This window comes from Telopea speciosissima, chromosome 10 (assembly GCF_018873765.1).
Source record: "Telopea speciosissima isolate NSW1024214 ecotype Mountain lineage chromosome 10, Tspe_v1, whole genome shotgun sequence".
Lineage (NCBI taxonomy): Eukaryota > Viridiplantae > Streptophyta > Magnoliopsida > Proteales > Proteaceae > Telopea > Telopea speciosissima.
The window spans coordinates 37,531,192-37,647,016 of record NC_057925.1 but is presented as its reverse complement, the minus strand read 5'-3'; the positions used below and the strand labels follow the sequence as shown (position 1 = coordinate 37,647,016).

The window sequence follows — 115,825 nt, the reverse complement described above, 5'->3', positions numbered from 1 at the left end:
TGCTCAGCCTTTTCCATTTGATTTTTATTCTAATCTTATCTTTGATGAACAATTTTTATAGGATTTGATTTTTCTTCACCCATGATGGAGAGAGAATCACCTCACTATATATGGAGACCTGATCCTTTGATTACCATGAATAAGTGTATTCTCCATCTTGTACAATGGAGGTTGAGAGTTAATGAACACAGAAGTCCAATCACAAGGTCACACCACCAATGATGAATTCTTTCTTTCTACTCAATGGGAAGGAAAACTTTTTTTTTGGGTAAAGAATGGGAAGGAAAACTTACTACACTTTATTTCAATCTGTGTTTCTCTAATAAATAATCAATAAATAATGGAAGGAGCTTTGACAAATTGTATCAATAATTTTTTTGAATAAACAAAAGGGCAACCTGCGCCCAGACACATGGGCCTATCATTCAGGGGGTAGGGTGGTCATTTTGCCCACCCCATGTGTCTGGACGCAACCTGCGCCCTCGGTACAGAGAACATTTGACCTAAACAAAATGCAAATTTTTTTATTTTTAATAGGGAGAAAGAACGCTACCCCATCGTGCACTTAGCATGGCGATCATGCCTAGACACAAAACCGCCTTGGGGCATCTGAAAATGAGTGCCTTACCCCCATGTTAAGGCAGAAGTTCCTGGCGCTCCAAAGCGGTTTTATGTCTAGGCGTGGTTATGACGCCTAGCGCACAACCGGTTAGCATTCTATTCCCCTTTTTAATATTACTTCTTTATTAGATTAATTAACCATTTGAAAACTTCTTGAAAACACCTCCCTAAAAGGTGCACTGACATAGTTTCATTTATATTATTCCATTATGGCAATAGGCTTCCTACATGACCAATGATCATAGCCCAAAGAATGAGAATCGTTTTGTTACATCTAAAGGAAACTATTTCTGCCATCTAAAGATAATTTGAGTAGTCTAATAAAATTCAAATTATTCGATAAATAGAGTATCCATTGGATTATCTCTACATTTCAAGTTTCATAGTCCATCTCTACAAGACATCGTATTGCAAATTTTTTCTGTTTGTATTTTCAATTGTTAAACTAGTGCAGGGCTAATAATGGTGTTTTGATTGGATATGTGCTTCTAGCTTAGTGGCCGGTTACCACCTAGTAGGAGTGGTATTTGTCTAGGGAGTCGAAGGTTTGACTCCTACCCCACACCCTTTTCGATATATAGTAGTATTAGTAGGTAAGTATAATAAGTATAGCCTTGTGCCCCTTTGCTTGCCCCTAGTGGGTTCCTTTCTGGCCCCAAGGTGGGGCTAGCATCAATATGTCAAACCAAACCAAAACCATTTATTAATTCCAAATTGATCCATTTACACTAGATCCATGAAACCATTTAATAAATGGTTTAGTTTTGGTTTTAAAAATGAGACCGTAAGTTTATATTAAATAATTACTTTTGAATTTTTTTAATAAGAACAGGTTTTTGGGTGCAACATTTTCTATGAAACTGTTTAGAAATCGTATAACCGTTTGACAAACTGTTTGGTGTTGGTTTCATTATATAAAAATGTTTAATAAATGGTTCGATTTTGGTTTCTACCTCTATCAGTGTGAATCGAACTGAACCAAACCGAACCATATCATTTAACCAAAAACACACCATTTAATACCCTTAGTTTTGATAATTGAATGGATATAAGATCATGTGGATATGCCATTTATTGGATTTCAAAGACAAATTCGCATGATTCACATATCTTTCGGCTATCCAAATATTGACCAAAATTAAAATATTGCTTTATGTCACATAGTGTAAAGCTTGGAGGCTAAAAGCAAGATAATTTTCAAAATTAAAATTACAATATGAGCTCACATTATTCTTTGGTTGGACAACTGGTATCCTTGTGGAGTTCTTCTCTTTACTTATGTGATCCGATAAGGTATAATGCAGGCTCTAATAGGGTGGCCATTGTCCCCTTTATCATCTCAAAATGGAGATTGGACACCAGCCCCTAGTCCTTGGATCTTCTTCATGTATCCAAGTTGCAATCGGTCCATAAAAGGTGCCCTGGTATTGCAGATTTTATGTAATATGTGGTCGGCCATCTCCTTTAAGTGCTTTTCCTCAGCCTCTGCTTGGGATTTTTGGTTCGCTCTCGAAGTTCTTGTGTTCCTTGGTGTGAGATAGTGTGGTTCAAGCATCACATCCCTAGGCATAACTTTATTGCTTGACGTGCTTTAACTCACTCTTTTTTCACCCAAAGATTTCTTCTTCAAGGAATCCTCTCATCTCCGAATTGTTGTTTTTGTTGGAATGCTCCAAAGGACATAGAACATCTTTTCTCTAGTTTGTTCCTTCTCAAGAAATGTTTGGAAAGGGGTCCTGCAGAAGTGTTGGCCTAGACCCATGCCTTTGCTTCCTTTATCTGAGGAGTGGAGATGGATTGTTCAGAAACTCAAGGGTGATTCGATTACTCATCTTGTTGTTAAGATGATATTTTATGCTACCATACACCATATTTGGTGGGAAAGGAATAAACATAGGTGGACTTCTTCCTCTCGTTCTTAGAATCAATATGGAGCTCCATTGATTTCGACATCAGATCCAAAGTCAATCACCATAGTGCATTATGCTCTAATAACTTAGTGAGTTGAACCACCATATTACCGCATGCTGTGGTATGTAGATTATTGTCTTTTGTAGTTTTGCTATTGTGGTAATAATTTGGTTTTTTTGGGTAAATTCTCCTTTGCTGACCCTTAGGGTTTCTTTGTATTTCTCCCTTTCTTTAATGCATTATTTACTCACCCCACCCCCACCCCCACCCCCCAAAAAAAAAACCATTATCTTGTAGATGAAGACACCTACTCCATGAGCTTGCAGAAGGCAATCTTCATTTCTCATTAGCCAAAGCTGGATAGCTCTAATCCCCATTGATTTAGATTGATTTTCATTTTCCCTTCTCCCTCCCGGTCTATAAGATTAATATACTTTATTTTTCATTCTAAGAAAAAAATTTTTTTTTGAAGGGGGCGGGGAGCGAAGGAATTTCTCATGAGCTTTCCTTCCAAGGTTAATCATTTACAAAAGAGTTCTACTAACCTCACAAAAATTGTGAGAGATGCTAGTCATGTTTACACTATAAATGGGGCACGTAGGATCTTTCGGCATAAGCACCCCATAAATAGTGGTATAGGAAAATATATAAAAAAGGGGAAAAGATTCGCACATCATATGCGTGCGGATTCTTTCCCATGATTTCTCACAAAAGGTGAGAGTTTCATATATATATTTTTTCTATTTTATTTTTAGTTATTTTGAAAAATGTGGGGTCTACATGGATTGATATCTTTTTTAGATCATTAATTGGTGGTAGTGTGTAGATTCATTCTCATGCTAGCAGAATGAGAAATCCTCTCCAAAAAAAAAATAAAAATTAACGAAGGCTTTCTTTCGCTTTAGATAAAGGAAAAATACATTCATTTAGGATCATTATTACTTCCCTACTATACGAAGTCAATAATACTTCCTGATTGTTTCCCCTATACCCATCCTAATGTAGTGACCACCCATCGGTGAAAGAATTCGTGATACTCTGAAAAAAATAATTCAGCTAATTAATTGCATTATAAAAGAAATTTATGAAGTCAACATTTTCTTTTAGAAAAACAATGCCCCATATCAATATTGATGTTCAATATCTATGTTAAATTTTTAAATGAATGTATATGTTAACAAATTTTTACATTTATATATAAGAGAGAGTTCCCCACACTGCCAGTACTATAAGGGAATCCCCCATGCCATACCAATGATAGTACATAATCGGTATCATTCACACATGGGACCCATAGGGTCATGAGAAGAAAGAGAAACTTATAAAAAAAAAAAATTCGTGAAACCGTATAGTAAATGGGAAACTTTGTTGAGAACAAATCTTAAAACAATGCATAAAAGAATGGAAATCGAAGCAACAATTACACAAACGAACACAAGGATTTACATGGTTCAACAAGATTACCAATGTCCACTGGGAGATGAGATCTGTTTCACTATCAATGGAGAATAGGGTTATAGCCACTCATCCTCACACCTCTCTTGGATTTCATTTTAGAAAAAGAACCCTCACCACATATTTATAGTGAAATCCTATACAAGAATTTTACTGAAATACCTATATAGTCCTCAAAAAATTTTCCTCAGGGCTGCCGCCCCCGAACCCTCACAAGGATTTGTTGGTTCACCAAAGTCACGTCATAACAGTAGATTAACATGCAAGTAGGCCGATCCTCTGAACCTCATGGCCTTTAAATGGCCCTTTGGAATCAACCACAAAACTAAACGACAATAGTAGCGGAGACCTACTGGAAGAGGTCTCGCTGGCCTCAATATCTCTCCAGCTGTGCCTTCCTTATCTATTAGTTTATTTCCTTATCACATGTGTATTGTATCTAGTTAACTTATCTAGTTTTCTACTTTGAGTTAAACTAGATCTCTTGTAAGGCTATATTAAGCCCACTGTTGTATCTCTTTATTTACTGAAGTGAAACTCTATTTCACCCACAGATTTTATCGTTTCACATGGTATCAGAGCAAAATACGTGAGATTCCCGATCCATCTCTCAACCTTTTTTTTCTCTCTCTTCTTTGGGTGATCTCTTTTGTGTTTTTTTTTCTCCCTTCATGCCATGACACTCGGCTCTGATCAGTCCCCTTCCGCTGAGGCTTCTTCGGTCGTCGAACATGTCACCATTGATCCCTCCTCACCTTATCATCTCCATCACTCAGACAACCTTGGAACAGTTCTCATTTCCACCCCTCTCGATGGAGACAACTACCCTACTTGGCGTCGTGTGATGCGCATGGGCTATGCTAAAAATAAGATGATGTTCATCGATGGTTCTCTTCACTGTCCGAATGAACCTGCCTCTCAAACCCGGGTATGGGACCACTGCAATTTCATGGGTCTCTCATGGATTCTCAATGTTCTCACTCGTTCTCTTACCTACATAGTTATCTACGCTGAAACGGCCTCTGAAGTTTGGCAAGATCTTGAAGAACCCTTCTCCCGCCACAATGATCCACGGATTTTTCACCTCAAGCGTTCGATCGCTACCATTCAACAAGGCACCGATTCTCTGACAGCTTACTTCACTCGTTTTAAGGCTCTCTGGGACGAACTCGCATCTTACATTCCGCTACCCACATGCACTTGCGGTGCTCAGCACAAGCTTCACTCCATCGTTCAAGCCGAACGAGTTTATCAATTTCTTATGGGCCTCACCTATTCTTATGGCACTGTTCGTTCTCAGCTCCTCGCCACCGATCTAATCCCCGACGTCAACAAGGCTTATCACCTTCTTCTCCAGGAGGAACAACAGCGCACTTTGGCACCTGCCTCTATCTTGCCCGACACCGCAGCCATGGCTGCCAATCAATCCTCCTCGGGTCCTACAAGTACTCGGCCATCATCTGCTGCCACGCCTTCCACACAGGGATCTAATGGGCATTCCAGACCACGCCCCTATTCCGACCATTGCAAGGCTTTGGGTCACACCCGTGCCACCTGTTGGCCCTTACATGGCTACCCTCCTGGGCATTCCCGCCATCGCCGCTCTTCTAATTCCTTGCAGCCTTCAGTGCCTTCTACTCCAGCTCCTCAAGCCCATGCCACACCTGACCATGGCACTCTCGACAGTCCTGCTGCCATGGCTCCTTCATCACTTGGGCTCACCCCCACTGAGATCCAACAACTTCTATCTCTTCTTGGGTCAGACCAATCTCCTGTCGGTGCCAACCTAGCAGGTACTGGGTCATGTTATTCGGTTTCAGGTATGCACTCTCCTCCTTGGTTTCTTGATAGTGGGGCCACTGATCATATGGTTTGTGATCTTTCACGTCTCCATGATGTTCACCCCCTCCCCTCTCATAAACCTTTCTGCCTACCTGATGGAACCACTCTCCCCGTCACTCACTGCGGTGCACACAACCTTAGCACCTCTATCACTCTGCCTGACATTCTCTATGTCCCCTCTTTTGCATTTAATCTATTGTCCATTAGTAAACTAACCCAATCCCACCATTGTGCCATAATTTTCTTTTCTAATTTTTGTGTTCTACAAGACCTGAAAACGACGAAGCTGATTGGGGCGGGCATCCTTCGTGATGGGCTTTACCACTTCACCGACACCATTTCCCCACCGCCACCACCTTCCATGGGCAGCATACCCGTTCGCGCTTCCTTTGTCTCTCTATGGCACAAGCGGTTGGGTCATCCCACCTCTCAAAGTGATTCTCGTTTTTTACATTCGCCTAAAAATTGTGATGTATGCCACATGGCTAAACAAACACGTCTCCCTTTCCCTTTAAGTCATAATCGTTGCACTTTTTCTTTTGAACAAATTCATTGTGATATTTGGGGCGGCTATCATACCGCCTCTCATAGTGGGGCACATTATTTTTTAACAATCGTGGATGATTTTTCCCGTTCTGTTTGGGTTTATTTAATGTGCCATAAGTCGGAGACTTCCTCCCTCCTCCTTTCTTTTTTGCTATGGTTAAAAATCAATTTGGGACTTCTGTTAAACACATTCGTACCGACAATGGAATGGAATGGAATTTTTTACAAAACCATTACAATCTTATTTTCTTGACAATGGAATTCTTCATCACCATTCCTATGTCAGTACCCCCTAGCAAAATGGGATTGCTGAAAGCAAGCACCGCCATCTTCTCGAGGTGGCCCGTGCTTTATGTTTCTAGGCTTCCCTCCCTCTTCGCTTATGGGATGATTGCATTTTAACCGCTGCTTATCTGATTAATCGGATGCCCACCCCCAATCTTAATGGCAAATCCCCTCACGAGTTACTTTTTGGCTCCCTACCCCATTGTGATCATCTGCGTGTTTTCGGTTCTCTATGCTACGCACATGACCATTCCCCTGGACGTACTAAGTTTGACCCTCGGGCCACCCGATGCATTTTCGCTGGCTACCCCCTTGGCCAAAAAGGGTATCAGGTCTTTGACCTTTCCCAACAACGGCATTTTGTCTCTTGCGACGTTCTTTTCCATGAGACCATTTTTCCCTACCAACATTCTCACCCCCCACCCAACCCAAACTCGGTGGTTCCCCTTTCCCTCCCTGATATCCAACTTCACCCTCCCCTCATCGCCTCTCCCCCCCTGCGGTTAGCCAACCTCTCCCCGTGGTTTATACCCCCCCATGGCCGATTCCCCTTCCCCAATTCCCACCGTTCCCAATTCCTTTTCCCCTCCTCCCCCACCGTGCCGCTCTACCCGTACCCATTCCCAGCCTTTTCACTTAAAGGATTTTGTTTGTTCCCTCGCTGCCCCTTCACTGGATCCCTTCACATGTGTATTGCATCTAGTTAACTTATCTAGTTTCCTACTTTGAGTTAAACTAGATCACTTGTAAGGCTATATTAAGCCCACTGTTGTATCCCCTATTTTTTAATAAATTTTTTTCTCAATTCAGAGATTGAAATTTTTTCTAATTCAGAAAGAGTGGCGCATGCTCAAGCTATTCCCACTTTATATATCTGCTATGCAGATTACGATATCTATCTTGCTGATTAAGCTGATTATCACTTTTAAGATTTTGATTACCAAAAAGAGTTAATCTTCATCTCCAAGAAACTTATGATTAGTTGGGATATTTAGTTTAGGATTCCTTTCTACCAAACTATGTGGCCACAAACTTCATTAGTGGTGGGTCTCACAAATTTATGAAAACATGCCCTTAATAGTTCCGTTCAGTGAAGGACAAAGGGCACTAGTTTAGGAAAACTCACAAATGGAGCACCAGTTCATCACTTTCACAAAGCCCCTCCAATTGAATCCCATCACAAGCCAGCATCTAATCTAAGAAAGTGATCTCTGTTGGCCTATACCAAGCTAGCCAACCATATGATAATTCATTCTTATCTCTACCAGGAGAACTCCCCCCCCCCCCCCCTCTCTTTTCCTCCAAGGCTCCCATTAAACCCATATCAAATTCTCAATTCTCTTCAGATACCTAACTATATCTCCCTTTCTCTTTCTCCTCTTCTTCCTGTGATTATGTGAGAGGAAACCCTGAAGGAATGGTGCAAGACAAGAAGTAAAGACAGATCACAACATGGGTCAGTGTTATTCTGCAACATCAACAAAGGAACAAAGCTCGGAGGAGCATTCCAGCTTGAAGAAGAGATGTCTTGCAAAGGCAAAGGAACAGAGGTCTCGTTTCTACATTCTCAGAAGATGTGTGGTGATGTTACTGTGCTGGCATGAGTATGGAGAATATTAGGGTATGGATTTAATTTGGAGAGTGCAAAAGCTTCGATGGCCATTCATGGTGGAAATGGTGATCTTCAGGAAAGAAAAAAAAAGCAGAGAGGTTCATGGTTCATGCAACACCAGTGAAAGGTGATCAGAGTTGTTCCAGAAGTCCTTTCTTTTCCTTTTCTGGTTAGAATTTTAGAAACACAAATGAAGTAAAGAGAGTAAGTACTGTAGGAACAGAGTTTTCACGTGAGAACAGTATTAAAGAGTTAGTACTGTTGAGATAAAAGGAAAAAGATCCCAGTGGAGAAGATGTTGTGTCTTCTTGGAAAAACCTGTTTTCAGGTTTGGGAGTTCTGGTTTTCCGGTAAAGAGGAGGAGGAGAAGCTTTTAATTTTTATTTTTTTGGGTGGGTGAAGGGGGAGCACTTAATACTTTAGTAGGGTTAATTTACTTCAGAAAGTGGTCTCTGGATGGAGAATTGGGGTTTTACTATTTTCTTTCTTTTTTTTTTTTTTGGTGGAGGGGGGGGGGGGGGGGTGGGGTTTGGTTTTGTCTTTCAATGTGTCTTTAATGTGCTTGCACGGGTGACAGGCTGACAGCCCCACCTCCATTCAAAATGTTTCTTTCAGATGACTACTAGTTGACTAGTCTTACATATGTTCATTCATCTTTCTTTTGCTCAAGTCCTTTCTTGAAAGACATAAGACTTAATGATCTTTTGTTTCATGTTAACTGCTAAAGATTCTAGTACTTTTTATGACTTAGAATTCATATCAGCATTATTAAGGGCCTAAGTTTCCATTCACCTAATGTGAACTATAATCCAATCCCTTCATAGTATAATTAAAGGTAGTGGGATATGATATGCATCATTATAAGGGGAGAGATAGTTTCGAATTCATAGGAACAGAATAATAATGACCCTAAATGAGTATAATTTTTTTTTTCACCCAGAATGGAAGAAAACTTTCTCCCATTAAATTAATAAGATTATGTATAAGTGAGAAGACTCCTTCTAGATCAGAGTCTTGGCCTTTCTCTAGTCATCGGCTTCTCTCACTGCTCCCTGGCTATTGCAGCTCTGAACGGTCTCCCATCCACCCTTGATTGGATGTCAGTGGGCTTAGTATTCGAAAAATTATCTCTGCATTGAGACTTCTCTGTTATCTTCTTCCGTTGTGTTAAGTCGCAGTGCTAAGAGCCAAACAGATTTCCTATATCCTGGTGCTTCAAAACTTAAATGCTCTCAAATTTGGTGGCTTCAACCCCTTCCCTTTATTATAAATCCATCACTTCTCTCGGCCTGGAGTTTCTCCCAGGCCTTTGATCTCCAATAAATTTCGACTTTGACCAAAAAAAAAAGACTCGGTGACTGGTAGTTGACGAAACAACAATGCATGGTCATATCTCTCCGGTAAATAAGATTCAAAATGTTTGCCAAACTCCTGGGGTGAATATCTCATATAAAAATTAATATAACAAATTTTTTTGTGAATGAAAAATATATTAAAGCAAAAGAGCAAAGTCTAACAACCATGCAAATAAAAGCAACCCTACGGGAGCATCCCCCAACAAAATATCGAAACAAGAAATTAAAGATGATATATCAAATAGCAAATATATAGTAGGGTGGAGAAAATACAAGCATAAAACGAAACATGCAAATCCAAAATTTTCATTAATGAAATATGTAAATCTATTGGAAAATAAACAAGTTGTTCTAATAACAGCAGTAGAAGATTGGTAAGATAGAGCACTTTATGTTAGAAAAACAACGCCCAGAAATGGGGATTTGCAAAAGAAAATGAAATAGAAGAGAAGACACACACACAACACCAGATTTACGTAGTCACCAGAACTGACCATATGTCGAAATGCCCTTTTAGGCCTTTCTAGCACGTTTCGAAACCAAAACAACCCTCCAAAGATTCTCCACAACATTTTCTAGATTGAGATCAGGCTTCACCAATAACACTTTACTGGAAGGCTGATCTTGGGGCTCTCCTTTTCCCATTTTTGTTGTTGGAAAACTCTACTCATTTTTTAACAACCAAAGTGGAACTGGTTCTAAGAATTTCACTTCTTCAATTTCTATTCAATGTTTGAGATCATCTAAGATATAGTCCCTTTAAAAAAGCTTATGAGAAAGTCTTAAGGATCATTATACTATTATTACTACTAGCTCTTGAAGCTACCCTTATTCCTACCTTACTCAGATACACTTTCTCCAAGTTTAATATAGCGCAGTCAAATATCAGTTATTGTCAAAATCTATAATTTGGATTTCTTTAATCTAATTATGGGGTAAAGAAAGATGTCATAATTTTAATTTGATGGCTGCTCGGCTCATTGTCTCATAGAGAAATGCATTTTCTCCGATCAGAAGTTAAACTGTTTTCTCGACTGCGATCAAAACTCAAGAAGCCTGGTTTTCCTTCAATCATGGCAAAATTTAGAGGATTCAGCCCAATAAAAACAAGTGGAATTTTAAAAAGATTTAAGGGTGCGGTGGCCTTTTCGAACGAAGCAGCACCACTTAGCTTTTTTTCTCCCATATTTTCTTTTCAAAAAAGGGGCACAAAGAGGAATGTAAACAGTTAGCTTAGTACCATACTCATGTGATTGCTGACTCTTGAGGAGTGCACCTCTCAAGTTGTCTATCAGAATGGTGAGCACTTGCTGCGGAGATGACATGACAGATCAGTCCCATATATGTTTTCAACTTTAGTTCATCATCTTTCCAAGTTTGAATTGTTTTCTTCTAGGCCGATGCTTCTCGTCCATTAAAATTTTTTTTTTTTTGGGTATAATCTCATCCATTAATTAAACCAATGGTTTTTTAAGACAGATTTTTTTTGGATTTTTAAGGGGACACCAACTTCTTTTTTTTTTTGTGGTTTTTAGGAAGGGAAGTGAGGTTGGCTTTGCAATTTGGATTCTCTACTGCTTAGCTGCCCGACAGGACTGTGCTGCCTAACACGGTGCTGGGTGCAATGTTCACCTTACCTCTGTCCAAACTCCTTGTCCGAGTGGGGGTAATGCGATCATTGCGTGCAACACCGTATCTAAGCAGCACGGTCATCCTGCGGGGCAACTTGACAGTAGAGGATCTGGATCCTTGGATTTGCTGCAAACTTAGTCCAATGTAGGTGGTGTTGGTCATTATTTAGGATTGGACTCCTCTTTCGCACGGCACGGTATACAACGTACATCGTACGGTTGGAGAGTCTCGATCTAAATGCCATGCACGTCGGGATGTGTGTTGATGTCTAGATCAGATCGACTCCCTAATCGCACAATGTGCACTACACGCCATACGACATAGTCAATAAGGATTTCCTCGTCATCTTAAACACTTGTTTGCTCTTAATCGAAAGGAAAAGGAAAAGAAAAAGAAACACAAATATTTGTCCTTCAAAACTCAAGTACATTGAAATTAACATCCTTGAGAAGAGGAAATTTTTTTTTTTTTTTTTGGGTAAACGAGAAGAGGAATTGAAAATGAAAAAATCATTGTAACTTTACACATTGGAGAGGATTAATCATGTGCTAAAAACTTTAGGGAAATTTTGAAAAATATAAATAAAAATGGGTTTTATTTTATCATATTATCTATTCAATCTTTCGTTCAATCAAATTACTCAAAATAAAGATGGGTATTACAAAACTACGGAAAACAGTCCCACCCTTCACCCACCTGTATTTTTTGACATATAAACTCCCTCTTCATCTTACTTGTCCTCTTCTGCCGCCACCGGACCCATCTCAACTGTCCACAGCCTCTCCATGACCCTGCGTAATGAAACTAGGATTCGACACATACATCCATTTCTTGTGAATGAAGGAAAGTAGCTAGAGGATTATATCTTGATGGTCTCTTGCCAGCCCTGTAGGAGATGTTGATATACTCAAATGAGCATCAGTACTGCTACCTTGGTACAATCACAACTAACCCACGTGTGAGTAGCCGTGTGTGTCTCTGTGTGATCATTGATTCTCAATTATGGGGAGTTGGAAGATATCACTTCATTGACCAAGTGATCACCTTGGTCTAGTGAACATAATTATAGATAATATCTATTGTGAATCAATCCTACCACAAAAAGTTTGACTTTTCTATCAATAATAAAGTATTTTTATTTGTTCCATTTCCTATTCGCTTTATTTTCCTACGTTCCTATAATAGAGGGGATGGACCTCATCCGGGCAGTGTATTCGGGTATGGGTTGGAGGGTCATTTTTGCCCCTTCGATTAGAGGAACTTGGCGAAATAGACCTGCCCAGGAAATGGAACAGATAAAGGTTCCAATATAAACTTGTCTTTTATGAAAGAAAGAGTCTGAGAGTGAGAGAAGAAGAGAGAAAGAGAGACACAGAGATTATTGTGGTTCGGTTCTTGTTGAACCTACATCCACAATGCTTAAAGCTTCCACCATATTTTCATACGGTTACAACCATGATCTTTATAGGAGATGGTTGAATCAATCAAGGGATCTGTCTGTTCTTTACAAGGGAATAATTTGAATTGAGATTGACTCTTATCTTTTAGGAATCCATTTGCTCTCTCAACAATATTTTTATTTAAAAACTTTCCTTCTCTGAATTCCAAGATATTTGCTGGATGATTGAGATCCTTGAAATCCTTGTCAATCAATTGTGTTGGCCTTCCATACTTGTAGAAAACGATTTGAGCTGTTGGATGGGATTTGAAAGAATTCAAATCAATGCTTCCTTCTATACGCCCCCTCAAGTTCAACGGGGCTGAAAGCACCTTGAGCTTGCTAGCTAAGGATGAAAAACGTGGCTGAGACAATGCTTTTGTGAAAATATCTGCAGTTTGATTCTAAGTTGAAATGAACCTTACATCGAGATCGCCTTTAGACACCTTATCACGGACAAAATGAAAGTCTATTTCAACATGCTTGGTTCGGGCATGGAAGACAGGATTTGCTGTGAGATAGGTCGCGCCGACATTGTCACACCATAGAATCGACGCAGTTTTCATGTATAAACCAAGTTCTTTAATAAGCAACTGTAGCCAGGTAAGCTCAGCGGCAGTATTTGCAAGAGCCCTATATTCTGCTTTTGTGCTTGAACGGGCTACTGTAGCTTGTTTGCGAGAACTCCATGAGATTAGGTTTGTACCATGAAAGATTGCATATCCTCCAGTAGACTTTCTATCATCTGGACAACCAACCCAATCAGCATCTGAGTATGCAGAAAGCTGCATAGATTGTTGTGGTTGGAAGAGTATCCCATGTGATGCAGTGTGTTTGAGATACCGAAGTATACGCTTGACGGTAGCCTAGTGATCTATGGTTGGTTGATGCATGAATTGACACACTTTGTTGACTGCAGAGGTGATATCTGGTCTGGTAAGAGTAGCATATTGGAGAGCACCCACGATGTTGCGATAAAGTGTGGGGTCATCCATAAGTGGTCCAGATGTCTTCGTTAGCTTCTGAGAGGGTGATAGCGGAGTGGATACTGGTTTGCAACCTGTCATGTTAGTTTTTGAGAGGAGATCTAAAATATATTGTTCCTGTGATAGAAGAAGACCATTAGTAACAGGGGTAACTTTAATGCTAAGAAAATAGTGCAAATTTCCCAAATCTTTGATGGCAAACACAGTACCCAATTTTTGAACAAATGTAGAGACAGTGGGAGTATCACTACCAGTTATGATTATATCATCAACATAGATAAGAATGAATATTGTAACCCCATTATTGTTATAGATAAATAAAGACGTGTCAGTTTTTGAACCACAAAAACCAGATTCAAGAAGGAAGGAGCTGAGTCTATCAAACCAGGCCCTTGGGGCTTGCTTAAGGCCGTATAGAGATTTATGTAACTTGCAAACATAGCCTGGTGACTGAATATTTGTAAAGCCAGGGGGTTGGGTCATGTAAACTTCCTCTTTGAGAGTGCCATGAAGGAAGGCATTTTGGATGTCTAATTGATGAAGGGGCCATTTGTTGGAAATAGCAATGGAAATCACTAACCGAATAGTGACCGGCTTCACAACAGGGCTAAACGTTTCAGTATAATCAAGTCCCTCCTGTTGATTGTAACCTTTGGCTACAAGATGAGCTTTGTAGCGTTCAATGGTGCCATCGGCCTTTTTCTTGACATGGAACACCCATTTACATCCAATAATGTTCATAGAGGGTTGGGGAGGAACCAGGGTTCAAGTTCCATTTCGGATTAAGGCATTGAATTCAGAGTCCATAGCATTACGCCATTCAGGGGATTTTGAAGCTGAAGCATAAGTGGTAGGCTCAACAGTGGTGTTGAGGACATGAGATATAAGAGTACTAAGAAGAGGATATTTAGTAGTGAAGTAAATTTTGGGCCGACTCGTCCCATCCCTGGTTCGAGTTATCATGGGATGTTGAGTTGACGGTTCAGTAGGGACTGTGTAAACTGGGAGATTAACTAAGTCTAGAGATGGTAGAGATGAAGTAGGGCTGTGGGAAACCAAGTTGGTAGGGGTAGAAGACGTATCTATAGGAGAAGATGCTTGAGTTGTGTCTGCTGAAGAGGGTTGGTGAGGTGGAGGAGCGTTTGATTGGGGAAACCACGAAAGTATGGGGGGTGGTCCAAGTAAAGATGGTACGGATGGGGAGGTAGGGGAAGGACTTAGAGGTTTATGGAAGGGAAACTGGTCCTCATCAAATATTACGTGACGAGAGATGATAATCAAGTTTGTTTGAGGATTGAGGCACTGATACCCACGATGACGGGAGCTATAACCCATGAAGATGTGAAGAGCTGACCTATAGTCCAGTTTGTGTTTGTTATATGGCCGTAACAGGGGATAGCAAGCACTGCCAAAGACACGAAGTTGACCATACTCAGGATGGGTGCCAAATAATTTAAAAATTGGGGAGATATTGCCTAAAAGAGGCGTAGGCAATCGATTAATTAGAAAAATAGTTGTATCAAAGGCATATTGCCAATATTGTTTTGGAACATGGGCATGAGCCATAAGGGCAAGGCCAGTTTCTACTATGTGCCGATGTCGACGCTCAGCAGAACCATTTTGTTCATGGGTGTGAGGGCAAGATAGCCGGTGGTCTATGCCATTACTTTCTAAATAGGTGGAGACAGTGCGATACTCACCACCCCAATCACTTTGAAAATGTTGGATTTTACAATTAAAGAGATTTTCAACGAGGGCCTTAAATTTAACAAATGTTGGAAAAACATCAGATTTAGTTTTAAGAGGAAAAAACCATATATATTTTGTAAAGTCATCTAAAAAATGAACATAATATCGATGGCCTTCAGTAGATAAAATTGGGGAATGCCCCCACACATCCGAAAAAATAAGTTCAAGGGGTTTTGAAGATTTATGTTCTGCAATTTGTGACTTTTTCCTTGTTGGCAGGCACTACAAATTTGAAAATCATCTTTATTAGAAACTGGTAATTGATAAGTGGCTAAAACATTTCGAACAATACGAATAGAGGGATGGCCTAAACGGTTATGCCACTGATGAAGAGATGCACGTTCACCCATTAAAGCTTGAGAAGATTGTTTATTTGGAGATTTATTAATTTTATTGATGACAAGCTGATAGAGACCATCTCTAGTTTGTCCCTGAAGTAGCTGCTTCCCCGTGAGCCGATCCTTCACAAAAAAATAGTCAGGGTGGCATTCAAACATAACATTGTTATCTCTAGTAAATTGAGAAACTGAAAGTAAATTTTGAATAATGCTTGGAACATGCAAAATATTTTGTAAAACTAGAGAATTAGAAGATGAGAGTATGTGAGATTTACCAGTATGCATGATGGGTAAGCCGGAACCATTACCTACATGAACCTGGTCCATTCCTTGGTAAGCTTGAGCAATATGCAAATTTTCAAGATCCGAGGTTATGTGATGGGTGGCTCCGGAATCTGGAAACCAAGCATTGTCAGTGGTAGTAGCATTCTGGTAATCAGCCATGTTGACTGAAAATTGAGATGATCCATTTGATGGGTGATAGGCATGATTGAAGCGATTTCGGCAATCAAGGGCCTTGTGACCAGCCTTGTTACACACTTGACAAATAATTCCAGTGTGAGAGGATGAATGCTGACCATGAGAACCATTTTGAGAATATGAGCCACGATTCTGATAGTGGCAATACGAACCACGATTTTGATAGTGGCGTCCATGACCATTTGAGCGACCACGAGGGAAACCGCGACCATTACTACCACCACGGTATTCAGAAGGGTTGGTGGTAGCAGTGTTGGCCGTGGCAGAAACAAGATCAGAGACTGTGATTTCATCACGCATTCTCATTTCTTGGGTTAATAGCATGCCACGAAGGTCGGGATACAAAATAGGGTCACTGTGGGTAGTAACAGAAGTGAAAAGCTGAATATTCAGGGCCGAACCCACCAAGAGTGTAGAGGCATAGATCTGCATCAGTAACTGGCTTTCCAGTGACAGCAAGAAGATCTGTGATTCCTTTGATTCTCAGCAAGTATTCATAGATAGAGGAGGAGCCACACCTTGTGTTTTGGAGCTGAAAACGTAACTGTAGTATGCGTACATCAGAGACTTGATTGTAGGCACGCTCAAGGGTGCTCCAAACTTTAGCAGATGTCAAGCAGCCAACTATTTGGGCATGCACGGATTCAGTTAGAGAGGAGATTAACCAACTTAAGATGAGTTGGTCTTGGCGAATCCAGACAAGGTTGGCGGGATTGATTGTAGTTGTGTTTGTGCTTGAGACAGCTGCAGCATCATTGCCGTTGGGAAGGAATTTGGGTGGACAGACTTTAGAACCTTTAACAAAATCATAGAGATCATATCCTTTGAGCAATGGAACAAACTGGGATCGCCATAACAGGTAGTTGGAATCGTTGAGCTTAATAGCAACAACATGATTCAGAGAAGGGGTAAAGGGGCTTGGTGGAGTGACTGTAGCAGCAGGAAGAGCTGTGGGATTATCCATTAATGCCTGGACGACTGATACCATATGAAAGAAAGAGTCTGAGAGTGAGAGAAGAAGAGAGAAAGAGAGACACAGAGATTATTGTGGTTTGGTTCTTGTTGAACCTACGTCCACAGTGCTTAAAGCTTCCACTATATTTTCATACGGTTACAACCATGATCTTTATAGGAGATGGTTGAATCAATCAAGGGATCTGTCTGTTCTTTACATGGGAATAATTTGAATTGAGATTGACTCTTATCTTTTAGGAATCCATTTGCTCTCTCAACAGTATTTTTATTTAAAAACTTTCCTTCTCTGAATTCCAAGATATTTGCTGGATGATTGAGATCCTTGAAATCCTTGTCAATCAATTGTGTTGGCCTTCCATACTTGTAGAAAAAGATTTAAGCTGTTGGATGGGATTTGAAAGAATTCAAATCAATGTTTCCTTCTATAAAACATTGGAGTGCTTTAGTTGCTGGTGGGCAAACTATCTCCGCTAGTTCCATGCCCGACCTAGTTCCCTAGTTCCTCTAATAGGGGGGTGGTGGTCCCCACCCGAACAAATTAGTGTTCAGACAGAGGTAGGGTGGTCATTTCAGCCCCCTTTGATTGAGGAACTAGGGAACTGGGCCGGCCAGGGAACTAGGGGAGATAAAGATCTGTTGCTGGTGAAGGCATAGATGAAGATGATTATGATGATGATGATGATGATGATGATGATGATGATGATACATTATTATACATTGATTCTAGTCCATTAGAACTTATTGGATCAAGTTTTCCTTCAGCCTTGGTGAATGGGTTCATCGAGATAGGTTCAATGCACATGAGGACTGAGGGGTATCAAGAGGGTATTTTGGAGAATATATTAAAATTTTATAAGGGTTTACGAATCCTAGGATGGTAGCTGGACGTTCAAGGGCGGTGAAGGAAAAACTTTGTCCTTATTTCAATGTCTAAAAACAGTAAAAAAACATTTCAGGTTTAGCAAACTTCTATTTTAAAAGAAAATTTTATTGACAAAGTCCCAAATTATTGTAGGCAAACACCTATATAAAGATCAATTTCATATCAAAAGAACCACAATGTCAAGAACAAACAAAAAAAAAAAAGGCAGCGTAACCATTGTGGACTTTAACATGTCTGATAGGTTCAACAGACACTTCTAGCTAGTAATCTGCTTTTTGGTTCTATATTCTATATGACGGCAGGTTTGCTTTTCCAATGAAACATTAAGGCTCTGTTTGGTTGCAAGGGGAATTAAAGGGAAGGGGACAGAAATTTTCCAAACCTAAAAAAAAAACTTTTGAAATCATTACCCCATGTGATTGTATAAACTACATAAATTTCTTACCATACTTAGTAATGATACATTTTACATGTAATATTTATTTGACATTTTAAACCAAAGGGAATTGGATGCAAAGTAAAGTGGAATTTAATAACCAAATATGGAATAATTTGGAGTTAGTGATATTGTCACATGGGGTAATGATTATAAAAATTCCTAGAATAGCTAAGATTCTTCCCCAGTTTCTTCACCCATCTTCAAGAGTTTGAGTCTAATGGTTAGGTGCTTGTTTGAGTGATATTAAACATATAAAGTTTGGGAGTTTAGCTCCAAGGTTGGGGTGCTTACCATCAGTCCACTACAGACTATAGCTGCTATCTCAAATCACTAGATTTGCTACTTGAGGGACTGTACCTACATGCAAGCCCATAGTTAGGTTAGGGTAGGGCATAGATGTAACATTGATCCTATCGCAGAGTAAGTAATGTGTCCGCTAGATTGTGAATTTAGGTTAAGCCAAGACTTTTGCTCTGATACCAAGCTGTCATACCCCACTTCCCACAACCAGGGTAAAGTGACTAGGATGCACACAAGCACCCCAACATCTCCAGGATCTCGGAAGTAGTAGTTAACTCTCACAGTCTCCACTCAACATATTTATAATCGAAGCAGTGGAAAATAGAATATAACAGAATAAATCAGACTGTGGAAGCTAATTTGTGATAAAATATACATAACTGTGTGTGGTTTATCCGATAATCATCCAAAATTTTCACCCAGACATAAGAAGTAATTAAACCCAAATTATTACATCACATGGTAGTACTAAAAGTAAAGTTGGAGCCAAGCCAACCAAATACATCCAAAATTGAGAATAAAATAAAAGAGTTCTTGAGGATCCTATCCTCGATTATAGTGTCCCATAGACACACTCATCACAACCACAATAGGCTCCGTGTCCCTCGGACTCTGGAACTCACCAGTCATCACCATGATCGAGCACATCCATAATATCATCAGTGCCGGCCGACATAGAATGTCTTGCATCATAATCTAAAAAGAAGGAACCACATGGTATGAGCTTCACCAAGCTCAACAAGTAAATTAGAACACACAAGCATATACAAATAGTCCATGAGTGCAAATCACAAAGATGCATGAATTCATTTTAAATTATCCACCTAGCAACAAATAATAAGTCTGGGTATAGTGCTACTGCAACACCCTAGGTAGCATTCCTGGTCCGAATATGGCAGAACTCAACAATGTCATACCCAAATTATGGGTGGAATCCTGCAGTACCAGACTCCTCAAGAGATTATCCGCAAACCCCCTTGTCAAACCTCATCCTGGCGTTTGGTTCCGAAGATATGGTAGGAACCCAAACTCGTTCTGCTTCCGGTAGAACTCTCATCATACAACAAATGTGGTATCTAGGCAAATCTCATCAAGCCTACCACAATGGGTTGTTCAACACATATCCCTTTGTTGGAAAGGGGTTGTAGCACAGGCTTATACCAACCTAACCAGCATGCATGTACTATATCATGAGTCGCATGCATACATATATGTATAGGGACCAAAATCATAGTACTGGTATTATCCGTCGGCCACACCGTCCTCCTGTCTCCCCTAACTTAGATATATACATACTAAGAGTACAACAACTACGGTACCGGTATTATCCATTGGCCACACTGTAACCCGTTTCCAATTTAACATAACATGCAAAATCTATCAAACACATGGCAATCACGGGCCCAACATTACCCTTTGCTCTCGGATCCCATTCCCCAATCATGAAACATTTCCATCCATAGCATAATCAAATCAAGCATGTAAACAACTAAAGTAATTCATCACTATTGTAGACACCACATTTTGACACCTTGGAAGAGTGTTTTGGCAATGATGGTCAAGGTCGTAACTCGTGTGGTGACTGAATGGCAAGAATTACCAAATTACCCCTACCCCATTTTTTGTAACTAAACAGTCCCAAATAGAGCCTAAACCCCTAGCATGGCCTTATTTAACCATTTTAAGTCAACATTTGAAGTTTCACCCAAATCCGGCACCTTTTGTGAAAATGACCCTTTTGCCCTTGGCGCGGTTCTTGGTATCTGAGCCACCTGATGTGACCCGAAACCATTTGGATGATCTTATTTGGTCATGTTGTGCTTACACGTAAAATTTCGTGTAATTCTGGTATCATTTGGACCTTGATTGGTGTGAAACACCATTTATGTGTTTTCCTCGGTATCCATGCCACTTTTAGTCAAAATCTGGCTACATAGCCACACAGATGGAAAGTACGTGTTGCGACCTTCATGTCGATATGTGGCGTGCAAAAAAGGCCATCTGGATCAAAAGATATTGATGTTTGAATGTGGACCCTTTAAAATGGAATCTTTAAAAGGTTTATATAAATATAAAAAAAGTTGGCCGAACCAAGTCGGGCTGGGTTAACCCGACCCGGACCAACCCAGCTGACCCGGCTGCTGGGCACTGTCGGCAGCCTAGCCATGTCAGTAGCATAGGCTGTCGGCAGAGGCTACAGGGCCTAAGGCCCATGTGCACAGGCCATGGCCATGCACCTGGCCGCAACTTGCCAGCGCACAGGCCACAGCCCGCCAGCCCCAACCCCCTTTCTTGTCAATCAGCATTGAATGCCCAGGGCTCATTCAGTCATTCTGTCGAACACATTTTGGTCTACAAATAGGCTGTGTTTTGGAAGGTTTAAGGACCAAGAAAAATTCATAGAAAATTACCTTCATGCATTTCACGATCTTCTCTCTCAATTCATAGTCTGATCATACCCAGGTTGTACTCTTTTATTCAAATAAAATTTCGTAAATGTCCCTTCATCACAACTTTTTCCATTTGGAGCAACCACACTTGGAGCGACTTTTGGAGGTTTCCGGTGATGCTTTGCGGCCAAATAAGGTTACCCAAGCTGAGTCCAGGCCCTTCCACGCTTCAGGGGTATTTTTCTATATTTTTATTTATTTATATATATTTTCTTTGATTTTTTTTACTACAAGTGGTCATTTTTCAGTTATAAAAATGTTAAAAATATCAAAAGAGTGATAAAATTCTGAAATTTTCAGGGTTGATGTTTGCCACTGTGTTTGATATTCATTAATTTTATTGAGCTCCAAATCATGGTTTTTGTGATAGTTTTACCCCTATGAAATATTTTGGATTGTATAAAATCTGAATATGCGGGTGGGTATTTGGATAAAATTATTATGACCCTGTTAAAGATCATGTTTTGATTAATGGTTATGGGCTCTGGTTTGATCCAATTCGGATCTGTGATGAGGATTTTGTATTTTTCTTTGTCTTCCCTTTTTTTTAGCATTTCAAAAAATATTAAAAATAGTATAAATGCATAAAAATTCACAAAAAAAAAAATTATGGCGTGCATATTTCATCATGATTGATTTTATGGAATCATTATCCACTGTCTTGCATGTGTGATCGTTTTTATATATGTTCCCCACCCCATTTAGGGATATAAATGTCATTTTTCTAATTGTAATGAAAAATCGTGGAAAAATCAGAAAACAAATGTTTTTATGCATGACATGCTGTTTTAGAATGTTTTAGGATGTTTTCATATGACCATCATGCTTGATAAATATGTATAAAAAGTCATTTTCGCCCTCTAGGGGTATTTTGGTAATTTACTAAATGCGGGCCGAGACTATCATTCTGGAAATATCATTTGGTGTGTCTAGTCATCTTAGGGGGTTTAACATCATTTTCGATGCCTACAATGATTCTAGGTATCCTTTTGACACTTTTACCATTTTGCCCTTAGGGGCATTTTGGTCATTTGGCAACCGAACCTTATTTAGGACTTCAAAGAGGCTCCTGATACTTTTGCCACATGTTTTAACATTAATAAACATGTTTTAAGCATAAATCAGCATTTTCCTGAATTACCATGCATTTTCTACATTTTTGCCCTAACAGGGGCATTTTAGTAATTTTTACCACCTCGCATCTCCTTAGCATTGTATGTGTTCTTAATGATCCAAATGCATGATGTTAATGTTATTTAATCATGTTTTGCTTATTTACAGCATTTAAATATGATTTCATTCCTTTGTACATATTTGGGCCCTTTAGTGGCATTTTCGTAATTTTTGCTATTTTGGCCTATGAGCTGTTTGGCTTATCAATGATTGTCCTTCTCTATGATATAATTAGACTTGATTTTCTTTTTACAGTCAACCATGTTTTTGACCTTAGAGTTAGGCTTTCTAACTTAGGTAAAATCCATTAATTAGCTCAATTAGGATGCATAATGTACATAATCATCTAGCCTAGTGATAGTAATTAGGATTAAAACATTAATCTTAAGGGCTCATGTTCTCTGTGCCGCAGCACAGGCTGTGCCCAGACACATGGGCCTGCCACTCAGGGGAGCAGGGTGGTCATTGCGCCCACCCCCATGTGTCTAAGCACAGCCTGCGCCCCCGGCACAGAGAACATTCTCCCATAATTAGCCTAATTAGGTTCATAAATTTCAAACAAGATAATCAAAAATCTTCAAAAAAAAATTAGTTTAATTAGGTGCATATATAATACGTATAATATAACAGTACACAATAGAGTTTGGTCTAGGAAGACCGGCCGTCGGCCGGGCGATTGTTGGGGGCCTAACACCTTCCCATCCCGTAAACTTGACACTTACCCAGAGATGTGGGGTAGATCATCCATTGAGTCATTGGAGTTAGTTTAGCGCCCATTTTGCAAAGGATGAGCACCATTCATAGGTCCTAGACCCTAAATCTAGGTGGCGACTCCCATTTTCCCATTTTCTTTCTTTCCCCCGGGTGCACGCCAACGACCATTCGTCCGCTGCACCTACAGTAGCGACTGCGCTGGGGATTGTCAGACTTCTGGTCGACCACACTTTATTGTATACTTGTTGTGTTATACATAATTGATTGTTTATATTGTGATTGTACTAATTGCATCATGCATCGTGCTCGAAGTAAAATCAAACGACGAGCGTACTCCCGGGGAGGTGGGGCACATCATACTAGGTATTCTAAGATCGGATTATAGCCACTTCCTGCATCACATCCATGCACACACTCACTGCATGGAATCACTCAACCCCGTGGTTAGTCGTTGGAAACCTTGTGTATTCATGTGTAATCCATGGCAAAGCCACAACCCTTAATATCGTACCTCTGGTATATCAAACGAACCACGTACCCTCGACTCACTTCATACATACGAGCGAAAGGTATATCGGTTCTATCATGGGTAACATTTTCTGTCCTATAGCCTACCCTATGCATGCATCATGTACTGAACATAGACCCAATGCATAGGAGCGCCACAAGTGATTGTACTTTGTCTGCGGTCCATTTCGGAATTCCTTCATAGCCGATCCTATTGGTTTCAGTCTCTTGTTTATCGATGGATGAATAAGGATTTGACTTTAAACGCTAGGGCATAAGTGTCTATAACTACATTAGTGTCGGTTTTTTACGTCCACCCCACAAGATTGGAATTGTAGGGTGATGCCTACTCCTCGATCACCAATCCAGTGTGACGTAGATCTCAACCTGGTAAAGGTTCCACATTTGTTGTCCCGGTGTTAGGAGAAGATCCGAATTTATCCACCACCTGGTTTTCGGTGACTATCTCAAGGTAGTATTGCTTGCATGGAAATTCTTGTTTGGACCACCTTGATTGATTTATTAGGTGAGTGTTCACCCAACTTGAGTGTAGTTTTCTCCAATATGCCTCTGAGTTGGTGGCACTCTCTTTTGAGCTAACTTTTGTATGTTAGAACCTCGTTGTGCATGTTTATTGTCAATAACTGTGTTTAGAAAGGAGAGTGCATCTTTTACCATCTCACCTCTTTGTCTTTTTTTCGGCACTGTTTCAAATCAAAGGGAGGGGAGCCAGTCATTGAAATTCCACTCTTACAACCTTTCCCACTCATTCGAGGCACCATTTCTCGTCAAAGAGAGCCTTGAGTCAGAGATTGCACTACAGGCAGACTTGTTAGAGTTCCTTCTTAGTCTCCATCAAGCATTACATTAGAAAGTTCTAGCTGTTCAAGCAAAATGAGTGAGCATGGTGATCCCTCATCCGGATGGGAGACGATGGAGACAGATTAATGGCCAAATTGGAGCAGATGATGGTTAAGATGATGGCAACTATGAGGACACAAGAGAATCCAAACCATACACCAAATGCTCCTGTACAGTCAGACCCTCTTTGTCCTCCGGGATTCTCCCCGCATCGGTCGACACCTCCAACCTTGGCAGCTGACGATGAGAACCAAGTTGTGATTGATTCCACTCCTGTCCGACGAACACAATAGAGTCAACATGATAAGGCTTGGGAAGATAAATTCTATCGACTTAAGCATACAATCAGAAACCTGAAAGGAGTTGAGGATCAAATCATTGATACTGAAGGGTTATGTTTCTTCCCCTATGCTATACTCCCTGACACATTTAAGTGGAAGTCCGAGAAATTTGATGGTACAGGAGATCCTCATACCCACCTGAGGTCTTTTATTGGCCAGCTGAAGTCTCAAGGTTTTACAGATGAACAGTTGGGACAGGCTTTCCAGTTTTCATTGACCGGTGCTGCTCACCATTGGGTATTTAGATTCTTATACGATGTTTTTTAGGATTAATGTGTTTATTATTTTATAAAAAAATGTCAAATAAATAGGAAGATCAGTTTAACCGGGTAGACCAAGGTGCCTCACACCTTCCATGGACCGTAACTTTATGCATACCCATTCTCTCGGTTAACTTAAGTCCCCGTTGGAGTCATATTCAAGGGCCATAGACCATAATCTAGATAGCAACTCTATCCACATATTCCTTTTCTCCCAATAGGAGGATACCAATTCTCTACAAGGACAGTGAAGATCATTGCTTTCATAGTTGGCCACACTCTTTATGGTCCAACCCAACTTTGCTATTGAAGAAAGATTTTTTCTCATTAAAAGGAAACTTAGTCTCACTTCCCTTTGTATCTAAGATGAGAACATGTAGAAAACACTGACGATTGGGCTTCAAGAGAAGAAGATGTCATTGAGATCAAATTTCAAAGCTCTAGTCGGTAGTCCTGATTCTGTTATCCTCTCGTAGGCATTAAACTTCAGTATCTCTAATGGTCGGTAACATAGTTAGCCAATTCAGTGAAACCCTTGAGCAGGAATAGCGGCGGCAGCAATTGTGCACAGGTTCACAAGTACTCGTGGTTTATAGTTTGCAGGTGTTTGTGACTGTATGTAAACCTGAACAAATGTGTACTCACACCTTATTCTGCAGAGGCCTATTTATGCTAGTGGCAACGCCCAAGGTCTAGACAACATGCATGGAATCCTGCCCTGATACGAAATATAAGAATTACTTAACTGCAAAGGAGGTTGCAAACTTTTTTTTTGGTAAAGAGAATCTTTACTGATGAAAGACATGTGTTCCCCCAATAGAGTCAAACAGACAAAGGTCATCGAGCCACGGAGTGGAAATTGGCTAATCTGTCCTACACATGATAGGCAGGGCCTTCCTTACCAAGCCATCAACAACAGAGTTCATAGCCTATGAAACAAAATGAAAAGATATTGAAACAAAAGAACACAGTTCTCGAATGTCATCAATGACGGCTGCTACTTCAAGAGGGGGGATGCGAGTAGGATCGTCATTGTAGTTGATGATCTCCTTATTATCTGATTCGACAAGGAGATATATGATTCCTGAATCGTGAGCCTGCTTAAGTGCTGATCTAATGGCTAAGGCTTCTCCTTGAATTGCAGAGGCTACGACATGGGGAATGGAAAGCGCCTTATAGGGTGTCGTTGTGATTTCTAAACACAATACCTAGGCCGATAGTAGCAACACCTTGAGGAAGAGCAGTGTCGTAGTTAGCCTTGATTGCACCCATGGGAGGGACCTCCCACCTTTCTCTGTGATAAGTTTCATTAACATTAGAGTTAGCACTAGATTGTGGAGGGGTAAAGATCGACTTGTATTCAAGAAATGCTCTTTCAGCTGCGGAAATTACTTCAAGAGGCGACCAATCCTTAGTTTTGAAAATCCCGTCGTTCCTAGCACACCACAAGTACCAGCATAAAAAAGAGGCTTAATTGGGAGAGAGTTTTTTGAGCAAGCTTCTTGTCTTTGCGCTCTAAGAAGTCCCAACTAGTCAGCCACTCCGATAATTTTGGAGTCCTATCTGATGATGGAATGTAGGATAAAGAGCTCCCATACCAAACTGCGTTGGCGAAAGAACACTCAAAATGTAATCCCTACCATTGTTGTCCAATACGTTGCCTACTTCCCATCTAACTTATATCTACAACATAGAAATGTTTATCTAGAAGAGTTTTTGGCTTCAACACCAATTCTCTCAATGAGAACATTGGTGCTTCAACATATATACAAAACCAAGTCCCCTTGCCCCCTCATATAACCACTCCCAAACCCCTTCCATCAAGAGTAGTTAAGACGGTTGTTACAATGCCTGCTCCTCACTTATCAATTAGTTGAACCCAAGCTCCTTTGATTTTGAGATTCTTAATATTTGCAAGGATATTTCTCACTTACAGATGTCGTTCTCCTCTTGCACCTTTCTGTATGTTCCGAGGTCCTCCAATGTTGTGGCGGATTCCTTGGCTAGGTCTACCTTATCGGCTTCATCCCCGATCATTTGGCCTAGTACCACCCAGTGGCTTATCCAGCTTGGTTTAGTTGATGCTACTGCTTGTATGGATGCAGTTCTTCTATGAATTTTCTTTCTACCAAAAAAAAAAAGTCTCATATATGTGAACCATAACAACTACTAAGGACTTATGCAGATGTGGTAAATTAGGCCATATTAGGCCAGCAATAAGTGGTAATTAAAAAAAAAAATTGGGCACTTCACCATCCATTTAAAATTACACCAATGTGTGTGTTCCACCCTTTTGAAAATTCCAAAAATAAATTAAAAAATAAAAACGAGCTTAAAAAGAGGTTGAAATATTTTTCTATCATTAGCGCAGGGGCCGCGTGTGTGAGGCAGCCAATGAGAGTGTGCGCGCTAGCATCTCGGGAGGTGGGGTGGTTTTCGCTCCCCATTGTGTCTGGGTGTGGTCGTTGTGTCCCCCACAATGAACTTTTATTCATATTTTTAAATGGATCATTCTAGGTGTCATTGTGCCTAGTGAAATATAACTCCTTCACTTTTTGCCACTTGGACGTATAGGGATAGTCCATGTGATAGAGGACCCCACCTACATCTCAATGGCCAAATTTCAGTCCAAAGTGAGCAAAGAAAGTTGCTCAAGCTCTGATCCAAAGTTTTAATAAAATTACCAAAATGCCATCTGTAGACGCTGAATTTTGTCACCCCCCGGCGATGATGACAATAGGACACGGATAGACATCGGTGTCTCTCTCAAGAAGGACTCTTGTCCTTACATCTAAACCAAATCGCCCTAAACATCCCTAAAATGGCTTATCAGACCCTTTTACTAAACGTTGAAGGAGGTACTGCTCACCCTCCCCCACCACGGCGGTCCCGCTAGCTGGTTAGCGGGCCGTGGGGGTCTATGGGGGCAGGCAGCCCCCCTGCGGGGGGCCGAGCCCCCTGACAAAAAATTTTCTGAAGAGTCAGAAGGGAGCCAAAAACCCAAAAAAAACAAGAAAAAGTGGTACTGCGCCCCCACGGCGCCGTGGGCTCCTTCCCACGGCACCATGGGGATGTGTACTTGATTTCTACGGCGCCATGAAGCGGTGTGACATTAGCCTGTTGACGTCACCCACGGCGCCATGGAAAATTCTCCCACGGCGCCGTGGAGGGCCTATCCAGCCAAGGGTGAGGGTCCCCCCTCCCTATAAATAGGAGGGTCCTCCTCCCTCATTTCTCAAGCTTTTCTCGGGTAGGGAGACTCTCCAGGGCTTGTTTTGCCCCCTTTTCACCCTCTTTTCCTCTGTCTTTCCCTAATGAGTATGTGACTGAGTGGAGTTCTTCGACATGGGTAGATCCTTCGGTTACCCATCCAAGCATAGAGTGATTCTGCTCTTGGGTATTGTTATCCCGTCAGTGTACGGATAACGAAGAACCCCCTTCACAACCGTTATTCTGTCTGTATACAGATAACAAGAATCCCTTATATAGCTGTTACTCTGCCCAAAGTTTGAATAGCGAAACCCATCTCATATAGTCCTTACTCTGTTCGATAAGAGAGAGACAAGTCGATCGTCCGTCTCCACCTGAGCCATGGGACATCACATATTTCGCACTCGGTGCGCTTTCATTTATTTTGTGTATTTCTTAACAGGTATCTGTCTCTTTCCCTCTCATTATTTTTGGCATAATGTAGACAATTAAAGTAACTCGTTTTAGTGTACATAGTAAATGATTTTTCTTTCTTTGTCATGATTAGTGCATCATAACTTAGCCTTACATGTTAGTATAGGATATATTATTAAGGGAGAATATTCGAAAACCAGCATCTAGTAGAAAGACCGGTTTATCCGGGCGAGGTGGGTGCCTAACAGCTTCCCACCCTCGTAACCTGACTACTTACCCTGAATCTCTGACCAGACCATATGGAATCACGTAGCCCTTTCCGCTAACCTCGGATGGGGCTACACCCATTGGGTCCTAGGCCCTAACCCTAGGTGGCGACTCCATTTCTTTATAAAGCATGATCCCAATCCCCATGATGATATATTGGAACAATACACCGTTATTCATCGAAGCCAATCCTTGTCGCCAAGAGGTTGAGGAACCCTCATCCCGAGGACCATGGTACTTACAATGGCGACTCTGCTGGGGATCATGTCAAGCTTTCAACACTAGATGCTCTCGTTAAATGCAAGAATATTCTCCCTTATGCATTGTTTGTATGATAACATGTTTGGCTAACCCTTTTGTTTGTATTAACTGCTTCATGCATAGTGCTCGAAGTGAAATCAAACAACGAGGGTACTCCTTGTCGTACCTCTACCCCCGGGGAGGTGATCGAGGTACGTCATACTAAGTACTCTGAGATCGGATGATAGCCACTTGCTATACCACTTTTGTGCACACACGCACTGCATGGGAACACTCTTACCCCCATAGTTAGTCGTTGGACCCCATGAGTAGTCATGGGTAATTCACGACGAAGCTACAGCCTTTGATATTTACTGTACGAGTTTAGAATCACCAATGAGGGTATTCACTAGTGTGTTGTGGGATGCTTTAGCCATTCAAAAAAGGCACTAGCATGATTACTCTGAGACTGAGTGACCTACTCTCCAGGTATATTAAAAGAACCACGTACCCGTAATTCGTGACCACAAGCGATAGGTAAATTCGTTCTGTCACGGGTGACCTTTTCTGTCCTATCAGCCTACCCCTTACAGCATCATGTAGGAAAATAGACCATATATGATTAGGGTGCGACACAAACTTACCCATGTTAGCTGTAAGAAAGACTGAGTTTAAGGTCGCTTGATGATTAATCTGGCCTCAATACGAGACGCCGCCCAAAGTAAGGAATCCCATAGTCCCGCGATAGTCCCTCAAAGAAAGATGGGAGCCCACTCCTGTATGATGGATTCCCACATGTCCCTAAAAAATGGGGCACCTCGTATTGATTCAAGATATAATCATCAGGAACCTGAAACTCGACTTTCTTCTTTGTTTGTTTATTTTTCTTTTTTAAGAAATGTTTGGGCGACGATGGCATTTGAAGTATGGTCTGAGAGAACTTCTACAATATTAGAAGCTCCAATGATGACTTCAATTACTTAAGCCAAATAAAATACAAAAAAAAATGATAAAAATAAAATATAAAAAAAAAGATAAAAATAAAATACAAAAAAATGTTTAAAATAAAAAATATATTTTACATACTCAAGTAAATTCCTTGTGACCTGAAATAATTCTCTCTGACTTATGTAAAGCATAATTCACATCAAAAGACTTCCTGTTACCCGCGTGAGCCCGTTATGACAATAGGCTAACCCAAATTGGTCCGATCCAATCCAAAGGTGTTCAGGACTTCCCCTTCTCCACCCAACATCGTGAGGCAGAGTTCGATTAGGTTTTCCCGGATAGAATCACCATGGATTCGTTAGGCAGTGATCCACCCGAAGTACGGTTAGGTCAACAAATGGACCAATTACAGGCTGAGGTGGTAGAGATGAAGCAATTTATGGTGCAAATCTTGCAAACAGTACGAGACATGTCCCAAGGAGGTACAATACCTACTTTTAGGGAGCCAGAGCATGCTCAGCGTATGACTCGTAGAGTAGTCCTGACAGTGCCTAGGGTACCCACTAGGACTGTGATGAAGGAAGAAGATGTCGTGATCAACGTAACTCAGAAGTATCTTGAGACTGAAACGGAGCATATGATGAGGGAGAAAGTTGAAAAGCTTGAAATTACTGTCAAGGACACGGTTCAGGAGGAGCCTGAAGATAACTTGGTGTTCTTCCCTAAAGGAAAGATACCCAAAGACTTCAAATGAAAATTGGATAAATTTAATGGTTCAGGTGATCCTAAAGCTCACCTCAAAATCTTTGCTACAGTGGCTAAATCTTGGGGCCTCATGGAAAATCAAATGGGGCGAGACTTTTCTCTACTCGCTTGGTGGACTGCTGCGATGGGCGACACGCTTAGATCGAGCACTGACTCGAACTTGGTCAACAGTGGTGAAAGCCTTTACAAAGCAGTACTCATACAACACTGAAGTGGATGTCACACGAAGAGAGTTGGAGACACTAAAGCAAGGCCCTACTGAAGGGTTCTACAATTTCATTATGAGGTTTAGAGAGAAGGCCGTAAAGATGTGGAATCGCCCGACAGAAGCAGAACAGGTGGAGATGATCCTGGAAAATCTGTACAGAGAATATCACGATTGCCTTTACTACCAACACCTCAAGACTTTTGAAGAGCTAATGGCCGTAGGGAAGCGTATTGAAGACAAATTGTTCAGAAAGGCACATGGCCAGTATAGCCACACAATGCAATATTAGAGCCAAAATTCAGAGGCGAATATGGCAAATTCAAGACAACGTGAGTTCACCGATTTGGGTGTGGCTAGGTCTCTTGCATATGTTGAATTGAAGAAACTGGGACTTCTAGGCACGGTTCCTCCACGACCGGTCAAGGATTCTCCACCATCTTGGTATGACCCATATCAATACTGTGACTATCACACCCAAGAGGGGCACCCCATTGATGAATGCATTGCACTTGGGCATGCTATCCAAGACCTGCTGGAAGCAGAAAAATTCAAGCTAGGGGCAAAACAATAGTCTGTTAATCAGACAATCAATGCCCTCGAAGAAGATTTAGAAGGGTTTGATCCCACCTCCTTGATCCAAGCTTTGCCGATTCCTTTAGAAGAGGTAGTGACAGGTCAAAAGTCTCCATCAATGATGTTCGCCCAGGATATTCATGAATCCTCTCTTCCTTCAACAACTGATATGACCAAGCTGAATGGGTTTGAAGGCCATGAAGAGATCAAGGAAAAAGAGGTTTTGGCAGGATTGTAATCTCGGATTGACCTTTTACCTTTCCATCTCCAAGAACAGATCATGCATCAGGTCTTACAATCAAGGAGCGAAGATTGCCTGGATTTGTTTCATGAAATTACTCTCCTCAATTGTGGGAATGACGACCTCCGAGGACTTCCTGTCCATCCAGATTATCCTTTCTTCAATATCTTTGGGATAAAAGACCTCTACCAGTTGTCTACTGAAGCCCTTTGTTTCTTTTTGTACCTTTACGAAAGGTACGTGGTAGCATTCAGCTTTCATGTTCCAGAATTGTTGACCTATATGAGCCAGGACGAATTGCATCCAGAATTTGTTCCTCCTCGGTCAAACACAATGAAATTCCTTCTTTGGTTTCAGACACAGACTCAATGGCTCTAGCAAATATTCAGTTGTGCAAAATGGAATGTCCTCTATACCCTCCATAACCCTTATTGGATACAGGAGTCACGAGAAGAACCAAATGCGAATCTGATCATGTGTCGACCTCGCTGCACCTTTCATTTTGGTACATCATTCAATTTGGTGGATTTCTTTAATAGAGGATACAGAAAGGATGATTGGGAGAAGATAAGGAATCATTTGTGTGAGATTAACGAAGTCCCTAAGGAGCAGGTTCCTCCAAGTTTATGGGAAAACCCTTTTGATGCTACCACCAGTTTTAAAAGGGAATACTTCTTTTACATTGCCAACCTGCAAAGTGGTGGGATCGCCGAAGAAAGTTCTCCGTATTCCTCCGATGGAACAGGGGCAGACACTGATTGAGGACATCACTGTCGCCCGAAGGCGTTAAACTACGGTCATTAACTTGACGAGCATTAGTCTTGCTGACTGAAAATAGTTCTAGCACCCGGCTCTGGTTAGAGGGGCATTTTTTTATAGTACAAACTGCACAGTCCCGTGACATAGCAGTGACAGTACTTCACTCTTGTGTAGACAAGATCGCACTAAAGACATCATCGTGTCTGCATCCCTTAGGTCTTTAGGTCTTTTCATTCAGTCAAATTTCCTTTTGTAAACTCATCCATCGTGTATTTTCCATTAGCCGTCAATGAATATGTTTTCTCGTCCATCTACTCTCTTTCATCCAAATAACAACTTATGATGATCTCATGACTGATAATTTAAAAAAAAAAAAAAAAAAAAAAAAAAAAACTACTACCCATTTTTCCAATGTCAAAGTCTTGGTGGTCAAAGATCTGGAGCTTTCCATACATCTGATCCCTTTTTAGCGAGCCGGAAGCCTGGATGAAGATTTCAACTCTTAAAGCCTGTTAAAAGAGGCCCCCTTTGGCCGCTAGTCATCTCAAATAAACCCTGAGATAATAAAAATCGCTAGTCCCCCAGTTGTGCCTTAGCCTTTCCTTTTAAAAAAGAAAAAGAAAAAGAAGGTAGCTCAGTCTCCACAACCAAAATTGGGCAAATCTAAAAAAAAAAAAGAGATTTAAAAAAAAAAGAGTTCAAAAAAAAAAGAGAGCAAAAAAAAAGAGAGTTCAAAAAAAAAATGAGAGTTCAAAACAAAAAAGAGAGCCAAAAGAAAAAGAGTGGAAAAAAAAAAAAAAGGAAAAAAAAGGAAGAGAGAAGAGAGGATGCATTGGCTCAAGACATAGCAAATAATTGGGAGTACTTGAACCATGGGGCAAAAATAGCCACTTTTCCTTCGGAGACAATATTGTCAAAATTATCAAGGTTGAAATTACCAAAGTCTTCAGTTGAAACACGAGAGGGATTGCCAAGCTTCTTGAGTACATTATTAAAAAGAAGAAATTCCCCAACAAGTTTAGTTACCAGAATCTTGGTAAAGTTTTGGGAGCAGAAGTGTCGAGTCAGGGTTAGACCCTAGGGGCACATTTGAGCCTCTACCATCCTTTGGAACCCAGTCCTAAGCCCCATTACAACCTAGTAAAGCCCTCCCGGGCCAAATGGTGATGAGACTCTCATCCACAGCTTCAAGTTCACCCGGCTATGAGGGAACTTAATCATCAAGGCTTTGACGTTAAGGCATCTTTGTCCTGAATTACGTTCAACTTGATCCCTATTTGGGATACGTAGGCAACTTGATGAAGTGATAATCAAGTTCGGTCCTCCCACATGTACAGTTTTCCATTTGTCCATGTACAACTTTTCATTTTTGCTCACTTGCATCATATCTATCATATTTCTACTTTTTCCCCTTTCCCACTAGTATCCCTCTCTCTTTGATGTGATCCGATGATGTGAAGAAAAAGAAGCACGTCTACCAAGATCATGCAAATTTCTGAAGAGATGATTAGGGGATTAAATGCCAACAACATTGTACTCACCCTCTCAACCAGTAAGACGACCAGAAGAATTAACTTGTCACTGAGGCAATCTCTATCAAAGATAAGAAGGACAAAGGAGTATAAGGAAAAAGGATTTGTTTCCTTGGGGCAATCCACTAGGCAAGAGCATGTGAAATTAAAGGGGCATGTTGTCCATGAGGATCGACTCCCAATCATGAAGAGTCTCAGCCTAAAAGACAAAATGACCGTACAAGCAGAGAAGGATGATACTGTCTGGGATAAACTGCCATGACTCTCCATGAAGGGAGGGAAGAATGACCTATCCACCCATCTTGTTCATACACATTCTCTCAATTTACCCCTTTGACTCGCTTTGTCAAAAATTCACCCCACACCCGTTCGATGTTGGACAAGCGATGTTTGACGAGTCTACGTGTGTAACGGGATGAGAATAATATGTCTATGTGGAATTGTGCATTACTAGGTCAGAATGTGAATAACCATAAGTTTTCAAAATAAAATTTTCTCACAAATAAAATAGTTTCTTAAAAAAAAAAAATGAAAAAAAAAAAGGGTTTGAGTGAATCTCAGATTTCTCTGCCAAATTTTTTTTTTTTTGGTAACGTATAATTGTGCACTAAGCTTTTGTGAAGGACAAGTGTTGTGCAACACAAAAATGGAGAATATCTGGTAAGTGTCTATAGTTGTGTGTGATTACTTTTCACTTGCTTGTATTTGTGTCATAAACATTTACATAGAATTAATTACTTGCATAGGGTTATGTTTTCCTTTTTGCATGACATAATTTGCATTAGGATTGTGATTCTCTTTGCATACTAAAAATAAAAAAATATATATAAAAATATGAAAAATTGCTTGCATAAGATTGTTTTTTTTTTGTTGCATTTTGGATCATAATGCAACTACCTGAGTTTTAATGGTAAACTTCCTTTCCATTGTCATCATGGATACTGCACATGCATAGGATTGCATTTTCCTGACCAATGCCTTGATCATATACCATCTGAATTGTTATTTCCATTGTACTTGCGTGCAACCCACTCATCCAATCATGGCAGAATTCATATATAGTCTGGTCTCTGATCATTTAAGTTCCATCAGATCCTCGTACGGTTTGACCAAGCCTTCAATCATTCCTATACTCACGTGCGATTGGACTATCTGATCACTGTTGAATTCATATACAGTCTGATCTCTTATCATTTGGCTTCATTGGACTCGTATACAGTTTGACTAAGTCCTTAACCACTTATGCACTCATGTGCATACGGCTTTTTGGATCACTGTCGGTTTGATCTTTCGGTTATATCAGATTCGCGTATAGTTCCGCACTCTCATGCAATTTGATCCTTTTGACCCTTGCTATACTCGTGTATAGCTTAAATTCCCATTAATTCTTTTGATTACAACTACACTCGTGTAAAGTTTGATTACCAGTTGAACCTCCTGATCCCCTTTGTACTCGCGTACAAGGTAATCATCAAATTTTCAGACCCTCACTATGCTCGCCTATAGTTCGATCATCCCATGAATCTTTCGGTCTTCGACTGACCTATCATCATGATCCCCCTTGTACTCGTGTACAAGTTAATCATTGAATTTTTTGATCCTCACTATACTCGCGTGTAGTTCGATCATCTCATGAATCTTCAGTCTCTATTGTACTCGTGTGCAAATTGACCCATCATTCGATCCTCATTGTACTCGTGCACAAGATTGATCCAGTATCTGATCCCCCTTGCACTCGTGTGCAAGTTAATCATTGACATTTCTAATCCTCGCTATACTCATGTATAGTTCAATCATCCCGTGAATCTTTAGTCTCTGTTGTACTCATGTACCAATTGACCCATCATCCTGATCCTCTTGGTACTCGCGTACAAGGTAATCATTGAATTTTCTGATCCTCACTATACTCGTGTGTAGTTCGATCTTTCCATGAATCTTTGGTCTCTGTTGTACTCGTGTACAGATTGGCCCATCATCCTGATCTTCTTTGTACTTGCGTACAAGGTAATCATTGAATTTCCTTGCGTATAGTTCGATCATCCCATAAATCTTCGATCTCTTTGTACTCATGTACAAGATTGATCCATTATCTGATTTTCCTTGTACTCGTGTATAAGTTAATCATTAACATTTTTTGATCTTCACTATACTCGTGTGTAGATCGATCATCCCGTGAATCTTCAGTCTCCATTGTACTCATGTACAGATTGACCCATCATTTGATCCTCATTGTACTCATGTACAAGATTGATCCATTATCTGATCCTCTTTGTACTCAAGTACAAATTAATCATTGAACTTTCTGATCCTCTCTATACTCGTGTGTAGTTCAATCATCCTATAAATCTTTCGGTCTCCATTGTACTCGAGTACAGATTAACCCATCATCCTGATCCTCTTTGTACTCGTGTACAAGATTGATCCAGTATCTAATTTTCCTTGTACTCGTGTACAAGTTAATCATTAACATTTTTTATCTTCACTATACTTGTGTGTAGTTCGATCATCCAATGAATCTTTGGTCTCCATTGTACTCATGTACAGATTGACTCATCATCCTGATCCTCTTTATACTCGTGTACAAGATTGATCCATTATCTGATTTTCCTTGTACTCGTGTATAAGTTAATCATTAACATTTTTTAATCTTCACTATACTAGTGTGTATATCGATCATCCCGTGAATCTTCAGTCTCCATTGTACTCATGTACAGATTGATCCATCATTTGATCCTCATTGTACTCGTGTACAAGATTGATCCATTATCTGATCCTCCTTGTACTCATGTACAAATTAATCATTGAACTTTCTGACCCTCTCTATACTCGTGTGTAGTTCGATCATCCCATGAATCTTTCGGGCTCCATTGTACTCATGTACAAATCGATCCTTTTTAGTCTAAACCCATGGACAATTTGTCATCCAAATCATTATTTTATCTGGCCACTACCGGACTCATGTATGGTCTGATCGTCGTGATCTCTTGACCACTTCTGTACTTGCGCATAATTTTTTTGTCCAACCATTGTCAAAACTCGTGAATGGCTCATTCCCCATTAAGCATTTCAGATGAGACCCATCCCTCACTGAAACCATATCTTTCCATCGGAACGACTGGAGTGTGTCGTTCCATAGGTCAGCCAGATCGGCTATAAGTACGTCATACCATTATCTTAGATTGACTGAAGAGTGGCTTTCCACGTGCCATCATCGACAGAATGATGTCTATACCATGCGAGCACCTTCTCTGCACCACAAATACTTCTTCGGCATCAAGAGGATCTTACCCTGTAGAACAAAGAAAAAAAAAAACCTAAAAGAGAAATATTTTCAAGAAAGGCCCTGAAAAGGGGAAAAACCCTAAATGTTGAGGAAAAGTCCTCATACATAAACTCCAATCATCTATCATGAATCATACTAACTCTTGTTCAAGATGTTAGCGCTAAGATCAATCGAGTCCTCTTGCTCCCAATCAAGATCAATCGAGTCCTCTTGCTCCTAACCAAGCTTAGTCGAGTCCTCTTGCTCCCAACCAAGATTAGTCGAGTCCTCTCGCTCTCAATCAAGATCAATCGAGTCCTTTTGCTCCCAATCAAGATCAATCAAGTCCTCTTGCTCCCAACCAAGATCAATCGAGTCCTTTTGCTCCCAATCAAGATCAGTCGAGTCCTCTTGCTCTCAATCAAGATTAGTCGAGTCCTCTTGCTCTCAATCAAGACCAGTTGAGTCCTCTTGCTCTCAATCAAGATCAATCTAATCCTCTTGCTCCCAATCAAGATCAATCGAGTCCTCTTGCTCCCAACCAAGATCAATCGAGTCCTCTTGCTCCCAACCAAGATCAGCCGAGTCCTCTTGCTCCCAACCAAGATCAGTCGAGTCCTCTTGCTCCCAACCAAGATCAGTCGAGTCCTCTCGCTCTCAATCAAGATCAATCGAGTCCTCTTGCTCCCAATTAAGATCAATCGAGTCCTCTTGCTCCCAACCAAGATCAATCGAGTCCTCTCAATCAAGATCAGTCGAGTCTTCTTGCTCCCAATCAAGATCAATTGGTTTATCAAAAGACTTCATCGCGGTTAACCGCCTATTTGGCAACTCTGGTTGAGTGGTACCATATTACCCTCAAATTTGGGTTTTCTCAAATTTTTCTTTTGAGGTTTATCGAAGGATTTTATCGTGATTAACCATCTATTTTTAGCAACTCTGTCGCCTTTGAGCAAAGCATCAGCAGTACATGCTCTTGGTAACAAAATTAGTTGGTCTTTTATCTTTACCCTTCGGCTGTTGGCACAAGCCTCGGCCAAAGAGGGGCAAACTGTAGACGCTGAATTTTGTCACCTCCCCGGCGATGATGACAACAGGACACGGACAGACATCGGTGTCTCTCTCAAGAAGGACTCTTGTCTCTACATCTGAACCAAATCGCCCTAAACATCCCTAAAATGGCTTATCAGACCCTTTTACTAAACGTTGAAGGAGGTACTGCTCACCCTCCCCCACCACGGAGGTCCCTCTAGCCAGTTAGCAGGCCGTGGGAGTCTATGGGGGCAGGCAGCCCCCCGACAAAAAAATTTTTGAAGAGTCAAAAGGGAGCCAAAAACCCAAAAAAAATAAGGAAAAGTGATACTGCTCCCCCACGGCGCCGTGGGCTCCTTCCCATGGCACCGTGGGGACATGTACTTGATTTCTACGGCGCCATGAAGGGGTGTGACATTAGCCTACTGACGTCACCCACGGCGGAGTGGAAAAGTCCCCCACAGCGCCGTGGACATCTCCACGGCGCCGTGGAGGGCTTATCCTGCCAAGGGTGAGGGTCCCCCCCTCCCTCATTTCTCAAGCTTTTCTCGGGTAGGGAGACCCTCCAGGGCTTGTTTTGCCCTCTTTTCCTTCGTCTTTCCCTCATGAGTATGTGAGTGAGTGGAGTTCTTCGACGTGGGTAGATCCTTCGGCTACCCATCCAAGCATAGAGTGATTCTGCTCTTGGGTATTGTTATCCCATCAGTGTACGAATAACGAAAAACCCCCTTCACAACCGTTATTCTGTCTGTATACAGATAACAAGAATCCCTTATATAGCCGTTACTCTGCCCGAAGTTTGAGTAGCGAAACCCATCTCATATAGTCCTTACTCTGTCCGACAAGAGTGAGACAAGCCGATCGTCTGTCTCCACCTGAGCCATGGGACATCACATATTTCGCACTCGGTGCACTTTCATTTATTTTGTGTATTTCTTGGCAGGTATCTATCTCTTTCCCTCTCATTATTTTTGGCATAATGTAGACAATTAAAGTAACTCGTTTTAGTGTACATAGTAAATGATTTTTCTTTCTTTGTCATGATTAGTGCATCATAACTTAGCCTTACATGTTAGTATAGGATATATTATTAAGGGAGAATATTCGAAAATCATCATCTAGTAGAAAGACTGGTTTATCCGAGCGAGGTGGGTGCCTAACACCTTCTCACCCTCATAACCTGACTACTTACCCTGAATCTCTGACCAAACCATATGGAATCACGTAGCCCTTTCCGCTAACCCCGGATGGGGCTACACCCATTGGGTCCTAGGCCCTAACCCTAGGTGGCGACTCTATTTCTTTATAAAGCATGATCCCAATCCTCATGATGATATATCGAAACAATACACCGTTATTCATCGAAGCCAATCCTTGTCGCCAAGAGGCTGAGTAGCCCTCGTCCCGAGGACCACGGTACTTACGCCATCAAATGTAGATGAATATAATATACGAAATGACATCTTTTGTAATTCTAACTATTTCTTCCTCTACTCATTTTTAGCTAGATTTGTACCAATGAGACGCTTGCTTGGCCTCTATCACATGGAATAATTTATGTACTGTCATGTGACATGTAATGAAGCATTATACTTCACTCGACATAGTAATATGAAAGAAAGCCCTTTTTAATTATTTTTATTTACTTACCAAACAACAACAACAACAAAAATAATTTCTGTTAAATCTATTTTTAACAAATTTGATTACCACAATTATTGTAACCTCTCTTCTCAACCCTCAACCCTCACTCTCACATTGTATGCATCTTCAAGATGGGGACAGCTTATGTAATTTCACATTAGGGTTAAGAAATCTTACAAGACTCGTTATCATACAATAATAAAACATTGGTCAACTAAGTCAACATTGAAATAAGGGATAAATTTTTCTGCATTGCGGGTGCAGGGTGCGCCCAGACACATGGGGCATGGGCAAAATGACCGGCCCGCTCCCCCCCTGAATGGCCAAAATCCATGGGCCTGAATAAGGGATAAAGTTTTCTGCACTACCCTCATGAATGATCACTGGGCTTGGGTTTGGAACACTTTTTTTCGGGGTGGGTGTTTTGGGCCTTTACGTGTGAGTTGGCTGAGCAAAATTGCAAATGGACTGTTGTTCAATGTATAAGAATAAATAATTAACAAACTATGAGTCTGTTTGAAGCCCATTTATAGGAATATGACATATGAGCCCAATTGGAACCCCATTATAGTTATAGCGTATGAGCCCGTCTAGAGTTCCATTTATATTTTATAGGCATATCGTGTGAAAGCCCATTTAGAACCCGTTTAGCCCGATTATTGATAGCCCGAATATGGCATAGTAATCAATAGACTGAATTGTAGCATATCCATGCCTAGCCTATTCAGCCCGATTTATATGGTTCAAGGCCTTGAATTGGGTTAGCCCCTTAAGGCTCGGCCGAAACCGAAAGGTTGACCGCTCTACCCACTAGTTTCAAGTAGAGAAAAAGAAAATTAGGTAAATTTAGATGAAGAAAGTCACGCAAAAATGTAGACACTTCATTTTGTCATCTTGGAAGCATGCACAATGATGATGAAGTGGTACTCTAGATCACTTTGCATGGCCAAATTTTTTAGTTTTTTTTTTATTTTTTTATGAAGAAAGATAAATATATTAATTAAGGGATAAAAAGGATATTTACTGTGTCTTTTCCATACATAAAAGATTGATGGCAGTATATTACTTTCCAAGCAAACTTAGTCATCCAAAAAATAAGAGGTTTATCAGGAGTTATCAAAAAAATTGTTTCGTCATTTATGAGAAAGTGATAAGTGTAGGAATCGTGAATTCCAAATGTATTACCTTGAATGAATCAATCCCCAAAGGGGCAATATATGTACAATAATGGTTTCCTATTTTAGAGTATACAAGAAAGGTATGTACAGTCACAGTATGATATGATTCTACAGCTATGGGATATGGTCATGAAGTGTCATGTTAACACTCCCCCTCAAGTAGGAGCGTTAAGATTGCGAACGTCCAACTTGGATATCAAGAAGTGGTACTGATCATGGCCCAGTGACTTGGTAAATAAGTCTGCAACCTGTGAAACTGTGAGAATTTTGCTGGGATGGATCAGACCTTTATGTATCTTCTCACGCACAAGGTGACAATCAATTTTGATATGTTTCGTGCATCCATAGAAGATGGGATTAGTGGCAATGTGGAGCACCGCTTGGTTGTTGCAGAATAATAGAACTGGCTTGGGAATGGAGAGACCGATATCTTGAAATAAGTATGACAACCATGTAATTTCACAGGTGGTGACAGCCATCGCCCGATATTCTGCTTTGGCAGATGACCGCGAAATTGTGTGTTGTTTCTTTGTCTTCCAAGATATGGAGCAATTTCCAATAAAAATGCAGTAACCTATGGTAGAAAGCCTAGTCATCAGACATCTGGCCCAGTCAGAGTCACAATAAGCGCGTAACTCAAGTGATGAGGTGGTAGAATAGTAGAGTCCCAGTCCGACAGTAGCCTTGAGATATCGGAGAAGGCGATGAGCGACATCAAGGTGTGGCTGACGGGGCTGGTGCATAAATTGGCTCAAGATGTTAACTGTGTAAGCAATGTCGGGCCGTGTCACAGTTAAGTAGATTAATTGACCAACCAATCGTCTATGTGAGGATGGGTCCGATAATAAAGAACCACCAGTGTCAGTCAACTTCAGATTCTGTTCCATGGGCATATTAGAGGGGCGGGCACCACTCAAACCAGAATCCTCCAGGATTTCTAAGACATATTTCCGCTGACATAGGGAAAGACCAAGAGAAGAACGCGCAACCTCGATCCCAAGGAAGTATTTTTTAGGACCAAGATCTTTTATATGGAATTGTTGATGAAGCATATCTTTGAAAAATGAGATTAATTCATCATTGGAACTCGTGATGACAATATCATCAACATAGAGTAGCACAAACACAGAATCAGTGCCCATATGGAGATAGAATAAGGAATGATCCACCTCAGAATGCTTGAACCCATAATTGAACAAGGAAGCAGAAAAGGGATGTTCTTTCCTGGTGGAAGGGGCACAATGGACCAAGTTTTATTGAGGGTCAATGCCTAGATTTCAGCATGCATGGCATCTCTCCATTCCTGGTGTTTCACAACTTCAGTGAAGGTGGTCGGTTTTGTAGAACTAGATAAAGCTGTGAGAAAGGCTAAATGTGGTTCCTTAAAATGGGTGCAAGATAAAAAAATGAGATAAGGGGTGAACTGTACCTGAACCAACAGAAACGGATGATTCTCAAGACAAGGCAAGCGTGCACTGGTAGTCTTTGAGATATCGGGGTGGGTGGTGTGAATGTTGGGAACGAACAGGAGGGGGTGGAGGTGGTGGTGGTGGAGGTGAGGCTGTAGCAGGGGCCAAGGGAGATGGTGGCAAGGGTGAGGGAGGTGGTGTAGACGGAGTTGGTAGGTCCATATGGGATGATGTATCGGAGTCGGGGATGGGAAGAGGTAGGACGAGTGAGGAAGAAAGAGTAAGGTTGGAATGAAGAGAATAGGGAAAAATGGTCTCATGAAAAATGACATTGCGGGTCACATATATGCGCTTGGTAGTGAGTTCAAAATTTTGAAATCCTTTCTGGCCATTAGGGTATCCCACAAAAACCCCAGGGGAAGCACGTTTATCAAATTTATGGTGCATGTGGGTGGGGCATCCAAAACCTAAACATCCAAAAACTCTTAAATAAGTGAGGGTAGGTGGTTTACCATATAATTTTTCAAACGACGTTTTCCCGAGTAAGACGGATGTGGGTAGACGTTGATTAAAAATGCTGCAGTCAAAATGCATTCTCCCCAAAAATCAAGTGGCAAATTTGATTGGAAGCGTAATGCCCGCACCACATTTAAGAGATGACGGTGCTTACGCTCAACAACCCCATTTTGTTGAGGGGTGGACACACAACTTGATTGTTGGAGAACCCCCAAGGAGCGGAGATAGGAAAACACAGAATTATTTAAAAATTCGATCCCATTGTTGGAGCGAAGACACCGAATAGAAGTGCCAAATTGAGTATGAACCATTGCAAAAAATGAAGAATTAAAGAATTAACATCAGCTTTGGATTTCATCAAATAAACCCACGTGCAATGTGAATAATCATCAACAATGGTAAGAAAAAAAGGTGCGCCAAAAAGAGATTGAAGTCGAAAAGGTCCCCAAATGTCCATATGAATTAGCTCAAAACAAAAACTAGTAGTTATTAAACTAGAAGGAAAAGGTAAGCGAGTCTGTTTTGCAAGAGGACACACAGTGCAAGTACATTTATTGGAAAAAGTAATAGTAGAATCTAAGGTATGGAGGCGAGCAGTAGAGGCGGAACCTGGATGACCCAACCGCTAATGCCAAAGATCGAAGTGGGTACCCGGAGAAGTGGTGGAGACGAATGGAGAAGGTGGAGCAGCTGCCAGAAAATATAGCCCACTGTGCCGCTTACCCATCGCTAAAATCGTCCTCGACTGATAGTCCTGGATCACACAAGAATCAAATTCAAAAAGAATCGAGCAGTTAGAGGCAATAGTAAGTTTGTGGATGGAAATTAAATTAAAGCGAAAGGCTGGAACATGTAGAATGTTATCCAGGGATAAATTGGGAAATAGAGAAACTTTACCAACATGAGAAATAGGCACATGGGAACCATTAGGAAGCATTACAGGACGTGAAATGGTGTTGGCAGTGTATGAAGAAAATAAGGAGAGATCAGAAGCTATATGATCGGTTGCGCCTAAGTCAAGAATCCAGGTTGCAACCGAGTTCATGCAATAAGAAATACCTGCAAGGCTGACTAATGGGTGGTCACCAGGAGGAAGTAGCATTAAGAGCTGTTGAATCTGAGTTGTTGTAAGAGAGGGCACCGAAGGTGAGGAAGTCGCAGCATCAGTAGCGACAGCAAGAGCCTACGGTCTAGAAGAGCGCGACTGAGTAGTGCGAGGCACACTAGATCCATTCTTGTGAGAACTAGAACGAGAAGTCCACCATTCAGGAAATCCATTTTTTTTAAAACATCATGATTCGGAGTGGCCATCCTTATCGCAGTAGGTGCAATGGTATGTGGGCTTGGAACCAGCAGGTCGCGGGGGCAGACGAGACATCGCCATTGCAGTCTATTCAGGTAGAGTATAGTGAGTACCATGGATGGCGCACTGATGTTCCTCTTGGAGGAGAAGAGAATAAGCCTTGTTGAGAGAAGGCAGTGGGTCCATTAATAAAATATGGCTGCGAACAGCAGCATATGAGTCATTTAAACCTTGAAGGAAATCAAGGAGATGATCTATGGCAAGAAAATATTGAAGTGTCTTCATCGCTCCACAAGAACAGACTGGAAGAGAACGATAGGAGTACAGTTCGTCGCGATAACCTTTGATGGTGGTGTAGTAAGCGGAGATAGAATCGTTCCCTTGAAATGTGTTGATAGGGCGCGGCGGATTTAAAAAATGCATAGAGCATTCTTGGGAGAAAAACGTTCCCGAAGATCGGTCCAGATGGTATGGGCTGAATCAATCCACAAAATGCTATGAGCAATAGAGGAGATGGTGGAGTGAACGAGCCATGAGCGCACCATGCTGTTACAGCGAATCCAATGGGTGAAATCCGGCGAAGAAGCATTCGGAGATGGGAGAGAACCATAAATGAAAACGAGTTTATTCTTGGCCTCGAGAGCCATCAACATCGACTGGTGCCATGTTGGGTAGTTGTCGCCATCCAAGAGAGGGGTGATAAGAGAAGAACCCGACTGGTCATTCAAATGGAGGAAGTAAGGGGAAGCAACAGGTAAGGTGGCCAGAGGGGTGGAAGACACCACCGTGGAATCTGAAGGAAGAGCCATAAGGAAGGTAAGAGAGGATCAAATCCTAGACTGATACCATGATAAGTGTAGGAATCGTGAATTCCAATTGTATTATCTTGAATGAATCAATCCCCAAAGTGGCAATATATGTACAATAATGGTTTCCTATTTTGGTGTATACACGAAAGGTATGTACAGTCATAGTATGATATGATTCTACAGCTAAGGGATATGGATGATATGATATGATTCTACAGCTAAGGGATATGGTCATGAAGTGTCATGTAAACAGAAAGTTTAGATCAATCAACAAAGGCATAATATTCCACGGCCAAGAGCTTTGTGAGGGCTGTGGAATATGCTGAAGAAGCTCCTTTGTTGAAACCCAGACCTCCTTGATCTTAAAATCCATTTTGGAAGCTTGTTGTAGACAAAAAAATTATTGATGTCACTTCCGGCTCCAAAACATGGTACGCCGTCAAAAAACCTGCAATTGCAAAAATGATACTTCCTTGAATCAAAATACAAAAAGCCCAAGCTGAAGAGTCTACACCTGGTTGGAAGATTCCTGCACATATTAAAACAGCAAAATAAAATTGGGGCAGGCTTAAATCATTTATAGAAATTGAAATATCGGGAATCATAATTCTATCACAATTGCTATAGGCATTGAAAGTGGGTGGTGTAAGATTGAGATCTGTGATCCAACGGTTGATGAGAGTCATTGTTCTTATAGGGTCAGCCTTAGCTTTCCCAACAACAACTCTGTTTCTTGAATCCCAAATAAAATAGCAAGTAATTATAAAAACAGAATAAAACCAATTTAGAGATTTTTTATCAAGTTAGCTTTGGGAAAGAAAAGAAAACAGAATTGTTCTAGGGATGGGTGGGAGAGAAGCTCTGTTCTCAGTCTCAAAGGACCAGCAGCCCAGATATGCTTGGCCCAACTACATGATAGTAAGGTATGCCAGATAAATTCTGTAGAATGTCTGCATAACAAACAATCAGAGTCGAGTAGAAGCCTTTTCGAAATGGTTCCTCTTATAGGAATTCCTGCATGTAAAACAGGGTAAAAAAATATTTTAAATTTTGGATATATGGAAAGTTTCCAAAAAAAAATTCCACCGGGTGACACACTTAGAACTTTTTAGTTTTGGAGGTCTTATTTAATCACAATATGACATTTTGTAATTTTTGAAAATTTAAGAAAAATGGTTGAATCTAATAAAAAAGATGATGACTGGATCAAAGGATGGTCAAACAACTTTGAAATCAGTTCAAACTTCATGATTTGATGATTTTCGTCATAAAATTCGTTATATTAAAAACAATGTAAAAATGATTTAATTTTATCATTATTTTATAAAAGATTCTATTTATTTTATGGGATCCACATTCAAAATAAATTATTTTCACACTATTTTTTTTTTTTTTGGTTGAGTCACACAATTGGATAGTACTTGAAACAAACTTTCTAATGACACCTGAGTTGTGAAATTTGATCTTCTGCTATGAAAGCTATGATTTTCAAAGTTTTCAAGATAAAAAGTAGAAATAAAAAAAAATTTTGAAACCAGGTTGATCCGGGTCAACCTGTACCGCCCACCCATGATCCGGATTGAAGCCCATTAGAACTGGCGCGGTACTTGATGGAGTTGGCCCTTGGCCCAAGCCCCCTTCATGTCAGGCAGAACCGACCAAAATCCGGCCCAGAAACATATTCTTTCATGTTTCTTACAAGACCATCTAGAGTCCGGATTGACTCAAATTTGATCAATTTAATCTTCATCATGTTTGGAACTCTTGTTAACCTTTCCAAACAGATTCAAAATTAGTTCAATTAATTCTGTTGATTCATTAAAGGGATTTTATCCCTGTCTCTTGACTTTTAATATTTGTTTTGTATTTTTACTTTGATTTTATCTCATTTAGGTTTTTTAAGATTTATTTTGACATTTAATATTTTTATCTATTTTTATGCATTTTTAGGGTTTTATGTAGTAGAAGGATAGTTATATGATTTTTTTGCTTTTGAAATTTGAATTTTTTTTATTTTTTTTGGTGATCAATTGTTCTCTGTAAATTGGCCTCTAATATCAGTGTATATTATGCATTCTATGTTTGATTTATGTTATTGTATTATTTATCTTTTTTATCACAATGGTATTTTTATAAATAAGCTGATGTAGAATAAGTTTTAGTTATTTCTGCTCTATTTTTACTGATAATAGTAACTCGATATATCTTTTATGAGAAAAAAGATCCCTTCTTGGTGGTGACCCCTACAGTCCTACACCACAGTGCATCTTAAAATGACACTCTTGCCCCCTAGGTGGATACCCAAGCACCCTTCCCCATTGATCCATTGGTGTAGAAATCAAGTGACCAAGCACCGAACTCATGTCCATCTTTTATTTGTTGTAAAATACTTAGTATTTTCACCGAAAAAAAGTACTTTGTTAGTACGACTTTATGCACAAACTTTGTCTTGTAAAGCAAGCAGTTTAGGCCTAATTCCCTTTTTTATTTTATTTAGTAAATTATGACATGCTGTGACATAGATTTAGAATATTTGTTACTTATAATAAAAATACCTAACAAATAAAAAGATCGATTTAACCATGTTGACTAGAGTGACTAACACTTTTTCTAGTCCACAACCAAACTCAAACCCAATCTTACGATAAATTGATTCGAATAAAGTCATTAATTTTTAACATGAGTCCTAAACCTTAATTTTGATAGCGATTCTTAATTCTTTTTTATTTTTTCAAAAAAAAATACCCCCTAAAGATAGGTCATTGTGCCCGATGAATTTTAATCTCAACACCTAGCCACAATAGTCCATATGTAGTAACTACCACTAGGTAAGCGGCACCTTTGGTATTCTTCTGAATTCTCTTCTAGCTCACCAACTAGCTAGAAGGGCACTAAATGACAATAAAGTTCAACATGTCTTTCATTACTGACCTAAGAGTTGGTATCCATATTTCCAAAGGTACCTACTCTTGGTTGTTTCTTGGTTCCCTTTTTATCTGTGGGTTTTTTTCTTTGCCAAATTGCCCGAGGCTTACGTTTTTTTCAATCCAATCGTAGATGTTATGCCAGTCATACCTGTGTTTTTTTTCCCTCTTAACCTCTGTTTGGCAAGCTGTTGTAAGGGTTCTCTGTGCCACAGTGCAGCATGCACCCAGATACATGGGTTTGGTATTCGGGGCAGGGTAGTCATTTCACCCATCCCATGTGTCTGGGCGCAGCCTGCACCCTTGGCACAGAAAACATTTGGCCTTATCTATAAATAAAAGAGGAAAAAGAAGGTTGTCTGATTGTGTAGCCTGCAAGGTATAGCACATGAGCGTGTGAAATTATTACCTAGTCCTTCTGAGAAATAAAAAAATCCAATCCATATATAAGTCCCTACGCGTGCTCTGATTGGCCCGATGTTGGTACAAGCAGTGGTCTCTTGTCCTCAGCAAAGTTTGATTTAATAAAATAAAAAAGGAAAGAAGATCCGGATCCCTTCCAAGTTGCGTGCAGCCTACATCCGGACATAGGAACGTGTGAAATGATGCCCCTGCCCCTTGAAATGAAAAATTCCAGCCCTGTTGATACTCCTGCACACTCTCATTAGTCCCACGCATGTGCAAGGACCATGTAGCTTGGCAGCCATCTTCTGCCCTAAAAAGAAAATTAAAATCATAGCATATTAATTCATAGGGAAAATGTTCTCTCTCTCTCCTCCAACCTCCCTCCACTATTAATGTTGAACAGTCGTGGACATTTGTGGGTTCCCCACACTGCCAGCATCTAGAACCCCCTCCCTAATTCAAAAGTAAAGAAATGCAACTCTATGGAATCTCCCCTATTTTCTCTAACATTTGAAAATAAATTTTCACTCTATTAAAACTTTGGGATTGAGCTCCTTGTCCAGCTGCATAGGATACGCTATCGCCTCCTTGTTTCTATCATTCCTCCTACAATAAGGGTCAAATATGACATTTCATAAGAAAGAGGAGAGATAAACAAAGGGAGGCCCAAGCATATGCTACTCATCCTAGTAGTGTTCTTTTCCCCTAGGAGTTTTTACGATGAAGCCTCCCCCTTTTCTTTTGATCGCTAAAATCCTTGGTGCCATCTTGGATTGTATTGTTTTGAAAGGGGTTGATCCAAATATTTGCACATGGTAGATTTGGCTAGAGCCTAAATTTTGTATAGAGATAGACCCAAGGTCCTTTATTTACATGTCAAATTTTAACTCAAATGGAATTGCTAAGCGGCAAAATAAAGTTTTGAAAATTTATGATGGTAGGATGGTGCATGGAGTAACATTGGCAAGCATCCCCTCTACCAAAACACAAAAAAAAAAAAAAAAAAAAAACATAGGAAATCATAAATAAGAAAAAGTTTTGTACAGCCAACTCAAAATAAAATTGCACAACCCCTAACATCACATTGTTCATGTGAAGGAGTGATATGTCATAAATATCCCTCTCCTTTTTCAAATTCCAAAAGGGGTTTCTTTATTTGCCTAAAACCGCACTCGGGCACTTTAGGGAGGCTTCTCCCAATATTTAATTAAAGAATAAGGAATGTTGCCTGGCTAAGTAGCTTATGCTAGCGCTCCCTATGTGTATCCTCCCTCTTATGAAATGATATATCTGTCCTTATTATGGGAGGAGAGAGATAGGCACAGAGAGACGACCACGCAGTCGGATAGGGATCGGGCTCCTCTCCAAGGAGCACCCAGCCCATGGAGTGTCCAATGAGCATCCAATGGCTGGGATGGCAAGATCCGCACCTAGGCACACATCCCGATGTGGATCATGCCAGCCTAGCCTCTAGATGCCTATCGGAGAGGAGCTTGACGCGCAGACCAGGGAACTCAATCCCTTATAAAATAACTCTAAAATTTGACACTTGACTAATCCAAACCACATAGACAATTAAAATTGCAAAATCAACATTCCATATGGTAAATGAAGATGGTCACTTTGTTAAATCGAAATTCAAAACTGGTTGTGAGAGTGAATTGTCTTTTCAAAAAAACAACAAAAAAAAAAAGGTAAATTACACGTCAACCTTTGGTTTTCAATCGAAACTCAGATCACCCCTGATTTAGACCCCAATATGACAAATTAGTCCCCAACATTAGTTTTATGTTGTTAAGTGATGATATCAGCCAATTATATAAATTTAAATCCCTAAACTACCCTTTACTGGTGTTGATTTATGATTTTACCCTTGTGACTAAAAACCCCTAAATTATATGTGAGGTCTTACTTTTTTGGGTTTTTAAATTAAAACATGGAATCGGAGACCTTCTTTCCCAAATCGTTGAACCGAGAATGGAGAAAACCCATTTAGGGTTTTAACAACCACCATCGCCTCTTGTGGCGACTGAACCAGAGGCTGGCTGCCAAGCTCAGACACGGCGAACGACCGTCAGGGTACGACGGCCATAACCCCGGCCTCAGATGCCGGTGAAACTTAAAAAACAAAAAAACCCCTATGATGTTGAAGTTTTGAAGCCTTTTTGAAGACATTATATGGTCATTGGATCCATACTATAACAACTTTTACTGTTCTGATTTTCTGAAATCAGATTTTTTTTTGATTAGCTGAGGGGGTCTGTTTTTAGGTCTAATTTCAGATCTTCTTCTTCTTTAATTACTTCTATCCTCTCATTAGATCATAAATCTGTTTTGGGGCTTTTCTTACCCTCCTCTTAATGATACAGCAGAAGCAGCAAGTCGGGGGGTTCGTGAAGCACTTGCTGTGCGTGGATAGAGATTGTAGGTGCAGATAACCTTTTGATTTATCAGGTGTTGGCTCAATTTTGATTGGATGGTACTCAAAAGTTTTTCAGTTAGGCACCAGATTTTGGTTAATATGGTTTTGGTGCTTCATTTGGAAACCAGGGATGGTTACTTCCAGCCTTTTCCGAGCCAAAGAAGTGAGAATTTATTTAATTATCTGATCAGAGCAGCTTGCCTATTTGTTCATATGAGTCAGTTGTTGCTTTCATCTAAAAACCATTCATAATTTGTTTTTTTTTCCACATTTTATTTCGTCCACGGCCGAGTGTGATGTCTTGAGAGTAGCAGAATAAAATGTCAGCAGTTGAAATCCTTTTCAACTTGTAAAATATGACCCTTTTCTCTCTCTCTCTCTCTCTCTCTCTTTTCAGTTTTGATTACTTTCCCATTTGGCTGTGGCGGTGGCAACAGGAAGAAGAAGGAGAAGAAGAGCCGAAGAAGTAGAGGGATACCTAAAGTGCATTTTCTAAAAATGTTGGATATCTCAATTGTCACTGTTTATCTTATTATTATTGAGGTTAAAATTGTCATTTTACTTTTTTGTTTGATTTAGATTAATACCGTTAGTTTAGAAGAAGATAGTTGAGTATTTTAAAAAACCAAGGGTGATCTGAGTTTCAATTGAAAACCAGAAGGTGAAGTGTAATTTACCGGGGAAAAAAAAATTAGTGGGCTCACGAGACAATAGGTAGGTATCATGTCATGCACTAATCATGGTGGGGGTGGATCGGTGAAGTCTGATAAAAAGAAGTTATCACCAAACACAGCAACTAGTGTGGTAGACATATATGAAAACGGAAAGTCGAGCGAAATAGTTGAGAACGTAGAGCACTAAATGCTCATGCTACCTTGGGGATTGGCTGTGATAGTGGGACCCTCCAATTACGTACCAACCTCTGTGAGTTGATCTCTACCATTAAATACCATACACCCCTAACACCCAAGTTGTGCGTACGTATTGTATGCAAGTTGCATCAGAAGCATTCAAATCCTTAGCACATACCACTCCCCCTATTAAATAAATGGAAGTAGTTTTCTGTCCGGACTTGCATCAGAAGCATTCAATTCCTTAGCACATACCACTCCCCCTATTAAATAAATGGAAGTAGTTTTTTGTCTGAGAGTGTGGCCTACGCCAGCACTCCCATGAGTCTATCTCTCTCTTTCCCACTCTCATGGATCTATCTCTCTCTTCCCATATGGGAAGGAGAGAGATAGATTCATGGGAGTGTTGGCGTAGGCCACACTCTTGGACAGAGTTATTTTTCCCTAAATATGTAAACTCTGAAGTCCACACCCGTCTCTCTCTCTCTCTCTCTCTCTCTCTCTCTTAAAAAATCCATTGTCACAGTTTCATTGATTCCCCCTAGTCCACATCTAAGGGTGTGAATTCCAAATCTAAACTATTCGATCAAAACTTAATTTAACCGTTTAAATCAGAACTCATAAATAGTTTTTCAATTAGTTCCATTTTGATTTTGAGAATTGAAAATTTTGTTGAATGGTTGGTTTTGGTTTAAGAATTGAAACTTTTTAGACTGTCGATTTTGAACCGATTCAAACGCATATGTTATTGTACCAATTATACATACTAAACTGATTAGTCCTGGCATTCTATATATGCCATGGTTCTAAGAATCGGTATCAGCGAATCCGTATCAGTATCGGCAAAGATTGATATCGATTTCATATTGATCTTGGGCGGTACAGGCCTTTGGATCAAATACCGACAAGATCATATCAACAAAAACTTGCAGGGCCAAACTGAACCGATAAGGGCCAATACAAATATGTTCTAATCGATACTGGGCCAATCTGAGCCAATACGAAGTCGGGTCCCAAAAAATGACATTTGCAAGCTTTACAGACTGATTCCCAACCAATATTGGCCGATCCGGACCCGTTTATCAGATCAGATTGGAAGAAACCGATATTGTCCCTGATACCGATTCCTAAAACTATGATATGTATACTCTCTAGTGTTTTATAGTGGATTTACACCATGTAAATTATTTAAATTGTTTTTATTTCGTAAACATCATAATTTGGACCTAAATGTCATGGTTCAAGCCTTCCAACATCAAAATTTTTTATTAATAAAAATTGAATTGAAATTGTTTAACCGAAATCTTTTATTAATAAGGAAAATTTCTTAGACCACTAGATAAGAACGTAAATTACAAGATAAATAGGTTTTAAATTTGGGTTTACTTATGAAAATGGACCTACCCTAATCTGTCCTAACTGTATTATGCTTTGGTCACAAAGAAGCGGACTGCCCCTTCAAACCCTGTATGGAGTACCTGAAGGCCATTTCTCTACGAGATCCTAATGCTAAGTTAGGATTCATCCCTAAAGCAGCCATTCCTCCGCGACGCACAAGCCTTATCGTTGAGATTTATTCGGTCTATGATGAATTTTTTGACACCTCTAAAGCACAAACCCCAATCCATTAGCCAAACATGGGCTCTTCATCAACTAGAAATGCCATTCCCTACTCCCATCGGAGGAAGTCTGAAATCCTCCAATCCATCATCACTATGGCACTATGTACTGGGCATTCAATTGCCACTTACCTCTGCTAATACTAGAAAGGTCATGCTGGATATTATTAGAAACAACGCATTCCCATTTGCCGTTCCTCTGCAGGAAGTGTCTACCACACACTCAGCTATTAATCTCGTCCCTATACTGCTGCCTAATCAAATGGCAAGCTCCCATTAAGCTAGTTCTTCATCAAAGCGCAAGGATAAACATGTGGTGAACCTTGATGCAGACACACTGGAGTGCATTCCAGCCTTTGATACCAACAACCAAGCAGCCTACTGGAACTTAAAGGGCGGCAGAATTGCGCTTCAAGGAATCCCAATCAACACTCTACTCTTCCAAGGTTGAAACCACTCCTCTTCTGCCTAAGAAGCAAGCTGCAATACTCGAAGCCCAGGACCCACTTGCTCTACAGCTGTTTACTCCTGGAGAAGGCGAGGCATCAAAGAAAACAAATTAATCTGATATCAATTCGGCTGGGATGAATGATTCTGAGGCATCGGTGGCTGGCCAAAAACAGCCACCCAAGGGGAAATGAAAGTCATGGCCTTCAATTGTCGAGGGTTGGGTCACCCTGTGACAAGGCATGAAACTCGTCACTTGCTAATAAAACACAGACCCGATGTTTGTTTTCTTTCTGAAACAAAGTCATCAAACCCTAATCCCCAAATATCTGTAGAGCTTTTTCTCTTCCGAATTATGTTTGTATCCTAGTTGTTAATAGCGCTGGAGGACTGTTGCTTCTGTGGTCGAAAAGAGTTCTTTGTAATGTTCTTTGGAGTTGTAATTGGTGTATCCATGTGGAAGCCAATCTTTTGGATTTGAATGAAACGTGGGTGATGGTGTTTGTTTACTTGAGTTGCAATGATCACATCAAGAAGGGGGTAGAGAGATTACTTCAAATCAGTTGGCTCCATTTAATGACTTCATTAATAGTACTTGTGTCTCGGATATTCCACAAATAGGATACCATTTCACCTGGGATAATAAACAATTTGGGGAGAGGAGGTTTGAAGCTAAGCTGGACCAGTTCCTATCCAATCAGGAGTGGCTTAATCATTACCCTAATGCATGGGTGTCTAATGAAGTTATGGCTACATCGAACCACAGGGTTATTCTCCTCCAAACAGACCACATCCTCCAAAGGAAGACTAGACCTTTTAGGTTTGAGGAGTTCTGGATTCAGGAACCAGCTTTTTTGGATGTGATCTCTAATTCATGGTATTTTACTTAATTAGCCTCCAGGTTCCCCTTCCTTTACCCTTTGTAACAAGATGCAAAGGCTTCAGGGAATTCTCAAAAGGTGGAACAAACACTCTGTTGGTAACATCTTTAAAAGGATGGAAGAAATCAAGTCATCTCTCTCTGCTTTATACATTGTGCAACTTTCTCTCAGAAATTTTCATTGGTTCCTTGAGAAGAAAAGACTCATTGCTCTCTCTAAGAGATTAGCTAACAAGAAGAGATTCTTTGGCGGCAGAAGTCCAGGCTCAGGTGGAATCTAGAGGTGGTTAGAAATACAAAATTCTTTCATCTCTCCACAATAAAGAGAAGAGCTAGGAATGCAATCCAATTCATTAATGCAAATTGAATCAAAGTCACAGATGAGGCTGATTTGGGAAGAGTTTTTGTCAATTACTTCAAGGATATCTATCAAACCCGCAATATCATTAAGGAGGATGAGTACTTCATACCAGTTCAGGGAAGAGTCAGCAGGGAAGATAATAGCTCCCTAAATAGTCCAATCACTGATGCAGAGATCTATCTATCAAATCCATGCCCCTTGACAAATCACCTGGGCCGGATGGTTTTTCAGGTTCTTTCTTCCATAAGTCTTGGTCAATCATTTCAGAGGAAGTTTCAAATTACATCAAGAATTTCTTTAATTTTGGTACTTTCACACTCTCTCTCAATCATACTTTTATCTCCCTAATACCAAAAGTAGATCATCCCTCATCTGTCTCTGAGTTTAGACCTATCAGTCTATGCAACTTTGTCTACAAAATCATTTCCCGGATTATTGTCAACTGTCTCAGACCTATCTTGAATCATATCATCTCATTTAACCAAAATGGGTTCATCAAAGGACGGCAAATTCAAGACAATGTGCTTATCTGTCATGAGTTGTTACATAAGATCAAGACTACAAGGCGTGGAAACAAGGGATACTTTTCTCTCAAAGTGAACATGAATAAGGCTTATGATAGACTGGAATGGAATTTTCTAAAGTACTCTAACTCACATGGGGTTTGATGCTAATTGGATCAATAAAGTCATGTTTTGTGTTGAAAGTACCCAACTGGGAATTCTACTCAATGGCTACCTTCTTTCCTACTTCAAACCTTCACAAGGCATTCGACAAGGAGATCCCCTCTCTTCTTATCTGTTTGTTCTTTGTGCGGAGTTTCTCTCCACTAAGTTTGCCATTGCTTTGTCGGAAAGGAAAATAAAAGGTATTCAGTTGAATAGGGGAGGTCATAGAATTTCCCATATGGCCTTTGCTGATGCTTTTATTATCTTTGGAGAGGCCTCTATGACTGAGGTGCGAGCATTAGATGAAGTTCTCCAAAATTATTGCAGGTATTCTAGTCAAGCAATCAACATCAGTAAAACCAGAGCCCAATTTAACCTCAATGTTGAATCAACATGCAAAAGACAACTGAGGGAGTACTTTCAAATCACTCCCACTTCGACTCTAGATAAGTACCTTGGCATTCCATTTATTGGGGAAAAGTTATCCAAGGCCCACTGCACTGATCTCCTCTCTAGAGTTAATTCAAGACTTCAGAACTAGAAATCTCAATTTCTCAGTCCGACAGGTAAACTGGTACTGGTTCAATCCACTTTATCTGCCATGCCTCTATACACTATGTCTTATTTTAAACTCCCTACTTCTGTTCACAAATCTCTGGATTCAATAAGTAGAAGCTTCTTTTGGTCTAGTAGTGTTAAATCTCTTATGCCAACTATCTCCTGGAATACCATTTGTCTCCCAAAAAGATCCGGGGGTTTAAATGTCAAGCTTTCATCCTTAATGAATCAGACACTATTGGCCAAAAAAGGTTGGGAACTTTTACATTCTCCACTTTCTCTCTGGGCAATGTTCATGAAAGAGAAATACTTCCCTACTTCCTCCTTTCTCCAAGCTCCCTGCAACCAATCTGCTTCATGGGGTTGAAAATCCATTTGTTCAACTCGTGACCTTCTCTGCAGAGGAATCTTTTTTAAGTCGGTAATGGTCGATCCATTAACCCTTGGTTAGACTATTGGATTCCTAACCACCCTCCATTATCTGTCCCTCTTCCCCTCCCTTCTAATGTGCCTCTTACCGTGGAGTCCTTCATTGATCCCTATTCTCTCTCTTGGGACAGAGGTCTCATTTTCCATTGGTGGCCCCCGGATGTGGCATGTGCAATCATCTCCATACCCCTCCCCATATTCCCCTCCGAAGACAAACTCATTTGGGCTGCAACATCTTCTAGTTTGTTCTCTGTTGCTTCGGCCTATGCTTTGGCTTCTAATAGTTATTACACCCAGCCCAACTCATACTAGTTGAGATTATGGCACCTCCCTACCACTCCAAAAATTCAACATCTTTTATGGAATATCCTCCATCAAAGACTTCCGCTCCAAGACCTTCTCAATGCTAGAGGCTTCAACATCAACCCCATGTGTTGTATTTGCAATAATCAACCCCAAACTGCCAATCATTTGTTCCTTCAATGCCAAAACATGGGATCGATTTGGCAACAGGTTGGTTTGTCTGATCTAGCTCAAGGTGGGGATATCAAAGATGCATTACTCAATTTAGTGGGCGCGAGGCACCACAACAGTAGAGATTTTAGAATTAAGGCTGCCCTCTTCTACAACATTATTTGGTATATCTGGAATGCCTATTGGGATTTAATCTTCAGGGACACGGCTTTCAACCCTTCAAGCATCATCCTTAGAGCAACAACAAACTTCAAGGATCTCATTCAAGGTACTCCAAACACGTTACGACGCTGTGACCGACTCTTCAGTTGGATTCCTCCTCCAATTCCTTTTGCAAAGTTTAACATTGACAGAGCTAGTAAAGGCAATCCAGGAAGAGCAGGTATGGGGATGTATGCAGATCCGCTGATTCCTTTATATGCTGCTTCTCTTGGGGTATTGGTTGCAATTATGCTTTGGTTGCAGAATCACTAGCAATAAGACAAGCTCTTCTCATAGCTTCATCTCAGGGAATTTCTTATCTGGTTATTGAAAGCGACAATCTTGTGGTTATTGACATCCTCAATCATAAAGCACAATCAATTCCTTGGAGAATCAAGGCGATAGTCCAAGACTGCTGGAACCTTAGCCACCTCTTTGCTGCTGTGATTTTTAAGCACACTTTTAGGGAAGCAAATAGCACTGTAGACTTTCTGGCTAATTTAGAAGCAATATCCTAAGATGCTAATGTTTGGGAGACTACTGTCCGCCCCCTTGTATTTCCCTTCCTTTGTTTGTAGACTCTTCTGGAACTTTGTTCCACAAATAATAAATTCTCCTTATCAAAAAAAATAAAAAAAAAGGTCTTAAATTTGTTTTACATCTACTACTTTCTAATTTAAAAAGATTTACTTAATCCCCATAGTTGGTTAGTATCATGCCACGCAAGAATAAAATAAAAAACTTCCAAAATTGCCCCAACCTCATTTAACTGTTTTAAAAATCGTGAAATCCGATGAAAGTGCACCTTTATTGTAGGAGTAGAAATCAAAGCTTCTATTACCCTTCCAAAAAACATGAAAAGCTATATCATCTAGTCCAAAGGGAAGTCAACCTTAATTGTTAGAATAGAAAACAATAGAAACCTATTAAATAAATAATAATAAAACAAAAAAATGAAATGTTTAAAAAAAAAAACAAAAAAAGGAAACGTTTAAAAAAAACAAAAAAAACACAAAAAGGATAGTTCACCCACCATCGTAGGGTTCACAAACCCTTCCTAGGGTTTTAGTATGTCCCATATACCCTCTTGATACCTATTCCTGTCCTCTCCCACACCGTAGTGAATAGGATCCTCCATTCACCGTGGGCTGAAGGAAACTCGGAAAAAAAAAAAAAAAAAACAGGTAGAGAAAGTTGGGCGCCCCTTTCTTACTATTGTTACATCATGGTTTAAAACAGATTTTTGGGGCAATTTTGGAAGTTTGCTTTTATTTAAATCTTGCGTGGCATAAGTACTAACCAACTTCGGGGATTGAGTAAATCTTTTTAAAATGGATAGTAATAAATGTAAAACAAATTTGAAATGTACTTATCTTGTAATTTTCGTTCTTATCTAGTAGATCTAAGAATTGTCCCTTATTAATGAACGATTTGATTATGATTTAACCAAAACCAATTAACACCCTTACCCACATTGGTTACCCTTTGAGGGTGTCTTGAGCTTATAAATGGAGAATGGAAGGGGGAGAATGAAAACCCTTCCAGTAGTTACATTTTTGGAGTGTAGATTCTCCCCTTTCCCCCAAAATCCCACATATGTCACTCCTTGGGGCTATCTTGAGCATATAAGTGGGGGAAAAAAAAAACTACATTATAGAGCTTCCTAGCCTTCCCAATATATGACAATCTATTAGAGGTGGATGGACCCAATTACCCAGGTGGATTATCCATTTAAGCCTCTCCATTAACATTACCAGTTTACTACCCCTTCCCAGACGGATAAGCCCTAGCAAAAGGGCCCATTGTAGGGAAAGCTTATTGACAGGTCGCAGTACCAAACATCCCTTCCACGCCCATCTCATTAATATCTCTAATAAATACTAAAGATAAAAGCTGAGGAATCAAAGTGAATCGGTGAGCTTTTCCTTATTTTCTTCTTATGATGCCTTTCTAGTACTAATCAAATTAATACTCACAACCTCCTTTCCTGTTGGGTCGTTGTGGAATTCAATGCTGTTCGTTTTTAAGATCTTTCCCCCCACTCAAAGCCTCACCTCACCTCACCTGTTCTTGTGTTTCTCATAAAGAGATTCTCATGGAACCTCTCTTCCTTATCCTTCATAAATACCTTCTTCACCACCCCCATAACAGTTCCCTCATTTCCTTTTGTTTCTCTTCCTTGTTTCACAATCCATTTTCTTTCAGTCATTTGAGGTTCACTTACATGGGCATCATTGATTCATTTCCTTCTCTCTTTTTTCATGTATGAACTTTGCTTCTTAAGGGTTAGTATGGTTTTTTTTTTTTTTTTGGGTTTGAGATTTAGAATACTACTAGATGAGATAGTGGAAACCAAGAAGAGTGAGAGGGAGTTGAAGGGGTTGGTTTAACGGGATATTGGTCCGGTTCAATTAGAAAGTAGAGTTCGTTAAGATTCGGGCTCTTCTATTTGATTGAGCCGTGCCAATATCACGTGGTGCCGCTTCTAATGACCCAATCCAAGACTTGTCAATTCCATCTCTCCAATGGTTTCTGGGTTGTCTGGTTTTACATTGTTCTTTCGTATTGGGTTTCGATCAAACACCTTATCTTCTACTTTTTTTTTTTCTTTTTATCATTTAGGTTTCCATTTTTTATTACTTTGTGAACTTGATGGCATTTCTTAAAGTTGGCTTTCTTTTGACCCACTAACTGCAATTTTTTGTGCAAGTTTTCAGGTCATGCATGCTTTAACATGATATGGCCAATTGGGTTTTTCTTATTTTTTTTTTTTCACTTGAAGGATTTACTGCTGGAGCTTGGGTTTGGAACTTTGGAAACAGAGGTATGGACCTAATCCCATAAAATATGGAATATGGATTAAGGATTCCATGGCCGACCTGCACCCCAAAAAAAAGATATCTAATCTATCCCTCCTTACTCCCTAGTCCCTAATTCCTGGCTCTGTTTGAACTTCAAAATCATGCTTCGGAAGCACTTTGATGTCAACATTCAAGTGATCATAAATGTAAATACTATTGGCAACTTTCTTTACAGCAACATTTCTTATTAGGCCAACTTGTGATTCAATCATATTTTATTCCTGTTGCTGTTAAAGCATTAACACAAAGTTGGTAGTGGGTACATCTTAGTAGCAGTGTCAGAGCCAGGATTTTGTTTTCAGGGAAGGGATATTGGAGGAGAAGCAAAACTCCAACAATGGGCAGAGCTAGAGGCAAAATCTGGTTCTATCCCTACAACTAAGATTTTCTTCTTCAAAACTGTTGTCTTGTTAGTATATCCTTACACTTTGTATATCATTCCTTTAGCTTCTTCTCTATTGGGACAGAGTCACTGGTTTTTACATAATAGTGGAGCCTATGAATAAGAAAGTTGTTACCACAGCATTATAACAATAGCTAATAAACCTTCCAAGTGGGGGCATGTCTCCTCTCTAATCACCAGGAGGTCCAGTGGGAGAAAATAGAAAATGGAGCCCACAGTCCTCCAACAGGCCCCACACCCCCTTCTTCTCCCCTCTCTCTGTTGAGAGGATCCAAACCCTTGAAGTGGATAATATTCTCAATTTTCCAAAGGGATAAGTTTGTTAGAAGGTTAGGTACATCCAACATTGTAATTTTTGTTATCAAAGTTAGAAACTTTAGATTTTAAAACATCAATGGCTACTTATTGAGCTTTCTTTCATGGCTTTTTAGGAATGAATGAATATACAATGCCTTCAGTACGAATTTTGTTAACTTTGTGGACAAGTTTCTGACATCATATAGTAGTTATTGTTTTGTTTCAAATAGATCTGTATCTGCCATTTCAATTCTACCATTGTTCGCTGTAAGAGAACCCAGTTCACTGCAACCTGGCTTGCCAAGCAATCAAGAAAGTGATCAAGAAACCCATCTGTGTACAATGGAACACATGGATCAGGTACAAGGCTGACCAAGGATAAAGAAGAGAAAAAGGGTCCAATCTTATTCTTTCTCTGTTTATCAGAAAAGGAACTTACCATCCATCTTAACCTACAGTTGTGAATTACAATTAGACAGAAATTTTGATCTCTCAAGTCTCTCATTGAGATTGAGTGCCTTTAAACTGTATATCTTTGCATTCATAACCCTTTGTTTTGTAAATATCTTCATTGACTTGTATAAGTATTCATAGCCTGTTTTACTTTTAAGTTCTCAGGGGGACCACTTATTCAATTAGGACCAGCATCTCTCTGCCTCTGTGGTTGAATAAACATTTTGCATGATCATAAAAGAACAAGGAACTTGATCAAAACAGCAGCTTCCTTTCCTTTCTTCTATATTCTTTATTTCATTCTCTTGCTCCCAAAATGCCAAGGAAAAGAAGAAAAGAAGAAAAGAAGAAGGCTTGTAGGTTAAAGAGCTCAAATGAATCAAGCAAACTTTGTTGGGTTTCCACAAGACAGGCGGAAATAATAATCCCACATCTGATGTGAGTAGTCCAATGTGGAGGCTTATGGATACGTGGGTACCCTCTCCTTAATGCTAGCTTTAAAGGATGAGTTCTACCCAAGTCCCTAACAAACCTAAGATCAATAGATGTTGCTTCGCTGCTCAACGTTATCGATTCTTTTTCTTTTATTAGGAGTTCGTTAGCTCTGATTGAGTCACTTGGAATTAAGTCTTGATGCTTTGAATTGTTAACTGAGTGACTAAATCATGAGTTTCTAGTAGTTTGGTATTGATTTCTAGTTAATGAATGGGTGAGGTTGTATTGAATACAGATCTGTTTGATTTTGATGTGTTTGTTTGATTTTGGTGTGTTTTGATCTGTTTGTTTCCTTTTGGCTTTAAAAATGCGTCATGCCAAGTAAGGGTCTGGACAGTCAAACTGTCCCACCGATGGCACAATATTATCCCCTTTGACAGGTAGGCCTCACGGCTTAAAAACGCATTATGGCAAATAAGGAAGGCCATAACATATATGCGCATTCCATGACACATCTCTAGACGATGTGATTTTTCATGATTCTACATTGACGACATTGGTATTACTAACAAAAAAAAAACGAGGAAAAAAAATGTTGGTGGGAGAGTTTCCTCTGGTAATATTTCTCAAACATGAACTGTCTTAGAGCTTATCTTGAAAAAATTGGATTGAATTCATTAGTAAATTCATGAGTTGGAGGGCTAAATAGAAAATACGTTTGATTTGTCAACAAAAAGTATTCAAAAGATACCGCAATTGTCCCTTTTGAAATTTAAGGTACTCAAAGTGTGTTTTTCTTCTACCAAAAAATAAAAACAGCGTTCTTTTCTTAAACATTGGGTATCTCTCGTGTAATATATCAAAAAAAAAAAAAAAAAAAAAAACCAGAGAGAAGAACCAATGGCCATCATTGCGGACCCTCTTCTCGACGTTCTCCCCTATGCCTCTTACTCAAAGAATCCTCTCCTAAAAGAATAATCGAATGACATTCCAACATAAAATATAATTCTATCCTAAATCATGCCTCTCACCTTCACCTATTGCCTCGCAGCAATCCAAGTAGAGTGGTATTATTTTTTTGTTAAAATTGTTGAATGGATTTTTCCTTAAACCACAGAAAAGAACCAATGGCCATCATTGCACTTGGATGGATGTTAGAAACAATAAAAGGTATTTCAGACCTACAACATGTAAAAGGAGAATAATGATGACCTTAGATTTGTGGGTGAACCTCTAACAATGGGTGAAAGAAAACTTTACCCCAAATTGTTTGAATGAAATTGATGAATCAATTGAAATCCTACTTTGGTGCTAAATAAATGGCAATGCTATGTCAATAATTGAATTGTCCCACATGCTCGATCTGTTTCAATAATCGAAATCTGACAAGTCGAGTTGGCCAGTTTAGATTGGAATCGGCTGTGATCGATCTTGATTTTGACTGATTCTAGGGTTTTGGTCACTGGATTGCTAGGTTTTCATAACTAATAGCCGTTTCTAGGGCTTTTTTGAACTGATTTGACCCTTGATGCCAATTTTAATAACCTTGCTTACATTGTCAATTAATAGTTTTACTTATAACACCCTCCTTATTAAAAAATGACAATCTTGTTTTCAAGGCTCAATTTAATCTTTGTTCTTCAAAGATTTGAAGAGGGTTGGGGGAGGAGGGGGAGGAGGGGGAGGAGTTTTATCATTTCTCAGGTTACAGCAAAAGAAAAACTACTCTGCAACATGTCACTCATCAACATGAAGCATTCTGTAATTCATTTCTCTCCACTTCTTTGGAGAGAACATAAGGAGGATCAAACTTGCTGAAAACTCTATAAGCTGAGATCAAAGACAAAGCAAAGAAGCAAAACAGGGCTATGGCATGAAGAACCAAAGCTACCTTCACTCTATTGCAGAACCTTCCAAAAGAGCTACAGCCTTCACTCCATGAGACATTTTTATCACCATTATAGGCCAAGTACAGTATCTCTACCACTGCCGCCCCAGATGTGACCATCAGATAAGTAAGAACCTGCTCAAATCCACTCAACAATGGAAATATGTTCAGTACCAAAAAGAGAGACAAGAAATGTCAATTTTTTTAAAAATAAAAAATCTCATTTGGGTGAGTATTAAAGAGGAAACCTGGTCTGAGATAAGGAAGAACCAAGCTTTAGTTAACAGGCATTTGAGCCATGAAGAAACAATAGCCATAAGAGAATAAGCAGCAGAGATGGCATTGATGCAGACCATGTACCTGTGGAAGAAAAATCAAGAGATTTTAAAAAAAAAAGGAAGAATTTTTTGAGAGATTAATTATGGCTTACTTGAGACCAGTGAGGTTGCTAAACTCCAGTCTTCCATAGCTGTTGTTGTCCTGCTTGTTGGTTACAGTGAGCCATATGGATACAACACTGAGAGGTATCACAGAGAGCCTTAGAGAGAGATCTATGAAATTGAGGTGAACTTTTGAGGCCGGCATGCTTTGATCAATAATTCTCAGTTTTGAGTGTAAAGCAAGACAACCCCAAATGCAACAGCAACAGCAACAGCAAATGGGGTTTTAAGAAGAAGATGAGATGAGATGAGAATCGATCACATCGATCAAAAAATTGACTCGATTCCTTGGAGAGACACTTGTGTGAATGGAAAGTAGGAAGGACAAGTGGGGTTGGGGTTCATGTGTTGAAAATGGAACTATGATCTCTAGTGGGGAAGTGGGGAAGTGGGGAAGAAGGGAAGAAATCAATGGTGTTGGGATATAGTTGGAACTTGGAAGTGCGCTTTCTTTATCAGTGAATCGACACAGCCTAAGTGCCTAACTGTAATCATTGGATTGCCTTTATAGGTATTATTATAAAAGGGGGGACCTGGTATTATTGGTATCACATGGTTCGTAAAGAAAAGCTTACCTAAAAATTTAAAATAAAAGGAAAAAACCTAATCCACCAGACCCCATGCATCAGTTAGATTTTTTTTTTTTTAGTAAATTACTCCCCCCTCCCCTTGATTATGCTCTAATAATAAACCCCTCCCCTGAGTATTGAGTAATGATTCTCCTCTCCCTTGTATTAACAAGATTCTATCAACTGTACCTATTCTGTTAAAAATGACTGTTAAGTGATGACATCATCTTAAAAATATTCATTTAAATCCCCAAAATGCCCTTATTTTTGTGATATTTTAATAATACCCCTAACCCTATCAAAACCCTAAAAACATCTCTAGACCATTTCTCCAGTGTGGGTAATGGTCACCACCACCGCCGTCGACCTCACAACGTCCATAACCATTGTCGCATCCACCGCAGAGCAAGAAAACCATCCAATATTAAAGAACGGTTGGTATTTTTTTTTTTTTGGTTGAACAGTTGGTGCTTTCAAGGTTGGGTACTGGAGGTGATGGCAACCTTTCAGATAAGGTGGTGATTCCTGATCATATCCTTTTTTCACTGTTTCTCGTTCTTCTTATCTTTTCTTCTCAGTACTCAGGTCAAATCATAATCTCTCTATCCTGCGCATAACTTCCTAATTTGTTCTTTGTAGTTATTAATCTATTGGTTGTGTTTCTTGTTCTATAATTTTAGATTTCAACTCTGTTTTCAAAATCAATCATCAAAACCCAATCTTTTCACTGTTTTCCAAGAATGTTTCTTCAAGTAGGAATTCAAAATTTCTCAATCTTAGAATCTAACTTTTTTAATTATGTTTTCAAATCTAGGTATCAGTTTGGAATCTTAATTTATCGTTGTTTTCAAAATCAGATCTTTCTACTGATTTCATGGAATCCTAATTCCAACCTGTTTTCTTAAATCTCCCTGTTTTGAATCGAATATTGAGTTTTGAGTTAAACCTCAGAGAGTTGAATGTTGCCTGGTTGAACAGCGTGTGGACTGTGGGACTGTTGGTATCTTCCCTAGCTTCCTCCTTTCCCCCCAGTAAGCCTTCTAATCTCCCTTTTCTCTTTCTGTTCCTTCTTCCTTTTCTTTCTTTTCCTCCTCCTTCCTTTACCTCGTATCATCTCTATTCTATTCTGGCGCTAGTGCTGGTACAGCAAGAGAGGCATCGATCTCCCTACAGTTTCCTCCTTTTAATCTCAAGTTTTGGGACTTCATTATCTAGCAGTGGGCGATCCCTTTCTTCTGAAGCTTTGTTCGAGATCCTGCTGGACTGGGAAGTTTCATTCGAATTTCAGGTCTGGTTCTTCATTCTACCGCCAGATCTAGTTTTAGTCTCCTCCGGTTCCTTTGTTGTTGGTTGTTCCGACATTATAACTGTTCTATTTGGGAGGACTAGTAGTGGGGATCTCTCACTTCATATTCAACCTTGACCATATGGCAGTTTGAACATCTGAATTCTTGCTGGACTTCGGTCTGGAATTATTCTGTTGCGTGGTGATATGTTGTGTGTGTCTGAGTTATCATTTCCTCACCATGGAGACCCTTTGCATTAGTGCGGCAGGAAAAGGGCAAGGAGAGAGCATGAGTGGGGACGGTGAGAGCGGTTGCGTTGGCAGCAGGGTGGGGGCAGAGTTGCAGGAAAGGGATTGTAGGAGGAGGAAGAAGAAGGAGGGGGTAATATAGTCTTTTCCTATCACTTAACAGTCCTTTTTAATGGAATGGGTACGGTTGATAGAATCTTGTCAATACAGGGGAGGGGAGAGTCATTACTCAATACCCAGGGGAGGGGTTTGTCATTAGAACATAATCGAGGGGAGGGGGGGATTAATTTACTCTTTTTTTTTTTATAAACTGATTTATTAGCGATGGAACAACGTTCCAGAAGAGTCTATAAACAAAGGGATGAAAATACAAGGAGGAGGATGTGAGAGCCAAGTTGTTGAAAGTTGAGAGGACGCTGCAGAGGTGGCAAAGACATCCGCAGTGGCATTGCCTTCTCTCAAGGTGTGATAGAACAGAACATCCTCGAACTGGTGAAGGAGGTTCCAACAATCACGGACGATAGAATCATTATATCTTGTATGTGTCTAGGGTTAGAATTTCCTGTGGGGGAGTGTGGGCCTTGTGCATGTTCGAGGACCACTCCTCATATGAAATGACCTCATTGCCCTCCAATGTATAATACTCTTTTGTTGAATCTCGTTGGTGCACTCCTGTATCGCTTGCTCAAAAACCCTCTTCCTTTCTGTATATAAAAAGGGAGAGGGATGGGTATGCTAGCAGTATACCATAAGTTAGCACCCTCTCTCTCTCTCTCTCTCTCTCTCTCTCTCTCTCTCTCTCTCTCTCTCTCTCCTTTGAAATGACTCCCTTAATTGTTTAAGGGAGGAAGAGAGAGATAAACACATACGGTGCTATCTTACGTTATACCGCTAGCATACTCAACCTTTTCCCATTTAAAAAGTACGAGAGAGAGAATTCTACTTGCTTGTGTGACCCATGCGCCACCATAGAGGCCAAATGAGAGTGTGTGCTCAAGCATCCAACATGGGGGGCAGGGTGGTTATTTCACCACCCTTGTGTCTGGTATAGGGGCACGCGACCAAGCAACATTCTTTTTTTCTAAAAAATAAATTAAATTATCAATATTGAATTAAGGAAAAAAGTTTGGTACACCACTAGTGTACTGTAAGCTAGTGCCCACTGTGTCTATCTCTCTGCTCCCCCCTCCCCTTTTTGAAATGACCCCAACCCTTTTGTATGACACCCCGTCTCACAACCCCATTGATGCCACCCACTAGTTTACCGCATACGAACAGTGTGCATATCCCTCTCCCATTATATTATTACATACATCATCGGATCATCCCTACTCAAAAGTGCAATTTAAACTGCTTCTAGATCTCACAAGCACCTACTCCCCTACTCCAACCCCCACCCCCCCCCCCAAAAAAATAAAGAATAAATAAAGAAGCTTATATATTAGAATTGAAGCTTCATTCACCTACAATACCTACTTTCACAATGGGAGTATGAACGCATAGATTCTACATTGCCTAGACAGGTTGTCTTCATTCATCCAATGTATCATCCCTATCAATTCAGCATGGAGGAGTTGCAGATCCAAGTATCCAATCGGGTCATGCAGAAAAACCATTTAGCCATTGTTTATAAAGGACCATCATGTAATCATGGGTTTAGTTTTACATTAATCCAACTTCTTACATTTCAATATAATAAAAGAGGCCAAGAGGGTGTACCCAGTGCACAAGGCTCCGGCCACTGCGGGGTTTGGGAGGGTCGTAATATATGCAGCCTTATATTTCAATATAATACTCCACATATTTGCACCAAGAGATTCAATTTATTTTGATATAGATTTGAAGATTTCTTATGGAAAAGCACAATGAGTGGAAGATCACGACTGAGGTAGGTTTCTCAGCCATCAAATTTGATATATGACCTACCACGAGACTTCTCCATCCAACCAACAATCAAAATGCCAAATTTATCAATTGATGTGAAAGAAATGCCTGTATGCAGGGGAAATCTGGCCATCAAGGCTTTTACCATCCCCTACTATGTTCATTGATTGTTAGGTAGGATGCAGGGTAGTGAGTGACACTATCTTCAAACTGAAGGAAAGCAATGAAAAGTGGCCATCTTCTACAGCATTTCAGTTGGTAATAATGAAAAGGAGCAAAAACCCATCAAAGCCCAAAACAGCTTTCACTAATTTTATGAAACATAAGGCAGCAAAGGGGTTGCCCCAAAGATTAGAATTTATTATGACGCTCAGTAGCCACCCAAAGTAACTTACAAAATGGCCTTCCTAAGCATATTTAAAGAATGGTGGTGACGATCTATTGCTTCCCTTTTTCTGCTTCAAGAGTCGGTCTTCTCTGCTAAAATGGAAAAAGCTCGTCTCAAGCAGCAAGGACTCTATCTCTCACACTCACACTCTCTCCCTCTCGCTAACTATATCCTACATTGTAATATTAAATACATTTTCTATACTCACATATTACTGGAAGATTCACACACCATATATATGCTTTCTCTTCTCATGCCTCTTCTTCCTGAGTTTGGAAGAACTACAGCCTGCTTGCTGCCTCTCAGAAAACTGCACTCCAGAGAGCATTTTCACCTTCTCCACACCTCTGATGAACCTCCTTGATCCTCTCAGCAGATTTACAAATCCCACTGCAGCTCCAGTCAAATGAAGCAACACAGATATTGCCTGCCTGAGCCTTCCACTCACAATCTGTGGTAAGAAGTTCCATTACTATACCAATCTGTGTGGAAATGTTAAAAATATTACCAAAGCAACTTGACTTTTTCTTCTTTTTTTTTTTTTAAAAAAAAAAATATTTGATGAAACATTTTGTGGATCTGAGTGGCAACAACAGCAAACATCTGGTCAATTTAGGGGGGATTCATTTGATCAGCAGCCCTTGGACTGGCAATAGTCTGAAAAACAGATTGATGGCTAAAAATGTTTCTGAGGTCCATTCCATAACATAACATAGGAGTTTACAATCATATGATCAGCATGATTTTTGCTTATGGTGCATCCAAGTGGTAACCCACCAACAGAAATTTGTTCGTGAATTACTATGCCAGTAAGCCCAATGTACAACTTCAGCTTCCAAAACAAGACTCCAGTCCTGTGGCTCAATGGAGAAACCAGACAGGAAAGGGGATTGCAACAGTCCACATTAAAACTGATTACAAGCTGAACCTCCTATTTGTGCCATAACTCATGCCAGAACTCAACTTTCCAGTTTCCAGCTCTTGAATCATCTATGGGAAGGACACACTTGGTTTAGGCTGGGGGCCTTCACAAATTATATTTAAACAATAACCACATAATATGGAAAACCTAAATACCAGGCTCAACTTTCCAGATCATGAATTGAGGTAGGGTGATCTATGCTCAGTTTACAACTCTGCTTCAGCTAGTAAGGTAAGTTTCCAGTTTCCAGCTCTTGAATGAGCTATGGGAAGGACACAAAACTAAATACCAGGCTCAACTTTCCAGATCTTGAATTGAGGTAGGGTGTTCTATGCTCAGTTTACAACTCTGCTTCAGTTAGTAAGGTATATTATGGATTAGAAGACTCGAGCCTGAAAATCTGGGTTTACCTAGGCCCTAAAACCTAAGTGAGCTGAGCTGACCTGAGCTGAGCCCAACGCCAATCCTAGCCTATAAAACTGAACTGAGTTGGGCAAACTCAACTTGGTTCACTCATGCACAGCCCGAAGATTTCAGACTTCATTTATTTTTCAAACGGAATCAAAAGTTGACGGTTAGCGTAAACACTATCTATCTTCAAACAACACTAAAGCATCATGAGGAACTAGGAATTTACCAGGTGGGGTACCACAACATAATCTTCTGTCATCGATGTGCTCCACATCCAAGCCAATAAACCAAGCTCCCAATGAAACATCCTCATTAGCATATTTGTGCAGCACATGCCTGAGAATGTTAAACAACATATATAAATAATACATATACAAACCATCAAAGTGAAATTGAATGAAATAAACAACTTCAGGTACATATGAATATGAAGCTGTACTATAAATAGAAGTCAACCCTTACTGGTTTATAGAGATATAAGTAGCCAGATCTTTTGAAATGGCATATAGCTGACCCGTAGCATGCCGAAAATATTTGTTTCCCTCCTCACCAAATTTCCAATACTCAGGTTCATGGTATCTAACTCCTCTGTTCCATGACAAGGGCCAGTTAGTAACAGAAGATTAGCAGATTACCAATGAGAAGAATCAAGTCAGTAGACCACTTAAAGGCAGAATGCTCACTTTCGAGCAAGGACAGGACCGGACTTCATGCATCCAATATACACCCGGGGCTTTGAGCGGTGTCTAACTAAAGTTGCTCCAAGTGTTGCTGCAGTAATTTGGAAGAAAATCGATGAGACAAAGGACCAAAAAAGACTATAAAGAGAGCATACTTTACATAAGCAATGGTATATCATTATCTTTAAAAGAGTGGCATCTTCCTAAGAACACTGTAAAGATGCCCCGCGTGTGCCATTGTTTAAAACAGTTTTCAACACTTAATCGAAATAATATATCCACAGAAAACTTAGGAAGATTCAATTTTCGCAACAAAAACAGACAGAAACATTCAAGTTTCTGTCATGATTAACAGAGGAAGGATCTGATGTACAAGCAAGAATGGTTAAAGGAAATAGTATGCAATAAATGTGGTGTTCCTTCATAATCCAAACAGATCAATGAGCAGTTGCATTCATCGATTGGGATCATTCGTAGAAAAGCCTTTCTCGAAAGAAGGATGCTGATTGAACAACCAACACGGAGGCCCTAATTTACTTATTTCAGTCACGTCTTAGATTTTTTGTTTCTATCCTCTTTTTTTTTTGACATTTTTTCTACCATCCAAACAAAAATGATGATAGTACAGTTAAGAGGATCATCTTTATCAACCTTTTTTGAGATAAACCTATTAACATGGCTCTCCATCTTAAGGTAAGTAGACCTTCTCGCAATATCTCTACGACTCTACCACACCCAAAACCACCACAAGGATAAAAACTGTTGCATCAGCTAAAAACTGTATCAGTGGTCATTAATCCCAGATTAATCATTGTGCATAATAGCAAAACAAGGATGTCTAGGCCCCCTCTGTACCAAACATCAGCATTTGAAAGAAATCATGGTTATCATGGCTACTAGAATAAAAAGGTTTGGATGTTAATCCAAACCCACACAAAGAAGCACCCCACATGGACAGGAGTCCGGAAACCCATGAAGAAGGAAATATCTATGATAGGACTCTCTCTCTCTCTCCCCACAGTGCCAACATCAGAATTTGAAAGAAATCATGGCTATCATGAGTACTGGAATACAAATGTTTGGATCTCTCTCTCACTCTCTCTCTCTCTCTCTCTCTCTCTCTCTCTCTCTCTCTGCACACACAAAAGAAGGCCCCCCCAGATGGACAGGAGTCCGCAAACCCATGAAGAAGGAAATATCTATGATAGGTTTTTCCTGATTACCTATATTAACATGGAAATAAATCATCCACACAAAAGAAGACCCCCCCCCCCCCAACACACACACACACACATGGATAGGAGTACACAAACCCATGAAGAAGGAAATATCTGTGATAGGTTTTTCCTGTGTACCTATATTAACATGGACATCATCATCAACTTTGATGTAGAAATCTGCATCCCATAAAGCAACAGCAGTTGCAAAATAGGTCTTTGTCTTGGCAGATAATTCAAGGTACCCTTCAACGTGATCCTGCCACAGTATTAAATTATTAATAAACAAACAAGATATAACCAGTTACATGTCTTTTCCAGATCAACAGAGAATGAGTTTTATTAGTGTATATTTTAGCAGCACACATTAACAAGGAAATAGAAAAGACAGCAATACAACAAAAAAAAATGATAAAAAGCATTACCAGCCTCAGGAAGTCTCCGTGCTTTCTATCCTCTGCTTCAATGGCTTTATCTAAAATACCACCAGATGTAGCACTGACGATGAAGAATTCCAATAAAAAAAAAATTAGTCTTCTACATTCAACTAAAACATACTTCATAATCCTCATTACGAACAGAGTGTCCTTTAATGAGGATTAAAACCAGCAACAGAAGAAAGCTTATACTTCTGCAAATGTACAAGAAACTTTATTAATTCTCAGTGGTAGCAACTGCCTTTATCCTCCACTAGGCCTCTACCCCAACAGAATAAAGAAATGCATGCAAAGTTTCACCCAACTCTTCTATCTTGATACATAAATTACAATGCAAGCAATTGTGAAAAGAGGTCAAACATAAACAAAAAGAAATCATGTCATGTGTAAGATTATGTCAGTGGCCTTCTTAAATATTAAGAACCAGGAAGATCAGGCTTTTAGTCCATCAGATCCTCTAAAAATCAAAGCTCTACGGGATAAAAAACTCAAAATTCTGTCAAACATGTACGAGAATTCTGTCTTAAACTCCCCTTACAACACCTTTTCTATGCACGCTAATTGGAGGAAGAGGGCCTAGGAAAGGTATCCTGCAATTGCAAGTCACCTTCATATATACTAAGCGGCATAGTCAAGTTGTCAGTTTATCAAGATGAACCATGATTGACATAAGTTATCAAAGTATTTAAATGTGGGATCCAGACATCACAGCTTTCTTCCATAAAAAGAACATTGGCACAGTGCTTTCTTTTTTGGTCTCTCTCTCTCTCTATCTATGCCCATTACGGTAAGTGTCCTCAGTAAGGGGGACGGGAATTCTCGCACTAGATAATTGTCCTAGGTAAATAATAAAACAGAGCAGGCTCATTTTTATCTAAAAATAAGTTTATTCAATCCAATTTCCAATGAACACCCACAAATTTGATAGTATAGCCCTATCATTTGGCTGAATCTAAACTAATTATGTGTGACCATCAAGTAAAACTGCAGTAAGTTTCATGATCCAAAGTGACCAATGAAGTAAATAATTAAGCATTAAATGTAAAATATAAATAAAATAGGAGACAAACAGAAGGAATTTCAATGAGCAACACAAAGAAGTTGAACAACATAGAGAAAGTCTCACTCATAAGCTTGATTTAGATTATAAGTTCATGACAAGAATCTAAATGACATCGGTTGTTACACCGACTTGCATACTTGTCATGGCGTCTAGGCGACCAAAGGTGTTAAAGGGGGCCTAGACATCAAGGCGACACCAACAAAGCACCTAGGTGACCAAGGCACTCTTCCAGCAACAGGACACTCGACAACTATGCCTACTTGAGCCAGTGTAACACAGTACCTACCAATTTCAACATTGGAAAAGCTTATTTTCAAGACCCAATGGAAATAACTGAAACATGTTGTGTTGGGACTGGCAAAGTTCCAACACTATTATAGTTCAAAACAGCTAGGAGTGAGGCCTTGGGAAAGGAATCGTCTCTGGTTGGGTTGGATTGGTTCGTGGGTTGCACTTGGGGTTTGCCCTTGCTCTACCACCCTGACTTGCAGCTTTACCCTTTTCTTAAATTTATACATGTGTAAATAACTAAATATATGCATCTAAATGAAAAAAAAAAAAAAAAGATTACAATATTGAAATTGGTACATCATCTATTAAGTACTCTAAATAATTTTTGGATAAAACGATCATCATATTAAAAAATTTTAACTTTCTTAGAATGGAGTGTTCAGCTACTCAGAACATGTATCACATGATCAAACTCTGAAGTAAAGTCCAAATAAGGAGTCATGAGATTTCTGAGACATTGACCATGACACGGATATAATATGAATTGTAAGTAAATCATAACTGGAATAAAATAATTATGGTTGATTCTCAACAGAAACGTTGGCATGTGTCAAGGATGCAGGGCTATGGAAATATTGTCTGATACAGCCAAATTTTATACTACACTCTCATTATATAGTTAGTGTCACCTTTGTCCTACAGAAAAGGATTAAATGTAGATCATAATAGGAACATAGCAGAGAAATCGGTTGCACTCTGACAAATTCAGAGTATGCAATAATTCCTATACAGAAGAAATTTGCAAAGAGTCATGCAGACCAAATTTCCGAATAAACTTGACCAAGTTATAAATGAAGAAAAAGGAAGATGGGATTGGTCTTCCCAAAAGGATCCACCACTCCCAAGTTGACTACACAAGTTTTAGAGAACCATTTTCTGTTATAGATGGTTTGAGGCCTGAAAGGAAGGTTGTAACGAAAGAGTACACTCCAGCAAACTATAGTCCTGTACTAATTACAAAACCAGGAATGAGAAGAAATGACCAACAACACTTGGGGACATAATTTATCATACGCATGAATCAATGGTACTTAAAGGGTAAAAAGAGCTGCATCGCTTTGGAGTTGTTCCTGTGTAATCCTAACAAGTTTGAACTAATAAAAGCTTGCGGCAATGCATGATTATGATACAAAAGGGTCAAGGATTCCATGGCATTTAGGAACTAAGCATAAAAAGGAAAAGCTCAAGAGTCGTGTTCAACTCAAATTTTTATGGTGGCATACTCGTTAGGATAGGCTCCTTTTGTGAGAGTTTTCTGAGTCAGAGACAGTTCCCAGATATCCAACAGAGGTTAACGAATGCCCTAATTGAAAATCTTGACTGAAGAATAGAAAGGATATCTCTTTCCCCATGTACTTGTGGAGGCAAACTAAAGTAACAAATGTACTCATTCCCTAAAGAGAGAAAATAATCAAGATTATATGTTCTTGAATTATCTGATTTCTCTGAGTCAACAAAGTCCATTCTTTACCAAGATATAGCTATAACAGGGAATGCAATGCCACCTTTCAGTCTTAATCATTGCATACATCTATAGAACTGCACTAATGAGGTAATAACAATCAAAATCTGCAGCCATGAAGTTTGACAAAATTTACAGGTAAAAACATGAAAGTGTATTTAAAACAAGATCAGGTTTAGAAGCAATTAGTTTTCCCACCTGTGACCAATAACAAAGCGAACAATGATTCTTTTCTCTTCCTCCAACCTCTTTCTTTTCTCACCTATTTCCAAATTTTTGAAAGAACCCAGTGCAGTAAATCAGCTACGGGCAAGAAAATGAAGAATAATAAGAAACACTTTGAAGAGGAAAATAAAAGAAAAAGGAACCAATCCACGAACCTTGCAGCATCCAAGTGGTACGAACTGAGTCCCTTCGCTTCCGACTGCTAAAAGCAGTATTAATTCCTATAACCATTAAATATTTTCTCTTTCCCGTGGACTCGGATACCTTTAGATTTTCCAATATAGGAGAGCCATTCAGTATAGATTCCTGGGCAGCCCGTGCAGCAGCTAATTCCATTTCTAAGTTTGAAATTGTTTTATCTAGTGTTCTGCATTCAATTTGTTGTCGTGTACAACAGTATCAGAATAAAATATATAGCAACATATATCAGTAAAATGCCAACTAAAATTGGTGCAAGCTAACATCAAAGAAAGAAAGTGGGGTGGAGGAGTGGAGAACTATCTTGACTTACTGTATAGCATGATGAGTCTTTGAAACTTCCCCTAGAATGTCCTTTGATTCATGTTTTACATCTTTCTGATATAAAATGAAAAAAACAAAGAAAAAGAAAAAAGGGAAATGATCAATATTGTCATCTCCAGTATAAAAGGGCTACAAAATCAATTAATTAAAAAAAAAAAACAATACACTACAAGAAAAATATGAAGTGCTTGTTAATGGGATAAATATACTCACAAATCTAGGCCCACAACCCTCTGATACTAGCTTTAGCTTTTCATCCTCTGCACTGTTCGTCCTTGTTAGACCTTTAGCTTCAGATACCTCAGGTACATCCCACATTCTTTCACCAGACAGACATTGATAAATATGTCATACATAAGATAGGCGTTTTGTTTATAATCGGAAAAAACATTTTCAAATATAAAGAAAGTAATATATATATATATATATATATATATATATATATATATATATATATATATATATAGAGAGAGAGAGAGAGAGAGAGAGAGAGAGAATATCAATATTAAGTATTCAAAACATAATAAAGTAATGATATGGGAGTGGAAAGGGAAATAAAATTATGATACATATAGGTCATCACGATTTATAGTGTTCCAGATATATATCATATATGAAAAGCATAAACTTGAAAAGAAAAAAGAGCAGGGGAAAAAGTAAATCACGGTTTTGCGCAATAGACGGATCTGCATTAAGAGAATTATCATAAATTTTACAAAATATAAAAAAGAGACGGCAGAAGAACTTGAAAATTGGGATGTCGAACATTTGGATTGGCCTTGATCTGTATCTATAATATGCAAATTGAAGCACCAGAATTACAGCCACTTGTAAATTTTCTAATCACCGCAGAAGAAATTTTGGGTTGGTTCCAAAGACCAGGAATCCCAATTCAGATCTATCCCAGAATGAACGACCGAACGGACAAAATCGCATCAGAACAGGAACAAGGAAAGAAACTAAGAGAAATAGAAAGCCCAGAAGGAAAATGAAACAGAAACCCAATTCAAAGTTACTCATAGCAGCTTCCCCACATCAAAGACTGGAAAATTAAAGATTAAAATAGTATACAATTACTAAATAATTCCCATTAAAATCGAAAGCCATGTGAAACAGTGCAAGAGAAAAAAAATTTCAAATAAAATCCCACAACTTTTCCTCGCCACAGACCTTCTCTTCTAATTAGGAGGAAAAGAGAAATTTTTAGTATCCGTACACACTTTTAAATATGCATAATTGAGGCAACTGATCAAAACCCAGAGCAAACCAAAGAAGAAACCCAATCCAGTAAAGAAAGGGTGAAAGTTGTGAACTCAAGATTCAAGAAACAAAGAAGAAACCCCAAAAGAGGGAAATACCTGCTAGTGAAGAGCATTCCAGCACAAAAGCTACCGAGACAAAGCAATAAGGTCCATCTCCTAGACACTATGCTTCTGGAAGGCGGCTCTGCTACCTTGCTCTTCAAATACATTTTGTTCGTCCTTTCTGTCACTCAAACCACAGGCTTTTCAACGAAAAACCCATCTCTAATAATTGAGAGAAAAGCTAATCAAATTTGAATAACCATTTCGTCAGAATTAAGAACGAAGATCAGCATCAACACATGGAGAATCTGAAGCTGAAATGATGAACTTAGTTAATATCAGCAGAGGCAGAGACAGAAGGACGTTGAGAAGAGGAAAAGGTCTGTCTTCACTTCTCTTCCTTGTAATTTTCACTTTGCTTTCATTCCAACCTCCCTCTGGCTTTCTGTTGCTCTCCTTTGCAGACAAGGATTCGTAGAACTGAGGAGAGCCAGGAGACTCGGGAGTCAGGAGACCCACCAAGCACCAACTGTTAAGCTTTTACATTTAAAATTACAAAGCAGTCCTTAAAACCAAAAAAACAAAAAACTCCCAGTTTTAACTTTTAAATGCTTCAGTCATAACAGTTTTACAATGACATAATTGCCCTTCTATAGTTAATACGATAAACTGAAGTCCAGAGTTGCTACTTCCGTTAATGTTAATTAACTTTCCATTAAGAGATATAACCATACTTTAATTGCTAATTAATTAACAATTTTCACTAACCAATTGGACTATTAATGGAGATTTGATAAGCTACCTACGAATAAAAAATTTCAGTTTCCATACGAAGACCCTTAACTCCTTACCCATTTTTTCCTCCACATAGTCAATGATTTAAAGTCAATATCAAAAATTGGATCAGATGAGGGCGGGTAGGAGCCGACTCCTCTCCAGGGAGCTCAGCACCCAGGGAGTGCCCAGGGGGCATCCAAAGGTTTGGCTGTGCCGCACACATCTTCGCGCATGTCTAGGGATATGTGTGGCACAGTCCAACGGTTGGATGCTCCCTGGGCGTGCTGGGCTACTTGGAGAGGAGTTCAATCCTTTGATGCAACGGTACAGATTGCTCCATTGTGCCTAAGTGGTCACGGATTAAGGTTCCAGGAGTTGCTCTTTAATGAACACATAGTTAATATGATGGATAAAACAGTAATTTCATGTTCAAAATAAAATACCACCTCCACCAATTTTTTGAATATTCAATGGAATTTTTAAAATTGTCAAATATTATATAGATTAGATAGGTATAATATTTTTTTTTTGTAATAGATGATTAAATTATTTTATTCATATTATTTGTTGCAGTTTTTCAATGAAAATAAACAAATTAAATTAAATTTATAAAGCAAGAGTATTGTCCAAATCCTCCTTAGAACCTAACTTCATCATCTCCTCGTCTATAGTTTTGCTAGCCAACCATTTAAATCACAAGGATCTTTTATCGTCTCAAGTGTGGTGCACCAATGTGGTGTATTGGGCGATGCATAACTCTTGAGAGGATAAAAATCCATCAGTTTCCTTATGTGCAGAACTGTCCGATGCACCACCGTATTGCACTAGGCAGTGCAAGGATAAAAATCCCCTCACTGCCTCTTGTTCTGACGTTCTGATCGAAATGTTATAAACTTTATCATTATTTCAAATTAAAAACGAAATCTCCAAGAGAATAAAGAGACAATCCCTTGGCCACATCATCTCTATTTTTTGGAATTAGCCTAACAAGCAACTGAGAACTCGTCTACACTTCCTTCACTTGTTACCCCACTTGATCTGCTGCTTTGAGTCCCTGTAGCAAGCTCCTGGCTTTTCTGTCTCGTCTTGGCTTCCTGCAAAACCATAATCTAAGCCCATAACAATAAACTACTCTTGACATAAAATGCCAAATACACAACCAAAGTAATTAATTAGTGGGTTAAATGAAGCACCAATTATAAAAGCATAACCAATTAACCATCCTGATTAATTCCACTAATTTCATCAACTACTATAGAAGACAAATCGTTGAATTTTTTAAAAGAAAGAGAAAAGTGAGTTTAGAATTTTATCTAGACTCAACATCCTGGGCGTTTGGTCTAGTGGTATGATTCTTGCTTTGGGTGCAAGAGGTCGTGAGTTTGATTCTCGCAACGCCCCATTTTGTGTGTTTTGAAAAAGTATTTTGAGACTTTCTAGAGGCCCTAGAGTAGGGTTGTAAACGGATTCGGCTTGGCATCCGCATTCAATTAGCTATCGGACGGATTCGAATAGTGCTAAACGGATACGGATCGGATATTTTATCCGTTTACATGTAAAAATAGCTTTTCGAATAGCTATAGTCTACCCATATCTGCATCCGTTTAGTTTTCGGACAGATTCGGATAGTTCTAAATGGATACGGAAACGGATTTCGGCTATTCATTTACACCCCTATCGTAGAGGTATCATTGTCCATGTTCATCTTTTGTTTGTTGATGATATTTTTATTTTTATGAATGGCTCAATCAGGTAAGTAAAAAAATCTCAAGTTATGAATGGCTCAATCAGGTAAGTAAAAAAATCTCAAGATTTTTCATTTGATGTACCAAGAAGGCAAGAATACTCAGGGCAACACATTAACTTGGAAAAAAATAAGTTTTTCTTGGGTAATACTTCATCTACAAGAAGTAACTATTAGAGTTCCTATTTGTAGATTTCCAACTTGCAATTTAGGATTAGGAGTGGAAAATCTTTAAAGGTAGAGTCAAGAAACACCGTTGCTCTCACTTAAGGGTAAAATTAAAGCACGTTTATCAAGCTAGAAAAATAAACTTCTTTCAATGCTAGGAAAAGTAGAGCTTATCAAATCTGTTATCTCTAGTATTCTCATCATAACTTCTCTGTACATTGGTGGCCATCCTCTTTAATTAAAGAAATAGAGAAGTTGATGCATAAATATATTTGGACTAGTGATATTACAAACTCCAAACCAATCACTCAAATGGGGTTGCAAACCAAAGGATGAAGGAGGTCTTTGTTTAGAAACAAAAAGATGTTGATAAAACATTTCTTAGCAAACTGTTGCGTCAGGAAACCTCCGATCTAGTCCACCTAGGATGAACCTATAAAAAAATCGAGTGAGCAAAGGAGAGCCGTTGTGGTTCCAGTCGAGGACTCTCTGATGCCTAAGTTAGGTCTCCGTTTTAGCAGTAGTTCTATTTCGCAAAAAGTGAGATGGCGTTTAAGCTTCATACCTGGGTATTTATAGAGCAATTAAGGGCGGTGGAGAAGAGTCCTCGTATGGCAAGAATCCGATTTTTTGTAGGAGCCTTCTAAGCGGAGTTATATTCGGAAGAGGACTCTTCACTTGGTAAGAGTCCTTATTTGAGTGTGGTACGGTTCCGTCAGATTGGGCTAATTCAGCATATCCCGTGAACATCGGGATGCGTTGATGTGGCCCCATGACTTAGGCAGGTCACAATTATCGTTTCGTATTATGTCTCGGTTGGGGACATCCGACCCTTCAGCCTTGGAGCGTTCGGGGCGCTTTGGCCTTGGCTTGATATCCGAGTGTACATGGCTCACCCGGGCCTCCGGGTGAGTAAGGGTCGGCCTATCTGCCGACCATTGAGGACTCGGCCTGGTTAGACATGGTTACCGACTGGGGGACTGGGTCAAGTCGCCGACGGCGGAGGGCTCGGCCTGGTTTCCGACCGAGGAGGACTCAGCTTGACTGCCATCTGTGAAGGGGTCGGCCCGACTACCGATTGTGGAGAGGTCGGTTTGACTGCCAACCGTGAAGGAGTCGGTTTGCGAGCTCTTATGCGATCAGAACCTGTGAGGTCAGTTCTTTCATTCAGATACCGGTGCCCTTTAGTGGGTCTTACGACCCCAGGTGGATCAGTGTTTGGTTCATTCTCGTCTTCCTCTCGGCGCTGGACCGACCATGTGTCAATCTTTGATTGGTAGCTGCTTTTATGGCTCATCACAAACTATGATGGCAGATAAAATTGAAAATTCCCCTTTGAATCATTTTTCAGTGCTAGATTCCTCAACAAATATGGAACAATGAAAAAAATGCTACGAGCTCTTCAATATGGCCTGGCATCCGGAATGTATGGGAATTTACGTCTCAGCATGACAGATGGATGGTGGGTAATGGTCAGAAAATTAGATTCTAGAATGATAGATGGATCAACTCATCTACTATAGCTGAATCTTCGGAACTGAATGTTACCACTTTCCCTCACTTCACAAGCAAAGTTTAAGAGCCGTAGACCGTAAGTGGCATTTTCCATTTGTATCTTCTGACTTTAAAAGTGGTATCTTCAATGAGATTTCTAAAATCTCTATTCCTGGCTGTAAGTTGGAAGATTATAATTTAAGGGACCTAGCCATGTTAATAGATTTCTCAATATCACATACTGAGAAATTCTGGATTTATATCTAGTAACCAGACTCCTCCTTTAATAAAAGTTTGGTACAAATCAGATATATGGAATTTGGTTAATCTTGATAGTTTCTCAAAAATCTAGGATTCTTGAGTTTCAATTTCTGGTCGATTATAACAATTTACCAATCTAATCATGGGATGGTTCTCAGTTCTAGGGTTTTGCTCTACTGCTTAAAGGTTGTTAGAATCAAGTACCCGGTTTGAGAAAATAAGGCTGCAATGAAGTTGTTGGTAGCCACGAATCAATCACAAACCAATATTTGTGGTTGAGTTGCATCAACGAAGACACTCTCCTTAAGGTCTGAAATGCCTTCTGTATTAGTGCAATCGGGATTCCTTGCATTTTACCTCTAAGATAAAACAACCATCGAACCTTGGTCTTATGTACAAAGACTTAGGTTACAAAGGAGAGCAGGGCTAGGCTCACTAGAAGATTTTGAAAAATTGATTGTAATGTTATTGGAAAATCAGAAACAGTGAAATTGTCTCCACACAAAATCTTAGAGAAATAGATAACACTTCTTTTCTATATATAAACGAAGAAGAGACATCACTATGGAATATCTTCAAGAGACATGTTCTAATATCATATCTTTTTCTAAAATATTTATTTATTGACCATTCAAACAAATAATTCAATCAATAGACACACCTATTAATCATTTAAGTTCCTATTAATCTCTATTAGAAAACAGATATAAAAACATACTTGATTAAAACTTTGAACACAGATCATACTTTGGATTGTGACGAGTAGAAGGGTCGAAGAATCATCATGATTCTTTAAGTCTAACTGTTTAATAAGCTGTCAGACATGTATTACTTTTTGTCCCTCTTAATATGTAGCCTTTGCTTCTTTGTGATAAACCAAATCTAAGCCCTTTTTTCGTGGATTTGCCCTTTTTTGTTCTCTCCACGTCGCAGAGTCTTCGTCTGGAACTAATGCCAGTTTTCTTTTGTACGTGTCAAACATGCATGATAACACAGGACTCTTTATCTTGTGGATAATCGGTGATCTCACGCTTCATGCATAATTTGATGATGATGATCAGGTTCCCTTAAATCTACCCCCGATGCGAACGGTGGTGGAACCCTTTGGCCTTTACGGCCCCACCTCCATTACTCTTTAAAGATGGTGGTGGGTTCCATGCACCAAAAAGCCATTAATTACTTAAAATGGAGAAACACTAAATGGTGGATAGTAACTTCTCCACCCATTCCTATTCACATTGCATGTCGTCCCTCTTTTCCTGACGATCATATTATTACTCTTTTTTATTAATTTTAATGGCAGGTGCTGAGATCTGTCATTGGTTACACGCGGCAGTCTCTAATTGATCGGAACTGTTTCATTGCCTTCGCCTCTTGTTCATGAATCACGTTACAAAAGCTACGACGCCGTCACGTGGCTTCGCTTGGAAAGTCTGGTGTTGTATGGTCTACATCACATGATCTGCCACGTGTCATCATGACCTGATCTCGTTTCTGCCGTTCGTTTTTATTTTATATTATTTTTATTAAAGATGGCTTCTGCTGCTGGATCTACTTCCTCGACAGCTCACCTTGCTCTTCCCCTCGACAACCCAACCGACTCTCAAATCTCATGGTGGGAGGATACTTTCGTCATTCATCTATTCTTTCCATCAAGTAAAGGTAATTTACCTTTTGGGAGAAGAACGCTGTCTGATCAAGTGACCCGAACCGACTCTCAAATCTCATGGTGGGAGGATACTTTCGTCATTCACCTATTCTTTCCATCAAGTAAAGGTAATTTACCTTTTGGGAGAAGAACGCTGTCTGATCAAGTGACCCGAATTGCTTATATTTCTAGATAAAGGTTAAAAACTTGGGTTTCGATCTGGCCAAAACTAAATTTTGGTAGCATTCAGTCAAAATCAGAGAAGTTTTTTTCATTAATGGAGAAATCAAGGTTTCGATCCCAAAATAGTGTTTTTCAGATATGATTTTTAGCACGTTGTCTATTTTTCATATTTTAAACACAATCCATAATTTACATTCACTAAAAAATCACTGAAAATGGTACTTATGATTATTGACCCAAGTTTACTAATATACGCGTTGATACAATACAGACACAAAAATAGTATTATAATTAATTCACCTAATTTTAAAGTACTTGAACCCTGAATAATATAGTGAATCCAAATAAAACATTAAGATGCTTCTCTTCAATTTCATGTGGAGTTTCTTGGTGGGTTTAATCCACGAGTAGTGTACCACTGAAGATTGCGAAGCCGTTCCTCCGAATGCACAACATACGTATTCAATGACATGTCATGGGACCAATTGGTCTGATAGTCCATTACTGCTCAATGATAAGCCCCATCATCAATTTGTCCAAGATATCCCAATCTAGGGAAGTGCTCACCGAGATTGTAAGAAGGTGGAGTTGTCTGTGACGGCTCAGATGGATATCCGAAGATACTGTCGACAAAAGATGACTCAGCACATGTCCTATCCCCATATTCATATGTAGTAGTACTCTCAAAGGATGGTCCACCAACATATCCACCCCCATACAGTCCATACCCACCATGTGATGCTGATCCGACAAAAAAAGTACAAAAAAATGATTTTTAAGTTTAAAAAACTATTATCTTTTTCAATAGATGAGTTGAATGGAGTCCAAGAAGCAAATCCAAGGTGTTGGTAGCAAATTAGGGAGAAGAATGCTGCAATAATTCACAAATCTAGCTGCAAAATGAGTCTCCAAGGTCAAAACTAGTGTTTTCTCCACCCTTTTGTCGAGTTTTTTCTCCACCGTAAAGAAGATAAGGTTCGACCAAGTTTCGACCAAAATCAGGTGTTTCGACCAAAACCTGGCTGAAACCAGCCAAACTCGATCGAATTATGAGATTTCTAAAATTCCAGGTGGGTTTCATCTCGGAACTTGTCGAAACCGAGACAACTCGATGGTTTTGATAGGTTTCGATCGAGTTTTCGATCACTGTTCTAGACACATAAGCATGTGACAGTACCCTACTATCCCATGGAAAGCCAAAAATCCCACCCAGATGTGTGCTTAACATAATGTACCACGCTGTCACTTGGGAAGGCTGAAATCCCACCCAAGTGTGTGCTTACACATGTGCTTCCATTACCGCTCCCATTTCCCAGCCCATCTGTAAGCTCTAGAGGCCATGCAATGATCTCTTTCCCTTCATTTTTTTAGGAAAAAAGTACTTTGTGGGGGCACATAGGGCCTCGTCCAGACATAGTAGAGAGCGAAACGACCGCCCCACCCCTCATAAAAAAGGTGGAATTCCCACCCCAAGATGCCAACATGCGTTCTCATTAGCCGCCACGCATGAGTGGCCCCTGCACTCCCTTTTTTTTTTTTTTTTTTTTTTTTTTTAAATTCCTGAGTCAAAATTAATGGGATACATTGGGAACATACGTCTCGTGTTCAAGTCTCAGTACAATTTAGAAGAAGAGCTAAGAGCAGTTATTCTGATTAGCATTTCCATGACAAAAGGATAAGAATTATGATTTGATAATTGCTTAGGATCAGGCTTTAAAATAAATTAATATTATGGGAAAGATTTGAAGAAAAAAAGTATAGGATAAAGGGTTGTGGGCCTGTGGCCTGTGGCTTTGATAAAATGGGCTCTGCAACCAAGAATTGAAGAAGACTGAGAATCACATTGGTCAGTGAATCGAATTCATTGGATCATGTCCATGGTTTTAAAAAATCAGATCTGAATCAATGGAACCAATTGATTCAAATAGGAAATTGACTGATCATGATTTCTCAATCCCTCTTTTTAATTGGCCATGAATGCTTCTTTTTTTTTGGGATTAATTTTACTTTCTTTTAATTAGTAAAATAGTAAAAAATTAATATAACTTATATGTTGTAGCAAGATCTAAAAAAAACTCAAAAAATTGCATGTTTATGAAATAATTTTTTCTTCTTTCTGATCCCATTTTCAAGGATTTCGGTTGATTTTGAACTAATTTGAATCATAATCGATGGAGATCACCGATCCCATAACCAATTCTAGGTTTTAAAACCTTGATGATGACCACTCAATAAGATTGTTATCCTTTTTTCATTTAATTTGATCTTATTATTATCTTTATTTATTTATTTATAGGTAAATTAATTTCATTAAGCAAAGAGGTAGTCAACAAATACAGAAATTTCAAGTCTATCTAAGAAGGAGAAGATAAAAGAAAAAGAGATCCTTAACCCAAATTTACTTACAATATGAGCAACATTGTTTGCAGTTCTACATACATGCCTAAAGAAAACAGAGAGGGAGGGTGCATTACCTTTAATTTTTTTTGTTTGTGCAAACACCCCCCCCCAAAAGGGGGAAAGTTAATTAAGCCTCATCCGGCAAAAACATGGATTTTAATCCTCTCTAATTTCCGAAACTGTGCAGTGCGGCAGTTCAGGGTGGAGATGTCGATACATGGCAGCTCGGACATCTAATGGTCCGAGTTCATTGACTTTAGTATTTTTTTCTTGAATTTGGCACCGTTGGATGTCCAAACTACCACATGTCAACATCTCCACCCCAAACTGCCGCACTGCACAGTTTTAGGAAATTGGAAAGGATTATTTTTCGGAAAAACATACTTACAAGCTTTAGAATATCATCCGGAAAAGAAGACACCCAAAGACCTAGACGAGGGTAAGAAATTGCCCATTTGGAAATGACATGGGCAATAACATTCTTAGATCTATATTTACACGGCTCAAACCAAATTTGACTGCAGACTGGAGACCAATCCCGAGAGCAAAGTCGTTAGCCACTAAGGCCAAGCTAGAGAAAGATGGTGAGTCGCAGCCAAAATAAGTTTCCTACAAGCATCTAGAATATGACAACCAATACCCTTGGCCCTAGGCCTATTAGACAGTTGCATACGAGATAATGAGGCAAGAATTCACAAGGATCATAGGGAACTATGTTATGTTGGGTATATTCTATAACTCTAATATATTATATATGTTCTAATATAAGTCTACTTGAATAAGGAATCAGGGTGTGGTGAGTCCCACTGGATAGAACCCATCTAACCTAAAAATCTTAGTCTTTCTTATAAATACTAGCTGGAGGCAGCAACCTGTATTATTCCAAACTTGATATGCAGGGTGTATTGCTTTAAGTAACCTTTTGCTTAAACCCAAAACCCTAACATGTTATTGGGGGACAAAAAGATGAGACTCTGATGATCCCAGAGTGAGAGATAAGACCTACTCCATGCGGAAAAAAGAAGTAATGTAAAACAAAACACCCTTGCATTCTGTTGCTCCAAATCTCATATACAATAGTTGCATGTGCTAAGAAATTACGTCATTGCTCTTTCATAGATAAGCCTGGAGCCTTCCCTCCACTTAAGGATCCAATCATGGAATGGTAAACTAGGACTCGACATGAATTTCATCAAACACAAGAAGCGAATCAAGCTTACTGGGCAAGGGGCACTCAAGAAGAACATACTCCACAATCTTAGGGGCAAGACCGCAACTGGGGAAAACAACAGAGTGGGGAATATGTCTATGCTAGAGGTTAACCATACTCCAATATCATTTAAACTAGCTATTAACAGGAAAGAATAGAGCTCAATGCTTGGATGTGTTAATGAACATCCAAGCCCCTTTATTTATAATAGAAGAGGGGAGAGAAAAATTACAGAATTGACCCAACACGGTTCACGACATTGTTCACGTGAACAATGTCACAGCCTTAAATACAATTCTATCCTTGCTCAAAATACCCCCACTTATTCTAGCACTCCCCCTCAAGCTGGAGCATAAATATCAAGCATGCCCAACATGACTAGAATAGGATGAAAGACTTTCCCACTCAACCCTTTAGTGAACACATCAGCCAATTGATCAGCAAACTTCACGAAAGGAACACAGATCAGTCCCTCTTCCAACTTCTCTTTGATGAAATGCCTATCAACCTCCACATGTTTGGTACAATCATGTTGAACCGGATTGTGAGCAATGCTAATGGCAGCCTTATTGTCACAATACAACATCATAGAGAGACGGACAGGAACACCAAGATTTTGTAATAAACTTCTAAGCCGTAACAGCTCACAAATGCCTTGTGCCATAGCACGAAATTCTGCTTCAGCACTGGACCTTGCTACCATGTTTTGTTTCTTGCTATGCCAAATGACAAGATTTCTACCTACAAAGGAGCAATAACCAGATATGGACTTTCTATCAGAAGATCCAGCCCAATCAGCATTAGTATACACTTCAACTTATAGTGGTCATGAGGAGATAAGAAAATTCCTTTTCCCAGGGCTGACTACAAATAATGAAGAATACGAAGAACAACATCCATATGAGAGGAATAAGGATCATGCATGAACTGACTTATCAAACTCACGACAATGGCTATGTCTGGTTATGTGTGAGAGAAGTAAATAAGTTTCCCTACCAACTGCTGATAACAACCTTTGTCAACCGGTTCACCCTCTTTTTCCTAGAGTCTTGTAGTAATCTCCATAGGTGTATCAGTAGGGTGACACCCTTTCATCCCGATCTCAGATAATAGATCTATAATATACTTCCTTTGAGAAATAAAGATGCCCTTTAAAGATCGTGCAACCTCTATCTCTATAAAATGTTTTAGCTTTCCCAGATCCTTTATTTCAAATTCATGGCCTAGGAAAGTCTTCAACTTGTTGATCTCATCACCATCATTCCTTGTCACCACAATATCATCCACATAGACTATGAGAATGGTTACTTTATCATCATTCTTTTTGATAAATAGAGTATGGTCAGCATTACTTTACTTATATCCCACAAAAAACATAGCCTTATGAAATCTTCCAAACCAGGCATGAGGTGATTGCTTTAGCCCATATAAAGCACACTTCAACTTACATACCTTGCTGCTAGTTTTGTCACATGAGAACCCAGGTGGAATGTCCATATATACCTCCTCTTTAAGCTCTCCATGGTAAAAGGCATTCTTCACATCCAACTGTTGTAAATCCCATCTCATATTTACTGCACAAGATAGTAACACTCTGACAGTGTTTAGTTTAGCAGCAGGTGCAAAGGTCTCCTAGTAGTCAATCCCAAATGTCTGAGTGAACCCTTTTGCCACCAACCGTGCCTTGTATTGACCCACAGTTCCATTAACATTCTGTTCACCACAAACACACATTTACATCCAACTGGTCTTTTCCCTGGAGGAAGAACCACAAGATCCCATGTATCATTTTTTTGTAGGGCTCTCATTTCTTCCATCATTGTTGCCTTCCATTTTCCATCTGCAAGAGCTTCCTGCCAATTCTAGGGAATACAAACAGAAGAAAGGAAAGAAACAAAAGCACGAAAAGATAGAGAAAGGGAATTATAGTAAACAACATGAGATATAGGATGCTGACTACAAGTCCTAGTACCTTTGCGATGAGCAATAGGTAATTCAGGAGAAAGGGTTTTAGCTAGAGTGGGAAGATGATCCAGATCCTGAGTCGAAAACTGAATGGGTATTGGTGTTGCAGTGGATGGAAGCTGCTTGTATTTGGAACGTCCTCTTTGATGTGTTTTGAGATATGAGTAATTAATTTTCTTTTGAAATTCTCCAATGGTTTTCTGGACTGGAGTAAGCTCCCCCTGAATAGGAACTATTTCATTACTAGTAACCAAAGGTCTCCCCCTGTGTGGAATCCTCTTCATTAGATGGTATGTGAGGGACATGAATGGGTTTAGGCTGGTTATACACAGGAGCCTTAAGAGGGAGATGGGCCTCAAGAGTCAACACCTCTTCACTAGAATTCTCCCCTTGAAGAGGTGTAGTGGGATAATAGGAAAGGGTTTCATGGAAAATGACATCCAAACTTACCATAGTATGACGGATAGATGGATGGTAATAATTATAACCCTTCTGGGAGGGAGAATAGCCCAAGAAAATGCACTAAAGGCCACAGGGTTCAAGTTTACTAGGGAATCGAGTATCCCTAGCATAACAAACACAACCAAAAACTTTAGGTGGAACTATAAAGGATGATGAGCCATTTAAAAGGTGAGCAGGTGTACAGGAGTCAAGGACTCGGGTAGGCAGCCTGTTAGTAAGGTATGCTGTAGTAAGAACAATATCTCCCCAATATTGGGGAGGAACATTACGAGAAAACATAAGTGCTTAAGCCACCTTTAAAAGGTGGCGATTTTTTCTTTTAGCCATTACATTTTGAGTAGGGGTATCCACACAACTGGTCTGGTGGAGGATCCTATGGGCAGCTAAGTAGTTTTGGAACTGACCTTCCATATACTCTTTGCCATTATTACTCTTCATAATTTTGAAAGTGGCATTGTATTGGGTTTGAACCAATTTATGAAAATATTGAAAACATGAGAAAATATCACTTTTATTAAGTATCAAATTCACCCAGGTACTTCTAGAGTGACAATCAATAAAGGAAACAAACCAACGATGGCCAAAAATAGAAGGTTTCCGACTAGGACCCCACACATCAGTATGAACCAGATTAAAAAGGGAAAGACTTCTTTTGTTAGAAATAGAATAAGTTGAATGAGTTTGTTTGGCCAGAATACAAGCCTCACAAAAAAGGTCATCCTTATTACATTGTTTAACTAATGCTGAAAATAAATGAGAAAAAATTCCTATAGAGGGTGACCTAATTGATTATGCCATTGCTGAAGTTCAAAAGAGACGAATGAAGTTTGATGAAGGGGAGATTGTGATGGTGGTGAAGGAGGACAACCATCATCGAGTAGATACAATCCACCATGCACTTTATCCCATCCAATCGTCGCCCCAGTTGTCAGATTCTGAAAAACACAGTGAGAAGGAAAAAAAGTCACTTTATAGTTCAAGTCACGAGTAAGACTACTAATGGACAAAAGGTTAGTAGTAAAATTAGGTATATATAAAATAGAGGATAAAGAGATAGACAGGGAGCAACTGATAGAGCCTATCCCAGAGATAGAGGAGAGAGAACCATCAACCACCCGAACTTTGTCTTTCCCAAAAGTGGGTGAATAGCAATAAAAGAGGCTAGAGGATTTGGTCATGTGATCAGTGGCACCAGTGTCTATGATCCAAGGGGTGGAGATTACTGATGCACAATGAACAACAAACAAACTACCTGAGTGGACAAAATGGGAACCTGAAGTGGCGGATTAATTGGCAGAAGTTGATGTAGTAGATGCAATAGAAGCTTGTAACATACGACAGTATGCCTAAAGTTCATCCTGGGAGAGACCAGATCAGTAGAAGGAGTTGTGGGAACAGTCTCGGTATTTTTTGATTTTCCATGAGTAGCACGCTTGGCCTCAAAATCAGTTGGTTTACTATGAAGCTTTCAGCAAGTGGCTTTGGTGTGATAGTGTTTATTGCAGTGTTCACATCTCACAATCCCTTTGGAAGAATCACTAGGAGCAGTAGGAGTAGCAAATATGGGAGCAGCAACAACAGCAGTCTGGAGAGCAGATCACTCAATGATTGGAGTATATAGCATGGCTTCCCTACGTTTTTCTTCAGAAAGAACTAAAGAATAGGACTTCTCCAAGGTAGGGAATGGAAACCTTCCCAAAACCTGAACTCTAATCTGGTCATATTCAACATTTAAATCAACCAGGAAGTCATAAACCTGAATCTTGTCAACATGCTTGCGATGTAGCAATATCGGTTGCATTAGTGGGCTGATAATCTGAGTAGTGGTCCAAATGTTGCCATAGACTATGAAGGATAACATAATACTTAGAGATGGAAAGGTCTTTTTGAGTGGTGTCATGAATCTTCTTGCAGAGTTCATAAACCTAGGTATCATTTCCAACCTGTCCATAAGTTTCCTTCGCAGTCAGCCAAATCTGAGCAGCAGTTTCAAGTAGCAAATAACCATTGGCCAGATCTGGTTGCATGGAGTTAAGTAAAAAAGAATGACTTGAGAGAGTCATTGGAGATCCATCGATCCTGAAGAGGACCAGCAGTAGATGGTTTCTAGGTAATTCCAGTGATATGTCTAGTGAGACCACAACTAACAATAGTGAGATATGTAGACTTGGACCACATTAGGTAATTAATTCCATCAAGTTTGATGGAGGAAGCAAATGGAAGATACTCTTATCGTGGCAGTCCATCAAGGCCAGAAGTAATAGTAGAAGTGTCATCAGACATTAGGGCACAATAAAAGAGAACCAAAAAAATAAAGCTGATGTGGCCAAGAAACAGATCGAGTGCTCCTTAGTTGATGGTGAAACACACCAAAAATCAGTAGCAACAGAAGCCCATAAACCCTAGGTCGGTCTTGTTTGGGTTTTGAGAAAACCCCAAAAATTTGGCTGATATCGATGAAGGGAAGAGGCTGAAAAATAGTAGCTTGTCAAAGAAATTCCTGCTGTTATTGATCTTCTAAGAAAAAAGAGAATTGATCCTCACTGATAGAGAAGGAAGCAGTCCCCAAGGTGAAGCTTCAAAATCGCAGGTAGGAAGTGGCACAACTACTATTGATCTTGAATTAGGTCATCAATGAATGAGGAATTTAAGGGGCAGCAACTAGAGCCATGGATCACCTCATTAGTGTTGCCCTGTAACAATGGAAGAAACCAGAGAAAAAAAGGAGGAGAAAAAGAAGAGGGATTTGAACCCACACTCAAACATGCTCTAATATCATGTTTTTTTTATTTTTTTATCACCGAATATTATCTAGGACCAGGGGGATGCCCCAAAATTTTATTAATTATAGAGGAAAAAATAATACAAGGGCGGACATGGCCGCCTTACCCCAACCCAAGGAGAACCAAACTCTCAAGCATTCAAGATAACCCATCCCTTACATCAGAAATTAAAAACAAAGAGACTATTTTCTAAGAACTGGTAATCCTGATTTGTCTTCCCAGAGAATTCGGCTCTGATATCATGTTAACAGGAAAGAATAGAGCTCAATGCTTGGATGTGTTAATGAACATCCAAGCCCCTTTATTTATAATAGAAGAGGAGAGAGAAAAATTACAGAATTGACCCAACACTGTTCACCATCACTATTCACAACACTGTTTATGTAAATAGTGTCACAACCCTAATTACAATTCTACCATTGGTCAAAATACTCCCACTAATTCCAACACTAGCCTTCCATTAAAAAACCTACATCTTTGGAGGCACTTTTGAGTTTCACACCTTCAAAACACCCTTAGGGATAGAGTAGCTTCTGATAGCAAAGTGACACTGAGGAATAGAAAGAGATGCTCCCAACCTATAAGCTGATTTTATTGAGAAGAGGACCTTCAGATGGGGAACACCAACACATCTAGTCCTGAAACCTTGAAAGCTAAGAGGGATTCTAAGGATAGCTTCCGCCTCACATTGCAAAAAAAATCGCCTCAACTTTGGGATCCATTGAGAATTTGAAGATTACCTTTACGAGTGTATGAAGATTTGAAAAAGAAATTAAAATTTCCAACTCAGTGTATATATAAAATGTTTGCGCTGGATTCCGACTAGGCTGATGTGGATGACCTATAAAGAAGAATAAATAGTGGATTGATGAACCCGAGGTTAACTCATGGTTAATCTCCGATTGTAAAGTCAAATCCGGTGAATAGTTAAGTAAGAGTGAAATATGGTAAGAATAATAAATATGATCACCTACCCTTATCCATCACTATTCCTTTTATAGTTCGGGTCGGTTGAAGAACCACAACCCACTTGGGTGGATGGTTAGATGTAACAGCCTCAAAGTGGTAGATCGGTTGGGATGACTCACCTAGTTTGGAAGTGAGTAGAAGGCTTAATATCCCAAATGCATTTAATAGTAGGGGCCCATTTAGCTACTAGAATTTTCATGTCATCCCTCCACATGTGTATGTACTTTTTGTGTATATCAGACGTCCCCCACTTCTTTTATCACAAAAGGGGGGATACGGGAGTAAAATAAAGAATGGGCATTGTAACGTACCCTTGGCGTCCTAAGCCTTTGCTTCAAAACTTGAACCGTATTCCCATGCAAGAGCAAACATTGGACAAATAAAGATATTTCTCTATTTGTGTATTTCCAAATAATTTCCCTAAGTTAGAGTATCGAAGGCTCGGCTTTTAGGGCATAACGTCATGATAAAGTGACACAAGGATTTGGATCCTAGGTAGGTAATGCCCGACTTCCTTGTCATGGCATCCGAGCAAAAAGTGATCCGAGGATTAGGATCCTCGATAGGTACTGTATGGCTTCCTTGCTATGGCATCCTAGCAAAAAGTGATCCAAGGACTAGGATTCGGTAGGTAATGCCCAACTTCCTTGATGTGGCATCCAAGCGAAATGGACCTAGGATGGTAATGCCTGACTTCCATGCCGTGGCATTATGAGCAAAATGGACCGAGGTTAGGATCCTTGGTAGTTAATGCCCAGCTTCTATACTGTGGCCTTTCGAGCAAAATGGGCCAAGGATTAGGATCCTCGGTAGGTAATGCTCGGATTCCATGCCGTGGCATTACGAGCAAAATGTACAATTATCATTCATTAATGATGACAACTAGTGCCGCCAAAATCATTAATGCTCCTGACATTTAAAGGACCATGTTAGCTTTATTTTGAATCTTTCGAGGAGTTTTTTACCTCTAGAAGTGGAAACACCAACTTTTGTCTCAGAGATCTCTTTATAAGGAAGAGGGGCTTCATCTGATGGGTCTCATTCTAAACTTTTCAAGCTCTCGCGTTTGCTCCGAGACATTTTCGTTCAATCGTTCATTTTTGGAATTGGTCGTCGTCGGATTTGATTTTATCGGCATTCCCTTATTTCCTTCAATCAGTAAGTTGTCTTGCTTTTCTCTTTCTTTTTCTAGAATGCTTTCTTCTATGTCGTGAGCTTTCGAGGATGAGAGTTTATCTTTAAATGGGTCTGCCTCTAGTTCATCAACTGATTCTCAGACCTGATCAGATAATAGGACTGAGGCCTCTACTTCACTACATTCCGAGGAGAATATAATGGATGCTACCTATTTTGAGGATTTAGCTGACGTAGAGGCTACTGCCGATCATTCCCTCCAAGTGGATGCTTTGGGTTAAATCCCCAGTTTAATCGCATCTAATCTAGAGCGTATCAGAGTGATCTATTCCATCACAGATTCCTTTTAAGTTAGGCTTCCCTTAGATGCCGAGAGGGTGAGTTTTAGAAATTATGAAGAGGTGTGCTTCTATGAAGATCAGTTCAGAGCCGGTCTTCTCCTTCCCCTTTACAAGTTGTATCCAAAGATATTCACGCATTATGACATTGTGCTCGCCTAATTCAATTCCTTCCAAATTGTGATGGCCTTTGTTATCTTTATTAAACGGTTGAAAAGGTCGGTAACCCTAGAGCTTTTCAACAATAGTGTTTTGCTCACCCCTCTTCCAGAAGGAGATGGTTGGTACTATTTTCGTGCAAGGAAGTATGTAAAGGTTATAGATAAAGTGGTCTCCTCCATTCATGATTGGAAGACCAAATTTTTCTTTGTTAGAGCATCTGAGGGGTTTCCCTTCAACACTGTTTGGTCGATTCCAGACCCAAAGTCAGCCAATGAACCCTTTCCCCTAACTTCAAATGATGCCGAGACCCTAAGATTGATCAACTTTGGAAAGTACTCATTGGTCCGATGCGATCGCCTTAAGATGGAGTCATTCCTTGTCCGATATGGGTGTAGATGCTGAATTTTATCACCACCCTCGGCAATGATGAAAAACAGACACGAAAGACTAACAATGTCCCCTAAAACCATTCATCTAACACCCCAGAAACATAGAAAAATCTAAACACCTCCGTTCACCGAGAAAGGCGTACATCGTATATGTAATAGCATTGCAAGCTGGTGCGGCCCCGCCATGCGACACCGTAGCATGCGCAGCCCTGCTAGGCAACACATGCCACATAGCCCCGCAATGTAGCCCCTCGTGCACCACACAGCCCGCCAGGCAGCCCCTCGCCGTGGAGCCACGGCTTGTGCGGTACTATTGTGCGATGCCACGCGAACTGTGCGGCACTGCCGTGCAACGTCGTGCACTGTGTAGCCCTGCAAATGTAGAATCCCCTTTTCCCTCTTTTTTCCCACTTTCCACGGCCCTGCCATGTGGCCCCGCTCATTTTAAGCGGCGCCGCTGAACCCAACTTTAGGCTAAAAATAGCCCTTTCCCCTCCTCATTTGCACATTCTAAGTTTCCCAAAGAGGGGGAGCTCCTAGGCTCCAAACCTCTGCCCGTTTCCTTTCCTGGAGCCCTGCTTCCCTTGTCCTGGGGGTCGCCCCCAACTCCTAGCTTTTGAGCTAAGACTTATTTCCCTAGTCTCGGGGTCCTCCCTAACCTCAGTTCCTAGCTTTCGAGCCTAGTCCTTCTGTCTGAAGTCTGGCAACCCAAGACTGATTTTCTGACCTACTTTGCATCCATTCCTTGAAAGGTCCTTATGGCCTAGCCACTCTGTCTGAGAGAGAGTCGAGGGTTCTGCTCCCAAAACCTTGCGACATTGATACTCCGCTGAAGTTGTTCTGATTTGATCTCTGTAGACCGTTACTCTATTCGACAGAGTCCAATTAAATCATCGCAAGTCGTTACTTTGCCCGACAGAGGACAAAGTCAGTCATTTGTCTCCACCTGAGCTGGGGGACTTCTTTTGCATTGTATTTTTTATAATTACATTGGTTTAAAGCGTACAGGTATACATTTTTATTGTTAATCTTTTATTTCAGCATAATGTAGTCCTTTAAGCATTCTCATGTAGTGTACAGTAGTTAGTGTAAATTAGTTTAATTTTATTTAAGCAGTTTATGTATCATTTTAGCCTTGCATGTTGGTATAGGACATTCATAAAGGGAGAATATTCAAAAACAAGCATATAGTAGAAAGACCGATTTATCCGGTTGAGGTGGGTGCCTAACACCTTCCCACTCTCTTAACCTGACCACTTACCCTGAATCCCTGACTAGACCAAACAAAGTCATGTAGCCCTTTATAGGGCTACACCAATGGGTCCTAGGCCCTGATCCTAGATGGTTACTCCATTTCATAATTATTGTATGACCCCCATCCCATGATAACCATAAACCCTTGGGAAGACGCATTCCTTCTCTCTCACCCAAGGAGCAATCAAACAAACCCCTCCAAGCGGCAACGCGTAGGGAACAGATCCTCACAATGGGCTTAACCCAAGTGAGCTGATCATTTTTTGTTTTGCGCCTTGAAAATTCCTAACTGATCTATATGGGTTTCTAACCATGCATTTTCATTGTTGTAGTGAGCATAGATCCCAAAGAATTCTCTCGGACCATCTTTGCAAAGAACGAAGAAATTAAACAGAAGAAAGAGCAGGATAGGCAGGAGAAATAGAGAGGGAAGAAGAGGAATGTCGAGGAGCTCGGTTAGAGTAAAAGTAAGAAGAAGAAGGCCACAACGACCGAGGACCCAGTGCTAGCAATCCAAGCATTGGAGGCTCCTACAGCTTCCCAAGTGAATACAGAGGGTGAAGAATTTAAGAATGAGGGTTCTTCAGCCCACACTCGTTCGCTCACTCCCCGGGCTCGTTTGGGGGATATTCCTTTCACCCTGCTTGGGGAATAAAAACCACGAACAATGTAGTGGGAAGGGAATATCTATATGAGGGGTAACTCCCTGCCGATAATCAACGGGAATGAACGATGACAAATTTGTACCTGGTAACGTCCACAGTTTTTGCGCTCCTTGAGGTAATCTTTCTACCCCTATACTTACATTTTGAAAATATAATCATAGTGGTTACTAAATTTTTCCATGCAGGAGATGTTGTACACATCCGGGACTACTGCTCGGCTAGAAGAGCTTAAGGGTCTATACAACAAAGCCACCACCGAATTGGAGCTTCTGAAGAAACAGAAGGCTGAGCTTGAAGATACCGTCTCGAAGTTGGAAGAGAAGGTTAGAGTGGAGTAGAAACAAGCCGACAACATTATGGAGAAGTGGAAGGTCATGAAGGATAGGGATGCAACTATTATCGTCGGGAAAGAAGCGGTGACTAAAGCTATATCTAAAAATTGTGGCGTCCATGATTGGGTAAAAGAGACATACCTGGATTTGGCTGAGAAAATTGACTTCAACAATTGTCTGCACCCTTTTGAGCTGGTCTCCAAAACCGCTGCTGTGGACATAGTGGAGGAAGGGGATGAGGAAGAGGATCAAGATGAGACTAAAGTTGACTAAGCCGAGTGTGAACGACTAATCAGCCCGGGTAAGGACATCAATGAAGAAGAGGATACCAGTTCAGAAATGAGGATGAGTAGACTTTGCATTCCTCTTCTCACTTGTACTTGTAACTCCATATGTAAACCTATTCCTTTTCTCAATGAAAATTAGTTTTTTGGTTAAGTGTTTGGTCAGCTTTAACTTATCTCTTCTCATATTTTATTTTTCACGTGGTATGCTTACTAAATACTAAAAAATGGACCGAGGATTTAAATCCTTGGTAGGTAATGCTCGGCTTCCATGTCATGCCATCTAACGATTAAGATCCTTGATGGGTAATGCCCAACTTCCATGTTGTGGCATTACGAGCGAAATGGACCGAGGATTAAGATCTGTGGTAGGTAATGCCTGACTTCCATGCCATGGCATTACGAGTAAAATGGACTGAGGATTAAGATCCTTGGTAGGTAATGCCCGGCTTCCATACTGTGGCATCCGAGTAAAATGATCTGAGAGTTAGGATCTCGGTAGGTAATGCCCGACTTCCTTGCCATGGAATTATGAGATAAATGAATTGAGGTAGGTAATGCCAGGCTTCCATGCCATCGTATTACCAGCAAAATGGACTGAGGATTAGGATCCTTGGTAGGTAATGTCTGGCTTCTTTGCCGTGGCATAACGAGAAAAATGGATCGAGGATTAGGATCCTCGGTAAGTAATGCCCGACTTTTTTGCTATGGCATTACAAGCAAAATAAACTTTAGAACTTTTTTTCCAAATTGAGCAGTTTTACTTAATTGATTCATCATCTTTGAAACAGTTTACAAAAATTTTAAAAAGGAGAAATAAGCTTCAAAATAAACTAAGAAAAAACCTATTGGTAATATTTACGTAAATTCTCTGAATTCTATGATCGGAGCATATCTTTGGCCCCCAAAGATACCAGGTGATACATTCTAGGTCGGATCATCTTGGTAACTTTGTAAGATCCTTCCCAATTAGGTGCAAGTTTTCCCTGATTGTGCGGATCAGAGACTTCATCTTTTCAAAGAACGAAATCATCGGGCTAAAAAATTTGCTCTTTCACTCTAGAGTTATAGTACTTGGCTGTGTGGTGCTAGTATGAAGTGATTCATGCTTAGACTCCTATTGGATCTCATCAAGTAAATCAAGGTTAGCTCAAAGTCCTTCCACGTTGTTATGCTGATCAAAATGTTGGACATAAAATGAGGGCATACCGATTTATACTAGAATGATAGCTTTAGAGATGAAAGCTAGCAAGAATGGTGTCTCACGTGTGGTAGTTCGGACTGTTGTACAATATGCTCAAAGTATGTTGGGTAATTCTTTGGCCTAGAATCCTTTTGCTTCGTCCAGTTTCTTCTTTATCCTGTCAAGAATTATCCGGTTTGTGACCTTGGTTTGGCCATTGGATCGGGGATTCCCGACTGAGGTGTTGCGGTGTTGGATACCATAGCTGTCATAGAAGCCGTTGAGTTTGGGATTGACGAATTGTTTGCCATTGTCCGTAACCAAGATGCAAGGTATGCCGAACCGATAGATAATCGAGTCACAAAAAAAGTCTTCCATATTTTTCTCGGTGATCATGGCTAAAGGTTTAGCTTCGATCCATTTTGTAAAATAGTCAAGGGCGACGACCCAAAACTTTCGTTGTCATAGAGGCATGGGAAAAGGTCAGAGAATATCTATGCCCCATAATGCAAAGGGCAGTGGGCTGGACATCATCGTCAATTGAGTGGCCGGTTGATGAGGAATAGTAGCAAAGAGTTACCCTTTGGTACACTTTCGGACAAAGTTCATGGCTGATTGTTGTAGGTGTGGCCAATAATACCCATGCGTGAGGATTTTCTGTGCAAGAGCTCTGCCCCCCAAGTGTTGGCCACACATTCCTTCATGAATCTCTTTAAGTTCGTAGTCTACTTCAGAAGGGCGAAGATAGTGCAAGTAGGGCATGGTACGCCATTTCTTGGTGAGTGTCCCATCAACGGTGGAATAATGGGCAGACTTGATTTGGAGCTTCTTTGCCTCTTCTCTTGACTTTGGGAGTGTGCTCTTTGTCAAGTATTCGACAATTGGATCCATCCAGCTATGTTCTTCCTGCATCGGTAAGAGATCAGGGTTAACGTCGATGCTCAGACACGACAGCTTCTCCATGTAAACCATTCGTCCAAGCTTAGCAAAATTAGAGGTTTCCAACTTAGACAAAACGTCCGCGCTAACATCTTCCAACTAAGGTATCTGCCGCACCTTGGATTCATCAAATGATGGGGCCTTAGAATAAACTTCTTTGAGACAGGCCACCATCTGTGGCTCCTTCACCTTGTATTCCCCATTCACCTGTCAGACCACGAGCTGGGAATCACTATAAGAGATCAACCTTTTCACCATTACAGCCTTGGCCAGGCGCATTCTCGCCAATAATGTTTCATCTCGGCCTCATTATTTGATGAGGGAAACAAAAATCTCAAGGCATGTTCTACTTTAATATCTACAGAGCTCGTGAGGTTGAGGCCAGCTCCACTTCCAGAGGAATTGGATGACCCATCAACATGAAGCATCTAGGCTTCCGCCCTTTCATCCACCATATTATCCATGTTGGGCAGTGCACATTTTACTATGAAAATAGCCAAGACTTGTGCTTTAATGTCCGTCCTTGGTTTATATCAGATATCAAATTCTCCAAGCTCTACTGCCCAATTCATGAGTCTCCCTAAAATATTAGGATTTTGTAGGATCTTTTTCAACGGTTACGAGGTCTGCACCATGATGATGTATGATTGGAAATAGGGTCTTAGCTTTTGGGCCGCCATAATCAAAGCATATGCTACCTGCTCCACATTCCGACGGTCTAGTCCTTTGAAAATTTTGTTGACAAGCCTTTGATAAGTTGCTCCCGCATTCTTCAAACCGAATGGCATGACCTCGTAGCAATATTGATTATAGTCAGTAAGGAAGGCCATTTTGGGAACATCAGGCTCATACATCTTGATTTGATTATAGCCTGAATAGGCATCCATGAAGGTAAGAATGTCATGGTCGGCTGTTGCATCGATCAATGCAAATCCTCCATTTCCCGTTGGCCTCTGGGACCATCACAACATTGGGGAACCATTCAGGATAAGAAATTTCCCGGATGAACCCCACCTCAAGTAACTTTTTGGACCTCTTCCTTGATCCTAACTTGTTTTTCTGGATAAAAAATTTGACCCCTTTGTCTTACAGGTTTCCTTGTCGGATCTAAACTTAACTTGTTCTCGATTATGCAGTGTCGGGCATATCAGAGGCCGACCACGGGAAAACATCCTAGTTCTTTCGAAGGAAATCGATCATCTCTTGGCATTGCAATCCTTGTAGATGGGATCCAATCTGCAATTTCCAAGTATGATCGTCTTTGAGTAAATCTATCAAACTTAAACCCTCTATCGATTCCCCACATCCTTGGGTGGTGTCATCCTGAAGGTCCTCTATCGCAATGGGGAGTGCTTCTCCTAATTTTGCCTTTCCTTGGAGAGCAATGACATACCACGTCCGAGAGGCTAGTTGGTCTCCCATACATTCGCCGATTCCCTTCTCGATAGAAAATTTCATCTTCAAGTGATGCATGGAGATGATTACCCTTAATGTGTTGAGTCCAACCTGACCTAATATGGCGTTATAGCCCGAGGGGATGTCAACCACTAAGAAGTTGATAATCACGGTGGACTGATAATCTCCTAAACCTGTCATAAGGGGTAGTTCTAAAGAGATTCTTATTGTGACCGAGGCACCAGAAAACCTTTGTAGGGGATAATCAATAGCCTTCAGTCTTTCGCGGCTCAAATCCATCCTCTCATAGGCTTCTCCAAACCATATGTCCGTAGAACTGCCATTATCGATAGAAATTTTTTTTGACTTCAAAGTTGGCCACGTTCATTGTTATAGCCAATATATCATCCTGAGGGATCAGAATGTCTTCTGCATCTTGGTCAAAAAATAAAATGGTCGTGCCTACTTTAATCCTTTTACTAACAACTTTAGTCGAATTAATGCTCTGTGTAAAGGCATTGGCCTTCCTTGATGAAGATGAGTGTTCACCGGCCACGGGTTCTCCACTGATTGTGAATAATATCCCAGCTGGGGTGTGTAAATCAGTTTGTCTACTAGATTGTCCTTTGCTTGGTGACCTATCTTGCATTCGGTCATGTTGGGCATAGTTCCTAGTAGGCTCCCTATCATCATGATGGTCAGGTCGATTATTCTTTGTTTATCACCTTAGGTTCAATAGGGTTCTATTGACTACGCCTAGTGTCCACATACCTGTTGAGATAACCCCTTTGGAAGAGACTTTCAATCTTGCTTTTGAGATTTCTGCACTCGTCGGTGTCATGGCCATTGCCATCTACAGAACTTCTAGGGATTATGTCTCCCTGGATGAGTGCCCATCTTGGGCGGCCATTTAATAAATTTCTTATTTTGAAATTGTATGAGAATTTGGAACCGGTCATGAGTGAGTGGGGTATACCAATCAAACAACTATAGCGGGCTCCTAGATCAACGCTTATCGGATTACAGATTTTTGTGGTCATCTCGAGGGTCATCTCGCTCTTCATGGTCCGTCCTCTTCTTTTCCTGCTTCCCATGTGCTTTTTCCTTTTTTGCTTCCATGGTTTCGGTGGCATTCTTGTATATCTTGCATCATGCCAAGAGTGCATTCAAATCGTCCAGGGTTTTTTTGCACTAGGAGAAACTCAAATCGGTATCTATAATAGCAACTATGAGCATAGCTTTGGCCACTGCGGGGTCAAGGTCATCAATTTCTAACTTCACAGAATTGAAGCGGGCTATAAAGTCCCGAAGAGATTCGTCGGCCTTTTGCTTCAAGGTGGTGGGGTTGACAGAGGTCTTTTGTGGCTTCTACTACTTATGAAAGTGGCAACAAAAGTTATGCTTAATTCCCGGAAGACGTGGATTGACTTTGGAGCAAGTCTTGTGAAACAAGTCTTGGCTGCTCCTCATAGCGTAGTTAAGAAAGTTAGACATAGAATTGGATTAGAGGCTCCACAAAAGGCCATTTAAGAGTTAGACCCTTCAAGGGCTGGCATCTTGAATCCTTTAGGGAACGGAACATTTATGATCTCATTTGATAACATTGTTTTGATAAAGAAGACAAACTTCTTGGCTTCAGCTTGTACTTTGACCATTCTTACTCTTGCAATTCCTTAACTTGCTTGTTAAGGTTATCCGCATTGATCCTCACCTTGGTCGGCTCTTCTAAGCATTCTTTGGAGATTAATGCTCTCGTATCAACACGTAATGGTTTGGTTTGGACGCGATTGCGTGGATTGTTGTGTAAATCCGTTGAGGGGGAACTACTTTGTTTGCTATCATCTACCTTTGGGGTTACTTGGTGTGGTTGCTCGCGAGCTTGAGCTTGTGTAACTACTTGAGTGTTCTGGTTGACAACCATGGTCAAATCCAAAACCTGTTGTTGTAAGGTGTTGAACTGAGACTGAGTAATAGGGCCTTGATGAGCTTGATGATTTCCCCTTAGTTCGTGATTGATTTGGTTATCTCGGTTATCTTCTAACCGAGATGTGCCACCTCGGCTTTTGCCTCCATGACTTATTTTGCAAGGAAGTGCCGTAGGATTTGATGCTTGATTGATCGAGGGTTGACTAGTGGCGCTGTTGTTGGCGATGTTTTGATCTTGCTCTTGGGATGCTTCACGCTGAGCTCGAGGGTGGTTTGAAGTCATTGGGCATGACGCCCTAGTTATCAACATTTTTGGTCTTTAAAGAATTACCGCCAATACTCTTTTCATTTCCCACAGACGGTGCCAATATGTTGTAGTTAGATTCCGACTGGACTGATGTGGATGACCTGTAAAGAAGAATAAATAGTGGATTGATGACCCTGAGGTTAACTCATGGTTAATCTTCGATGGTAAAGTCAGATCTGGGCAATAGTTAAGTAAGAGTCAAATACGGTAAGAGTAATAAATGTGATCACCTACCCTTGTCCATCACTGTTTCTTTTATAGTTCAGTTCGGTTGAACAACAACAACCCACTTTCCACCCACTTGGATGGATGGTTAGCTGTAACAGCCTCACAGTGGTAGGTCGGTTGGGATGACTCACTTGGTTTGGAATTAAATAGAAGACTTAGGCCCTGTATGGTAACATTCTTTTTTAGTGTTTTTGGTGTTTTTTCGCTTTTTTGGATTAGAAACACGCTAAAAATTGAATGCTAACTCCGATTTGATTTTTTGTTTGTTTTTTTTAAACGAACTAGGCACTTGGCACACTTTTAGCACACATTTGCAAAACACCAAATTGGTGTTTCTTACTTGGTAGAAACTTTTCTACCAATTTTTGGAGAAACATAAGTCCTACTTAAGTTAACGAGGACAAAATTGGAATTTGTCATCTAAATATCAAAATGTGTAAAAGTATCCCTAAATCACAAAGGCTTACTCATCTTCTCAACTCATCTTAGCAAGAACGACAACCTCTGCAACTCGCCTTGTCCATCTTCGCCCAAAATCTCTACAACTTGACCTCTCCATCTTCACTTACGACCTCTGCAACTCGACCTCTCCATCCTCACGCACGACCTCTCCTCTTCGCGCATGACCTTTGCTACACAACTTCTCCTCTTTGTGCTTGACCTCTGCAACTCGTTCTCTCCATCTTTGCATTCCGACTCTGCTCTTCCATGAAGACTCACCTACAGCCTCTGCTCCTCATCCCAAGACTCACCGATGCTTAATTTGTGATTTATGATAAACCCTGATCCACAAATGGCCACTTCCAGAGTCCCTCCTTCCACAGGACTTGGAAGGTGTAGACACTGATTTTTGTCACCCCCCTAATTGGCGATGATGACAATGGGAAATGGACGATGGATGACACACACTCCCTCCTTCTAGATCCAAGATACCTGACCCATAAGACCAAGAACCATGCTGATCACAAAATGGCCCATTTTAGGCCCAAAAATAAGGAAAAATGGCACTGCGCCCCCACGGCACTGTGGACTCCTTCCCACGGTGCCGTGCGCACCTTCCCATGGCACCATGGGGATGTGTACCGGATTTCCACGGTGCCATGAGGGGGTGTGGCATCAGCCTGCTGACATCACCCATGGCACCGTGGAAGACTTATCTGGCCAGGAGAGAGAGGGGGTCCCTCCCTATAAATAGGAGGGTCCTCTCCCACATTTCCAAAGGAATTTTGGGTGGAGAGACCCTCCCCAAGTGATTCCTAGCCTCTTTTCCTCCCTTTTCACCCTTATTTCTCCTCCTTCTCTCATGAGAGTGTGAGTGCTTGAAGTTTTCTTGTGGCGGATAGATCCTTCGATTGTCCCTTTGAGTATAGAGCGCTTTTGCTCCTTGGCATTGTTATCCCGTCTGTGCACAGATAACCATCAAAACTCCTTTATTACAGATATTATTCTGTCTGTTTACTCCTCTCCAAATCACTTGAAAGAGCCGTTACTCTGCCGAGAAAGAATCGGCGTCAGTCCATTCGTCTATCTCCCCTGAGCCAGGGGAATACAACCATACAGGTATAATTACTGCATTTTTGTTAATTCAATGTAGTCCTTTCATATTTCATCATTTTAATCCATATTTTTCATATATGTAATGTAGTTTATTATGCTTTAGTTCAATTCATAGCATTTGAATGTAGTTCATAATATCCCCCATCCCCGTAATAAAAGAGAGAGAACATTCGTCCTTATGTAGCATCTAATACAAAGAGACCGGCTTTGGCCAGGCGAAGTGGGTGCCTAACACCTTCCCACACTCGTAACCTGACCCCTTACCCGAACCTTTGGTCAGACCATATGGAGTCACGTAACCTGATTCCGCTCACAATGGGTAGGGCTACACTTAATGGGTCCTAGGCCCTAACCCTAGGTGGCGACTTCACATTATATTAGCATATTTTGATGCATGATCCCAATCCCCTATTTATCAATATTATACATTGACAATATTATCCATATCCATGTACACACACACGTACATCTCCCAAAACCCTATGTTGCCATATACCATAAGGGCTGAGAAACCCTCGTCTCGAGGACCATGGTACTTACAATGGCGACTTCACTGGGGATAGGTGGACAAACGTCCACCCGAGGTCAAACTTTCTAAATAGGTGCTATCAATAAATGACAGAATGTTCTCTCTAAACTTTTATGTAAAAAAAAAAATAGTATATATATATATAAAATAAAATACAAAAAAAAATAAATACCATAATATGTTTGTCTGGTTAACCCCTGTGTGTATTAACCGCATCATGCATAGTGCTCAAAGTGAAATCAAATGGCGAGGGTACTCCCTGTCGTGCCTTTACCCCCGGGGAGGTGAGGCACGTCATACTAAATACTCTGAGATCGGATGATAGCCGCTTCCTGTACCACTTTCTTGCACAGATTCACTGCATGGGAACCCCTCTTACCCCCGTAGTTAGTCGTTGGACCTCATGAGTAGTCATGGGTAATTCGCGGCGAAGCTACAACCCTTGATATTTATTGTACGAGTTTAGAATCACCAGCGAGGGCATTCACTAGTGTGCTGTGGAGTGCTTTGCCACTAAAAAAAGGCACTAGCTCGATTACTCTGAGTTTGTGTGACCTATTCTCCAGGTATATCAAAAGAACCACGTGCCTACAATTCGCGACCACGAGCGATAGGTATATCGGTTCTCTCAAGGGTGACCTTGTTCTGTCCTATGAAAGCCTACCCATTACATGCATCATGTAGGAAAATAGACCATATATGACTAGGGAACGACACAAACTAACCTTTGTTAGCTGTAAGAGAGAGATTGAGTTTTAGGGTCATTTGACGATTAACTTGGCTTCGACATGAGATGCCACCGAAGGTAAGGAATTCCATAGTCTCGCGATGGTCCCTCGAAGGAGAATGGAAGCCCATTTCCATATGATGGAACCTTACATGTCCCTCAAAATAAGGGCATCTCATTTTGACTCCAGACATAATCGTCAATAACCCGGTAACTAGGATCTTTCTTTTGTTTATTTTCTTTATTGTGTTCAAACATGCTTGGGCAATGACGGCATTTGAAGCCCACATTCAGAGAAGCCCAACCGGAACTCTGATGATGGTTCCAATTACTTGAGCCAAACAAAATAAAAAAAAATAAAATATGATAAAATACAAAAAAATAATAACAAAAAAAAAGAAGGGAGTTAAAACAAGAAAAAAAAAAAGGATTGTTGAATAAGATTTATTCCTTCTTAGGACCTGAACTAGACTATTCTTCTCTTTTTCGTAGAAGTACAATTCCATCCTTGCCCATCTGGATCCGACGCGGTGGAAGGCTGACTCGCGCCAACCCACCATTCTTCTCAAGATCCCTGATTCCTTCTCATTCTTCTAGTTCATCTTTTGAGATATCACTTGTGAGTAACATGAATCCTCCGGAGGACCACTTGTCTGAAAGTCACGTCGAAGATCGAGTGGATAGGCTGTAAGTAGACATGGTCGAAATGCAGCAACTCATGGCACAACTAATTCATTCGGTCAATGAACTATCTAAGGGTGGATCCATAGCTGGACCAGCTAAGCAAGAAGTTCAAAAAACTAACCCTGCAACCTACAAGACTCCAATCATCATACCAGCAGAAGAAGAGGAAGATAGCCACCCTATGGACCCTCCTGAGACTGAAAGGGAGAAGAAAATGAGAGAAAAAGTAGTCAAGTTGGAAGTGGTTGTCAAGGGCAAAGTCAAAGAAAAAGATGAAGAAGACCTGGTGTTCTTTCCCGAAGGGAAAATCCCCAAAGATTTCAAGTGGAAATTGGATAAGTTCGACGGATCGGGAGATCCTAGGGCTCATCTCAAGATTTTTGCCACCATTGCCAGATCATGGGGACTTTCTGAAAACCAAATGGGACAGGCATTCTTATATTCTTTGGCCGGATCTGCTTTGAGGTGGTTGACCCAACTTGATTACACTCAAACCCAGTCATGAGCCTCCGTGGTTAAAGCCTTCACTAAGTAATATTCATACAACACCGAGATGGATATTACTTGAAGAGAATTGGAAACCTTGAGGCAAGAACGAAGTGAAGAGTTTTCAAATTACATCATGAGGTTCAGAGAGAAGGCCGCAAAGATGTGGAATCGCCCTACTGAGGAGGAGCAGGTCGAGATATTGTTAGAAAATCTGTACGGGGAGTACTGTGAGAAGATATACTACCAACATATCAAGACATTTGATGCTCTTATGACAATCGGGAAGAAGATTGAAGATAAGATCTTTAAAGAAAGGCAGAATCAGGGTATGACCCGAGAAGCATCAGGAAGCTATTCGGTGAGGAAAAACCCAAGAGTCAAAGGAGGAAATACTGCAGGGACAAGCAGCCAGGCGGTAGAAGTCCAAGTGGTAGCCGTAGGATCCACCCCTCTTGTGATCCAAACTGAATCTGAAGCATCCAGGAGGAATTTCAACTTTGAAGGAATGACACCCTCGTTGTTATTCACCAAGCTCAAAAAGCAGGGAATGATTAATTCAGTTCCTCCTAGGCCTATGGATTTGAACAATCCACCTACCTGGTATAAGCCCAATCTGTATTGTCATTACCATGACCAACAAGGCCATCATACGGATAGATGCCTAGTTCTTAAACACGCGACCCAGGACTTGATTGACGACGGTAAAATGGAACTTCAGAAGAAGTAGCCGCCAAATGTCACCACAAATCCTCTGCCTAACCATGGAGTAAACATGTTTCAAGAGGATGCCAAGCAAGTAGATCTTACCACTTTGATTCATCCAGTCGGGAAGAGGAAGCTAATGAAGGCACACGTCTATATAGCAATGTTGACCAAGAAACTTAAGGAGGAAATAGAATCACAGATTTGACAAGAGGTGTCTCAGGAAGTGGATCGGCCCGATTCCCCTTTCTATCATCCAAAGTCAGAAGGTGCCACCTGGGTAGAATACCAGATACCTGTATGGAAAATCTCACAACCACTGGTGAAGTGGACTATTCCCCAGAGTCATCTACAGGGTCAGTAAACATGTTGCAGGAAGAGACACCATTCCAAGATACTACTACATTGATCCAGCCCATCCCGTGGTATTTAGGAAGAGATGAGCAGTCACGGCAAGCACGGGCAGAAAGGATGCAGGTTTGCATTTACTGCACCCGAACAAACTATGACGGGAATATCCGAACAGGCGGGAAACCATGTGATCAAGGCAGAGGTATAGCATCCGTCAACCGGCTTCGAAAGTTGGATTTCTTAGAGTATAGATTAGAGGGTCTCGAGACAATGACACCATTGTGCAAGTATGGTTTCTCATCATCCGAAATATGTCACCTGGTTCCTGAAGAAGAAGAAGGGAATGAAATCACCAGAGTCACACCTCAGCTCCTTAAAGTAGTCTCAGCACTAGCTATCGGACAAGCTCTGATAGAAGAAGTCTCTCTTATCCATATAGGGGGGGATACTGACGACAGCTCAGATGAGGTAGACGACCAAGAAATCCATAAGGGATAGAGTATGCCGAGCAAAAGTCCAATGATGGAGGACGAAGGAGTAGAAGCGATGGATTGGGTAAATAATATCGGAAGCAATGATAATAATGATCCTACCAGCCTTATTCAACCCATATCATTAGATGAGGATGAAAGCAGAGATGATGAGGAGATATCATCTCCAGAGGTCCCCAGAGGCGATTGGACGGTGTTCAGAGAAGATTTTGAGCATTGGAGCATGAGCACCTTCTACCAGGTCGCAGATATACTCGATGTTTCCACCAATACTCAAGAGATCCTGTGCAAGGCTACTTCTCTATTTCTAGATCTGGTGTGTAGTAACTTTGCAGCACGTTGTGAGAGCTTGGTGATGCCAAATGAGAGCGATGTACTCGCTCGAACCTTCCATGAGCTGAAAAACATGACTTGGTTAGTCAATGCTTTGGCCTGTGATCTGTTCGGAACCAGAAGACCTGGTCTTATATTCAGATTCAATGATATCAGCCTCGGGGAATTTTAGATTGACCCCACCTGAGGTATCTTTCCTATGGACATCGATGATGAAGGGGAAGAGCCGTAAGAAGAAGAACAATCATCTGAAGGAGATGAAAATGAGCAAGAATCGGCATCAGAGGAATCCAATGATGAAGTGTCCGAAGGGGAAGAAGAAACGGAGGATGAGGAACCTTGGCAACCAAGCACGTGTCTGGAGAAGTATGAGAACATTTGCGGACCTGCGCTATGGGACTTATCATTTTAGGTGAACAAGATCCACCGGGACGTGGATAAAATCCAGGAAATGCTCATGAGAACGGTGGTCTTGGATGATAAGTACCAGGAAGAGCTTCAACAGCTGGAACCTGTTAAAGAACAGTAGGTGCTCCCTCAAGCAATTCGTCATTTGGAAAACTCTATAAAGCTAACTTTGGCCTTGGCACAAGACCTATATGGGACTCCTCCCCCATCTCCGTATCAGGGTGATAAAGAATACCGTGCGTGTGCAAGAGCACATGATGATTTCTATATGTGTCGTGTCAATGAGGGAGGAGCAGTAAATGACCCAACAAGGAATATCCATCTAGTTATTTCAAGCCCAGAAGAGAAGTCCAAAACTTCAGTTTCTCAAGGAGAAAAGAAGGATGGTAACTTCTATAAGTCATTGGTGGAAGCAAGAAAGATGTACCAAGTGGCTTCGGAAGCCTTTCATGCCATTAGCCAATTAATACTAGAAGAATCCCATACAGTCCAGCAGGTTGCTGAAAAGTAAGAAACCTTATCAAGAATCCTAAATCAGGCCCGGAAGTCTATTATGGCCTTGTCTAATGAAGGAGGTAAAACTCGAATTTGTCCCAAGGGTCCTCTTATCATCACTGATAGTGATGAAGAAGATGGAGACTTTTGCCCAGTCCAGTTGGTCATCAAAGAAAGAGAGGTCAAAGGTTGCAGAAACCAGGAGTGGCCAAAACTTCAAGAATAAAGAGTTGACAATGGAAAAATATCGATCTAGCCAATCAACGGCGGTTGTTGAGCCAGAAAACCAAGTACTAGACCAATTGAAGAAAGCCCAAGCTATTATCTCAATCTGGGGATTATTAATGGCGTCACCAACCCACCGAGAAGCTGTTTTGAAAGCTCTTACCAAGTTTCAAGTGCCCATAGAAATGGGGCCTGAGGAATTATCTCACATAATAGGGGCCACTTATGCCATTCAGTCACTCTTTTTCTCAGAAGAGGATTTACCCCCAGGAGGAAAGAATCATAACCAGGCACTCTACATTACAGTGGAATGTAACAAGAATCAGGTCCCCCAGGTTCTGATAGACAATGGGTCCGCCCTCAATGTAATGCCCCTCAAAGCAGCCAGATGCATGAGCTTATCTCTAGACAAGATGAAGTCGTCCAGTCAGACCATCAGGGCATACGACAATTCCAAGAGGGAGGTAACTGGGGTTCGTACCACCAGTGTCAAGATTGGACCAGCCTGCTTTACCATAGACTTCCAAGTCATCGACATTCAAGCATCCTTCAATATGTTGCTTGGAAGACCATGGCTGCATTCTACAGGAGCCCTAGCGTCAAGTCTTCATCAAAAGCTAAAGTTCATATATGACCAGAAAGTGATTACCATCTTTGGAGACCCAGAAATGGTGCACACTTTGGCCAACATTGAAGTAGGTGGTTCATCCTCGCAAGAGGTGCAGCTGGGTGGGTTTGAAATCGGCCACATTTGTACTACCTCTGCAAGTGAAGAAGATCTGAGTCTAGGGAAATTCCTGACAATGTGGAGCAAGGCCTCTATAAAGATCATGAAAAAGATGAAATATTTCCCTGGATTAGGATTGGGAAAGAACCAATAGGGGGTACCGGCATTCTCGGAGATACCAGCCAATGCTAACCGTTGTGGATTAGGGTTTAACCTGAAGGACCCAAGGAAGAAAATCATAGGACAGAGGGACAATGTAACGAATGGCACGCCATATTTCAAGACCCTGAATGGCTACTTCGTGAAAGAGGAAGAAGACTTCCCTTACTGTGGAAATCAAGAACCATGGTTCAATCAAGAGCAGGACAAACGTCTACCAGGACTTGAAATATTCTTTGAGAATGAAGTGGACTGGATAGCCATGGAATTGGATCAAGCCAGCAAGAAGGAAGTCACAGGGGATCAAGGGATCGGTGAGCTGTTCAAAGTGGCGGTGATCATTGAAGAAGAGGAAGAAGGACCGGCACCACATCTTCTCATACAACCTCTCCAAGGATCCATAGGGAATTGGCCAAGAATGATGGAAGATTTTCATATTAACGAGTCTGAAGTTGTAACCAGCTCTAGCATAGTCCTGTCTAAGTCTATCTCTGAGTCTGTATCTGAGTCCTGTGGAAATGTCCAGTCCATTGGGTCTGTCTGTACTCTTCCCCTTATCATGAATGAAATTACTGATTCTGAGTATGTTTCTTCTTCTTCTTCCTATTCTTCTGATGATGATAATGTCCTAGAACATCGTAATCTGTTAGAACAATTAGAGCAAAGAAGAGCTCAACCCATCCGAGAGGACACCTACCTCGTAAATATAGGGATCGATCAATGCCCTCGAATGATCAAAATTGGTGCTTCTCTCAACAATGACGAAACATCTCAAATGATCTCTCTCCTCAAGGAATTTGAGGAAGTCTTCGCCTGGTCCTACAAGGATATGCCCGGCATCGATCCAAAGATTGTGCAACATGAACTACCAACATATCCGGAGGCTCGCCCAGTCAAGCAGAAGTTAAGAATGATGCGGCCGGAATGGAGTGAGAAGATCAGGGAAGAAGTCATCAAACAATGGAATGCAGGATTTCTCCAAGTAATCCAGTACCCTCAATGGTTGTCCAATATTGTCCCAGTCCCTAAGAAAGATGGGAAGGTCAGAATGTGTGTGGATTTTCGTGACCTAAACAGGGTCAGCCCAAAGGATGATTTTTCGTTACCCCACATTGACATTTTGGTAGACAACACTGCAGGCCATGCTCTACTGTCCTTCATGGATGGTTTCTCAGGATATAACCAAATTAGTATGTGCCCGAAGGACAGGGAGAAAACTGCCTTCATCACACCCTGGGGCACATTTTGTTACAAAGTAATGCCTTTTGGGTTGAAAAATGCTGGGGCAACATATCAAAGAGCAGCCACGGCTATCCTGCACGACATGATACATAAAGAAGTAGAGGTATATGTCAATGACATGATAGTCAAATCTATTGATCGACAAGGTCATTTTGTATCCCTCAGAAATTTTTTTGAAAGAATCAAAGAATACAAGCTAAAGCTGAACCCTCAGAAGTGTGTGTTTGGGGCCAAAGCAGGAAAATTACTGGGGTTTCTTGTCAACGAAAGAGGGATAGAAGTGGACCCGGACAAGATAAAAGTCATCACAAAAATGCCACCACCCCGAACAGAAAAAGAGGTATGAGGGTTTTTGGGCCGCATCCAGTACATCAGCAGATTCATATCCCGGTTGACATCCACTTGTGAACCTATCTTCAAACTCCTAAGGAAGAAAGAGCCGAAAGAATGGAATGAGAAATGCCAAGATGCCTTTCTAAAAATCAAAGAGTATCTACTTTCTCCTCCTATACTTGTCCCTTCAGTGTTCGGTGAACCTTTGCTCCTATATTTGTTAGTAGGAGAGACAGTGGTCGGATCAATACTGGCCCAAGTTGGTAAGGCGGATGGAGAAGAGCACGCAATCCACTATGTAAGCAGGAAATTCCTCGAGTATGAAACTCAATATGCTCCAGTAGAAAAGACATGTACATCTCTGGTTTGGGTAACTAAGCGCCTGAGGCACTACATGGTGTCACATCCTGTCAGGTTGATCTCTCGAATGGATCCAATTAAGTACCTCTTCGAGGAACCAGCATTGACAGGGAGGATGGCTAGGTGGTTGTTGTTATTATCAGAATTCAACATAACTTATGTCAGTCAAAAGTCTGTGAAAGGGCGGGCAATCTCTGACCATCTAGCAGCATTTCTCTCAGAGGATGATTCCCGAGCAACAGAGGACCTCTTCCCAGATGAAGATTTGCACTCCATAGAAGCCGAACCAACTAGAGGGTGGTAATTGTACTTTGATGGAGCCGCCAATCAAAAAGGATTTGGCGCAGGGGTATTATTGATAACTCCAGAAGACTTTTACTTGTTGATGGGTTTTAGATTGGAATGTAGTTGTACCAATAACATAGCAGAGTATGAAGCTTGTGCTATTGGGTTAGAAATGGCTCTGTCTGTAGGGGTTGACAAAATTAAAGTTTATGGAGATTCCTCCATTGTGATCTGTCAAACACAAGGAAAGTGGAAGACTAAGGATGAGAAGCTGAAGCCCTACCAAGTTTATCTGGAACAACTGACGCAATGCTTCAAGGAAGTTTCTTTTGAGTATCTACCCAGGGATAGCAATCGGTTTACCGATGCTTTAGTCACTTTGGCGTCTATGGTAGAATGTGATACTCGGGACAAGATCCAGCCCTTACTAATAGAAAGAAGGACCCGCCCAGCATATGGAGAACCAGTCAATACACTCACCGAGGATGGAAGGCCTTGGTATGCTCCAGTGGTCGACTACATCAAGGAAATGAGGTACCCTGAAGAGTTTTCAGAAAGAGAGGAGGCATTTACGAAAATATGCTACTCAATTCATCCTCCAAGGAAACTTGTTGTATAAGAGGTCTTATGATGGTATCCAACTATTATGTGTAGATGAAGATCAGGCTCAAATCATTAGGGAAGAAATCCATCAAGGAATATGTGGACCACACATGAATGCAAGGATGCTGGCCAAGAAAATTCTCAGGATGGGATACTATTGGGTCACTATGGAAGCTGAGTGTGCTGCCTTCGTGAGACGATGTCATAAATGCCAGATATTTGCCAACATCATTCATATTCCTCCGACAGAGTTACACTCAATAAATGTCCCTTGGCCATTTTCTACCTGGGGAATTGATGTTGTTGGTAAAATAACTTCAAAGGCTTCAAATGGACACCAATTCGTGTTAGTTGCCATCGACTATTTCACAAAATGGGTGGAGGCTCAATCTTATGCAGTTTTAACTTCTGCCAATGTGGCAAAGTTCATAAAAGAGAATCTCATCTGCAGATACGATGTGCCGCAATAGTTGATTTCAGATCAAGGCCTGCATTTCAGGGGAAAAGTGGAAGAACTCTGTAACCAATTTGGCATTAAGAGGCATAAGTCTACTACTTACCGGCCACAGACTAATGGAGCAGTAGAAGCAGCCAACAAAAATATGAAGGTCATATTACAAAAGATGGCAGACACACATAATGACTGGGCAGAGAAACTTCCACTAGCCTTATAGGCATATTGGACATCCATCCGAACCTCTACTGGAGCTACCCCGTATTCTCTGGTATATGGGATGGAAGCCATATTACCGGTAGAAATTCAGGTCCTTTCTCTTCAAGTCTTACTCGATAGTCAATTGCTAGAAGGGGAATGGGTAAGGGCCAGATACGAAGAGCTCAATCTCCTAGATGAGAAAAGGATGAAGGCCATGGACAATCTCAAGAAATATCAGCAAAGAATGGCTAGGGCATTCAATAAGGGTGTCCGCACTCAAAGTATTGAAGAAGGAGAATTGGTCCTTAGAGAGCAGCGAGCTCCAATCCATGACCCAAGAGGAAAGTTTTGACCCAATTGGAGTGGATCCTACAAAGTCAAGACCATATTGCCAGGACAGGCGGTCCAACTCTCTGATCTTGATGGAGAAGATCTTCGGGGATTGGTCAATATGGACCAGCTAAAGAAGCATTTTGTTTGAG

The 115,825-nt window shown here is 40.4% G+C and overlaps 3 protein-coding genes and 1 non-coding gene across 5 annotated transcripts; 1 reads left to right on the top strand and 3 right to left on the bottom strand.

Moving 5' to 3' along the window:
• Nucleotides 1-41,581: 41,581 nt before the first annotated feature.
• On the bottom strand, nt 41,582-42,568 carry LOC122643531 (uncharacterized mitochondrial protein AtMg00810-like). Its single transcript, XM_043837148.1, has one exon. It carries the CDS (start codon nt 42,566-42,568, stop codon nt 41,582-41,584), a length of 987 nt encoding a protein of 328 aa, XP_043693083.1.
• Nucleotides 42,569-48,060: 5,492 nt separating this feature from the next.
• On the bottom strand, nt 48,061-64,710 carry LOC122641526 (CASP-like protein 2D1). Of its 2 annotated transcripts, XM_043834787.1 has the most exons (5): nt 64,470-64,710; nt 64,288-64,399; nt 63,901-64,174; nt 56,917-56,919; nt 48,061-48,073 (listed from the first exon to the last, which is right to left on the bottom strand). In XM_043834787.1, coding segments are annotated over exons 1-4 (543 nt in total). In that variant the 5' UTR covers nt 64,625-64,710; the 3' UTR covers nt 48,061-48,073; nt 56,917. The 2 variants fall into 2 exon arrangements, with proteins under 2 accessions (XP_043690722.1, XP_043690721.1); XM_043834786.1 differs by lacking the exons at nt 48,061-48,073; nt 56,917-56,919 and having other exon boundaries at nt 63,865-64,174; nt 64,470-64,709.
• A 4,040-nt stretch (nt 64,711-68,750) lies between these two features.
• On the bottom strand, nt 68,751-77,629 carry LOC122642908 (probable beta-1,3-galactosyltransferase 2). The gene is made up of 11 exons (XM_043836523.1): nt 77,443-77,629; nt 76,298-76,403; nt 76,074-76,138; nt 75,718-75,929; nt 75,536-75,599; nt 72,510-72,582; nt 72,223-72,343; nt 70,871-70,958; nt 70,650-70,775; nt 70,414-70,523; nt 68,751-69,305 (listed from the first exon to the last, which is right to left on the bottom strand). Exons 1-11 carry the CDS (start codon nt 77,553-77,555, stop codon nt 69,157-69,159), a joined length of 1,227 nt encoding a protein of 408 aa, XP_043692458.1. The 5' UTR covers nt 77,556-77,629; the 3' UTR covers nt 68,751-69,156.
• Nucleotides 77,630-79,494: 1,865 nt separating this feature from the next.
• TRNAP-UGG lies at nt 79,495-79,566 on the top strand. The gene has a single exon. It is a non-coding gene; the product is annotated as a tRNA-Pro (tRNA).
• Nucleotides 79,567-115,825: the final 36,259 nt, after the last annotated feature.

Coding starts and splice junctions, on each gene's coding strand:
- LOC122643531 (XM_043837148.1), bottom strand. CDS start 42,568: ATGGGCACTGATTCTGTGTTTGTGCTACTCTATGTTGATGATATTGTC.
- LOC122641526 (XM_043834786.1), bottom strand. CDS start 64,624: ATGCCGGCCTCAAAAGTTCACCTCAATTTCATAGATCTCTCTCTAAGG. Junction 64,400..64,469: donor AGCAACCTCACTGGTCTCAA/GTAAGCCATAAT, acceptor TTTCTTCCACAG/GTACATGGTCTGCATCAATG. Junction 64,175..64,287: donor TCTTCCTTATCTCAGACCAG/GTTTCCTCTTTA, acceptor GGATTTGAGCAG/GTTCTTACTTATCTGATGGT.
- LOC122642908 (XM_043836523.1), bottom strand. CDS start 77,555: ATGTATTTGAAGAGCAAGGTAGCAGAGCCGCCTTCCAGAAGCATAGTG. Junction 76,139..76,297: donor AGGGTTGTGGGCCTAGATTT/GTGAGTATATTT, acceptor ATTTTATATCAG/AAAGATGTAAAACATGAATC. Junction 72,344..72,509: donor ACGGAGACTTCCTGAGGCTG/GTAATGCTTTTT, acceptor ATACTGTGGCAG/GATCACGTTGAAGGGTACCT.